This window comes from Prionailurus viverrinus, chromosome B4 (genome assembly GCF_022837055.1).
Source record: "Prionailurus viverrinus isolate Anna chromosome B4, UM_Priviv_1.0, whole genome shotgun sequence".
NCBI classification, from domain to species: Eukaryota; Metazoa; Chordata; class Mammalia; order Carnivora; family Felidae; genus Prionailurus; species Prionailurus viverrinus.
The window spans coordinates 40619758-40745528 of record NC_062567.1 but is presented as its reverse complement, the minus strand read 5'-3'; the positions used below and the strand labels follow the sequence as shown (position 1 = coordinate 40745528).

The 125771-nt window shown below is 40.3% G+C and overlaps 2 protein-coding genes, 1 long non-coding RNA gene and 1 pseudogene across 4 annotated transcripts; 2 read left to right on the top strand and 2 right to left on the bottom strand.

The window, feature by feature from the left end:
* Positions 1 to 13975: 13975 nt before the first annotated feature.
* CLEC2D (C-type lectin domain family 2 member D) lies at positions 13976 to 56403 on the bottom strand. 2 transcript variants are annotated; one of them, XM_047866061.1, is made up of 6 exons: positions 56134 to 56403; positions 55796 to 55880; positions 26427 to 26537; positions 20207 to 20391; positions 16082 to 16185; positions 13976 to 14345 (listed from the first exon to the last, which is right to left on the bottom strand). In XM_047866061.1, exons 1-6 carry the CDS (start codon positions 56188 to 56190, stop codon positions 14207 to 14209), a joined length of 681 nt encoding a protein of 226 aa, XP_047722017.1. In that variant the 5' UTR covers positions 56191 to 56403; the 3' UTR covers positions 13976 to 14206. The 2 variants fall into 2 exon arrangements, with proteins under 2 accessions (XP_047722017.1, XP_047722019.1); XM_047866063.1 differs by lacking the exons at positions 55796 to 55880; positions 56134 to 56403 and adding an exon at positions 29368 to 29571.
* On the top strand, positions 50480 to 54254 carry LOC125170015 (uncharacterized). The gene is made up of 3 exons (XR_007153869.1): positions 50480 to 50835; positions 50917 to 51002; positions 53567 to 54254. It is a non-coding gene; the product is annotated as an uncharacterized LOC125170015 (long non-coding RNA).
* A 14790-nt stretch (positions 56404 to 71193) lies between the features above and the next one.
* On the bottom strand, positions 71194 to 80853 carry LOC125170559 (RNA-binding protein 8A-like; annotated as a pseudogene).
* Positions 80854 to 83998: 3145 nt separating this feature from the next.
* On the top strand, positions 83999 to 97885 carry KLRB1 (killer cell lectin like receptor B1). The gene is made up of 6 exons (XM_047864808.1): positions 83999 to 84136; positions 90131 to 90229; positions 90893 to 90967; positions 92179 to 92333; positions 92700 to 92815; positions 96478 to 97885. The coding sequence occupies exons 1-6, from the start codon at positions 84052 to 84054 to the stop codon at positions 96623 to 96625; spliced, it is 678 nt and encodes a 225-aa protein (XP_047720764.1). The 5' UTR covers positions 83999 to 84051; the 3' UTR covers positions 96626 to 97885.
* The last annotated feature ends 27886 nt before the right edge of the window (positions 97886 to 125771 follow it).

The window sequence follows — 125771 nt, the reverse complement described above, 5'->3', positions numbered from 1 at the left end:
CCTCTTCCAGAAACATTTTTGCAGACTCAAGCAGAAGTACACATCTATGGCATGGCCCGTCGCCTGGTTAACACACGAAATTAAGTATCACGTGCAACTTCAATTGCTTGGTTACAGCCTGAGAGAGAACTGGTTTAGCAAGTGTGAAAAATTTAAAGGTTTTCATTGACTCCAAGCTTACTGTGCATCAGTGTCATAGCAAGGTTGCCAAAGAGAAGGAAAGGAAATAACCCAGCTAAGCAACTTTAGTTTGGCTTCACAGAGATGAATGGTCTGGAATGGGCAAGACAATGTTTCTGCTTTGCCTGCCTTGCATGAAGTGGATTGCTCCCAGAATACTGCGCTCGGTCCTGGGCATTGCTCTGAACCGGATGTGGCAAACGTGGGGCACAAATGAAGGAAAGGGCCGCGGCAGGTCTTTCCACTCACTTGGCGTGATCTGTCATCTCAGCTCCCAGTTTAGGCTTCCACATTAAGAGTCATTCATTCACGCAGCACTTACTGTCCGAAAAGCACAGGAATGTGTCCCCCGGTGGATCTACTCCAAAGCTGGTGAGGCTGAAGATTCAAACTCCTCTCTTGCCTGACTCCCTTCTAAGGCATCGGATGAACTTTGGCAATGTGTCCTCACGGCTGTGTGTCGTCACAGGTTTGTAAACCTAAGATATAACTCATCCATACTGCGTCTTTCTGTTCTGATCTGCCTTCCATCGCATCACATTTCCTTCCACTTGTATTGGATGGCATTGGAGGCCAGTATTTTCTTCTTCTTTTCTGAAGGAGAAGTTGAGGTGGCATTTTCAGCTTAGTCAACTCTCATGAATCTATGTAGTTTTCTGTCATATCAAAGCCTATTCAGGAATCAATATATTCTTTCTAGCCTTCCTGATACAAGTATGGCTTCCAAGAATACTCTTAACTGCCCTGTATTCCAGGAATACTCTTAAATACCTTGTATTAGGACATAGAGATGTAAGACTAGAAATCATATCATGATATGACTGGATCCCACGGCACCCAGAACCAGAAGCACGTAGGAAATGAGGCGGAAACAAGATCTGAAATGTACAAAGCCGTAACTTAGTCTGTGGAAAATTCTTCCAAGAGTCACACAAGTAAAACTGTAAGCGGAGGACAGATTCCCATCCACTCTTAGACAAAATGATATTTCCTTCCTGTAGGATAACATAAAAATATACTGCCATGAGGACATCTATGACACATTGGTAAATGAAGGTCATCAAGTCAAAGAGTATTTAAGACTCATCCCTGAACAAGAATACTTGAAATGTTCCCAAATCTTACAGCTATCTTAGGAAATAACTTCATAAGCATTAAAATTACCATTAACAAGTTGTGATTTTCAAAAAAAAAAAAAAACATTTTCAAGCTCTTAATAATATAAAACAAGTGTTGGTCAACCATGCTGGTATCAAAAATACATTACAGATTATTTTTTTATTTTTATTATATTATATTTTATTATTTATTATTTATTTATTATTTATATTTATTATTATTATTATTATTATATTTGTTTTAAAATTTTTTAAACGTTTTATTTATTTTTGAGACAGGAAGAGACAGAGCATGAACAGGGGAGGGTCAGAGAGAGGGAGACACAGAATCTGAAACAGACTCCAGGCTCTGAGCCATCAGCACAGAGCCCGACGCGGGGCTCGAACTCACCGACCGCGAGATCACGACCTGAGCCGAAGTCGGCCTCTTAACCAACCAAGCCACCCAGGCGCCCCAAGATTATTTTTAAATAGGAGGGTTTCCCCTTGTTCCAACTGAAGAAGAAGCAGAATCTGCATTACAATTTAAAAATCAGAAAACATCACCGCTGTGAACAAACCCAGAAGATCATAAAAGAAATAAATAACAGAGCAAAGCTATTGACAAATGCGTTTTGAGGTCATAGAAGTGTGGGAATGACACACATCTATATTTGTGGACAGAGGAGGAGGAAACAAATGTAGGAGGGAATAATCTGCTGCTCTTGAGACTAAAGAAGTGACTTCTAGAATGTAAGGATATATAACCTGAGTCTTTCAAGAACCGTTTTAGTTCTCAATCAAAAATCAAAACTTGTGACTGGTGGTTTATGGAGAAGTAACAGGATAGGATCTCAGACGGATTAAAGACGTGGTAAGCCAACATTACTTTATTAAGAGAATCACTGAATTTGTACTAGATATCAGAATACCCAGAGAAGTTAAAGTACCAGTTTCTCCTCTCTCTCTGATAGTTTATCTACAATTTGAGACCAGAAAAAAACTCATTATACTCAATTTCAACTCAATTTCAACATTGAGATTATGTTCCATTCATTTTCTTTCATTTTTACAAAAATTTAATCATACATGAGAGAATTTTATATCTGCTTAAATCTTAAAATTGTTTTATTCCTTATTAATAAGGTAGTTGAAATCATGAAATGCCTTTCCTCTCATAAAATTATTAAAAGTATTTGCTTCCTATTTTTTCTATGATGAATTCTAATTCACATCTCACAAATAGAAAGAAAGACTGCTTTTCATTACTGAGCTATAGTGAGGAAAAATATATAGGACGGGACAGAAATATATGCACTTTTTTTTACTTAAAATGTTCGTTCAGATTCTTGAAACATTTTGGCACACTCCAATAGTTTTATACTTTGGAAAAAAAAAATGGGTCTCTAAGTCTCATGTCCGAAATGAGCATTTAATCTATTAATTTACTTTTTTTTTCTGAGCAAACAAGTACAAATATTCTTATTTGGTTTCATACTCTAAATAATCTTACGAAAGATAATGATCAGGTCATCTTTGAAACAATACTCACTGAATGAAAGAGTTGATTTCCTGAGTATTAGAGACAGGAAGCCCTAGTCAGAGAATCAAGTGTGATTTCTGTGAAAAGGAAAAATCGCATCACCTGTTCACACGTAACCTTATGTTATTTCTACACGATCAGCAGAGAAAAGCCGACCTCAACCACAAACTCTTACAGGGCTTGGTCACGGCTACTCATTGTGTGTGGAAAAATTTCCTTTGTTCTTCGTGCGCTGATGAAAATTTAACACAATTGACAAGAAATCCTAAACTAATAGAACTGAAACATTCTTTTAGGATTGTGTCTCACAACTCCTCTGGTACCAATGTGTTAACATAAAGATTTGAGTTGTTGACCCTGTTGAGACTGTATATATGGGCACAGTGTAGAAATAATTACAGTGGTGTAAACAGTGTCTTAGTAACTAATGAAATACACAACTGTGAATCATAGAATTTGAGTGTACAAGGAGACAGTGAAATGGACTACGTTCGTAACTTTGGAGCTGAAATCAACCGTAGATATTAAGCGTTGCTCCAAATTTGTCATCATAGCTCTTAAAAAGTGCCGATTACTGGTCCCCAACCCAGATGATTCTAGTCCAATAGACTTGGGGCAGTACATGTGAATATATATTTTAAACAAAAACTCTCCAGATTATTATGACTCACATCGTAACATGGAGCCATCGATCTAAACAGTTCGGTTTTGAAAACGAAAAGAAAACACACCTTATGATGTTAACTGCTCACCCAGATAACTGTGATAAAGAAGAAACTGGAACACAGCCTACCCGACTCTCTCTCCAGCATTCTTCTTATCATATAATGTTGCGTTATTAATTATTGCATGTTATTGCAAAAGTGATCCTTTTAATAAGTGTACTTTAATAAGTGTACTTTGACTAAAATGAAAGCGATAGCTTAAAAGAGAAGTTAAGTAAAATAGAGCATCTTGCTATTTTTATTACCCCAAATATATCTGTCTTTACTAGCCAGGTCATATGCCAGGTCATATTTTCATTTAGTGCCCAAATCACACTATTCCAAGCTCTATTCTTTTTTTACAGAAGGACGTCAGCATTCACAAGGTTCCCCTTCTCAAATCTGATTCCAGGGAGATTTTTACCTCTTTTTTACCAATAGGCATTAAATATTTATTACTTCGGCCAGGATTGTTCTAGAAGGTAAAACTCAACTACGTAGAAGTTGAGTAGCTTGCCCAGAGTCACAGAGGAAATAAGCAGAAAGTCGAGGCTTCCCCCAGGCAGCCTGGTTCCTACGCTTAATATCAAGCCACTACCCTCTGTGGTCGAGATGCTGGAGCTCTTGGCAAAGCTACTCCCCAGGCAAAATCCGAGGGGCCTTCCCAGTCCCAAGAGGTTGAGATTCCACAATCTCTCGCCTCCCTCTTGGTTTCTTAGAGTTGCTGTTGATGCACTTCCCTCAGGGAAGCCCCAAGGGGCCCACGGTCTGAAGCTGCCTTCTCAAATACGACTGGGGAGAATTTAACTGCCAGAGTAACCCCCCTGTAAATTCTGGGGGGCTGAGCCAAGACCACTGCTGGCCATGTGGTACCCTTCACACACAGGGGAAAAAGCTCCCCTGGTGGAGGACGGAGTGGGTAAGGATACTTTTCCTAAAGGTATCTGCTCTGTGTCGAAGAATTTCATAAAGGTGCCCCAGCTGGGCCTGGGGTAGCGCCTCCTTCGCAACCCACCCAGATGCAGGATTTCTGGGTTTTCTTACACCTGATCGCTCCTCTCGCCGTTTTCTCCCTATACAGCTTTGGCAGATTTTTTTTTTTTTTAACCCAAAACTGTTGGCTTTAAAATTACCTTCGCCAATGGCTGGAGTATTTTGCCTCAGAGATGCCGTTCAGTGCAAGTGACAAATATAGGGACTGTGTAGCCGGAAGGCTTTCATGATACTGGGCACACAGGCACAACACGGTTGTGCTCACTGCAAGGACCAGAGGTAGGTTTGATGCTCCTCCCCGTAAAGAAATCAGTGCTCTCCGGTGTGTTTTCTTTCTGTTCCGTGATGAAACTGGAGGGTTCTGCAGAACCCTCAACGGAAGAAACAACGTTATCGGGTCTCAGCCGGAGGAAGTGGTGCACCGGCTTTGCTTAGTTTTCTCCTTGCAGAGGCGGTGGGAAGCAGGGGAGCAGGGGGTGGGGGTGGGGACATGAGGTGGGTGGGGGACACGCGGCGCTCGCGGGTCCCCGCAGTGCGGCGCGCGCGCTAGCCGGCCGGTCCACCCGCGCGTCCCCCAGTCCCTGCGTGCGGATAGGTGGGTGGGGACATCCGGCGCTCGCGGGTGTCCGCAGTGCAGCGCGCGCTGCCGGGTCTTTTTCCTCCGCGCTTCCCCCTGCGCCCCTGCGTGCGTGCGTGCGGTGGCGCTCTCTATACGGGACTGGAGGAGTCGGGGGAAGTGGCGACATCTCCCTCCTCTGCCCGGCGGGCGAGTTCCCCGGAGCTCCAGGGGCGCTGCCATCCCTCCTACCCCCTCTCACCCTCAGCTATTTTCCTACCCAGGGCTCCTGTCCCGGTGCCATCCCTCCAGAAGGGGGGGGGGGGCGCTGGCGGGGGAGGAGACGCTGATTCTGGATTAAGGGAGGCCCCCGGTGACCTGGACAGGGCCAGTTTGGGTGACGTGGTAAGGGAAAAACAAAAGCAAGCAAACAAACCAGACTTACCCCTACGGGTTCAAGAGAGGACCGGGGAGAAGTGAAGAGGGGATTGTAGGCCTCCTTTCTGAAGAGCTGTAACCGCTGGGAATTGTAATCGACACGGTGCAATCGTGGTTAAAGCTATAGATCTTTAACCCGAAAGGATCCTTAACTTTTCTAGACATTGGTTTATGTTAACTTATTTAGGAGTGAAATCGGTTTGCTTAAAACCATCGTTTTACCCCTGCCAGAGAATTAATCTCCTAGGCACTAGGGCGCAAAGTGAGTTTGGAGAGTAATCTGATAAGAGCAACATTGTTTGCAAGGGTGGGTCCGGTCACGGAGGACTGTGGCGGGACTGGAGCATCGAAGTTTCAAGATGGGGAGTAGAAACTGGGAAGGAGAACACTGAAAGAATAAAGTTGAATGGCAATAAGAAAAACACAATATCCTTCGCAAGGCTTCCGGAGGCTCCCCATGCTGACGGTCGTCACATTATCTTATTTACATTTTGCCACCGGAAGCCTCTAGATCTCTACTTGTTCATCAGAGAGATCGCCTTACCAAGAAACATGCTAGTGGTTTTCAGAGAAGAATGACACCTGGTTGGAGAGCCGAACAATGTGCAAAGAAAAACTTAACTGCTGTGGTCATGACCCAGAATCCAAACAAACACGTGAGGACCTGAATACATGCCTGGAAATGTCCATAGTTGGTTGGTTAGCAAGGGAATTGTCTCTGCAATTATGTTTTTGTTACTCCTTTCTGTGACATAACAAGAAAAAAAACACCTAATAATCCATTGTGAGAAGAGGATTTTGAGTCAGTCATTGAGTAACTACCCATTGGTTACTATCTTTAGTTCCTAGGAAATACAACAAACAGGTGCCTCTCCACCTGAGGGTATCAGAGAGTGAACTAGCAGAGATAGTCAAGGATTTTTTGCTGTCAAAGAGCCTTTCGGAAAAATGCTCAAATATCCTATCAGCAATGCTGATAATGTAATTTTGGGGTGTTGTTCAAGTTTAGAAGATCTTCATTGCTGTTTCCCAAATGAAGTACGACCTGCTCTTCACACAGGGCTTCTAATGGGGATGTCCTTAGCTCCACGACAAAGCATTGGCCGGAACTTGACTCTTAGCTGTACCCGCCGGCAGTTCTTTATTTTCACTGCTCGTTGGGCAGGACTCAACACCGTCCCCTGTCACCATCACAAATCCTTCATTCCAGAGCATAATAGGACGCATATGTGTTACTGAAGGTTTATAGAGAGTTTAATCAGAGAGGATCATAGTGCATAGGATAAGCCAGTTTTTAAAACGACATCATTTCTTGCTTCCATGCCATTTATTTCTTGAAAACAGAGCAGACAGCTGATCTCCCTGATGACACCCCTGCCTTCTAGGTATTGCTTCAGGTGAATCATACAACTTTAAGGGCATCTGGCTCCGGAAGTTCACCTACCCAGCAGCATGCCTTGAGTTCACACTGCCGGCGTAAGCTCTAAGAACCTTCCCCTTTATTTATCTTTCTTCAATCGTGTGTTTCGTGTCTACACATTCTAGTCCATTCTTCTTAACCTACTGTCTTAAACAGGACGTATGGAACCAAATGAAATGTGGGCTAATGATTTACTCTGAACATGGACTTTAAAGCCATACCGTAATATAATGAAGGCTTCACGAAAAACAGGTCCACAGGGTTGTACAATTCCAAATTAAGGGACTCAAAGTGACAAGACTTTTGTGTCAATGCGTCTGCTTTTTATTGCTGCTGTCATCCCTTGCTGCTGAAACTCCTGTTCCTCTGTAGGCATATTTTCATCCCTTACTTCTCATCCACTGTTTATATATAGCTTGTGAACCGATCGAAGCGTCAAGCCCCTTGGAATTGTGCATAGTATAACTACAAAACTGATTTTGAATCCAGATCGGAATGGGACACTCTTCTGAAAGGTACATATTAGCTTTATTTTGAGCACATTGTTTCAGCAGACCTCTATAAATTGACAGGGTATTTTAAAGTATTTGTCTCTGCTTATTAATTTATATTTTTTATTTTGAACTCAATTACGGGACTTTTTCCTCAAATAAAATTTAGTCAAATGTTTTAACTCTTGAGTAGTATACAGTTTCTGGTGACTGAATGCACATTTCCTAATGTATAGAAGCAGCGTGTGTCAAAGATGTCCGGGGAGTGATTCAGTTAATAGGGTCCCATATTTTCCCTTTTACAAATAAGGCTGCGGGGCGCCTGGGTGGCTCAGTCAGCTAAGCATCCGACTTTGGCTCAGGTCAGGATCTCGTGGTTTGTGAGTTCCAGCCCCAGGTTGGGCTCTGTGCCGACATCCCAGAACCTGGAGCCTGCTTCAGATTCTGTGTCTCCTTCTCTCTCCGCCCCTCCCTTGTTTGCACTCTGATTCTCTCCTTCTCAAAAATAAATAAACATAAAATTTAAAAGGAAAAAACAGATAAGGCTGCAAGATACATTACTACATGGGTACTTATTCTGAGATTTTCTCCCCATTAGAAAAGTACAAGTATATATACATTCATATATATATATGTGTGTGTGTGTGTGTGTGTGTGTATAGCAAGTACATTCTTCAACTTTATTGGATTTTGACAAATTTTTCTTAAAAAGTACAAGTATATATATTCTTCAATATCTATATCTGTAGAAAGTATATATATATATATGTATATATATATATATATATATATATATATTCTTCAACTTTATTAGATATTGACAAATTTTCCTTAAAAGTAATTTAACTGGGACACCTGTATAATTGAGTCTATTAAATGTCTGACCCTTGGTTTCAGCTGAGGTCATGATCTCACAGTTTGTGGGTTCAAGCCCCGTGTTGGCCTCTGGGCTGACAGTAATCATTTATACTTTTATTAGACAATAATGAGAATTATAGAAAATGATTGGTCCTTGACTCCTCAAATATTGCCTCTCTTATTTTTTTCTTTTATTTTTTTCCCCTAGAATTTTTATTAGATATTTTCTGGAATGTTCTCATTCATCATTCAAGTTTTGAAATGTCTTACATATTTTTAATCTTTTCATTATCCTCAGTTTTAACTGAATCAGTTGTTCTCCACTTCATTAAAAAATTTACTATTATGTTTTTCATTTGTGAAAGCTGTATTCACTTATGTAAAAATGTTATTCTTGAGGTGCCTGGGTGGCTCACTTGGTTGAGCATCCAGCTTCGGCTCAGGACGTGATCTCACGGTTAGTGAGTTCAAGCCCCACATCGGGCTCTGTGCTGACAGCTCAGAGGCAGGATCCTGCTTCCGATTCTGTGTCTCCCTCTCTCTTTCCGCCCCTTCCCTGCTCATACTCTCTCTCTGTCAAAATAAATAAACATTAAAAAAACAAGTTAAAGTGAATAACTCAGTGGCATTTAGTTCATTCACAACATTGCTAAACCACCACCCCTACCTGGTTCAAAATCATTTCGATTATCACAAGAGGAACCCTCATATTCGTTAAGCAGTTGCACCCCATTTCTCACCACCACAGGTAGCCCCTGTCAACAACCAAGCTGCATCTGTTTCTGTGTTTTCACCTCTCTGGATATTTCATATATACGGAATCCTACACTGGGTGACCTTTTTTGTGTGGCTTCCTCCACTTAGCATAATGTTTTCAAGGATCATCCACATTGTAGCGTGTGTCAGTGCTTCATTTTTTTTTTATATCTAAATAATACTCCAACTCCAGCATCCCTTTGCATTTGTTTCTCCTCGTCACTGTGGACTTATTGATGGTTTAACATCATTGTGTGTGTGTGTGTGTGTGTGTGTGTGTGTGTCAGTTTCATGCCCCCATGTGGCAAGACCAAAAGCAAACAAAACATAAATATCAAAATCAAGAGAAGCTCCAGCCCTTTTTTGCTTTCTGCTGTAAGCTCGAGTGCCTTACATCAAGATGGGCAAGTTCACAGAACCCGGAAAAGTGGTGCTGCTCCTGGCTGGACATTACTCTGGACACAGAGTAGTTATCATGAAGAACATTGATAATGGTGCTTCAGACTATTCATAGAGCCATGTTCTGCTGGCTGGAATTGACTGCTATCTGCTCAAAGTGACAGCTGCCATGGGCAAGAAGAAAACGCCTAGAGGTCAAAGACCAAGTTCAAGTCTTAGGGGAAAGTTTGTAATTACAATCAGCTTGTGCCCACAAGGTATTCTGTGGATGTCGTCTTGGACAAAAATGTCACGTGAGTGGGGCAGGGGCAGAGAGAGAGGAAGACACAGAATCTGAAGCAGGCTCCAGGCTCTGAGCTGTCAGCACAGAGCCCAACGTGGGGCTCAAACTCGAGCCCACGAGATCATGACCTGAGCCGAAGTGGGACACTTAACCGACTGAGCCACCCATACACCCCTACAGGGACCATGCTTTTAAACGTAAGGCCCAACAGGGAGGAGCCAAGATAACAGAACAGCAAGGAAGTTTTTTGCCTGTCTCGTGTCCATGAAATACAGCCAGACCAAAACTAAACCATCCTACACACCTAGAAAACTGATTGGAGGATTAACACAACAATCTGCACAACCTGAACCACAGAATTCAGCAGGTACATGGTGTGGAGAGGTGAACTTGGGAAGACAGAAGCCGCGGAGGGCAGGGAGCCACTTTTGCATGCAGAGAGAAGACAGAGATGGCGGGGGGAGAATACGGGAAAAGCACCCCTCCCCAAAAGCAGCTGGAGAGAAGTTGAAAATTGGAAACAGCCACGAGGACTGAACTAAAAAGGGAGAAAGGAGAGGGTTTAAATTCCATTAAGACTATAAACAGGGGGAGTACAGAGTCTGCAACTCTGCAGCTCAATACGTGGTGCTGATCTGGTGGGAAAGGCAAATCCCCAGGAGCAGAGTAGGTCCAGGAGGTTCTCGGGGCACACTGGGAGAAGCGGTTCCACTGTTGGAAGCACATTTGGTAAAGGCTGTGAGGCCACCTGGGCACAGCAGACCCCAGAGAACGGCCACATTCGCTGGTGCTAAAGCAAGGTCGTTGGGGTGCCAGATGTGTGTTGTGATTTTCCATAATCCCTGAAAAACTGCTGCTACACTGTCTCACGAACATTTTCTGGGGTGGGCTGGCACCTGGCTGCAGTCTCTGGGCATCGGCAGCAGCACGGTTCTGCAAGCGTTCCTGGGTGCGGCCAGCACCCAGCCATTGCTTGGTGAGACCCTCCACAGAGGGTCGGAGCGGGTCAAAGCTACAGTCCCTCAGAAGTGGGGGACGGGGGAAGGCAGCCACATCTGAGACAAAACACGGGAGGGAGGTGCTACTTGGGGCTTGGTCACAGACAGCGGTGGAAGTGGGGAGTGGAGAGAAGCTGAAGATGAAGGATGGGTGCATGATTGCTGATGGGGGAGAACAGAGTTCTGATGCTAGAGACTGGGTAGCTGGGTGACATCATTTTCACTGCTCCCGCGCATGCGCATACACACCTACAAGCACCACAACAATCCACCCCAGTAGGCTAGCAGCGCCATCTAGTGGATAACGGAGCCGTTACACAGAGCCCTGCCCAACTGGGCCAACCTCCCTCTTCAAGAACACAAGTCTCACTGGCCGCTTAGTTTATGGACTATAAAGCACTTCGTTGTTTGACTTCTAGGGGAAAACAAAGTAATTTCAGTCGTACCTCAGTTTGTTAGCTGGTCCAACTATTCAATTTATTTTCTTTCTTTTCTTTTTTTTCTCTTTTTCGTTTCTTTCCTTTTTCTTGAATACAGAAAGAGAAAAAATTCATTTTTATTTTTAATTTTTATTAAAAATATTTCCTTTGATTTTTTTCTACTATATTTTTAACTTATGTGTAAATTTTTTCAAATTCTATTTTACTTCCATCATTTCATTTTAGTCTACTTCAGTGTATTCATTTTTTCAAATTTTCAAATGATTTCCTTTATTTTTCTTTTTTTCCCCTTTTTTCTCTAATCTATCAAGCCACTTTCAACACCCAGACCAAACATACCTAGGTTCTAGCATCATTTATTCAATTTTGTGTGTGAGTGTGTTTGTTTTTAATTTTTTAATTTTAATAGGTTTTTAACTTTAATTTTTTTTAATTTTAATTTTTCTACCTTATTAATTCCTTTTCTCCCTTAAAAATGATGAAACAGGGGTGCCTGGGTGGTGCAGTCGGTTAAGCGTCCAACTTCAGCCAGGTCACGATCTCGCGGTCCGTGAGTTCGAGCCCCGCGTCAGGCTCTGGGCTGATGGCTCGGAGCCTGGAGCCTGTTTCCGATTCTGTGTCTCCCTCTCTCTCTGCCCCTCCCCCGTTCATGCTCTGTCTCTCTCTGCCCCAAAAATAAATTAAAAAAATGATGAAACAAAGGAATTCACCCCAAAAGAAAGAGCAGGAATACACGACAGCCGGGACTTAACCAACAGAGATACAAGCAAGATGTCTGAACCAGAATTTAGAATCAAGATAATAACAATACTAGCTGGAGTTGGAAATAGATTAGAATCCCTTTCTGCAGAGATAAAAGAAGTAAAAACTAGTCAGGATGAAATAAAAACTGCTATAACTGAGCTGCAATCTCGAATGGATGCTGTGGTGGCAAGAATGGATGAGGCAGAACAGAGAATCAGTGATATAGAGGACAAACTTATGGAGAATAATGAAGCAGAAAAAAAGAGGGAGAGTAAGGCAAAAGAGCATAACTTAAGAATTAGAGAAAACAGTGACTCATTAGAAAGGAACAACATCAGAATCATAGGGGTCCCAGAAGAGGAAGAGAGAGAAATAAAGGTAGAAGGGTTATGTGAGCAAATCATAGTGGAAAGCTTTCCTAACCTGGGGAAAGACACAGACATCAAAATCCAGGAAGCACAGAGGACTCCCATTAGATTCAACAAAAACCAAGCATCAGCAAGGCATATCATGGTAAAATTCACAAAATACTCAGGCAAGGAGAGAATCATGAAAGCAGCAAGGGAAAAAAAGTTCCTAACCTACAAGGGAAGACAGATCAGGTTTGCAGCAGACCTATCCACAGAAACTTGGCATGCCAGAAAGGAGTGGCGGGATATATTCAATGTGCTGAATCAGAAAAATAAAATATTCCATTATATTCCATTATATATATATATTCCAAAATATTCCATTTTATATATATATATATAGATATATATATATATAATAAAATAATATTCCATTATACACACACACACACACAGACCACTTCTTCTTTAACCACTTATCTATCAATGAATACTTGGCATGTCTCTAGAGGCAAGGTAAACAGCAAAAATGAACTACTGGGATTTTGTCAAGATAAAAATTTTCTCCACAGCAAAGGAACAATCAACAAAACTAAAAGGCAATCTATGGAATGGGATAAGATATTTGCAAGCAATATATCTGATACAGGGTTAGTATTCAAAATCTAGAATGAAGTTATCAAACTCAAAAAACAATTCAGCCATAAAAAAGAGTGAAATCTTGCCATGTGTAATAACAGAGATGGGGCTACAGTATAATGTAAGCAAAAGAAGTCAGAGAAAGAAAATACCATAGGTTTCACTCATATGTGGAATGTAAGAAATGAAACAAATGATCAAAGGATAAAAGAGAGACAGACTCTTAACTATAGAGAGCAAACCGATGGTTAGCACAGGGGAGATAGGTGGGGGCATGGGTGAAATAGGTGAAAGGGATTAAGAGTACATTTATCAGTTTTTAATCTCTTTTTTGTTTGTTTCACATTTTTATTTAAATTCTAGTCAGTTATCATATAGTGTAATAATATTTTCAGGAGCAGAACTAAGTAATTCATCACTAAATTACATACAACACCCAGTGCTCCTCACAAGTGTCCTCCTTTAGGAAGTATACTTACCATGATGAACCCTGAGTAACGTACACAATCGTTGAATCACTGTATTATACACCTGAAATTTTTTTTTTTTAATTTTTTTTTTCTTTCAACGTTTTTTTTTTATTTATTTTTGGGACAGAGAGAGACAGAGCATGAACGGGGGAGGGGCAGAGAGAGAGGGAGACACAGAATCAGAAACAGGCTCCAGGCTCTGAGCCATCAGCCCAGAGCCCGACGCGGGGCTCGAACTCACGGACCGCGAGATCGTGACCTGGCTGAAGTCGGACGCTTAACCGACTGCGCCACCCAGGCGCCCCATATACACCTGAAATTAATATAACACTGTGTGTTAACTCTACTGGAATTAAAATTAAAACTCAATAAAAATGAAAAAAAAAGTTAACATTTTAATGAGGTTGAAGAGAAAAAAAATGTTGAGATTTTTGATGTTTAAGGAGTATCTTCCAATCAAGAAGAATTAAAACTTGTAAAGTACGCGAGGACTTTTCAAAGATGTTTCCCTTTTCATTCACTCTCGTATTTTACATAAGTGAGAAGGCACGTAAAGAATGTCACCTTATGTTGCCAACACTAGGGAATGTTCTGAAAGTGCAATCAGGCCAAGAAGTTATGTACAAAGGAAACCGCTTTTATTCTCTCAATGAGGATTCTAGAAGGAAAGCTTTTTGGGGAAAAGTTACCAAGTTGATTAACAAAACAGCACCTGGATACAAAGCAATTATATGTGGCAGTCTTGGGGGGGGTTCTTGATGGGGAGCAAGAGAGAGAATCCGCAGCAGGCTCCACACTGTCAGAGCTGAGACACATTCGGGAAGGAGTGCAATTCACAAGGGGAGAGTTACGTTGCATTTTGCCTCCTGATCTTGGAGTATGTGTCCTCTTTGGCACAGATCCACTTTCTCTCCGTATAGTGCCTGGCACTACTGGCACCGTTGTCATTCAAATAGGCACACTCTCCTCCTCCTCTGATAGGAAAACTGCAATGAAAAAGCAGAGTCGCTCAGTTGGCCGCCGGATAGTTCTTCAAAAGCACAGGGAACACAGATGAGGAAATCAGGAAACTAACATTAATTCAGCCTCCAAAATATAAGGTGCATCGCCCCGTATTCTCTCTTCAATATTAAAGATTGCCCTGAGAGATACCGATCATCTCTTTTTACAGGCCGGGGGAAAACACACACACACACACACACACACACACACACACAGCAAGCCAACAAGCAAAATTCACAGAATTTCCCAGGATTCTATAACAAATGAAACGAGGATTCATAACTAAATCAGTGAAAACACAGGGTCCACGCTATTCCCACCTTATTCCCTTTGGGAAAGAGCAGAGAGAATGCTTGTCTACTCAGCATTTAAGCAGCCTGGCTCAGACATCTGGGTCAGCATTTAGACTAGAAGTTTTTCCCCTGTACTGTTTGAAATTGCTCAGGGTGACATGATTTGCCTTTTGTTAAGACACGCTAGCCCTTAATAAATATATTTTTCACTTCTATGGTGATGAACCATTTTCGATGACTGAACAGTTAGCACTATATTTGCTCCTTAAACACTAGAGAATTAGATGAAGTAAACATTACCGTTTCACTATTATAAAGGGAGAAGTAAAGGTCAATCCTAAATATTCATCAAGCATCCACAATGGGCTAGGCACTGCAGATACAACAGTGTATAAATATAAGCTCTAATTCCTAAAACTTAGTGTCTGTCCGAGATCAAAAAGCTAATAGGAGAGACTCTTAAAAACTGAGAACAAACTGAGGGTTGATGGGGGGTGGGAGGGAGGGGAGGGTGGGTGATGGGCATTGAGGAGGGCACCTTTTGGGATGAGCACTGGGTGTTGTATGGAAACCAATTTGACAATAAATTTCATATATTGAAAAAAAAAAAAGCTAATAGGTAAGAACCAGTTTTCAAAATTACCAACGTCTGGTCCAGTGCTCTTTCCACTAAATAAAGGGACATTTCCAATGCTATTTTATCATCATAAAGCAACTTTTCAAAACCTCCTCGTATCTTCAGATAAGAAAACATTTAGTGAGGCTCTCTGAATCCAAGTCTTCCGACATTATCCAAAATTCTTCTAGTGATATAAAGATCCAACAGATATACAGTTGAGATGAAATGTGACAATGCTAACTGCACCTGTCCTAAACATTGTAATGATGATCTTATAAATAATAGACATTATTACCATCCCTCATAATCCCTATGTAAATGGTTGAAGACTGATGCAGCGATCAACGAAAATAGTAATTTACCTTGCATTTATATGACATTTAAAGTTAAATGGTGCCACCGTAAAATATCAAAATCTCTGATTCTCATATCAACCCTGTGAAATCAATTGGGCAAGTACGACTAATTTTGTTGTGGAGTAAGCAACGGACTTAAAGATAGTGTGTAGTTTGCTCAAAGGGAAAGAGCTGGTAAATGACATAGCCGAGGCTGGAGTCAAGTTCACCACCATTCTACTGTGCCACCTATGATAGATTTTGTAGCGGTTTGAGGACGTTGCAAAACCTTCGCAGTCTACAATTCTTCACTTTGTTCCTTTATGACTAATCGCAAAATAAAAATTTTTAGAGAACACACTGGTTTCTGTGTTTGGTTTCCTGCAAAGTGAATTCAAAATATTTGCTCCTTTAAACACTAGATATGTGCACAGTATGGTACAAATATTGCCACCATATTTTTCAGAACTCACCAGCTGGTCCATTCAGTGCCATTTACCCATTTCCATGGTTGGCCTTCTTCTCTGCTGAGCCCAATCCAGTGGTCAGAGGGGCCTTTATACCGCAACAGGAAACCCTTTCAGAAAACAAAGATGATATGCATTAACCCGACATTATCTGGCCTCTCCCAGAAGAAATGTTGCTTCTATGCTATCTTCTCAACTGCTCTCACAATTTTCTTTTTAATTTTGTATTGTTTAATAATACATACAGAATAGATATGCTACAGTAGCACAAACGAATATTAAAACTGAGAGAAATTGCTGATAACTTGTTTGCTTTTAATTCAGCATAGTGCCACTTTGTCTTACTACTCCATAATTTATCTATTCTATTATTGGTTTCCACTACTATTATTTCAAGTTTGAAGCTATTATGAATGCCTTCATGACATTCGTGGCACCTGTCCTCCTGTCCTGGAATGAATGATTAGGCCACAGTAACGGTTATTGTCAATTTCACCAAATGACACCTAATTGTTTTCTGATTCTATAATTGTAACAAATCGTATTCATACCAGCATTGTAGTTTTCCACGTTACACATCTTTGTCAACAGGTAGAGTGTCTTTTTATGGTTACAAGTATGAATTTCTATATAATCCAATGTATAAGTTTCCTTTACGATTAGTGGACTTCTCGGGGAAATCTTTACTCTTTGAAGATGACATTTATTTTTACTTCTCCATTTTTAGTTCCTTGACGTGTACAGTTGGGATACTGACTTCAAGTATTTATTTTTTTTTTCTTTAAGGTATGCATTTACAGTTATAAATTTCCCACTCAGTATTGCTTCTGCTGCATGCCATAGGTTTTGGTATGTTACAAAACACTTATGTTTTGCATGTTTTCGTTTCATTTGTTTCAATTCTAATTTCCCTCTGTGATTTCTTTTTTGCTCACTGAATGTTTAACAGTGGGCTGTTTAATTTCTATGTATTTGTGAATTTTCCAATTTTCCTTCTGTTGTTGATTTCTAGTTTCATTCCATTGTGTTTACAAAAGGAACTTTGCATGATTTCAATCTTTTCAAACTTCCTAACTTGTTTTGTGGCCTATCACATGAACTATCCAGAAAAATGTTCCACACACACATGAGAAGAATACGTACTCTGCTATTGTTGGGAGGCATTCTCTGCAGGTCTTTTAGGTCGAATTGGTTTGCAGTACTGTTTAAGACTTGTATGCCCTCATTGTTCCTTTGTCTGGTTGTTCTATCCATTATTGAAAGTGGAATCATGAAGTCTTCAAATATTATTATAGAACTATCTATTTCTCATTTCAATTCTATCAATTGTTCCTTCATATATTTTGGTGCTGTGGGTACTATATGTTCATAATGGTTATATCTTCTTGCTGTAACAAAATTTTTATCAAGATATAATATTCCTTGTTTCTTGTAAACTTTTTTGCTTTTATCTGTTTTGTCCAACAAAAATATAGCCACACAGCTCTATTTTGGTTACTGTTTGCATGTCATATCTTTGTCCAGCCTTTTACTTTAAATTTCTTTGGGTCCTTATATCTATGGTGAGTCTCTAATAGCATATAGATGGATCTTGTTTTGTTTTTAGCCAACTGCCAGTCTCTGCTTTTTAATCAGATAGTTTCATCCATTTACATTTAATGTGATTGCCATTAAAAGACTTAGTTCTACCATTTATTTATTTTTTATATGTCTTATATGTTTTTTATTCTCTAATTCCTCTACTATTGTGATTTTTATTTAATTGAGTTTTTCTAAGTACCATTTTTATTCCCTCCTTCTTTTACTGTATATATTTTAGTAATTTTATTAGTCGTTACCTTGGGGATTGCCATTAACATTTTAAACTTATAACAACATAGTTTATAATATGAACTTGGTTATAATGGCAAATGAACATTTTGCCCCTTTACATCTCCATCCCTCTCTTCATAATATTGTCATAGACTATATATGTATATGCTATATACCCATTAACATAGATTTGTAATTATTGTATTATGAATTCACCTGCTAAATCATATATGAAAGGAGAGAAGTTACAAACTAAACCAAAAGTATAGTAATTCTGGCTTTTATATTGATCTATGTGGTTACTTTTATGAGTCTTGTTTATTCCTTTGGCTCTGAGTTACTATCTAATGCACTTTAATTTCAGCCTTTATCATTGTTTATAGGATGGGTCTACTGATAAGAAACTCACTTAGCTGCTGTTCTTTTAGAAGTATCTTAAATTTTTCCCCATTATTAAAGATAGTTTGGACAGATTCAGAATTCTAGACTGGCAGGGTTTTTTTAGAATTTAAAATACGTCATTGCACTGTTTTCTGCATTCTATGGTATCTCAGGATAAATCATCTGTTAATCTCATTGAGGATCCTAGGTACATGACTAGTCCCTTCTCTTGCTGCTTTCAAACTTCTCTCTTTCAGCTTTGACAACTTGACTCTAATGTTAGTCTTCATGTAGTTTTCTTTGAATTTATCCTGCTTGGAGTTTGTTGAGATTCTTGGACATGTATATTTATCTTTTTCCTCAACTTTGGGAAGTTTCTGTCCATTATTTCTTTACATATTTTTTCTACTTCTTTTTTCCTTTTCCTTCTAGGATTCCCACAATGTATACATTGGTTTGCTTGGCAGTATACTACAGTTCCTTCAGGATGTTTATTTGTTTTTATTTTAAAATTTTCTTTCTATTATTAGACAGGATACTTTCAACTTTCTTATCTTCAAGTTTGCTGACTCTTTCTTCTTCCTGTTCAAATATTCTTTTGACTCCTCTAGTGAGTTTTTCATTTCAATTATTATACTTCTCAGGTCCAGAATTTCTATTTGGTTCCTTTCAATAATTTCTACCACTTTATTGATATTCTCATTTTATTTACATATCATTTTTCTTGATTTCTTTTACTTTTTTGGTGTATGGTTTCCCTTAGCTCATTGAACATATTTAATACAATAGATTTAACATCTTTGACTAATATTTCCAATGTCTGGACTCCCTCACGGATGGTTTCTATCAGACATTTCTTCCTGCGAATAAGCTATGCTTTCCTATTCCTTTATATGTTTTGTAATTGCTTTGTTCAGAACTGGACATTATGAATACTTTATTGTGTTAATTCTGGGAATATACTTTTTTTCTTCAGTGATTGTTGAATTTCGATTACTGAGATTCAGAGCCATCTGGTTGTGACTTTTCCAAACAATTTTTGCAAAATGTGCATTACGTACTGTGTGTGGTCACTGAAATTTCTATTCTGTTATTTTTATGGCCAGCCAGTTAACTGCCAATGTCTAGCTGGCAATGTCTAGCTAAATGTCTAGCTCCCAAAAGGGGGGAGAAAACAAGTACTGTTTCTTTAAATGCTCTGAAAATCACTCCATTTGGTAGGAGTTGAAGAAAAAATGGCAGCCCACCTCTGTGTCTGTCCCTCAGCAAAGAAAAGCAGCGATGACAAATAACACCACGTAACCACAATATTTGAAGCACAATGTTCTTATTCACCATCCTGGCTCCAGCAAGCTTTACCAGGAACGTGGCCAGGAGTCCCCATGGCTGCAGGACATGATGGTGTATGGGGAATGGTAACCACTGAGTGGGAAGGCTGAAATTCATGGAGATTAACTGAAATTTACTAACCTCTTCATTAAGTTATCCCTTGGATGCTGCAAGACTCCAGAGCTCCAGATTCGTTGAGAGTTTCTGCCAGTCCAATTGTTGTTTAGGTGTAGGTACAGATTTCAAAGCTTCCTACTCTGCCATCTTCTCTGACATCACTCCTGCCTGATTTATTTTGAAGCAACGTTAACTTCATGCAGATTTAAAATTATGTTTCCCTCTTTAATTCTCTAATTCTGTTTGCACAGTTCTTGCTCATTTGTCAAAGAAAGCACTGTCTTGCTCTCTGGCCACTTTCCTGCTATGAATGTTAAGGTAACTGTAGATGACCCGCTGCAGAATGTAGCACCTGCTGGTTTTCTCTCCTTATGTTAAAAATATCAATGTCTAGGCAAGTGTCTAAACCTGCACCTTAGACATTCTCACATAGAATTACGTAGTGTATTGATGGGGCACATTATTTTATTCTAGACAGAACTATTTTCTTACCAGTTCCTGGACAGTTTCAATCTGAACAAGATCAGCACCGTGTGAGACACAAAACCTCTGGCTGAATGTCCAATTTTTGATGTCATCAGAAAAATAGAAACACTTTCTTTGGAAACCAATCCAGTTTTCTGGGCATGCAGCTTCAAGGCACTCTGGCGGTATTTGATGGGGTTTTCTTCTAGTTACTAAAAATAAAAACAACTTACTTTTATATTTTCCTATATGTACATTATCAAGTGCTTTCTAATACACTTTTGCATAGTTGTGTGATTTGCTAAATATATCATCCTTATTTTTCAAACAAGGAATACGATTCTGCAAGTCATTGCATATATTACACAGCAAATGTCAAAGCTGAGATTCAAACTAATGCCTTAGTTAGTGGATGAGTTGAATAAAGAATTACTAATGTCTTAAAATCTGGACTATAGACCTGCCTACTTAGATTTCAACAATGCTACCTTTCTTAAAACACTAGGCACATCAATAACATTTTCCCAGCCTTAGAGAACAGATAGTTCAAGAGCTCTAGACGCCTTCCTAAATAAAATGAGGGACAGGGCATAGATACCTTTTGTGAATAAAGTTTCTGGAAATGAAATGGTCGGATAGATGTGTAAAGAGTCCCATGATGATGAAAGGAACTAAGGAACTTCCTTCAACTAAGGAAGTTTTGTGAAGCTTTCTCTATTTTGAAGCTGATAGTACTCCATGGGGTAAGCTTTTCTGACACACTTCCCATATAACCAGGAGAGAAGCTCTCTAAAGGTGAGATTAAAAAGAAGAAAAGTCTCTCCAGGTGGCCTTTACTGATTTGCTAGTAGGTGAGGCTTTTATTTCTATAACCATTTTCTCTAAGTAACCTCACAGCTTCTTTCTTAAATAAGTAATGTTAATTTAAATCTCTGTAGCTTTATTTTTGCTTCATCCATGTATAAGAGATTTTCTTGTTGGTAACAGAATGGCAAGAATAGATCATTCTCTGTGGAATCATAAAAATATTAAAAAAGAAATACGGATCACCTGGAACATGGGAGAGTCCAAAGTAAAATCAAATCTTTGTCCCCAACTTTCTAACTAGACAAGAGACTGCTGAGTATGTTGACCAATTTCAAATGAGTCTCCCCTCTTCCTCTTTGTTTAGCAAAGTTCAAGTTTAGGCAGAGCAAGTGATAAGCAATCACTCTACTCGGGGTTTCTGTCCGGAGGTAATCCTGAGCAAATGTCGCACTGAGAAATCTTTAAACCGAGGATGACCACGGTGGATTATTACTTGTTCTATCTTTTCTTTAACTGTAAGCTTATAACATTTCCATTAAAGATGGTAATGGTGATAGTGATACTGTTTATGATAACAAAATAGCAGCAAACAGTTTTTGAAGATTTTATTTTTTATTAGGTGTATCCAGTTATTTAATGCATCAAATTATTTAATCCTGATTATATTTCAATACACTAAATTTACAATTACTTACTCCATTACCTTTCCATTTTAGAGTTAAAGGTAAATTCCACGCGTCTTGTCTATTAGTGGCCTTTTGCAACCCAGATATTTAAAAGCAAAGAAAGAAAAATACCATATGATTTCACTCATATGTGGAATTTAAGAAACAAAACCAAAGGAACAAAAGAAAAGTAAAGGACGAACAAAAAGCAGATTCATTTTTTAATGCTTGTTTATTCTGAGGGAGAGCGTGTTTACACGTGTATGTGCAGGGAGGGGCAGAGAGAGGGAGAGAGAGAATCCCAAGCAGGCTCTGTGGACATGGGGCTCGATCTCACGAACCGTGAGCTCATGACCTGAACCAAAATCAAGAGTCAGACACTTAACTGACTGAGCCACCCATGTGCTCCCCAAAAATAGACGCTTAACTATAGGGAACAGATGGTTACCAGAGGGGAGGTGAGTGAGGACATGGGTGAAATAAGTGAAAGGGATTAAGAGTGTATTTATCTTGGAGGGCTTGGGTGGCTCAGTCGGTTGAGCGGCCCACCTTGGCTCAGGTCATGAGCTCACGGTGCATGAGTTCGAGGCCCACATCTGGCTCTGTGCTGACAGCTCACAGCCTGGAGCCTGCTTCAGATTCTGTGTCTCCCTCTCTCTCTGCCTCTCCCCTGCTCATGCTCTGTCTGAACATTAAAAAACATTTTTAAAAAAATTTTTTTTAACGTTTATTTATTTTTGAGACAGAAAGAGACACAGCATGAACGGGGGAGGGGCAGAGAGAGGGAGACACAGAATCGGAAGCAGGCTCCAGGCTCTGAGCCATCAGCCCAGAGCCCGACGCGGGGCTCGAACTTGCGGACCGCGAGATCGTGACCTGAGCTGAAGTCGGATGCTTAACCGCCTGAGCCACCCAGGCGCCCCCCAAAAAAATTTTTTTAAGAGTATATTTAGTTTGACAAGTACTGAGTAATTACAGAAATGTTGAATCACTCCATTGTACACCTGAAATTAATATAACACTGTATCTTAACTATACTGGGATTAAAATAAAAATTAAAAATACATTAATAAAAGCAGACTTTTTTTCAGCTAACAGAGTCTGTATAATCTCTTACTGACACCAGAGGGCAGTCACAGATTTCAAAACGTCTGGTATGACTGAATAATAGCAAAATTCACAGTCCAAGGTAGGGCAGTATTAAGTTATGTTACCCGTCAACCATGCTGAGTGGTTTGGATCACAGGGCTCAAAATTAGTTTTCTGTCAAAATAATATGAGAAATTTAAAAACAAATAAAAGTGCAGTAGTCCACATAGGATTGAAAAATTAGTCCCTCACCTATCAGCCATAGTGGCTATACAGAACATGCAGAAGAAAACCAGAGAAGAAAATGATTAAAAAAAAAAATCTTTATATACTTTATTTACTGGTTTATATACTTTATTTATATTAGCTTATTAATGCTCATAACAGCCTTATGAAGTGGTTTGATTTATCATGCCTATTTCACAGATGAAGAAATTAAGAATAGACGTTTAATTTTCTAAAAGTTCCACAGCTCACAAGTGCAGATTTGGGATTTGAACTCAGATAGTTTGGTGGTGAAAATGTGGATGTGCCTTATCACTGGACTACACCACTTTTCAAACTTTTAGAAGGAAAAATCCCTATCCAAAATTATAGTATGGATAGTATGATTAGAGAAGTTGGAAAACTGGAAATGAAGCCGCATATTTAAAATTATATTCAAAAGGATAAAAATATTGGAAATCTATACAATCAGTGATCATCTATGGAACACTTATTCTGTACTAAGCTAGGGACTAACGATATAGGGAAAAAATGGTGTTTTTCCCTCAAGTTGCTCACCGCAAACGTAAAAAATGCACATATAAATTAATAATTATAACCATCAGATAACAAATGCTATGAGAACTCAGGGGTGCAATCAATATTAATATATTATTCCTGAAAAATGGAAGCACTTTATAAATGTGTCCGAACGTGTACCTGCTTTAAAAGGAAGTCAATTCTAATGGAGCCAAAATAATTAGGCCAGCGTCCTGCCTATGCCATAGATGAAATACATGACTTTGGGACAATTATTCAACCATTTCTGATTTTCATCACATTTCACTACATGGTGGATTCACATGATTCTACGAAATTTTAATTTTTTTACCGAAGCGCAGAGTCCGCTACTGTGTTTTAACTGAAAAGAATTTGAGTTCTCTAACAAGTAGCAGTAGTCATCGTCTACCAGCTGTGCCCCAGACATTGTCCAAGTTCAATCATACACAAATTTACTTCATTATTTCAACAACAGTAAGCAAACTGAAGCACCGAGAGGGTATTAGAGCTGTCCAAGTTTACAAAGCTGCACCGACGAGAGAGCTAGAATTCAAACCCAAGCCATCTAAATCCAGAATCTGTACTCAGATTTGTGCTTTTAAACTCTGTACTCTGATCGACCTATGAAGGACTAAGAAGTAGGTAATTAGGTGTGATGAGGATGAGAAAAGACATAAAAATGGAGGCGGACGTGAACGTAGTACTTTAACCAATTATTACCTGCGTGTGAATTGCATCATGGATTTTGTTTTATGTTACTCAAGGGCATAGTTTTCCGTATTGTTCTGCTAACGCCAGGGCTTATCAGGGAGTCTGACCGCCTGTGAACCATCACTGTCTCCTGGGGCACGTAAGTTTGACAAGGCTATGACTCAACAGTAGACCTTTCACTGAGAAAATGAATGAATAACTTTCTTTGGCGGACTGCTCTTCTATCACAGTAATTCTCAAATATTCTTTGCAGTCAGAAGGAGAAAACAGTGGAAGGCAGCATGCGCTTGCACACTTCCCTGAAAAGTATCTCCCCATCCCCAGGAGTAGAGGGCAGTACGATGGTGAACTGGGAAACCCCAAGTTCTCGTTCCTCCACAAGAACAACTTAAAAAATAAAAACAAACCAAAGAGAGCCCAAGAAATGAGCTGACTGAAACTGGTAAGACCTGTGGAAAACAAAGGTTTATAAAAGTCTACACAAATCGAGCCAACACCCAGTCAATAAAGGCCATCTTCAAAATGGCAGGAAAACGTGTTTTCTTCTCATGCACCGAATACCTTCTGACTAGTGCAGCGGCAGTTTGGGCCTAAGGTAGAAGGCAGCCCCGTCCCCTGTTCCCTCTCTCAAAAGGGAGGGAGCAGGACAGACATTTCTCTTACTAAAACGGAAAAATTTCAGGGAAGTTACCAGCAGGACAACTGAAATTATCAGGTAGGAGGAGCGGACAGAAAAACAGAATGAAGAAAATGAACAGAGCCTTCAGGCACTTGTTGGATGCCATGAAGCAAACCCACACACGCATCACAGGGGTCTCAGAAGAAGTAGGGAGACAAAGAGTGGCAGAGAGATTACTGGAAAAAGTAATGGCTGTAAGCTTCCCAAATGTGATGAAATACATGATCTAAACATTCAAAAACTCAGCCAATGCCCAGTAGGATGAATACGCCCAAACCTCACCCTGAGGCAAATCCTAATAAATTGTCAGGTCAAAGACAGAGACAGAGTTTCATTTCCGTGGGGCTTTCTCACTAAGTTTCCACAAATGAAACTTGAGTTGGAAGGGATTTATGCTACTTTCTGTCCTGGACCTTCAAAGACTGAGCAGCCCTCTTCATTGTACCCTATTCCTTTCTTTCAGGAAACCCAGCCTTGATGGTGGCACCTTACAGAAGCCAATGATATCTTAAGAGAATGATGGAAAATAGCAGCCCCACGCTCTTATTCACTCACGACAGAATTATTGAGAGATCAAAGAAGTCTCTATCTTTTAAGCCACCATGGTTTTGTGGTCCTCTATTTTTTGAATATTATCTCAGCCTAGATCCTATCAATACACTGTTCAAAAATTGCTGTGGGTGCCTAGGGAGGTCAGTCAGTTTAAGCATCTGACTTCAGCTCAGGTCATGATCTCACGGTTCAGAAACTCGAGCCCCAAGTCAGGCTCCGTGCTGACAGCTCAGAGCCTGGAGCCTGCTTCAGGTTGTGTGTCTCCCTCTCTCTCTGCCCCTCCCCTGCTCACGCTCTGTCTCTGTCCCTCAAAAAAGTCAACATTAAAGAAAATTACTGAATTCTTGGCAAATATTCAAGCACAAATGCAATTTCATGAATCAAACAGATCAGTTTCTACAGCTCTCTTTGGATGCGTCCTCCATCAGGACCTACACACAAGATCTTTGAAGTAATTTTAATTGAAAATGTAATTTCAATTATATTGTATGCCTGAAACTTACATAATGTTACATGCCAACTATAGCTCATTTCTGATATATCCTTAACCTAAGAAAATTGTTTAAAAAGAAAACGTAATTGAGAGTAAATTTATATATAAATATATTAAATATATAAGTATATATTTGTAAGTAAATATTTATACATATATAATATATATAGAAATGTATACATATATATAGTAAGACTACATGATAAAAGGCGTAGAAATAATATAAATTAAAGCACAATATGACTGGCAATTGGGTTCTACCTTCTGCAAACTCTAAGCATTCTATTAAGTTTGTAATAATGTGACCCCTATATTACACAATTAAAATCTTAGACCCCACTTACAAGGTTATTGGAATTTAACTCAACTGGTGAAATGAAAAAAAAAAAACTTAGGAACTGTAAAGAACAGGGAAATTATCAATAAGTCCTCTCTTCTTTTGGAAAGTGGACTTCTCTAGATGAACAAAGATTACAAATTACTTACCTACAACGTATATAATTATTCCATTCAATATAAGTATGAAACATGTGATGATGAAGGAAAAGGCTCTATTTCGTTTAACTTTAGTAGAATGCTTTTTTGAAGGCAGATAATCTGGAAAAAACATAATGAAAAACGCGTTTTTGTTTTAGGTTTTTTTTTTTTTTTTACGTTAACTGCAGAACAGACGTCATACTACTAGAAGCATTAACCGACAAAATGTTACTTCCTCTTCATTCCTTCTCGCTAGGGGGGCCAACTGGCCTGTCATTTTATGAATGTACAATTTTGTCTCTGGAGTTTACTTGCTCACAGAAGAACTGATCTTAGTGCCCAAGCCATGAAGTGGCTTTGCACCTGTCCCCCAAAACTAAATACAAATCTCATTCTATTTCCAGATCCAGCTACCAGTTGAATAGAAATGTAAGAGAGGGAGAATCACGTTACTTAAATGACAGGAACGAGATCAACAAACTTCAGACTGTTGTAAATTCTACGTGATAAATTATCTTGAAACTTAAAAAAACATGGGAAGCACATTTTAAAAAGCGATCGCGGGGGTATCTCTTCATTAAAAGGGACTTAAAAGCCTTTTTATTGGAGTCAAAATTAAAGTGAGAAAATGATTCTCATCAAAGTCAATTTAGTGTTATTCCTAAAGACTGCCTAGAGGGCTTCTGAGATGGATGGCAAGCTTCTTTATCTGACAAAGATAGTATTTTTTTTTTTTATTGAGAGAGAGAGAGAGGGAGGGAGAGAGAGACTGTGTGAGCAGAGATGGAGCACAGGGAGAGGGAGAGAGAGAATCCCAAACAGGCTCCACACCCAGTATGGATTGTGAGATCATGATCTGAGCCAAAATCAAGAGTCAGCTGCCCAACCAACTGAGCCACCCAGGCACCCCAGACAAAGACAGCATTTAACAAGGACGCTCACCTTAGAATAATTCATTAAGCTGTATATGTGTTTTGTACACTTTTCTATATTTGTGTTGTATCTCAAAAGACCCTACATTATCTAAAACCTGCTGTAAATTTTTTTTTTTTTAATGTTTATTTTTGAGAGAGACACCATGAGTAGGGGAGGGGCACAGAGAGACGGGGACAGAGGATCCGAAGCAGGCTCTGTGCCGACAGCAGAAAGCCCGATGGAGGGCCTGCACTCGCGAACCATGAAAACATGACCTGAGCCAAAGTCAGACACTTAACTGACTGAGCCACCCAGGTGCCCCTAAACCCTCTTGTCAAATTTCCTGTTGGAACCCTCTTCAGAGTCCATCACGTGGCCACCATACACACTTTTAGCTACTTCTTTTAAAGACTTTCTTGGGGAAGCAGGCATATTTTCCTGTAACATTCTATCCACACTAGAAAGTTTCTCGTTAATGTTTCCCAGAACGATCAATGGTTGATGCACACCCAGGAAAGATCTGAATAACACTACAAAGGATCCAAACACCCAGCCGACATTGGAATTAGAGCCCACAGAATGCTGAACCAAGCCAGAGTAATTGCCGGCTAAAACCACAAATATCAATACACCCCAAAATTTAAACAAAATCAAAAGTCTCGTAACGAAATGTTCATTCAAAATGTCCAGATGCCATGAAAATTTCAACGAATGGGGCCAGAGACAGTCAACGGAAGCCAATGCTGCGATGACAAGATGCTGGAATTATCTAACATATACTTTAAAGCAGCTCTTATGGAAATATGAAAAATCCCAAAGGAATAAAGAAATAAATGAAGTCACTCAACAAGGATTAGACATCGTCTTGTCCTCATAGGAACTGCCTTTTCTCTAGGTCGAGGACAACTTTTATCAAAGACAAAAGAAATTTTTTTCACTCCTAAATTATACCACTTTGATTTTCTGCAACTGGTCCAAAACGTTTTTTTTTTTCCCCCACTTACTAACTCATCACATAAAGCCTTGAATACAAGTGGTTTTTTACAGTTTCAAGCTTTGTATAAATGTATAATATATATAATATATATATAATGTATAATATATATAATATATAACGTATCTCATATAATATATATGAGATTATATATGTGTATATACATTATTTTCTTCTTACTGTGCCTCCAATTTTAGATAATTCCATTTGAATGCTGTACTATTTTTCCTTTGCCTTCTGTTTACTTTTTTTACTTGCTAAAAAACTCCATACTGTTTGCCTTTTCTTTGCTTTTTATTTCTATCTTTCCTATGTATGAGCTTCCATTGTAGATTTCCACCTCATTTTATTTATTTGTTTGTTTAATTATTTATTTTGAGAGAGAGAAAGAGACAGTGAGTAGAGGGAGAGAGAAAGAATCCCAAACAAGCTCCCTGCTGGGCATGGAGCCCTACATGGGGCTCAAACTCAACACCCTCAGATCGTGCCCTGAGCCAAAATAAAGAGTCAGACGCTTAACTGGCTGAGCCACCGAGGCGCCCTTATTTTCTACCTTATTTACCAATGATAATACCCTGCATCTGTATGACACTTTAAAATGCACATTGTCCTTTTCGGTGACATTCAGTTATTGACATTTACTAAGTTTTAACCTCATAATTTAATTTTTAATTCCATCTTCTTACGTTTGAACTTTTACTATTTGTGAACTGATATTTATTAATAAAATATGAATGTATGTGTCAGTGAGATTCATTGTTACAAGGTTTATCCTCCGTCATCAATGGAACCGGACTCGACTCTCTGACATCTTTCCCTAACAGTTCTCCCTCCTCACTTGTTGGCGCAAGTGTACCCAAGTAGCTGCATATTTTTACACCAATCGTAAACCTGCAATGTATAACCTCTAGCATTCCATCTCTCAGCCTTGAAAACTCTCTCCAAAAGACTGTCCTCCCTGTGCAGAAACCAGACCCGCATTACTGCTCTTCTCTTACCGCCCCAATTCCCACAGTCACCGCATACAGACCAGCTTCTTACTTGGGTTTCTCAGCAATTCCACCGGCACACAGGCTTTCTCCACACAATTGCTATCATGCATTTTGCCCCTACATCGCAGACAGCTAACAAGTGGCTTCAGATCGCTTCCAAGCCAAGAGAACCACCTCTCCTTTCGGTTTAGAACTTCCTCCTTTACACACCCGCCTCACGAAAAGAAAGGGGACCACATGAGTCAGAAAGCAGCTTGCCTTCAGAGAAGGTGGGTGCTTAGCAAAAATTTCTTTTCTTTTCTTTCTTTTTCTTTTTTTTTTTTTTTTTTGGCAAAAATTTCTTTAAAACTCGGTCATGGGAACAGTCAAATTTGTTACTGCTTGAGCATTACCAGAAGTACTGCTGTGAGGATGGAGGAGGTGATTCTCAGGGGCAGTAAATATGATGCACATAAAAAAGCGAGGGCAATCCCAATCTCCAATTAAAACCTATTCTCAAGAGCTCATTCTCCCTTAAAAAAAATTTTTTTTTTTTAATCCAGAATCTTTGCTGGTCTTCCAGTTAACCCTGAAAACTCTCCAATACCTTAAAAGACCTTTGCTCCAATGCCCTCAAAGAGGTGTTTCTGGTTTGTTTTTGTTTTTTTTTTTTTTTAAATCGGCCCCTTCTGGTTCTCAGCGTAAGCTTGGGGTCTCTCAGCTTGTAATACCATCGGCAGAGTAAATATGAATTGTCAAGCCGGCCCTTTTTGTATTTTTTCACGATTTTGTCATCAAAGGGGACAGAAAGTAAACTTTGATAGGTTTCACACTATACTGGAGTTCCTACATAGGTGGCACAATTAACAACATCAGTTTTACTATTATTATCATGGCATGAGAACAAAAACCTACAGTTTATTACCCTTTACCATGATCTAGGAACACGGAGAGAAGACTTACACACTTGTTCTCATTTAACGGGGCTGACATTATTACTTTTATTTTAAAATGAGCTCCTCGAGTTAAGGGCAAAGCCATTTGTCTACATTCAGTTACTGATAGATGCCACGATTGGATGATCTGTCTGAGGAACTAGTTTGAAACTAAGACCCTCCATAGTCAGTAAAGGTCAAACGTTGACCTTGTTAGTCAAACAGCCACAAAAAAAACCCTCTCAGTTTCTGTTCCTGAAACAGCTCCTCTTAATGAGCAAAAGAAACAGAAAACTAGTGCATACAGTCCCGATGATGTGTTAGCTACATGAAAAACTACCTTTCTAAAATACAAGGGCTCTATATTAAACTGTGTGAATTTCATGACTTATAAGCCCTAGGATTCTGTTCACTCTTCTTATGAAATCCTGTGTCTAACAGGTGTTATCCTATACACGATACACTGGCATGTTTTTACATGGTGAAAAGACAGAGTACCCAGACAGTTATTTCAAATTTCACTTAGAAAAAAAGGATTTTTTTTTTCTTTTCCCAAACAAGATTTTTTAAAATGAGGCATATATTTAAAAGGCACAAATAAGTGACTGTCTGGCTGTGGCGAAAAAGCCCTTCAAGGTTCCCGTCACTACTCAATAGAAGGGACTCTCTCAAGTGACTAATGTAAAAATAATTGTAACAGGTTTTGTTTTGTTGGGACAGCTCACTGATAAGAAACTATAGGAAACAGCAAAACCTCATGAAAAGTATTTAGTCCTACTTTACCTCTGCCCCACTTTTCTTGGCCTTTCTGGTTTTGACAACAGAATGGATGACAACAGAATGTATTCAATGTGAGGAAACATAAAAGATTGTGTGAAAGACATGGCCTTTGGAGCAAAATACTCTCAACTCAAACACAAGTCTTATAGCCTGGTAGTTGTTTAACTTTACGTGTACATGGTAGGCAGAATATTGGCCCCTCGAAGATTCCCCATCCTAATCCCCAAGCCTGTGGATATTTTACCTTACATGGAAAAAAATTTAAAAATGTCTTTAAGAGGGGTGCCTGGATGGCTCAGTCAATTAAGCATCCAACTTTTGACTTCAGTTCAGCTCATGATCCAAGGCTATGGGATCGTGGCCCTCATGAGTCTCCATGTTGAGCATGGAGCCTGCTTGAGATTCTCTCTGTCTCTCTCTCTCTCTCTCTCTCCCCCTCTGACCCTCTGCCCTATTCACGCTCTCTCTCCCTCTAAATAAATTTTTTATTTAAAATAAAGAAAGTTGAGGCACCTGGGTGCCTCAGTCAGTTAAGCATTTGACTGCAGCTCAGGTCATGATCTCACAGTTCGTGGGTTCGAGCCCCACATCAGGTTCTGTGCTGACAGCTCAGAGCCTGAAGCCTGTTTCAGATTCTGTGTCTCCCTCTTTCTCTGCCCCTCCCCTGCTGGCACTCTGTCTCTCTCTATCTCTCTCAAAAATAAATAAACATTTAAAAAAAATAAAACTAAATTAGAAAACAAAAAAGGTCTTTGAAGATGTGGTTAAGAATCCAGAAATGTGGTCCATATATACAATGAAATATTACTCGGTGGTCAAAAAGAATGAAATCTTGCCATTTGCAACAATGTGGATAGAACTAGAAGGTATTATGCTAAGCAAAATGAGCCAGTCAGAGAAAGACAAACATCATATGATTTCACTCATATGTGGAACTTATGAAACAAATTAGGTGAACATAGGGGAAGGCGAAAAAAGAGGAAAGCAAACCATAAGAGACTTAACTATAGAGAATAAACCTAGACTTGCTGGAGGGAAGGTGCATGGGGAATGGCCTAAATGGGTGATGGGTATTCAGGAGGGCACTTGTTGGGATGAGCACTGGGTTTTATATGGAAGTGATGAACCGCTGGGTTCTACCCTTGAAACCAATACAACATTCTATGTTAACTAACTTGAATTTAAATAATTAAATTTTTGAAAAATTAAAAAATTTTTAAAAAATGAAGACTGTTAAGATGGAGAATTATTCTGGAATATGTGGGTGGCTCAATTTAATCACATGGGGATCTTTGTTCGAGGAAGGTGGCAGCGTTACCCAGAGAAAGGCTTGAAGGAGCTGTGCTGCCATCTTTGAAGATGAAGCAAGAGGCCACAAGCCAATGAATGCAAGTGGCTTCTAGAAGCTGCAGAAAGCAAGGAAATCGATTCTCCCCCAGAGTTCCAAAGAGAACAGAGCTCTACCAACACCCTGACTTTTGCCTATTAAGATCCATTTTGAAACTCTGACCTCCAGAACTATAAGATAATAATTCATATTGTTTTTAAACCACAATGTGTGGTAATTCATTATTTCACAAATTATTACAGCACATTAACTAAATTCTCTCGCCTGCAAGATCTATATGGTGACAGGCTTGCTCTGAAAAACGAAATCTATGATTTAGGTAAAGGTGTCCAATAAACCTCAGCTTAATACTTAGTATCCAATAACTATTAATTTATGCCTGCTTCAGGAAACATTATGAACTTTAGTATCTAAAATCTTCCTGATGAAGCTTTGGTCTGGAGAATACCGACAACCTTTTTTCTGCCGGGTTCAGATAAAGCCATTTCCCCCAAGTGGACCACTGGCCAGAGATTACTCTGATTGGCTCATGCCTGGGTTAAAATATTCTGAACATCAATGTTTCTTCAAGGGTAAGAGTCATGGGGGGGGGGGGGGCGCCTGGGTGGCTCAGTCAGTTGAGCGTCCAACTTCAGCTCAGGTCACGATCTCATGGTTTGTGAGTTCAAGCCCTGTGTCGAGCTCTGTGCCGACAGCTCGGAGCCTGGAACCTGCTTTGGATTCTCTGTCTCCCTCTCTCTCTACCCTTCCCACCTCCCTCTCAAAAACAAATATTAGAAAAAGCCGGGGGGGGGGGGGGCGGGGTAAGAGAAATGGTGTGTTTCATCCTAGTGCATCATGAAAAGAATCTGAGAAAAATGAGGGAAGCCATCCAGACAAAGCGACTATTGCTAAGCAGCTCAGTAAAGAAGGCACCCTCTTCAAGAAGCAAAAACACTGAACATGATCAGTTAATGATGAATTGTAACTGGGGAGAAAAATGACTCTGTGCAGGACCAGGTACATGGACATCCAGTCTGTCCAGGAGCCGATCTCCATGCTCAAAGGGGCTTTATACTCAGCTTAATATGCTACCTTCAATGCCTTCAACTTATTACTAATATCTAAACAAGACACTCCAAGCTTTTATTTTGCACGTGACCGTGCAAATTACGTAGCAGGCCCTGACCCTTTGTGCATAAAAGAGGTGGTGTAGTTTTTGTCTCGTCCAATATAGCTTTCATTTTTTTTTTTTTTTTTTTTTTTTTTTTACTTACACGTTTTTAGGCACACCTGGGTGACTCGGTTGGTTAAGCCTCAGATTCTTGGTTTCAGCTCAGGTCATGGTCTCATGATTTGTGGGATCAAGCCCCACGTCAGCTTTCCATTAAAAGGAGTTGGACCACACAAATCACATGATCACTTTGCCGGCTCGCTTTGACATGTTACCATCAATGTCTAACTTGCCTGCCTCAGAAAGCTAACGAGGCCAAGAAGATGCTAATTCTGATGGAGCTTGGCATACCTGAAACTTCCGGGGGTCACTAAGAACAAAGACCGGGGTTTAATGAGCATCAGAGTTTAAAATATTGTGACTTCCAGTCGGTTAAGCGTACAACTTCAGGCTCAGGCCATGACCTTGTGGCTTATGAGTTCGAGCCCCACGTCGGGCTCTGTGCTGACAGCTCAGAGCCTGGAGCCTGCTTCGGATTCTGTGTCTCCCCCTCGCTCTCTACCCCTCCCCCTCTCATGCTCTGTCTCTGTCTCAAAAAAAATAAATAAATAAACATTAAAAAAAATGAAAATATTGTGACTTCCAGAAAGACTGGTGGAGTAGGAGAATCCTGAGCTCACCTGGTCCCATTGGTACACCTAAATAACACACACATCAGTGTAACTAACCTAGAAAATGACCCCAAGGCTTGCTGAACAGACTCTCCACTCTTTAATTTTTTTATGTTTATTTATTTTTGAGAGAGAGAGAGAGACAGAATGCGAGCAGGGGAAGGACAGAGAGAGAGGGAGACACAGCATTGGAAGCAGGCTCCAGGCTCTGAGCTGTCAGCACAGAGCCTGACGTGGGGCTTGAACTCACGGACTGCAAGATCATGACCTGAGCTGAAGTTGGATGCACAACTGACTGAGCCCCCCAGGCGCCCCTCTCCACTCTTAATCATAGAGAGGAGGCCACATCAAAACTGGAAGGATGGCCTGGAGACAGGCTGGGAACCAAACTAAGCTGCAGGGCTCATCGCAATAGGGAGGTACACCATAGGCATGGAGAAGGGAGAGGAAGAGACCCACGCCGGGGACCCCAGACAAGGGGGACTTGCACTGAGAAGATGAATCCCCATCATGTCTGCCTTTGAAAATCACAGGGGGAGCGCCTGGGTGGCGCAGTCGGTTAAGCGTCCGACTTCAGCCAGGTCATGATCTCGCGGTCCATGAGTTCGAGCCCCGCGTCAGGCTCTGGGCTGATGGCTCGGAGCCTGGAGCCTGTTTCCGATTCTGTGTCTCCCTCTCTCTCTGCCCCTCCCCCGTTCATGCTCTGTCTCTCTCTGTCCCAAAAATAAAATTAAAAAAAAGTTGAAAAAAAAAATTTAAAAAAAAAAAAAAAGAAAGAAAGAAAATCACAGGGGCTTAACTTCACACGTTTTTATAATCAGCAGGGCTTAACACCGGAAACTCTAACAGTTAGCAGGTTTGGTTCTGACGGAGCTTGAGGGTGACAGGGAAACTGAGCTCCAACCCTTAAAAAAAAAAAAAAAAGCCTAAGAAACAAGCCCATCTACACAGATATAGCATAAGAGCAGCAGTTTGAAAAGCATAGCACATGGGGTATGCAGTAAGGTATACTTATTTCCTGGCCTCAGAGCATGTACAGGAGGGGCAGATATCTTTGGGACACTTCTCTAAGAAGTGCCATCTGGCTGGTGCCATCTCTCTCCTCGGCCCACTAGCCTAGATACATGGACACCTGTGGGAATCAGCCCAAAGACTCTCCACCTAGCTTTGCTAACAGTGCACCCTGCCCCCACATTCTCCTGCAGACTACACCCTCCAACCATTCTCATTCAGCAGAGTCCCTCTAAAGTGGATGCAGGTCTCATCCCCAACAATGGCCAGCACCACTCCAAAGTGACTTGTCCTGGGGAGAGGGTAAGATAACCACACACGTAAGTAAGACTCTAACCCCAGCAGTGGTCTGAGGCCGGGCATCTATCTGGTCTGACCCAACTCAAGCCCAAGGTGGCCTAAGACTGGCCCTTTAACATCATGGAGACCAAACCCTCCCTATAACAGGCCAAGAGAGCCATTGCAGACAACTAGACTGAAGGCAAACACATCTCAACCACAATAATAGGGCACACCTCTTTGCTCTGCTAACTTATCACCTTCTAGCCCCCCACTACCATAACCACTGACCTTTTTATTGTCTCCATAGCTTTGCTTTTTCTAGAAAGTCGCATAGTTGGGATCATAAACTTTTTCAAATTGATTTCTTTCACTTAGTAATGCACATTTAAGTTTCCTCCAAGTATTTTCATGCACTGATAGCTTATTTCTTCATAGCTGTGAATAATATTGCCTTGTCTGAATGTTCCGTAGTTTGTTTAACCACTCAGCCACGGAAGGACATCTTGATTGCTTCCCAATTTTGGCAATTATGAATAAGGCTGCTGACATCCTTGTGCAGGTTTTTATGCGGATGGAAGATTCCAGCTTCTTCAGGTCAATACCAAGGAACATGATTCTCTATTTTGACCATTACGTTTGGAGACTCTGGGAGCTATACGTCCTTATTTTAGTAGGGAGTCAGCTTCTTTAGATGTAGCATGCGCACTCTGGCCCCCTTTTGGGTTCTGTGGTTCCAGTGAAAATTTTCAGAGTCAGGGTTATTTTGGTCTTGGTTTATCTGGTACCACAGGGGCTCCCGTGGTCTCTCCTGGTGCTGCGGGGGGGGGGGGGGGGGGGGGGGGGGCAGAAGGAGCGTTCTCAACCCGCCCAACCTGGTGCATCCAGCTGGAAGAAGGGAGCCTTCAGCCACAGAAATGAAGAAAACTGCCTGGACAGTGTGCTCATTAGCATGTGTTCACCCCTGCTGGCGTTCCTGGCCTTGTGGTGTCTCTGCACAGGAGAGGAGAGTCTCAGGTCTGGAAGGGTGAGTGCTTTCTTCAGCTGCTTACTGACAGTGGGGATCCCAGTAGATCCCTTTCACTAGCCCTACTGGACTTGCCTGGTAGTGTTAGTGGGAAGCCATCAATCAGTGCAAAAGAAGAATCTACCTGGGTTGTCTTTTACTGTTAGGTTGGGGGTCAGGAAATACCAAGCTGTAGTTGACTTCTTTTAGGTACAGTGGGAAGGGCATACAAGGTGCCCTGCCACCGTGTTAGTTCTCCAGTTCTAGGATACCAAACCAGCTCCCTTTCATCTCACCATCTTTAAAAATTCTCGACTGCCTATCCCTGGTGTGATTTTCAGATGGGGATCATGGAGAGATAATGCTAGCCCAGCCTGTCCTACCAGAAGTTATGGCCCCACCCACATTTTCTATCTGAATTCCTGTTGTAATAAATCTTATCCAAGTTCACTTCCTTTGTCCTTCTCTCCTTTTCCATTTTTATTACTTTGTGTCTTCCCACGTCTTGATCTCCACCTGTTCTGTGGTTATTCCTGCTCTTGAGGTCTCAGTGGTCTCTCTGGTTATTACATTGTATTCTGAGAGACACAGAAGTCCAATCTTAGACCTAACAGGAATGCTGAAAGAATCCGATTTTCTGGGGTGCCTAGTGGCTCAGTGTCCAACTCTTGGTTTGGGCTTCGATCGTGATCTCACGGTTCATGAGATCGAGCCCCAATCAGGCTCTGCACTGACACCGTGGAGCTTTCTTGGGATTCTTTCTCTCTCTCTCTCTCTCTCTCTGCTCCTCCTCCACACTCTCTCTCTCTCTCTCAAAAATAAATGGATGGTGAGTTAATATGGCAGAGCAGCTTGGAGACGCTGAGCTTGTCTTTGTCCCTGAAACGCAGCTAGATCAGTACCAAACCATTCTCAACACCTAGGAAATTGATCTGAGGATTAACGCAACAATCCGTATAACTTGAGCCACAGAACTCAGCAGGTACCTGGTGTAGAGAGGTGAACTGGGGGAGAGAAAAGCCACAAAAAGTAGGGAGCCACTTTCACAGAGAGAGGACAGAGAGAAAGAGAAAGGGGGGAATTGTGGCGCACTGGGATTGCACAAGAAAAGTACTCCCCCTGAAAGTAGCTGGAGAGAAAGAGTGAAAATGATCACAGGGGACTAAATAAGAAATCTTTTCCCCAAAATCATCGATGGGGAGAAAGGAGAGGGATTCAATACCACCAGGATTCTATAAACAGTGGAGTGCAGAGTCTGAAGTTTCAGAGGTTAGTGACTGGCGGTGCTCTGGTGAGGAACTAGGGTGAATTCCCAGGAGCAAGCAGCGGGGTCTGAGGGGTCTGTATGCCAGAGAGAAGCAGTTCCCCTGCTTGGAGGGCCTTTGCCCCCCTACAGTCAAAGGTCCCAGCGGACCCTGGAAAGCAGCCACGTTTGCTGGTATTGGGATGCAGAAACCAGAGTGCGGCGAAACATGGCATCGGGCTGTGGGTTGTGACTTGGCATCTCTGAACCTCTGCTACAACTGATCATAAGAACATTTTCTGGGGCAAGCCATTGCTCGGCGAGACCCTCCCCCAGAGAGTCAGTGGGGGTCCAAGCCACGGGGATCTCTGAAGTGTGGGGTTTGGAACACAACCCCATCTGAGATAAAGCTCTGGAGTGAAATGCCACCTGACAGGCAAACAGCTTGGACATGGACAGGGTAGAGGTGGGGAGTAGACGGAGGCCTGAGCCAAAGGGGAGGTGCTTGAATGCAGGTCAGTGAGAGCAAGAAGTTCCTTCCCCCAGAGACTAGGGAGCTGGGTGAAGCCATTTTCACCTCTCACACACACACAGATCCACCGCAGTAAGTTAAGCAGCAACACTTAGTGGAGAAAGGAGCCATTATACCATTAATCCAAGCCCATCCCCCAGAAGACCAGCACAGTCCCTCCACCTGCTTAGCGTATGGACTATAGAATGCTTCATAGTTTCAGTTCTAGGGGAAACAGGATGTAACTTCATTTGGGTTTCATTCTGTTTGCTGGTTCATTTATTTGCTCATTCTCTTTGCTTCTGTTTTTGCTTAAATTGTTCTCTTTTTTCTTTCCTTCTTTCTTTCTCTTGGACACAGAAAGAGAAAAATGTATTTCCTTTTATTTTATTTTTTATTTTTTTAAAAAGTTTTATCCGATTTTATTTTATATTCTATTTTATTATACATTTTTAAAAATTTTTTAATTTTTTCTTTTTTTCTTTCCTTTCCCTTTTTTTCTCTATCAAGCTTCTTTCAACAAGGACACTGAAACACACCTAAAATCTAGCTTCCTTTGATTTTTTTTGTTTTGTTTTTAATCTTTTAAAAGTCACAGGATATAAAATCAACACACAAAAATCTATTGCATTTCAATACACCAATAATGAAGCAGCAGAAAGAGAAATCAAGGAATCGATCCCATTTATAAATGAACCAAAAACCATAAGATACCTAGGAATAAGCCTAACCAAAGAGGTGAAATATCTATGCACTGAAAACTATAGAAAGCTTATGAACGAAATTGAAGAAGACACAGAAAAATGGAAAAACATTCTATTCTCATTGGTTGGAAAAACAAATATTGTTGAAATGTTGACCCGACCCAAAGCAATCTACATATTCAATGCAATCCCTACCAAAGAACACCAGCATTCTTCACAGAGCTAGAACAAACAATCCTAAAATTTGTGTGGAACCAGAAAAGACCCCAAATAGCTGAAGTAATGTTGAAAAAGAAAACCAAAGTGGGAGGCATCACAATTCCAGACTTCAATCTGTATTACAAAGCTGTAATCATCAAGGCAGTATGGTACTGACACAGAAACAGATGCATAGAATAGATCAAGGGAACAGAAGAGAAAACCCAGAAACGGACCCACATACATATGGCTAACTAATCTTTGACAAAGCAAGAAAGAATACCCAATGGAAAAGAGACAGTCTCTTTAGCAAATGGTGTTGGGTAAACTGGACAGTGACATGCAGAAGAATGAATCTGGAGCACTTTCTTACACCATACATAAAAATAAACTCGAAATGGATGAAAGACCTAAATGTAAGAGGGGAAGCCATCAAAATCCTAGAGAAGAAAATAGGCAACAACTTCTTTGATCTCAGCCATAGCAACTTCTTACTTGACATATCTCCAGAGGAAAGAGAAACTAAAGCAAAAATGAACTATGGGACCTCATCAAGATTAAAAGCTTCTGCACAGCAAACAATCAGCACAATTAAAAGGCAATCGACGAAATGGGAGAAGACATTTGCAAATGACATATGTGATAAAGCGTTAGTATCCAAAATCTATAAAGGACTTGTCAAACTCAACACCCAAAAAGCAAATAATCCAGTGAAGAAATGGGCAAAAGACATGAATAGACACTTTTCCAAAGAAGACATCCGGATGGCTAAGGGACACATGAAAAGATGCTCAACGTCACTCATCATCAGGGAAATACTAGTCAAACCACAATGAGATACCACCTCATATCTGTCAGAATGGCTAAAATGAACAGCGTATGTTGGTGAGCATGTGGAGAAAGCGGAACCCTTTTGCACAGCTGGTAGAAATGCAAGCTGGTGCAGCCACTCTGGAAAACAATATAGAGGTTCCTCAAAAAATTAAAAACAGAACTACCCTATGACCCAGCAATTGCATTACTGGGTATTTATCCGAAGGATACAAAACTGCTGATTTGAAGGGGAACATGCACCCCAACGTTTATAGCAGTGCTATCAACAATAGCCAAATTATGTAAAGAGCCCAAATGTCCATCGACTGTTGAATGGATAAAGAAGAAGTGGTATATATACACAATGGAATATTACTCGGCAACCAAAAAGAATGAACTCTTAACATTTGCAACAACATGGATGAAATTAGGATTGACGATGCTGAGTGAAATAAGTTAGGCAGAGAAAAACAAATATATTATTTCACTCACATGTGGAATTTAAGAAACAAAACAGATGAACACAGGAGAAGGGAAGCAAAAATAAGATAAAAACAGAGAAGGAGACAAACCATAAGAGACTCTTAAATACAGAGAACAAGCTAAGGGTTGCTGGAGGTGTATTGGGTGGGGGGATGGGCTAAATGAGTGATGGGCATGAAGGAGGGCACTTGTTGGGATGAGCACTGGGTGTTCTGTGTAAGTGATAAATCGCCAAATTCTATCCCCGAAATCATTATTACACTATATGTTAACTAACTTGGATTTAAATAAATAAATATTTAGGAAAAAATGTAATCTTTTCCCTTTTTATTGTGATCACGAAACTGAAGGAAACCACAATATGTACCCCAAAATATGAATTAACTTAATTGAATTACTGCCGTCAGGGACCGCACAAAGCAATGAGAACATAAGCAAGAAGTCACTGTGACTTCTCCTTGCATGCTGCAACACTGTTATTGGGAAATAAGAAAACTGGGTAAGTAACAGAAACACAGTGTAATGAGGTTTCTGTTGGGGAAGCAACAGCTTTGGGAACACAAGCATGTCGAGAAACTCAGAAAGGAGCTCCGCGAAAGGCCACGATTAAATGAAGACTAAGGATGAGTTGACGAAACTCCTCTATGGTTGCAGCTCTCTACACATAAACCACACCCCCAGTTGATCCGCTCCTTCAGTCTCTCTCCATCGTCTACGCCAGAATTCAGGTCTATGGAACCCCAGCTGCTGACGCGACTATAATCCCAATTACTCCTAGACGGCTGCGCCCTGAATGCTTCTCAAGTTGCTAAAAAAGCAATGCAGCAGTCCCCCCGCCCCCAACTATCCACAGGGAACACGTTCTTTTTTTTGTTTGTTTTTTATTTATTTTTAATTTTTTTTTTCAACGTTCATTTATTTTTGGGACAGAGAGAGACAGAGCATGAACGGGGGAGGGGCAGAGAGAGAAGGAGACACAGAATCGGAAACAGGCTCCAGGCTCTGAGCCATCAGCCCAGAGCCTGACGCGGGGCTCGAACTCATGGACCGCCAGATCGTGACCTGGCTGAAGTCGGACGCCTAACCGACTGCGCCACCCAGGCGCCCCAGGGAACACGTTCTAAGATCCCCAGTGGATGCCTGCAACTGCAGATAGTACTGGGCACACACACACACACACACACCCCTACGACAGAGGTTAACTTATAAACTATGCATAGCAAGAGATAAGCAATAACAATAAGAAAAGAGAACAACTGGAACTGGAACAACACACTATAATAAAAGTTATGCTGATGCGGTCTCTCTTTCAATCGATCTGCTTTTCTTATACTCACCCTTCCTCGTGTGATGGTTGAGACGATAAAATGCCTATGTGATGAGATGAACTGAGGTGGATGATGTAGGCAGGCAGGGAGATGGGAGTGATAGGCTACTGCTGACTTTCTGATGTTATGTCAGGACAATCGTCTACTTCCAGACCACAGTTTACCAAGGGTCTCTGAAACCACAGAATAAAGAGACCGTGCATTAAGTGGGCGACTCCTGTTATCATTTCCAGTGGACGTGTACACCACGGAGCTCTGGCTTGACTACTGCACATTCTGGAACGCTTCCACCAGTCCGGAGCTATCCGGTAGCCGGAAATGTATTTAGGGTACGATTTCTTTTATTTATTTATTTTTTGGTAACAAGGTCAGGGAGATGCGGCGCAGGCATTTTAAAGATGGAAAGGAAACAGTGACATAATTCTATCATGTGGCCTTAGCTACTGTTAGGAGTTTGGGTTGCACACTGAGAGCAGAGGAGGAATTATAGAAAGATTTTATGCAAGAACGTGACCTGATCCTATCTGTATTGAAAGGATCTCTCTGGTCACAATGTCAAGAATGAATCAGAATGTATTTAAATTAGGAAACTGGGTAAGTCCCAAATTACCTAGACTTTTTCTGTTATAAACCATGTACTTTTGCAAGCTTGTTCTTATAAGGACATGTTTCACACATGCGCTTTGAATAATTAATTCAACTAATCATGATTTCCACAGAAGTATCAGCAATTGACTTAAACAGCTCACTGACTTCCTGCTGGGAGGAGCAGAAGACTGACGATGACGATGAACTTAACGTCACTTTGAATTCCCCACACTGGTAGCAGAGCTATTGCTGGTACTTTATTTTTATTTCCATAGAGCTATAATGGAAGAACAACATATTTTAACATTTACTAGGAGCTTCACATGCTGGCAAAGACTTTCATGTTATCTCATTTGAACCTTGTCACTAGGCAGTGAAACCGCTCTTCTTATACTTAACTGTTCATATGAAAACATTCTGCTCAAGGGGCTTGGTCATGGATCAAGGTCACAGCCGGTTGAGAAATGGAATCCATGCTTTAGATATATGCCTCGGAACCCAGTTTGTAAAAGAACACCAGGTTAGGGCCACGCTTTGACTCAAATTTCATCTGTGAGTCATTCACACACAGTTTGTCAACGTAAAGTCTTGGGGGTTTTTTGCTTTGTTCTGTTTTTTACTCTCCAGACGTCTGGAGAAATGTACCTGTCTTCGTCAAAAAGTTCACAGAAACCACGCAAGTAAGACAGAGTCTTATAATAATGAAGGCATGTCCACAGACCAGTTTATCGAACATGTGCTATATGTGAGACACACTGCCAGTCTCCGAGGACACAGACGTGAACTAGATGGGAGTTCGTGCCCCTTGGAAACCCTGAGCTATAACAGATTGTATGGCAAAAAGCATCATATTCAGGGTGAAATAAAGTTACTACTCACTGGAAAAAAAAAACACTTAATCCCTGAATGAAATTTATTTGCATGCAGCTAATAACATAGCCTTAAAGGATATATAATAAGAATTTCATGGAATTACAAGAAGAAATTGACAGATACACCAACAAAGGAGGAGAAATGGAATAAGGGAAAATTGCAGTGTCAATTCTTATTTGTTCTTTTGGGGATTCATCAGTCCCGTGTAGCTGACGCTATAAGGATTTTTAACATTTTGCTTTTTAAACTCAATAGTATAGAAACAGCCTTGACATTGGGTGCTGGGTGCTTAAAGCGTTCGGGAAATTAACTCTGTGTGATTTAATCTGGGATAAAAGCAGAATTTTAAAGCCAAGAAAGGGTAAAATAAAGACTGCTATTGGTTTATAGGTATAATATTTATGTAGCACCCTGTAATTTAAGACATAAACACCAAGAATTAAAGTGCAAAAGGCACTTTTCAGTGTTTCTAAGTTTTTAACATACAGAGAACAAAGTAGAGAGTTTCAGCACCTTTCAAATTCTCCTATATAATTGTAATGGACGATGAGAGAATTTCGAATGTGTTAACACTTTTTAAAGGCCAGCCGCAGGCCAGTTTGTAATTTTTCTCATTGCTTATCAAAATAATTTAATAAATGGAAGAGCGCAAAAAGAATTTATATATCTTATCCCATGGTGCAATACGTGTCCCATGAGATTAAATTCTTCCCATAAATACAATGCCCATGTGTGAGCCATACATAATCCCAGTAGAAAGAAAAGAAAGCTCAAAATATACCAGATGCTATATTCAGTGTTGTCTGTACATTTCCAAGTGTGATGGGATGATTCTCTGCTCAGGCCTATCTGAAGGTCAGAAGGCCTTTTTATCTTTACAAGAAATTCTATTCTAAAAGGAAATTCTACTTACAGGAAGTAAGTACGTGTGTTATCTTTCTGTCACATTGCTCTTGGGCCTCTCTTCTCTACAGCCTTCTCTCTTTCTGGGTGGTAGCATGGTAATAAGGAGAAGCACGGACTTTGGGGTTTGACTTCCCCATTTCGAGCTTAACTCATTCAATGTCTCTGATTCCAGCTTACTTTTGTGAAACTGACCCAAAATCCCAGCTCAGGGAAGTCCCAGTTTATGCCTGTTGTGCTACAGAACCCTCTGGTCGTTTTCACTTCTTAAATGAGGATGATTAAGATGATATTTAGATGACAAACTATAGGATCCCCATACTTCTTCATACAGTGGGAGCGACAGAGCTAGTCTTGTAGGCTAATTATGCAGATTACATGAAAGAGTTGATCTAAAATATCTCACAGGGATCCAGGAAGAGAACACAATAAATGTGAGGTACTAATATGCACCTAGGCCCCCAAGTCTGCTGGAATAGGGTTCTTCCTTATCCTTCAGCTTTAATCCTATGCAGTCTACCCCTCTCAGAGGGCGAAGTATTCAACAAACAGCATGATCCAAAACCATTTTTTACCAGTTCTTCCAGGGTTTCAAACTGAACCATGGCAGCTTGAGTCACAGAAGGTCTAAGTGGCTCCCTGCAGGTTCCCACTAACCTAGGGCCTCCTCCCCACCAGTGCCAGCCAGCTCCAGTGACCAGGATCCAGGCAGGGTCCCGGAAACCCAGGCGTCATTTCATCCAGGCACCTGCTGTCTCCAGTGGCCCCAAAGCCACTCCTGTGACTCCCCTGCAGGCTCCCACAAATCATGAAACCAGCTCATCCAGCGCCTGCCTGATCCAGAGGTCCCAGACACCATCCACGGCTCCAGGCAGCTGCCAAGGCAGGGTTCCCTGCAGGCTCCCAAGAATCTAGGCCCTCATTGCATCCGGGAATCTGGCAGCCCCAGCATCCCCATGTGGCTCCAGCAGCCCCACGCGGAATCCTTGACTCAGGCAGAGAAGCACCCGTGGCCCTAGGCAGCTCCCATGGCACCAGGTTCTACAACGCTCCCATGAGAACAGACCCTGGTTCACTCTGGAACCTTCCAGTTCCAGTGACCCCAGGCAGGCTACACGCTCTAGGCAGCTTCACTGGCCCCGGCCTCACAGAGGCCCCCTGGGAAATGAGGCTCCTGGCCCACCTTTATGCCAGCTAGTTCCAGTAGCCCCTAGTGGCTCAGTGGCCACAGGGAGCCCCCATAACTCCAGGTATCTTTCACTGTTCTCATGAGTTCGGGCCCCTGATCCACTCCATCACCTACCAGGCTCCTATGGCCCCAGGTAGCTCCAGCTGGCTCCCATGGCTCTGGGTTACTCCTATGAACTCAGGCTCCCAATCAATACCCACAAACCCTAGCTCCATGGGAGCAACACCTATGAACCCAAGGTCCCAGTAGGGCTCAACATCAGGGTGAATACAGCTGGTCCAGACATACAACCATTTTCAGCATCAGGTCACCCAAGGACTCCAATAGCAAGCCCACCCCTGGATAACACTAGACTGCCCACCTGAATCTCTGGACAAGCTGAGTAGTGAAAGTCTGGCCTTCCAACACTAGTTTGTGAAGACCGGAGAGGTGCCTATATCCTCAAATGTACAGACACCAATACGAGGCCACAGTAATCATGAATAAGCAAGGAAACATGACACCATCTCCAAAGGAAACTGATAAAATTTCAATGATGGACCCTAAAGAAATGGAGATCTATGGACTGTCTGACGAGGAATTCAGAAGAATCCTCCTAAAGAAATCCAGTGAACTCTAAGAAAACACAGATAGACAACTAAAGAAAATTCAAAAAACAATGCATAGACAAAACGAGATGTTCAACAAAGGAACAGAAAACATTATAATAAGTCAAGCAGAAATCCTAGAGCCCAAGACTACAATGCCTGCACTGAAGAACTCAAAGAGAGCTTCAACAGGAGACTGCAACAAGCAGGAGTAGTGAACTACAATACAGGTCTATTAAAATCATATGGCCAGAGGGGCGCCTGGGTGGCGCAGTCAGTTAAGCGTCCGACTTCAGCCAGGTCACGATCTCGCGGTCCGTGAGTTCGGGCCCCGCGTCGGGCTCTGGGCTGATGGCTCAGAGCCTGGAGCCTGTTTCCGATTCTGTGTCTCCCTCTCTCTCTGCCCCTCCCCCGTTCATGCTCTGTCTCTCTCTGTCCCAAAAATAAATAAACGTTGAAAAAAAAAATTAAAAAAAAAAATCATATGGCCAGAGAAGCAAAATGAAAAATAATAAAAAAAAGAGTGAACAAAGCCTATATGAATTATAGGATATCATGCAAAGAAATAATCTGTGCATTGCCGGACCCTCCAAAGGAGAAGAGTGGGCAAAAGGAACAGAAAGTTTGTTTATTTTTTTTTTTAATTTTTATTTAAAAAATTTTTTTTAATGTTTATTTATTTTTGAGACAGAGAGAGACAGAGCATGAACAGGGGAGGGTCAGAGAGAGAGGGAGACACAGAATCCGAAACAGGCTCCAGGCTCTGAGCTGTCAGCACAGAGCCCGACACGGGGCTCGAACTCACGGACCGTAAGATCATGACCTGAGCCGAAGTCGGACACTTAACCGACTGAGCCACCCAGGCACCCCAGAAAGTTTGTTTAAAGAAAGAACATCTGAGAACTTCCCAAATATGGGGAGGAATTTAGATATCCAAGTTCACGAAGCTATTAAGTCACCCCACACTTTCAACCTAAAACAATCTTCTCCAAACCACAAAATAACAAAACGGCATAAAATCACAAAGAGAGAATCTTTTTTTTTTTTAATTTTTTTTTCAACGTTCATTTATTTTTGGGACAGAGAGAGACAGAGCATGAACAGGGGAGGGTCAGAGAGAGAGGGAGACACAGAATCGGAAACAGGCTCCAGGTTCTGAGCCATCAGCCCAGAGCCTGATGCGGGGCTTGAACTCACGGACCGCGAGATCGTGACCTGGCTGAAGTCGGACGCTTAACCGACTGTGCCACCCAGGCGCCCCTAAAGAGAGAATCTTTAAAGGAGCAAGAGAAAATGAGTTTTTCACAAATAAAGTAACCCCCGTAACGTTATTAGATTTCTCAGCAAACACCTTGCGAGCCAGGAGAGACTGCGATGACATATTTAAAGTGCAAAAGAAAAAAACTGCCAACCAAAATTACTTTACAGGGCAAATTTGTCTTTCAGGAATGAAGGAGAGATAAAGACTTTCCCAAACCATCATAAACTGCGGGTATTCATCACCACTGGATCTACCTCACAAGAAATGCTGAAAAAAGAGTTCCTCGGGATGAAACAAAAGGATGCTAATTAGTAACAAGAAAACATGAAATTGTAAAACATCCTGGTAAAGACATATACAGTAAATATACATAGTCAAGTTCAGAATATTCAAATACTGGAGTATGGTGCTATGTAACCATGGCTTTAGCATAAAGGCTTAATGGGCAAAACTGTTAAGAAATAACTATAGTTATGAGACTGTTCTCATGGACCCACATCATAAAAAGAAATAAATTATGACACTGAGAACACAAATCATTGAGGGGTAAGTAAAAGGGTAAAGTTTTTGTGAGCGAGCCAAGTTTTCAGCATAAAACGCCCTGTTTTATCTGCAACACATGTTATGTAACCCTCATGGTAACCACAGACCCAAACCCACGGTAAATTCATCAAGCATAAACAGACCAAATCCACTGCATACCCCTACAGAAAATCAAGCACCTACAAAGAAAGCCAACGGAAGACAAAGAAAGGAACACAGAACTCCAAAAACAGAAAACAGCAGGATGGTGTTAGCAAGCCCTTACTTATCAGTAATTACTTTAATTCTCCAATCAAAAGGCACAGAGTCACTAAAAAGGATTTAAAAGCAAGTTGCAACTGGTCATTTCTTATCCAATCACCAAATATTTGTAGAATGTTTACTGTTGTGGCTTGAGAAAGGAAAGTTTTGCATACTCTGAAAGGGGGGGGGGGGGAGGAGGGGGGCAAGCACCTTTGACATCTACAAGAGAGGTCTGGACAGATTTTCCAGAATGAGCCAGGCAAGGTGGGTGGTGTCTAGTCAAGAGAAGGATATCTCAAAAGGTCATGATTATCTCGTACCCTGAAAACCATGGCAAAGCCAAGAGCAATACGTTAGGAAAACAGTGGCACAGATAAGCTGCCTGATAAAGGAACCCTTTTTTTTTTTTTTTAAACACACCCCTGCTCTGCCACGAGGGACTTGAGGACACCCAGACCCACTTTATTAGTTTTTTTTAATTTTTTTAACGTCTATTTATTTTTGAGACAGAGAGAGACAGAGCATGAACGAGGGAGGGTCAGAGAGAGGGAGACACAGAATCTGAAACAGGCTCCAGGCTCTGAGCTGTCAGCACAGAGCCCGACGTGGGGGCTCGAACTCACTGACCGTGAGATCATGACGGGAGCCGAAGTCGGACGCTTAACCGACTGAGCCACCCAGGCGCCCCAAGACCCACTTTAAAAACAAGTCTCCCCCCAAAAGTTAGGGTGTTTGTGCTCGTGGAAAAGGAGACAGGGACCAGTTCCAAGTGGATCTCTACCTTCCACTTAAAATACCAACGCTTCTTGAGAGGAGCAGCTTTCACAGATTTTCCACCCAGGAAGGCCAAGGAGTTGGGGACGAGTGGGGGGACGACGACATTGAGAAATACGAAGGGCAGGGACCCTGAACTGGAACACTAAACACTTGTTTCCCCCTGCGGCCTTTCCAAAAGTCCTTAAGCTTCAGCCCATGGGGTCTGTCCCAGGGACTCCATTACTCACCCCCCCCCCCCCCCCCGCCCCTAAGTTCTGCAAACTCTGATGAACAGAATAGGTCAGGGGCTCAGGACGTCTGGGATGGGGGGTCTTAGGTCGTATTTTTTCAAGTGGCCTGGCCAGGGCATGTTCACCAGACTAGGAAGGCCCTCGGAGGTCACACCCTGGGCGAAACCCGGGTGGCCTTTTCTTCTTCCGCCTTTTTTGGCTGCCGATGCTGGTTCCTCTTTCACTCTCTGGGAACTCCGGAGAAAGAGGAAAAGTGGGGACGGAGGAGTCTTAGGGCTGCGCACCTCGGCAGGCCTTGCCTTGGCGTCTGCAGAAGCCCTGCGCTCCGCGCCCCAGCTTCTAGGCCGCACAGGCCTGTCCAGGGCCGTGCCAGGTGGCGCCGGCAGCCGCCCAAACCACGAACGGGGCCTGACCGCCACCTGGTCGGGTTCTTACTCTCAGTTTCACCTCCTTGTGTTTCTATTCGCTGCCACGAGTTTTGAAATAGACAAAGAGGAAGAACAGAGCCGCGCAAGCCTGTAAACAGGAAGCCAAAGCGGTTCACTGGCTCCTTGCCACACTCAGCTGGGCCGCTCGACCTGCTGTTTGGGGTCCTGGTGGACAACTGTGGGGACGCCTTTACCCTTGTCCTGAGTGGGGACGGAGCTCCTCCCAGGGCCCCTGCCATGCCCTGCGGGGCCACTCACTGCAGGGGAAAAGTCTGCTCCGGACTCGACATCGTGGGCGTGGCCTGGCCTAGCAAAGACGGCGACAGGGCTCTGCCTCTTTGGGTTAAGTCTGCCCCCATCACCCTCTCTTGGATTTTCTTTGGGGGGGGGGGGAGGGATTAGATTTCAAAGCCGACGATGGTCCACAGTGAGATTTGTCCAGTTGGAGCAGCAATGACACGTGTTTCTATTAAAACAAGACAGTAACTGAGGAAATCGGTCTTAGTTTCAACATTTTTCCCCTCCGTGGACTGTTTTAATTTCTGATACATTTTAGAAGTTTCAGCAGGTGATGATAATAACAAAGCACTCGACTGTGAAAGGCAGCAGTTTCTTAAGAAACTAAATATGCTTATCTTAGGATCCAGACCTCGGCATTTCACAAATGAGTTTCATTCTCTGGGCATTTCACAAATGAGTTGAAAATGGAGTTGAAAACCGATGTCCACGAAATACCTGCCCAAGCTTGTTTGTAGCAGCTTGTCTGTCTGTCTGTCCCACAGCCACCATGTCTGTCAATAGATGGATGGATAAGCAGTGTGGAACATCCAGACAATGGCATATTATCTAGGGACTTAAAGAAGAAAGGGGGGGGGGGGGCGCCTGGGTGGCACAGTCGGTTAAGCGTCGGACTTCAGCCAGGTCACGATCTCGCGGTCCGTGAGTTCGAGCCCTGGGCTGATGGCTCGGAGCCTGGAGCCTGTTTCCGATCCTGTGTCTCCCTCTCTCTCTGCCCCTCCCCCGTTCATGCTCTGTCTCTCTCTGTCCCCAAAAATAAATAAACGTTGGAAAAAAAAAAAAAAAAGAAGAAAGGGGGGGGTCCTTAAGTCAAGAAAAGACCTAAAAGAAACTGTAATGCATGTTGCTAAGTGAAAGAAGACGATCTGACAAGGCTACATCCTAGAAAACGCCAACAATTTGGCATCCTGGAAAAGGCAGAACTATGGAGACAGTGAAAAGATCTGTGATTCACAAGGCTGAGGGGTAAGAGAAGGGAGGGATAAAGAGGCAGACCCCACGGGATTTTCAGGGCAGTGAAACTATTCTGTCTGATACTGTAATGCTGGACATGTTCTTACAGATTTGTCAAAACACAGAGAATATATAAATAGAGACAGCCTTAATGGAAAGTATGGATTTTTTTGGCAACAAATGCACCACGCTGATGCAAGATGTCAGTAAGAGGGGAAAATGGGAAGGGAGGGGAAAGTTGGCATATGGGAACTTATTTTCATCTGTTACTATGTGGACGTAGGTTTTTAAGTGGACATACCCGGACTTCTAAAACTCCGACCTCCTCCTATGACCGGCTCCCTGGAGATATCACCCCATTGTTGAAAGGTAAACTGAAACATATTTAAAATGCTGAGGGTTTATTTGAACAAAAATGGATTCGAGTCAGCAGCATCCGGTCTAGCAGACGGAAGGAAGCTTTGAAGAGTTTTACAAAATGAAAGACTCTACAAGATAAAAGAAGGGAGTAGCATCGAGGAAGGAAGGAAAAAAAGTTAGGTCGATCTTCACAAAGCTACCTTCGTTTAGGGGATCGCAGGGGTCTATCAGGCAAATAACCTCGCTAGCACTGATCAGGCGATTTCTGATTGCCTGGCTTAAGATGCCATTTCTGGGAAAGCTGAAATTATAATTAAGTCTTTTCGGTAATGTGGAGCTTAACACAAGTGACTCCATTTTGGACCTGTTGTTTTGTTGTTTTGTTCACCACGAATGCCATTCCATAAACCTCTAATTCCTTCCACATACTCTTGAAGTAAATTTCCCTTTATGCGCGTCCCAGATAGCCCAGAGGCAGGGGGGCAGTACCCATAACCGCCAACCATCCCTCCTCCCTTAACTCACTTTCCTTATAGACTCCTCACCCAGTGAGAAAGTCGCTTCCCACGTCTGTCTCCGTCACCTTCAAAACCATTCAGTTGCTCTTTCCCTCTTTCCCCATTGCCAGGCTCAGAAAGAAGTGTAGTTTTAAAGAGAAAAACTTCTTGGGCTTTAACGAAGTCTGAAACAGACTCTGAAATCTTTGTTAGGTAAGCAATCTGCATCCCTCCTTGTACCTGAGTTTTGCATAGTTGTATACCGAAGTAAGAAAGTTAAAGCTACCTGCCAAGTGCCTAAATCCACATTATTTAATTTGATGCACCAATAACTGTGTTGTTGACTGTGCAGATCAGGGCTACACCCTGTGATAAAGTTTAGTGCTTCCTGTGCAAAACTTCAAAGAAGCCTTTGCAGATTAAAAATCCGATATACACAATGACTTTCCTCCCTACTTCACCAATTACTTAAAAGATAACAATAACACCCTTTTCCATGACTTTTTTTGAATGATCAAAGCATGTTATATGTACTTTTATGGATAACTTGTGTGTGTATGTGTGTGTGTTTAAATTTGTAGAGACTGTAACTTAGCATAGGCAACATATATTAGGCCAACAGAGGAGGGAGCCTACCACCAGCCAGAAACTTTTTTTTTTAATTTTTTTTTAACGTTTATTCATTTTTGAGAGACAGAGAGAGACAGAGCATGAGCAGGGAAGGGGCAGAGAGAGAGGGAGACACAGAATCCGAAGCAGGCTCCAGGCTCCGAGCCGTCAGCACAGAGCCCGATGCGGGGCTCGAACCCACGAACTGTTAAGATAGTGACCTGAGCCGAAGTCTGACGCTCAACCGACCAAGCCACCCAGGCGCCCCCCAGAAACTTTCTTAAACCCATTACACATGTGGTCTCAGTCTCCACAAAGCATCCTTATCTCCCGATTGTACTGGTTGTACTAAGAAATCTCCTCACCGTACTAAGAAATAGGTCTGAAAAGATTACTATATCTTGTCCAAGGCAACAAAATAAGTAAACAGGAAAGGGAGGGCGTGAAACCTCGCAATGTGACTCTAGGGTTTATACAAACTGACAGTTGAAAGACCTAGTATGTTGCAACTACTAAGTGAAACCTAAGTCAGGCACAGTTCTGTGGGTCTCAACTACAACTAGGCTTAATGCCTTTACACTCTACTAAGGTACATTCAAGCTAAAAGTATGAATGAATGATCCCTATGACAACAAAATGACTAGAATAAAGAACCAAATAAGTGGGTACCATTTTCACCTATTAAACTGGCAAATATTAGAGAAATGAAAGGAAAGTTCTTGGGGATGTTAAGAATGAGAAGTGGCACTGTTACGCTTAATCAGCATGGAATTTAATTGCCACAACCTTTCTGGAAAACAATTGGCAAGAGGTCGAGGATCTTAAAATTTTTGAGACCTTAAAGACCCAAAGATAAACAGTGTGGACAAAAATCCATTTCTCCTCATTCGTATGACAGTGTACATTTTGTTTATGGGAAGCTTGTCTCCTTAATTTCTCAGGTCTGTATACCTAGAGAAACTGTACTTAAAGAAATATGTCCAAAGAAGCATCCACCTATGAACCTGATTTATCTGATAAGATTCCACACTAGGAGCTGATATTTTAGTGGGATTAGATGTTTGGGGCTTTTGGGAGGGTGAATGTATTTTGCACGCAGGAGCACGGGCTGGACCTGGTAACTAACTTCTAATGCATAGAATACAGCAAAATGATGGAATGTCACTTTTTTTTTTTTAATTTTTTTTTCAACGTTTATTTATTTTTGGGGCAGAGAGAGACAGAGCATGAACGGGGGAGGGGCAGAGTGAGAGGGAGACACAGAATCGGAAACAGGCTCCAGGCTCTGAGCCATCAGCCCAGAGCCCGACGCGGGGCTTGAACTCACGGACCATGAGATCATGACCTGACTGAAGTCGGACGCTTAACCGACTGCGCCACCCAGGCGCCCTGGAATGTCACTTTTGACATTAGGCTACAAAAAACTGAATTTTGTGTGCCATAAACTTTCTTCCTCTTTATTCCTAGGACCCTATGGAGAGATCCACATGTCAAACAACTGATATCTACAGCCAAAAGGCATTGAAGATCGGAAGCCAGCTAGAAGCCATGTGAATGAGGTTGGAAACAGAACGTCCTCCAGTTGAACCTTGACATGCCCTGTCTCCCTGTCCAACATCTTGGGAAACTCTCAAGCAGAGCATCTCACTGAGGGACACTCAGGTTCTTGATCTAGAAAGACTGCAATATAATAAATGTTTGTTGTTTTAAGAGGCTAAATTTTGGAGGTGATTTGTTAAACAACAATGAAACCAAAAGACCCATCAAAGAGGAGTCAAGAAACAGAAAATGTGAAGTGGGTTAGGAGAGGATTAAATGTAGGTTATGGATTGCCAAAGTTTCCAAATTCGAATAGTATTATTATTAATACTTAAAATACTTTTCTCATAAATGAGACATTAAGTGTTAAAGAAATCACTTGGGTATGTCCACTGTATCTCAATGAAATAACTAGTTGGAATAAAATAAAAGAATTCACTCAGGGGTCTGGAGGTGAAGACCATTTGAATACCATCAGAAACTGGTGGGGGGTGGTTGAAAAGTTTGGAAAATGAGTTGATTTTAAGAGCTCTCCATAGGTATTTAGAGACAAACAATGGATTTTTTTCCCTATCAGTTGTTTCAAAATGGTATCATATTTATTTATATGTTTTTTCCTTCTCTATTCCACACAAATTCTGCTTGCATTGTTCTTAATGTGTGTCTATATGATTTCCCTCTTCACTAAAATCTTTTGATGGTTTCATACCATCCCTGGTATAAAATTGGAAATTTCCGGATCATCTATATTATTATACCCATCCCTTCCAAAACTATCTTTGAACAAATGACTGGCTTGAAAAGCTGCCCCATACAACATGAACAATGTCCAGAAAGAAGTTCCAGGGGATCCCTGCATAGACACCCTCTTCACCTTGTTTTATTGCTGCCCCCACTAAAATTAGCATAGAAAAGCAGGTGAACACTTTGTATGAGAATCCATGTTTTGGGAGAAATTAGGTAATTGCATAGAAATACTTTTTCATACTTGAAGAAATTATGGACCACTCAGACTGGAAAAAGAACTCCTCTAACAGGTAAAATGGAGAGGGTAAAGACATAACAGAGAGACGAAACATGAGCTGGAGGCAGTCAGCACAGAAAAGGGAGGTGAAAAATACCTCTGATATTTTTATCAGAAAGATAGAATGCCTTCTGATATCTCATAAAGGAAAACTATGTTAGAGATATCATGATGTCAAAGTGACTCTGTGAACCAAGTCAAAGCAATGAGAAAATGGTTGTTAAGAAAGAGTGAGCAGTTCTGACATGCATAAAATCGGTGTTCCTGAAGACTAGCCCACAATGGAAAACGGCTAAGCATTAGTAGAAGAAAACTTCATTGAAATAAGAGGACAATTAAATCTGAGCATTGAATAAATAAATAAAGCAGTCTGGGTAAAGTTTCTTATTTTTCGGTACAAAGAAAAAGTCTGTTGCTTACAATGCAGAATGCGAACCCCACCCTGGACTTTGCCGCAGGCCCATCGATGGCGGGAAATAGAAGAATAATGTCTACACTGTCTGAGAAAAACAGCGAAAGAGGCAAGTTCTTATATCCATTGAGTTGTCATGCAAATTAAAACCAAAACTTAACATTAAGAACTTATTGAATATGATAAATACAGCATATATCGTTCGAAAAATAAACAACTTGATGAATAAGCCCAGCCAACTAACGGATGATTAAAACTAAGGATCTCAGAAAGGATAAAGACGTCGTATGAAATGACTAGAAGTGCGAATTATTCACTGGGGTTGACTGTATTTAATATGAAGTTTAAAGTGGGTGCTGTATAACTAATATCAACACTATGTATGATGAAGTAAGTACTAAGGCTGAGCTACAATTGAAATTATCGTGACCTAAATAGATAGATAGATAGATAATATATATTGTAAATGTGGCTAAATTCTTCTTCTGGCAAAGGTAGAAATTCGTGTGATAGACGTTTGGTCAGCCAACAAATATGAAATGAAGAAAATCAATTTAAATCATAAAAGTTACGGAGCAACATCATAGCAGCGTAAGACATTCCTCATTTGCCCTCTCTCAACATCTAAAATTGGGCATCTATCCAGGAACGAAAGTGCTTCCGTGGGAGCCTGAGTTATCTAGCACCATATGCCAAGGGATTTAGGAGAAGCCTTACTCACCTGTGAACTGGATAATAGGCAGATAGACCCCAGTGGAACCAGCAGGATCCTGTGAACCAGATCCAATCCCTTTTGGTCGTGGTGCCTGGAAAACACAGACTTGGGCAGATATTTGCAGACAAGAGGGCCTTCAGGAAAGTTCAGGTTTATGGAGGAAAAGTTTCAGCGCGAAAAAAAAAAAAAAAACAACCTAGAAGAGTTTGGATGCCTTGGAGTGGGTGGGAGGAACTTTGCAAGCATTATTCCTCCCAGAAGGTGGCACACTTTAGAGAAAAAAAAGAACGCTGGTATTCCTCCCATGAGAAAAAAAAGGGAGACCAAGTGAGCGCCTGGCTTACCCAATTTGTGCAGGACACTGCTAGAGAAGGCCTTCTCTCCCACACAACCCAGAGCATAAACGTACGAATTCTGTGAGTCCGAGAAGGGAGATTGGGAGAGAGGGAGATGAGAATATCAGAGACACTGATCTTAAAGTGACACTGATCTTGCCAATTGCCTTCGAGGCTCCAACGGGAAGTCTGGCCAAGAGCTAGGAAAACCTCACCTGGGATTTCCCCGAGCTGGCCCTAAGTACCAAACTCCCACTCCGTGACTGGCATTCTGTGTGCACTTTCCAGGGTGGAAGCAAGAGGCAGCGAAATAGACAAAGAGAGGATGTGCAGAAAACAAGGCAGAGTTTGACGCAAGGGAGGAAACACAAGCTTCAGCTGTAGCACCACCTTCAGGAAAAGAAAAGAAAGGTTACCAAAGCCAGCTTGCTCTGTTTGTTATAAGGTGAAGAGAAGATATACAAATTTAAGAATTATGCCAAACTAGGAGCGCCTGGGTGGCTCAGTCCCTTAAGCCCCGGACTCTTGATTTTGGCTCAGGTCATGATCCCCATGGTTCGTGAGATTGAGCCCCGTGTCGGGTTCCGTGGTGAGCATGCAGTGGGCTTGGGATTCTCTCTCTCGCTCTGTCTCTGCCCCTCCCCTGCTTGTGCTCTCTCTCTCTCTCTCTCAATAAATAAACAGTTAAAAAAACAAAGTGCTGGGAAAAAAAGTTGCCAACCAAGAATACACAAGCTGGCTAAACTGTCCTTTAGAAATGGAGAAATCAAGATTTTCTCAGGCAAACGAAAACTAAGGCAGTTCATCACCATTAAAACTACCTCATAAGAAATGCTGAAAGGAGTTCTTCAAACTGAAAATGAGAAGATGCTAATTAGTACCATGAAAATATACTAAGTTATACAACTCACTGGTAAAGGTAAATGTGTAATCAGATTCAGAAAACTTCAATTCTGCAACATGATAGTGTGTTAATCACTTAACTACATTACAAAAGTCAAAGCAAAAGAGTATTAAAATCAACTAGAGCTACTATACTTACTTAAATACAAAATGTAAAAAGAGGCAAATTTTGACATTAAAAACATAAAAAGAGAGCTAAAAGGGTAGAGTTTCTGTATGCAATCTAAGTTAAGTTGCGATCAGCATAAGATGGACTATTATATCTGTAAGACATTTTATTTAAGTCTCATAGTAACTACAAAGCAAAAAAAAAACTATAGTAGATTCACAAAAAACAAAGAGAAGGAAATCAGAGCACGCTGCCATAGAAAATCACCATTTCACCAAGGTAGGCAGCAGGTGAGAAAAAAGAAGAACAAAATATTTTGGAACTACAAAATAGAAAGCAGTTAATAAGATGGCATTACGAAGTCCTAACATATCAATATTTACTCTAAAAATAAATGGATTTCATGCTCCAATTAAAAGATACAGAGTGGCTAGATGGGAAAAAAAAAAAAAAAGATGACCCAACAATATGCTGTACGAGATTCACTTCAGCTTCTGATAGCACAGAAATACAAGAATCCTAAAAGACTACTATGAACAATTATATGCTGGCAAGCTGGGTAACAAAGAAGAAATTCCTTTCTACCAGAAATGAAGCACAAAAAAATAGAATGTCTGAACAGACCAATAGCAAGTAAAGAGATTATATCAGGAATCAAAAGCTTCCCAACACAGGAAAGCCGAGGACCAGATGATCGCACTGGTGAATTCTACCAAACATTTAAAGAAGAGTTAATACCGGGGCGCCTGAGTGGCTCAGTCGGTTGCACATCTGACTTCAGCTCGGATCATTATCTCACAGTCTGTGAGTTCGAGCCCCGCGTCGAACTCTAATATAATAATTTTAAAAATTATATGATTATCTCAATAGAGGCAGAAAAAGCATTTGACACAATACAACATCATTCCATAATAAGCCTCAACAATTGGGCATAGAAAGAAGGTATCTCAATATAATAAAGACCATATGCAACAATCCCAGAGCTAGCATCATAGTCTATGGTGAAAGGTTAAAAGCTTTTCCTCTAAGATCAGAAACAATACAAGGGTGTCATTCTCACCACTCACTCAACATAGTACCACAAGTACTGGCTAGAGCAATCAGGTAAGATAAAGAAATAAAAAGTATCCACATCAGAAAGGGAAAAGCAAAACTGTCTCTATTTGCAGATCATATGATCTTATTATATACAGAAAATCCTAAAGACTCAACCGAAAAAACTGTTGGAACTGATCAACAAATTCAGTAAAGTCGTAGGATATAAAATTAACATAAAGAAATTAGTTGCATTTCTATCTACCAACAATGAAATGTGTGAAAAAGAAATCAGGAAAACAATCCCATGTATAATAACATCGAAAACATAAAGTACTTAGGAATAAATTTAACCAAAAAGTAAAAGACCTGTCCAATGAAAACTACAAGACTTTAATGAAACAAATTGAAGAAGCCACAAACAAATGGAAAGATATCCCGTGTTCATGGATTGGAAGAACTGATATTGTCAAAATGTCCATAATACCCAAAGTCACCTATAGATTCTATGCCATCCCTGTTAAAATTCCAAGGGGCATTTTCCAAAGAAACAGAAAAGAATCCTAGAATTTGTATGGCTAGCCAAATATCCAAAGTAATCCTCAGAAAGAACAAAACTGGAGGTATCACATTTCTTATTTAAAAGTATACTCTAATGCAATAATAATCAAAATGACGTGCTAACAGCATAATATGGAGGCTCAGAAATAACCCTCCAGTAATGTCTACCAATATTTGACAAGGTAGCCAAGAAGTTGCAGTGGGGGAACAATATTCTGTTCAATGAATGGTATGGGGAGAAAATGGATACCCACATGCAGGAAATAAAATTAGGTAAACACTTATACCTCTCAACAGTTAACTAAAAATGGATAAAGGGCTTAAACATAAGACCCCTAACTATAAAACATCTAAAAGAAAACATGGGGAAGAATCTCCTTTATATTGGTCTTCAAAATAGTATTTTGGATATGACACCAAAAGCACGAGCAACCAAAGAGAAATCAACAAGCAAGACTACAGCAAATTAAAAAGTTCCTGTACAGGGGCACCTGGGTGGCTCAGTCGGTTGAGCATCCAACTTCAGCTTGGATCATGATCTCATGGTTCATGGGTTCAAGCCCTGAATGGGGCTTGGTGCTATCAAAAGTTCCTATAGAGCAAAAGTAATGATCAACAAAATGAAAAGCAACCTATAGAACTAGAGAAAATATTTGCAAACCATCTAGCTGATAAGGGGTTAGTATTCAAAATACATTTAAAAAAAAACTCATACAACTCAATACAAAATGAAAACAAGCAAAGCAAATGGGGAGAGGATCTGGATAGAATTTTTTTTTTTTCCAAAGAAGACATACACATGGCCAACAGGTCAGTGAAAAGATATTCAATGTCACTAATCATCAGAGTAATGCAAATGAAAACTACAATAAGATATCACCTCAGACCTGTTAGAATGGATACCGTCAAAAGGCCAAGAAATAACAAGTTTTAGTGAGGATGTGGAGAAATGGGAACACTCGTGCCCTATTGTTGGAAATGTAAACTAATGGTTTAGCCAATATGGAAAACAGTATGGAGGTTCCTCAAACAATTAAAGCTAGAACTACCATATGATCCAGCAATCCCGTTTTGGGTTATATATCCAAGGAAAAGAAATCATTATCTTTAATTTTTAATTTTTTTTTACATTTATTTATTTTTAAGAGACAGAGTGAGACAGAGCGTGAGCAGGGGAGGGGCAGAGAGAGAAGGAGACACAGAATCTGAAGCAGCCTCCAGGCTCTGAACAAGTGGTCAACACAGCCTGATAAGGGGCCCAAACCCAAGAACCATGAGATCATGACCTAAGCTGAAGTCGGACGCTCAACTGAATGAGCCACCCAGGCACCCCAAAATCATTATGTTGAAGAGATAGCTGCACTCCAATGTTCACTGTAGCATTATTCACAATAGCCATGGTATAGAAACAAACTAACCATCCATCAACAGATGAATGGGTAAAGAAATATGAGGTAGACAGATATTATAAATGATATTATATAGACAGGTAGATCTATCTATCATTCATCTATCCAACTATTACCTATCTAACCATCTATCTATCTATCTATCTATCTACCTATCTATCCATCTATCTATCTACCTAATGGAATATATTTTTCAGCCACGAAAATACAGAAATCCCACCATTTGTGACGACAATACGAATGAAACTTAAGGGCAGTATGCAAAGGAGTCAAGTCAAACAGTGAAAGACAAATACTGTATGATATTACTTATATGTAGAATCTAAAAAAACTGAATTAATAGAAACAGATAATATACTGGTGGTTACCAGAGGCAGGAAATGTGGGTTGAGAGAAATGAGGGAAGGTGGTCAAAAAGATACAAACTAACAGTTACAAAATAAGTAGGTTCTGGATATATAATGCACAGCACGGTGACCACAGTTAACAATAATATACATTTGACTGTTGCTAGGGTAAAAGATTAAACCACAGGACAAAAGTTACAACCACATGAGGTGCTATACATTAACTAGATCCATCATGGTAATCATTTCAAAATAGATACACTTATGAACTCATTATGTTGGATACCTAAAGTAATACAATGTTATATACCCATTATGTCTCAAGAAAAGTGGGGAGAAAAAAGACAAGATAGCTTCAGGCCCATGTTTATTGCAGCCTTATTCCCCAAAGCCAAGCTATGGAGATAACATAAATGTCCATCAATGGATGAATGGATCAAGAAGATGTGGTAAGTATTTAAGATGGAATTTACTAGTCGGCCAGGAGAAAGAAGGAAATCCTGCCCCTTGCGACAACATGGACGGACCTTATGATAAGTAAGGCAAATCACACAAAAAGACAAATACTATATGATAGCATCCCTATGTGGAATCTAAAGAAGTCAAACTTGTAGAAACAGAATAGAATGGTGGTTATCAAGGGTTGGGTTTCAGGAAATTGGATTTCAAACCTGCAGTTAGAAAATGAATTCGCTATGGAGCTCTAAGGCACAACATAGCACTTATAGTTAATGCTGTATTATATAAAGTTGTTAAGAGACTAAATCTTAAAACTTCTCACCACATAAAAGTAATAATAATCATATGATGTGTCGGAAATGCTATGAGGGTAATCATATTGCAATATATAAATGTATCAAATCAACATGTTTTACGCTTTAAACTTACACAATGTTATACGTTGATCTTACCTCAATTAAAAAAAAAGTCCAATAAAAAGCTATTTATTTCCAGATATTTAAATTTGAATTCAGTATGAAAGTCATATACCATGAAACATTCTTTAAAAATTTTTGTCAACAATGAAAAAGGTAAAAATAAAAAAATGTTTCCAGTTTGCTGGCTATAAAAAAGCAGGTGGTAGGGGCGCCTGGGTGGCGCAGTCGGTTAAGCGTCCGACTTCAGCCAGGTCACGATCTCGCGGTCCGTGAGTTCGAGCCCCGCGTCGGGCTCTGGGCTGATGGCTCGGAGCCTGGAGCCTGTTTCCGATTCTGTGTCTCCCTCTCTCTCTGCCCCTCCCCTGTTCATGCTCTGTCTCTCTCTGTCCCAAAAAATAAATAAACGTTGAAAAAAAAATTAAAAAAAAAAAAAGCAGGTGGCAGGAAGATTTGACCCGTTCCTTGATCCCTGATATAAAAGTTATAAATTAGAAGAGCTTGAATAAAGTGAGGTAGCCAAGAAGATGCAATGGGGAAACAATATTCTGTTCAACGAATGGTATGGGGAAAAAATGGATACCCACATTATCATGTCCCTTAACCGTTTGAGTACAAACAGAATAACTGTTACATATCAATCTGGGTTACATGGGTTCATTTCTTTAATATATTAAGAGCCTTAAATATTCACTAAGGAAACCTCTAGTAATTCAATATAGAAATAGTCAAATGACCAAAACAGAACATTTACCAGAAGGATCTACAAATGGCTCTAAAGCATTGAGCAGATACTCAGCTCCCTCAGAATAAAAGCAACGTAAACTTTTAACAAGATAAATAAAATAAATAGATGCAATATTACCACTAAAGACCTTAATAACATTATAAAACTTTCAAATTTCCAAAAGATGTGCTCCTATGTCCTAGGCAAACAAAGAAAACATAGATCATATAGCAAAAAATAATCATAAAACACATATGCACAAACACACACACAAAATAAAGAGATGAAATTATGGGTAAGCTGTTACATCAACAAAAATAAATGGGATAAAGCATCCGTTGAAGTTGCTGCTTGTATAAAATAAAAATTTCTGATTATGAAATGCATGTAAGCAAAATGACTAATGATATTGAAAATAAAAATACGGCCAATACCTGCTTGGGATTTATAGTAAAAAAATTAAATAAATTAGTGATTCAATAAAATAATGCCTCGCATATGTAAGAAATCAACACTTTTGCACACAGTTCACTTGCATCAAGTTAAAACCTTGAACAAAATTTACAAATACCACTAAAGCCATTTGTTTTTCCTTTTCTTTCTCCCAAAGTTACCATCTAAACTGAGGTTGGTGCAGATAACTTGCATGCATATTTTTATGCATTTACCATAAATATTTATTAATAAATAACACAGAAAACCGTTTTATGTATTTTTTACATTGCATCGTGTTCAAAACGCAAGGCTCTTTTGTTTTAAGACTTTTTTTCTTCAGATAAATTCTCTTACTTTCACCACCATTTCCTATACCACAACCACCCACCCAACATCAGCTGCGAATTTACCCAACCCTTTTATTTCTTTTTTTTTTGAAAACCTAAATTGTGCTTAACATTTGCTGTTGCTAACTTTGTATTGTGTATTTGTATTTTATATTTAAATTGTACTTATATAACCCTCCAAGCAAATAACATGAAGCATAACATAGTAAATGCTTCATGAATATGGACCAAATACCAGTAGAAGGATTCACATGACAAGGGGATCATATCACTTTATAAAAGAAAGACTTTGTGGCGTGCCTGGGTGGTTCAGGCAGTTAAGTATCCATCTTGATTTTGGCTCAGGTCATGATCTCATGGTTGGTGAGTTCGAGACCTGCATCCAGCTCTGCACTGACAGAACGGAGCCTGTTTGAGATTCTCTCTCTTGCTCTCCCTCTGTCCCTTCCCTGTTCTCTCTCTCTCTCTCTCTCAAAATAAATATATATTTTTAAAAAAGACTTTGAGGGGCGCCTCGGTGGCTTGGCCGGTTAAGCGTCCGACTTCAGCTCAGGTCATGATCTCACGGTCCGTGAGTTCGAGCCCCGCGTCGGGCTCTGTGCTGACAGCTCAGAGCCTGGAGCCTGTTTCAGATTCTGTGTCTCCCTCTCTCTCTGACCCTCCCCTGTTCATGCTCTGTCTCTCTCTGTCTCAAAAATAAATAAACGTTAAAAAAAATTAAAAAAGAAAAAACTTTGAGAATTTGGTAGTCCATTTAAATTCAGAGTAATTATTGAAAGCTATGGATTTAATGTCCTTGTGTTATCTGTAGGTTTCATGCATGTGATGATGTCTCTGGTCGTTTGTGGTCTTTGCAGTGTTCCACTCACAGAGCCCCCTGTAGAATCTCTTGTAGGGCTGGCTTATCCTTTAGTTTTTGTTTGTCTGGGAAAGTCTTTATCTCTCCTTCTATTCTGAATAACAGCCTTGCTGGATAAAGGAGTCTGCATACCAGATCATAATGCTATGAAACTTGAAACCAGTCACAAGGAAAAATTTGGAAGGCCTCCAAATGCATGGAGGCTAAGGAGCATCTTACTAAAGAATGAATGAGTCAACCAGGCAATTAAAGAAGAAAATTTAACATATATGGAAGCAAATGAAATGAAAACACGACAGTCCAAACCCTTTGGGGTGCAGCAAAGACAGTCCTCCGAGGAAAATACATTGCAATCCAGGCCTAGCTCAAGAAACAAGAAAAATCCCAAATACAAAACCTAACCACACACCTAAAGGAACTAGCAGCAGAACAGCAAAGAAACCCCAAAGCCTGCAGAAGAAGAGAAATAATAAAGATTAGAGCAGAAATAAACAATATAGATTAATAAAAAAGACCATTAGAACAAATCAATGACTGTAACAGCTGGTTTTCTTTTTGAAAAAATAAACAAAATTGATAACCCCCTAGCCAGACTTCTCTGAAGTCTGGGAAAAGAGAGAGAACCCAAATAGATAAAATCATGAATGACAGAGGAGAGATCACAACCAACACCACAGAAATACAAACAATGATCAGAGAACCCTATGAAAAATTATATGCCAACAAACTGGAGAACCTGGAAGAAATGGACAAATTCCTACACACCTACACACTCCCAAAACTCAAATGGCAAGAAATAGAAAATTTGAACAGACCCATAACCCATAACAGACCAAGTGAAGAAATTGAATGATGGAGCAAAAATCTCCCAACAAATAAGAGTCCTGGGCCAGATGGCTTCCCAGGGGAATCCTACCAGACATTTATTTTTTTTTTTTTTTCTGAAATTTATTGACAAATTGGTTTCCATACAACACCCAGTGCTCATCCCAAAAGGTGCCCTCCTCAATACCCATCACCCACCCTCTCCTCCCTCCCACCCCCCATCAACCCTCAGTTTGTTCTCAGTTTTTAACAGTCTCTTATGCTTTGGCTCTCTCCCTTTCTAACCTCTTTTTTTTTTTTTTCCTTCCCCTCCCCCATGGGTTCCTGTTAAGTTTCTCAGGATCCACATAAGAGTGAGACCATATGGTATCTGTCTTTCTCTGTATGGCTTATTTCACTTAGCATCACACTCTCCAGTTCCATCCACGTTGCTACAAAAGGCCATATTTCATTTTTTCTCATTGCCATGTAATATTCCATTGTGTATATAAACCACAATTTCTTTATCCATTCATCAGTTGATGGACATTTAGGCTCTTTCCATAATTTGGCTATTGTTGAGAGTGCTGCTATGAACATTGGGGTACAAGTGGCCCTATGCATCAGTGCTCCTGTATCCCTTGGATAAATTCCTAGCAGTGCTATTGCTGGGTCATAGGGTAGGTCTATTTTTAATTTTCTGAGGAACCTCCACACTGCTTTCCAGAGCGGCTGCACCAATTTGCATTCCCACCAACAGTGCAAGAGGGTTCCCGTTTCTCCACATCCTCTCCAGCATCTATAGTCTCCTGATTTGTTCATTTTGGCCACTCTGACTGGCGTGAGGTGATACCTGAGTGTGGTTTTGATTTGTATTTCCCTGATAAGGAGCGACGCTGAACATCTTTTCATGTGTCTGTTGGCCATCCGGATGTCTTCTTTAGAGAAGTGTCTATTCATGTTTTCTGCCCATTTCTTCACTGGGTTATTTGTTTTTCGGGTGTGGAGTTCTACCAGACATTTAAAGCAGAGTTCATACCTATCTTTCTCGAGCTCTTCCAAAAATAGAAATGGAAGGAAAGCTTCTGGGCTCATTCTATGAAACCAGCATTACCTTGATTCCCAAACCAGATAGAGACCCCATCAAAAAGGAGAATTACAACCCAATATCACTGATGAACATGGATGCAGAAATTCTCAACAAGATACTAGGAAATCAAATTCAACAGCATAATAAAAGAATTTTTCACATGATCAAGTGGGATTCATTCTTGGGCTGCAGGACTGGTTCCATATTTGCAAATCAATGAATGCGATACAACACTTTAATAGAAGAGAGGATAAGAACCATACGATCCTGTCAATAGATGCAAAAAAAAACAAAAAACAAAAAACATTTGACAAAACATAGAATCCTTTCTTACTAAAAAAAAAAGTCGCACTAGAAGGAACATACCTTAATATCATAATAGCCATATATGAAAAGCCTACAGCTCATATCATCCTCAATGGGGAAAAACTGAGACCTTTTCCCTGAGATTAGGAGCACGACAGGGATGTGCACTGTCACCACCCTTGTTTAACATAGTGTTGGAAAGTCTTAGCCTCAGCAATCAGACAACAAAATGAAATAAAACGCATCCAATTTGGCAAAGAAGAAGTCAAACTTTCACTTTCCACAGATGACATGATACTCTACATGGAAAACCCAAAAGACTCCACCAAAAAGCTGCTAGGACCGATACATGAATTCAGCAAAGTTGAAGGATACAAAAGCAATGTACAGAAGTCAGTTACATTTCTATACACAATTAATGAAGCAGCACAAAGAGCAATCAAGAAATCGATCCCATTTACAATTGCACCAAGAACCATGAGATACCTAGGAATAAACCTAAGCAATGATGTAAAAGATCTATATGCTGAAAACTATAGAAAACTTATGAAAGAAATTGAAGAAGATGCAAAGAAATAGAAAAACATTCCCTGCTCATGAGTTGGAAGCACAAATAGCGTTAAAATGTCAATACTACCAAAGCAATCTACACATGCAATGCAATCCCAATCCAAATTGCACCAGCATTCTTCTCAGAGCTAGAACAAACAATCCTAAAATGTGTATGGAACCACAAAAGACCCCGAATAGCCAAAGTTATGTTGAAAAAGAAAACCAAAGTGGGAGACATCACAATCCTGGACTTTAGCCTCTACTACAAAGCTGTAATCACCAAGACAGTATGCTAGTGGCACACGAACAGACACACAGACCAATGGAATAGAATAGAGAACCCAGAAATGGACCCACGGAGGTATGGCCAACTAATCTTTGACAAAGCAGGAGAGAGTATCCAATGGAAAAAAGATAGTCTCTTTGGCAAATGGTGTTGGGAGGTTGGGACAACAACATGCAGAAGAATGAAACTGGACCACTTTCTTACACCACACACAAAAATAACTCAAAATGGATGAAAGACTTAACTGTGAGACAGGAAACCATCAAAACCCTAGTGGAGAAAACAGGCAACAACCTGTTTGACCTCAGCCACAGCAACATCTTACTTGACACATCTCCAAAGGCAAGGGAAGGAAAGGCAAAAATGAGCTATTGGGACCTCATCAAGATTAAAAGCTTCTGCATTGCAAAAGAAACTATCAACAAAACTAAAAGGCAACCAATGAAATGGGAGATGATATTTGCAAATGAAAGATCAGATAAAGGGTTAGCATCCAAAGTATATAAAGAACTTACCAAACTCAACACCTGAAAAACAAATAACCCAGTGAATAAATAGGCAGAAGACATGAATAGACATTTTCCAAAGAAAATATCCAGGTGGCCAACAGACACATGAAAAGATGCTCAGCATCACTCATCATCAAGGAAATAGAAACCAAAACCACATTGAGATACCACTTCACACTGGTCAGAGTGGCTGAAATTATCAACTCAGGAAACAAGATGTTGGCAAGGATGTGAAGAAACGGAAACCCTCTTGCACTGCTGGTGGGAATGCAAACTCGTGCAGCCACTCTGGAAAACAGGGTAGAGGTTTCTCAAAAATTCAAAAATAGAATTACCCTATGACCCAGCAAGAGCACTGCTAGGAATTTACCCAAGGAATACAGGAGTGCCGATGCATAGGGGCACATGTACCCCATTGTTTACAGCAGCACTTTCAACAACAGCCAAATCATAGAAAGAACCCAAATGTCCATCAACTGATGAATGGATAATGAAGCTGTGGTATATATATACAATGGGATATAATTCGGCAGTGAGAAAGAATGAAATCCTGCCATTGCAACAATGTGGATGGAACTGGAGGCTATTATGTTAAGTGAAATAAGTCAGTCAGAGAAAGACAAATATCATATGTTCCCACTCATATGTGGAACCTCAGAAACTTAACAGAAGACCATGAAGAAAGGGAAGGGGAAGAAATAGTTTCAAACAGAGTAGGAGGCAAACCCATAAGAGTCTCTTAAATACAGAGAACAAACTGACGTTTTTTGGGGGGGAGGGACAGGGGAGGGGAAAAATGGGTGATGGGCATTGAGAAGGGCACTTGTTGGGATGAGCACTGGGTGTTGTATGTAAGCGATGAATCATGGGAATCTGCTCCCAAAGTCAAGAGCACACTGTATACACTGTATGTGAGCTAACCTGACAACCAATTATATTTAAATAAATACATACATACATACATACATACATACATACAGTGAATGGGCAGCGCCTGGGTGGCTCAGTCAGTTACGCGTCCAACTTCAGCTCAGGTCATGATCCCACAGTTTATTGGTTCGAGCCCCACTTCGGGCTCTGTGCTGACAACTGGAGCCTGGAGCCTGCTTCAGATTCTGTGTCTCCCTCTCTCTCTCCTCCTCCCCTGCTCGTGCTCTGTCTCTCTCTCATTCTCTCTCTCAAAATTAAATAAACATTAAAAAACTAAATAAAAAAATAAAAACGCAAACATTTCAGGGCACCTGAGTGGCCCTAGTCAGTTAAGCGTCTGACTTTGGCTCAGGTCATGATCTCACAGCTCTTGAGTTTGAGTCCCACATTGGTCTATCTGTATCAGCACAGAACCTGCTTCACATCCTCTGTCCCCGTCTCTCTCTGCCCCACTCTGCGCATGCACTCTCACTCTCTCAAAAATAAACAAACATTTTTTTGAAGGGTAAAATGTGTAAATGTTTCTAGGAAGATATTTGTGGTAAGTATTTCCTGTGCATCAAGGCAACTGGCCTAATTTTGTTCGCAGTGGAAATTTCTGAACCTCGAACAGAAATCATTTCTGTCCAGTATCATTTTTTCATTATAATGTTGAAAACATTCTCAGCATTGGCATAACTCCTTATGAAATGAGCTATAGACAGTGCATGAACAATTTGGAAGAGTCTGTATTTTGCCTTGGGTGAATCAGTAGGTTCAGTTGGTGTTTAGATATCTTTAATTTTTGCAGGATGATCAGCTTATATTAATAATTCCAAGTTTAGTCACACACACACACACACACAAACCATCTACAGTCAAATATAACCATTACCCTGATTTAAAAGTGCAAAACTTATTAAGATATTTTATGAGCTGAACTATACTCCCCTCCCTGCCAAAATATTCATATATTCAAATCCTAGCCCTAGCGCCCCAGTTGTGACTGTTTGGAAAAATGGTCTTTAAAGAAATGATGAAGTTAAAATGAGGCTTTTAGGGTGAGCCTGTTTCCAATATGACTGGTGTCGTTGTCAATAGAGGAGATTAGGACATAGATGCAGAGAGGAGATCACGTGAAGAAATGGAGAAAAGACAGCCATTTCCAACCCAAGGAGAGCGGCCTTAGAAGAAATGAACCCTGCTGATATCTTGATCTTGGACATCCAGCTGCCAGAACTAAGCCTTCCGGTCTGTGGCACCTTTTTAGTGCAGCCCTAGCAACCAATACGGGCAGTGTTATGCATCTAATCCCCAGTGCAAATACGAAGCATAGGACAATCACAACAAGTGCATCACTCATTCATTCATCCCTTCAGTATGTACGCATGTAGTTATCCTCTGGCAGTACAAAACAGTCATGGTTCCAGGGAAAATTTCAATCTAACAGCCAAAACATAGATACTACCATACTGCAAATAAATTATAAACGTGCTTTGCATGCAAACTCTGCAGGCACGCAGAAGAAGGCAGCAAGTGTACCTGTTTTCACGGAACACTGAAGTCCTGAGGCTTACACAACAAGAACAAAACTGCCACTTATGCAGGGCAGCCGGACCAGAATGAGCGAGAAAGCAAAGCAAAGCGATGACAACCCACAGCCAACCGATAAGTTGTTTAGTGGTTAGCATTCATTTCTCTCAGTTCTCTGAAACCATGCCTAACGCTCTTAATGTCTTAAAACATTCTCAAAAGGCAACAGGTTTAACCGTTTGAATCCGGCAGGAATCATTTTGTTCACAATTCCGTATCTGAAAAAAGCTGGTGAATGGTGCGTACAGGTCCATGTGTCAATGTTAAATGAGGGGACCGGGAGTGGGGTGATAGTGCTGCACTCTTCACTTCTCTCTCACCTCCCAATACCCCTCTGCATTCCTCCAACAATCGACCCTTCTCCAATTCTCTGGGCGGGAAGGGGGAAGACACTCTACCCTTGCATGTGAAAACACTGTCCTTGCATCTTGAGGATTTTCGGATAAGATCACCTCTGTTCCCCTGTTTCTCATTACTGAACACCAGGTCAGCAATTTTTTTTTTTCTATTGTGGTAATAACACCAAAAATTTACCTTCTTAACAGTGTTTAAGCGTACGGTCCGGTAGTGTCTGTTAGCTATATTTGCATTGTGAATCGTTTCATCTTGCAAATCTGCAACTCCATACCCATTAAACAAAGTACTGCCCTCCCCCCACCCCCCACCACCTCCAGCCACTGGTAACCAAGTGGTCTACTTGCTGTTTCCGTGAACTTTACTACGTTAGATAATTCATATAAGTGAGCCAATACACTATTTGTCTTTTTTGAAACTGGCTTATTTCACTTAACATAACATCCTTAAGATTTACCATACGGTGTGGGACTATGTACCAGAACGCCCTTCCTTTGCAAGGTTGAATAATATTCTATTGCATGTATATACCATATGTTGAGGTCCTTTCTTTTTTTCTTTCTTTTCATTGAAGTGTAATTAACATATAATGTTATGTTCATTTCAGGATTACCACATATTGATTCAACGATTTCCTACATTACTCGGTGCTTAACCACGGTAAGTGTGGTCACCATATAACATTATTACAATATTCTTGACTATATCCCCTTTGGTGTACTTTTTGTCTTCATGACTCTTTATTTTATAACTAGAAGTTTATGCCTCTTAATCCCTTTATCTATTTTACCCATTCCCCCACCCATCTTCCCTCTGGCAACCATCAATTTGTTCTCTGTGTTTAAGAGTGGGTTTTTTTGTGGTTGTTGTTCCTTTTGTTTTTACGAAACCAAAATGGGACATTTATTTATAACTAAAACAAAAACAAAAAAAAACCTCCAAGCACGTAGAGTGAGAGATGAAATATAAACACAGCGAGTTCCACCCCAGCCTTATTTCTCCAAGCCTCCATGGTCAAATAGAATCTCTGGAGAGAATATCTGGACAACAGAGTTGCAGTCAGTGCTGCCTCTAGTCTGGACTCCTGCTGTGTCTTCGGCCACCTCTCCCCTTGCCCTTGGGTGGACCTTGAACAAAACACCAGTCCCCACTGGTGGCGCATAAATGCTGTCCCATAAAACGCTGGTCACTGAGTTCCTCCATAGCAACCTGGGTCTCCTTGAATGTTTCTTACTCAACTAGAATATACCCCTTCAGGTATCCTGTATGCCTGTCCACGTTGAGGTGGATGTTTTTTTATTTCCGCACACTCTCCAAATTTGTCATGGGTGTCTTCTCCGGTGACTTCCTCCTGGACTCCAGTGACAAATAGAATTCAGCCTTCAATAGAGTGCTGTGGTCCAGGTTCATGGCCATCCTGTTCCACACTGTCATAATCCTCCCACGTCCGTGCTCGAGACCCTTCATTGAAGCCAAAGTCATGTCCCTTCCATTTCTTCACCTTTTCTTTCAGTTTGTGGATGCTTTCCTCCCTGTCTTCATCCGTGGCGAAATCCTCGCTCCTGGCCTCATGAGGACCCAGTTCTTGAACAGTGTTTTTTTATTCATTTATTTCTTTGTTTTGTTTTTTAGGGCCCACATATGGGTGAGATCGGATAGTATTTGTCTTTCTCTGACTGACTCATTTCACTTAGCATAACACCCTCCAGGACCATCCATGTTGTTGAAAACGGCAAGCCCTCATTCTTTCTTATGGCTGATTAATATCCTTATCCATTCATCTATCTATGGCTACTACTTGGGTTGCTTCCATATCTTGGCTCTTGTAAATGATGCTGCTATAAATGCAGGAAGGCATGTATCTTTTCAAATTAGTGCTTTTGTTTTCTTTGGGTAAATACCCAGTAGTAGGATTACTGGATCGTATGGTATTTCTGTTTTTAATTTTTTGAGGAACCTCCATAAAAAAACCCAGTTTCCCACAGTGGCTGCACCAATTTACCTTCCCACCCATCTCACAGGAGGTTTTGCTTTTTTTTTTCCTCTACATCCTCACCAACACTTGCTATTTCTTATCTTTTTGATTCTAACCATTCAAGGTGTCAATGTATCATATTTTCTTTATCCATTCATCTCTCAATGACTCTATGGGTTGCTTCCAACTCTTGGTTATTGTGAGTAGGGTTGTTCTGAACATGATTACGCAAATATCTCTTTGGGCCTCTGCTTTCAATTTTTTTGAATGTATACCCAGAAGTGGGATTAAGATGTCATATGGTAGTTTCACTTAAAAATTTTAAGGAAGGTGTGATGCAAGCAAAAACACCCTTCGGACAAGCATAGGACCTGACGTGTCTGACAAGATGCAGGGAAGAAAAAGACGGCCAAAGGGGAAATAGATCGTGAGGTGAGGAGTCAACATGGTGGAAAAATAGGGGGACCCGAAGTTTCCTCATCCCTCAAACACAGCAGTATAGAGGCCAGAAGACTTGGAATTCTGGGCATCCAGGCTACAGAGTGACAGAAACATCTCCAGGGGCCCACGGGAACACCTTGGCGGTCCATAGGTGCATGATTGCAAGTTGGGAAAAATAAAATGGGTGGTGTAGGCACAGAGAGGAGGGATCCCCTTCTGTGGAGAGACACAAGGAAGAGAAAGAAAGGCTGAGGAAGTGTAGGATTGTATTTGGACAAGAGAAAAATCATGGAACAGGGAACGGAAAAAAAGAGAGAGAGAGAGAGAGAGAGAGAGAGAGAGAGAGAGAACCAATTTCTAACATGATCCAGGGTTGCAGGACTTTCTCCGAACTGGGGCCTGCCATCCTGTACGCGTGCCTATGGGAGAAGAAGGACCAGCTCTGGGATCTGTAGTGAGCTCAGAGATACAGTTGGACAGAGCAGTCCTCTCCCTTAAGTGCTATGGGGAAAAAACATGTAGCGACTCACCAGCCCAGCAGCCAGAGGCCTTTTGTCAGCTTGCTGGGTGGAGTGGCACTACCCTGGAACAGGGGCACACAGATCAGGATCCTTTAAGACACTGGGGTTTGCAATCCCACCAAGCACCTGGGAGGCATGGGAGACTGTGGAGCAGGATAAACCGCCTGATTCATGCCCACGCGGCACTGTGAGGACGGCCTGAACTGAGTGGTCTGGGACACGCGGTCAGGGGAGGAGAGACGGGGGTGTCACGATTTTTCTCCCCATCACCAACAAAGTGGGGCTTCAGGGAATGGGACAGAGGGTCCACAGTGGAGGCGGGGCCAACCTACACAAACCACGCCCCTCCTGGTAACCTGCGTATCTAATGGAGCAAGACTGACCCTGACCCAGCCAGACGGCCCCTCTTCCAGACCAGTGCAGCCACTTGTTCCAAGTCACCATCAGATATTGGTCCAATGGTTTTGCATTTTCTGATTTGATTCTCGGTCAATTCTTTATATATATATGTATATATTTCCTTTTCTTCCTCTTGTTTCTTCCCTTCTCTATTCTAGTTGTGGTTTGTTTAAGCAGACACTTTTGATCTATTGTTTTGCACCACTTCTGTATCTCCTTCTTTATTTTCCTCTCTCTCTGGATTAAGCCATATAGTTCCTCTAATTCTCTGCCTGGTCAATATGTTTTTTCCTCTTCTCTCTTTCCCCACCCCTGTCATTTCTCTCTTTGTAGGGGATAAGGCTTTTTCTGCCACCTCCCCCCCCTTTTTATTTTTTTCCAGGGTGCTTCAATGAACAAATCAAAGCACACCTGATGGAAGATCCAAATCACCACTATGAATAGGGAGATAAATCAACCAGAGTCACAAAAAGAGAGAGCATGCAACATACTCCAAAAACACCTCCTGAAGAGCCAGGCCCTGGGAAGTGTATGACCCCTTTTAATATAATAGTGCTCACAGCAGCAGGACACATAATAAGCTATTAAGACACATAAGGGACAGAAAACTAGCCAAAATGACAAAACAGAAGAACTTTCCTCAAAAGAAATTACAGGAAGAAATGACAGCAAGAGAATTACTCAGAACAGATATGAACAATATATCTGATCGAGAATGTATACTAATAGTTGCAAGATTAATAGCTGGGCTTGAAAAAAGCACAGAAGACATCAGAGAATGTATCGCTACAGAGATCAAGGCACTAAGAGACAGTCACGACAAATTAAGAAATGCTGCAAAGGAGATGCAAGATAAACTACTTGCAGTGACAGCAAGGGTGGAGAAGGCAGAGGGGAGAATAAGTGAAAGAGAGGATAAAATTATGGAAAATGATGAAGCTGAGAAAAAAAGAGATAAGAAAATACTAGACCACGAGGGGAGAATTAGAGAGTATCATAGGAGTTTCTGTGTCATAGGAGTTTCAGAAGAAGAAGAGAGAGAAAGGGGCAGAAAGGTTACTTGAAATTCTTATCAAATTATAGCTAACAGCTTCCCTAATCTGGGGAAGGAAGCAGACATCCAAGTCAGGAGGCACAGAGAACTCCCTTCAGATGAACAAGAATAGGCCTTCTCCATGGCATATCATAGTGAAACTGGCAAAATACCAAGATAAAGAGAGAATTCTAAAAGCAGCTAGGGACAAACAGGCCTCAACCTACAAGGGTAGACACATAAGGCTACTAGCAGACCTGTCCACTGAAATTTGGCAGGCTAGAAGGAAGGGGTAGGAAACAGTCAGTGTGCTGAATAGGAAAAAAATATGCAGCCAAGAATCCTTTATCCATCAAGGGTGTCATTCAGAATAGAAGGAGAGATAAAGGCTTTCCCAGACAAGCAAAAACTAAAGGAGTTCATGACCACTAAACCAGCTTGCAAGAGATCCTAAGGGGGACTCGGTGTGTGGAATGCTGCAAAGACTACCAAGGACCAGAGACATCACCACAAGCATGAAACCTGCAGGCAACACAATGACACTAAATCCATATTTCAATAATCACTCAGAATGTAAATGTACTAAACACTTCAATCAAAAGACATAGGGTATCCGAATGGATAAAAAAAAAATAAAAAATAAGATCCATCTATAGGTTGTCTACTAGAGACTCATTTTAGACCCGAGGACACCTTCAGATTGGAAGTAAGGGGATAGAGAACAATCTATCATGCTACTGGAAGTCAAAGAAAGCTGGAGTAGCCATACTTATATCAGATAAGCTAGATTTTAACTAAAGACTGTAACACGAGATGAAGAAGGGCATTATATCATAGTTACAGGGTCTGTCCATCAAGAAGAGCTAACAATTATAAATGTTTATGTCCCCAACGTGGAAGAACTTAATCACCAACATAAGCAATTTTAAAGATAAGAATATGGTAATTGCAGTGTACTTTAATACTCCACTCACAGAAACTGACAGATCATCCAGGCAGAAAATCAATAAAGAAATAATGGCCTTGAATGAGCCATTAGACCGAAAACTTGACACATACATTCAGAACTTTTCATCTAGAAGAAACAGAATCATGGGGCCCCAGGGTGGCTCAGTCGGTTAAGCGTCCGACTCCAGCTCAGGTCATGATCTCGTGGTCCGTGAGTTCAAGCCCCGCGTCAGGCTCTGTGCTGACAGCTCAGAGCCTGGAGCCTGTTTCAGATTCTGTGTCTCCCTCTCTCTCTGACCCTCCCCTGTTCATGCTCTGTCTCTCTCTGTCTCAAAAATAAATAAACGTTAAAATAAAAAAAAGAAAAGAAAAGAAAAGAAACAGAATCCACATTCCTCTAGAGTGCACATGGAACATTCTCCAAGACAGATCACAAACTGGATCACAAAACAGCTCTCAATAAATATAAAAGAATTGAGATCATACCATGCATACCAGATCATAATGCTATGAAACTTGAAACCAATTACAGGAAAAATTTGGAAAGCCTCCAAAAGCATGAAGGTTAAAGAACATCTTACTAAAGAATGAATGGGCCAAAAGGCAATTAAAGAAGAAATTTTAACATATATGGAAGCAAATGATGAAAACATGACAGTCCAAACCCTTTGGGGTGCAGCAAAGACAGTCCTCCGAGGAAAATACATTGCAATACAGGCCTAGCTCAAGAAACAAGAAAAATCCCAAATACAAAACCTAACCACACACCTAAAGGAACTAGCAGCAGAACAGCAAAGAAACCCCAAAGCCTGCAGAAGAAGAGAAATAATAAAGATTAGAGCAGAAATAAACAATATAGATTAATGAAAAAGACCATTAGAAAAACCAATGAATGTAACAGCTGGTTTTTCTTTTTGAAAAAATAAACAAAATTGATAACCCCCTAGCCAGACTTCTCTGAAGTCTGGGAAAAGAGAGAGAACCCAAATAGATAAAATCATGAATGACAGAGGAGAGATCACAACCAACACCACAGAAATACAAACAATGATCAGAGAATCCTATGAAAAATTATATGCCAACAAACTGGACAACCTGGAAGAAATGAACAAATTCCTACACACCTACACACTCCCAAAACTCAAATGGCAAGAAATAGAAAATTTGAACAGACCCATAACCCATAACAGACCAAGTGAAGAAATTGAATGATGGAGCAAAAATCTCCCAACAAATAAGAGTCCTGGGCCAGATGGCTTCCCAGGGGAATCCTACCAGACATTTAAAGCAGAGTTCATACCTATCCTTCTCGAGCTCTTCCAAAAATAGAAATGGAAGGAAAGTTTCTGGGCTCATTCCATGAAACCAGCATTACCTTGATTCCCAAACCAGATAGAGACCCCATCAAAAAGGAGAATTACAGCCCAATATCACTGATGAACATGGATGCAGAAATTCTCAACAAGATACTAGGAAATCAAATTCAACAGCATAATAAAAGAATTTTTCACATGATCAAGCGGGATTCATTCTTGGGCTGCAGGACTGGTTCCATATTTGCAAATCAATGAATGTGATACAACACTTTAATAGAAGAGAGGATAAGAACCATAGGATCCTGTCAATATGCAAAAAAAAAAAAAAAAAAACATTTGACAAAACATAGAATCCTTTCTTCCAAAAAAAGAAAAGGTCGCACTAGAAGGAACATACCTTAATATCATAATAGCCATATATGAAAAGCCCACAGCTCATATCATCTTCAATGGGGAAAAACTGAGACCTTTTCCCTGAGATTAGGAACACGACAGGGATGTGCATTGTCACCACCCTTGTTTAACATAGTGTTGGAAAGTCCTAGCCTCAGCAATCAGACAACAAAATGAAATAAAACGCATCCAATTTGGCAAAGAAGAAGTCAAACTTTCACTTTCCACAGATGACATGATACTCTACATGGAAAACCCAAAAGACTCCACCAAAAAGCTGCTAGGACCAATACATGAATTCAGCAAAGTTGAAGGATACAAAAGCAATGTACAGAAGTCAGTTGCATTTCTATACACAATTAATGAAGCAGCACAAAGAGCAATCAAGAAATCGATCCCATTTACAATTGCACCAAGAACCATGAGATACCTAGGAATAAACCTAAGCAATGATGTAAAAGATCTATATGCTGAAAACTATAGAAAACTTAATGAAAGAAATTGAAGAAGACGCAAAGAAATGGAAAAACATTCCCTGCTCATGAGTTGGAAGCACAAATAGCGTTAAAATGTCAATACTACCAAAGCAATCTACACGTGCAATGCAATCCCAATCCAAATTGCACCAGCGTTCTTCTCAGAGCTAGAACAAACAATCCTAAAATGTGTATGGAACCACAAAAGACCCCGAATAGCCAAAGTTATGTTGAAAAAGAAAACCAAAGTGGGAGGCATCACAATCCTGGACTTTAACCTCTACTACAAAGCTGTAATCACCAAGACAGTATGCTAGTGGCACACGAACAGACACACAGACCAATGGAATAGAATAGAGAACCCAGAAATGGACCCACAGAGGTATGGCCAACTAATCTTTGACAAAGCAGGAGAGAGTATCCAATGGAAAAAAGACAGTCTCTTTGGCAAATGGTGTTGGGAGGTTGGGACAGCAACATGCAGAAGAATGAAATTGGACCACTTTCTTACACCACACACAAAAATAACTCAAAATGGATGAAAGACCTGTCAGACAGGAAACCATCAAAACCCTAGTGGAGAAAACAGGCAACAACCTGTTTGACTTCAGCCTCAACAACTTCTTTCTTGACACGTCTCCAAAGGCAAGGAAAATAAAAGCAAAATGAACTATTTGGAGCTCATCAGGATAAAAAGCTTCTGCATTGCAAAAGAAACAATCAACAAAACTAAAAGGCAACTGAAAGAATGGGAAAAGATATTTGCAAATGAAAGATCAGATAAAGGGTTAGCATCCAAAGTATATACAGAACTTACCAAACTCAACACCTGAAAAACAAATAACCCAGTGAATAAATAGGCAGAAGACATGAATAGACCTTCGTGGGAATGCAAAATGGTGCAGCCTCTCTGGGAAACAGTATGGAGGTTCCTTAAAAAATTAAAAATAAAATTACTCTGCAACCCAGAAATAGCACTGCTAGGAATTTATCAGAGGATACAGGAGTGCTGACGCATAGGGGCACATGAACCCCAATGTTCATAGCAGCACTTTTGACAGTAGCCAGATTATGGAAAGAACCCAAATGTCCATCAACTGATGAATGGATAAAGAAGATGTGGTTTATATATACAATGGAATGCTACTTGGCTATGAGAAAGAATGGAATCTTGCCATTTACAACACCACAGATGGAACGGGAAGGTATTGTGCTAAGTGAAATAAGTCAGTCAGAGAAAGACAAATATCACATGTTTTTGTTCATATGTGGAACTTGAGAAACTTAACAGAAAACCATGGGGGATACAAAGGGGAAAAAAAGATTCAGAGAGTGAGGCAAACCCATAAGAGACTCTTAAACACAGAAAACAAACTGAGGGTTGATTTGGGGGTAGGGGAGAGGGGAAAATGGGTGATGGGCATCGAGGAGGGCACTTGGGATGAGCACTGGCTGCTGTATGTAAGCGATGAATCATGGGAATGTACCCCCAAAACCAAGAGCACACTGTATACACTGTATGTTAGCTGACCTAACAATAAATTATATTATAAATAAGTAAATAAATAAACAAGCAAACAAACAAACTTTTAAGGAACTCTATCTTATTTTACTTAGCAGTTGCACTATTTTACTATTCCAGCAACAATATACAAGCATTCTAATTTCTCCACATTCTTGTCAACACTTGTAATATATATTTTTGTAATAACCATACTAACTGGGTATGAGGTGATATTTCACACCAAGTAGTATGGTTTTCATTTGTTAAGATGATTAGTGACGTTGATCATCTTTTTTATATGCTCATTGGCCATTTTTACGTCATGTTGGAGAAATGTCTATTCAAGTTTTTTGCTCATTTTTTTAATCAGACTCTTTGATCTTTTTGTTGTTATTATAGATGAGTCATAGAAATTCTTTATATATTCTGCATATTAATCCCTTATTAAATATATGATTTGCAAACATTTTCTCCTATTCTGTAAGTTGATTTTTCACTCTGTTGATTGTGTCCTTTGATGCACGAAAGACTTAAAGTTTAATGTAGTACCCATTTGTCTATCTGTGCTTCGGTTGCCTTTTTTTTTTTTTGAGTATCATATACAATAAATAATTGTCAAGTTCAATGTTATTAATATTTTCCTGTATGTTTTCTTCTAGAAGTTTCATAATTTTAGGTATTACATTTACATTGTTAATGCATTTTGAGTTAATTTTTATATATAATGTAAGATAAAATTCCAACTTTGTTCTTTTGCATGTTGGCAGATACTTCCCAACATCATTTACTGAAGAGACTCTCCTTTCCCCATTAAGTAGTGTTGGCACCCTTGTTGAAGATAATATGGCCAAAAGCATGGAGTTATTTCTGGTTCCTATTCGTTTTTATTTGTTTATTTGCCTGTCTTTATAGCAGTTTCACACTGTTTTTATTACTGTAGCTTTGTGATATGTTCTGAAATCAGAAGGTATAAGTTCTCCAACTTTGTTCTTCTTTTTCAAGATTGATTTATTTGAAGTTCTTAGGGATTCCATGTGAATTGTAGGATGATTTCTTTCTATTCTGAGAAAAAAAGTGTTACTGGAATTTTGATAGGAATTGCATTCAATCTGAGTTAAATGTGCAGTATGCACATTTTAATAATATTAAATCTTCCAATCCATGAACATGGGATATCATTCCATTTATTGGTGTGTTATTTAATTTCTTTCAGCAATGTTTTGTAGTTTTCAGTGTTCGAGCTTTTCATTTTCTGAATTAAGTTTATTCCTCAATATTTTCTTCCTTTTGATGCTTTTGTAAACGTAATCATTTTCTTCATTTTTTTTCCCCCATGTCTGCCTGCAGTACTGCAGCTCTGCTTGCTGCTCACATCAGTTTTCAGTGGCTTCTAAAGTTGACCCGGTCCCCTAAGCACTCTGCCTTAAGCAAGACAAAAACCAGTCCCTTAAGTAGTCCTCAAATAACCTGGAATGTCGGATGCACGAGCCACTCTTTTTTTTTCCCCCCCATCATGAAAGAAACTACATGGGATTTCCTCATGATATCTCCACAATATTCTGTGTAGGAGTAAGGGCACTAATGAGTGTATCAAATGCTGGGAGCTATCATACCCCTTTTGTTGGAATCTCTTCTTAATTTTACAATGCCCTGGGTGCTGCGGCTTCTCAGCTCATCTCTGGAGTTCTTACTGAGGTATTCTTGTCCACACATTGTTGTTAATTCAGTGGAAGAAGATGAGCCTGTAGCTTCCTACCTGCCATCTTACTGAAGTCACCATTTTCTTTTATATTTTTTTTTTCAACGTTTATTTATTTTTTTGGGACAGAGAGAGACAGAGCATGAATGGGGGAGGGGCAGAGAGAGAGGGAGACACAGAATTGGAAACAGGCTCCAGGCTCTAAGCCATCAGCCCAGAGCCCGATGCGGGGCTCGAACTCATGGACCGTGAGATCGTGACCTGGCTGAAGTCGGACGCTTAACCAACTGTGCCACCCAGGCGCCCCTTTTTTCTTTTATATTTTAAGGCTAGAGTGGTTTCTCTTATCTCATGATTACCACTTACTGCCTTTTGTGTTTTCACCTTCTTGTACCAAATTATGCTTTTATCACTCTTTTCTCCATTTCCTAGCCATATTCTGGCCTCTACTATACTTCTTCATATTTAAAAGTATTCCTGTCCACCCCAACTCCCACTATTAACCTAGGAAAGCTCATTGTCAAAACAGGCCATATAGTAAAAAAAAAAAAAAAAAAACACTACGTTTTTGAGCTATTCAATATCATTGCTACTGTTCTAAATTCGCAAGTTCAGAGTTACTTGTAATCACTCATTCTCTGAAATCTTCAGCTTTAACATCATATATATGAAGTGTGTGCCTATCTCTGTATGTGTGTGTGTATACTACATATAACATATATATAATATATATATATTATATATATATGACAGTATATTCCTAAATTCTTTTATTTTTTTTAACGTTTATTTATTTTTGAGACAGAGAGAGACAGAGGATGAACGGGGGAGGGTCAGAGAGAGAGGGAGACACAGAATCTGAAACAGGCTCCAGGCTCTGAGCGGTCAGCACAGAGCCCGACGCGGGGCTCGAACTCATGGACCGCAAGATCATGACCTGAGCCGAAGTCGGACCCTTAACCGACTGAGCCACCCAGGTGTCCCCTGTTTTTTATTTATTTATTTTTTTAACGTAGTATATTCCTAAATTCTGATAAACTTTTTGCAAAAGTGCCAAGTGTAATTAGATGAACATAACTAAAAGCATTCTGCAGGTATGAATTCAGACGAAGGGTTTATTTTTTATGTATACAATAGCGGTTGCACAATAAAAGTCTTTTGTGATAGATGATTGTGAAGACGGCTGTAGCAAACAAAATGAAACATCAATGTGTTGCATATGTAGTATGGACAACTAAAGACTCTTCTTTGTTTCTACTTCTAGCCAGTTCATTCTTTCGTAGCCCACAAGACTTCTACAAGTTTTGCTTGAAGGGAAATGTCTTTGAAGGGAGCACTCAAATAAATTCGTTTTCATTTGGCTACTGTGGATTCCGAAAGTCACAGTCATGCTTCATTTAAATGAAACTCTAGTACGCCAAACCATGATTTCAATCCCCTGAATTATCAGACTTCTGTTCACTCTGTTGATCTTTCTCAAATATCCTCACACTTTTCACTTGCTACATGATTATTTCTTTGTGTGTGGTTCATGAACCACCTCATTAATCTGGGATGATTTTTTTTAGCACATCCCCCACCTTAGCCTAACTGTGTCTTAGGAAAGGAAGGATACATGTGGCAAGAGTCTACAATATTAACAAGTTTTCGGGTGGTCCCTATATAGACACTAACATTTGAGAAACAGTATTCTATATAGGTGACCCAGTATACCCTCCCATAATTCTGGCAGATTATGTTTACTTTAAAGATTTAGATGAGGTATGTGACAAAACCAAATATCATAGCACAAATAAAGTGACTGCTAGTTACAAAACAGTCAGATACTTAAGGAACATTGTCATTGAGTCACTGAAGAGAGCATATAATGAATGGTATTATCAACCTAAGCTTGTTTTAGTGATTCGATATATTATACTCAAGACTTTCAGAATTTTGGGGGAAGGTGAAATATCCACCTTCTAAATATTGGTGGATAACCATTGGTGCATCACTCTAAAAATTAAACTCTCACAAGGAAATAAAAAGAAATAGCTTAGAAATTTTTTAAATTCAGAATATTACCATCAATCATGCTGGATATATTTTTATAATACAGGAAAATATATTTTTCATATGTTTCTAAAAACAGCAACCCTTTTTATTTTTCCCACCATCCACTTAAAGATGCATAGATTATAAAAGTCATATGCTTTCTTTTCAATTCTCACACATGCTTCCTTTTTTCATAAGTAAGTGTCCGTAGCATTTAAAGAATAAGCGTGTGTCTCTATAACAGGCACAGAATGAAAACTTTTCTTCTATGAATAGCCACTTCCTCCTTCTGGGGAATCAAAGCCGGGAGACCACTTCCAGTGTTCAGTGATTCTGAGCATTTGGTAAAATTCTGCTCTGATTACAGCAAGTGACTTTGAGGAAATCCCTGGTTTTCTCTCGTATCATTTGCAATGTGGGAATGTCAGACGTGGTGGCATCTAAGATCCTGCCCTAAGGTTCTATGCCTGAAAATCCTTGAAAAAAAGGAAATTCTACAGACTCAAGGCCTCTACTTTCTATAATTCTGGTAGATTTCAATTTTGTACTTATGTGGAGACTCTGTTATAGTCACGAGTGCCTTTAGAACTAAGCTAAGCATGGTCTATGGCTCTTTAGCTATTTGCTTTTTTAAATTATGTTATTAAGGGGCCATGTCCACATTTACAATGCCATTTTTCATATTTTGTAGCTTGATCTACAGCACAAATATTTCACGAAGAATTTAGAACTTTTGAAAGGCATCCTGCCATTTTTGGCATAAATGTTTACTTTTTACAACATTGCATTAAATGTTATTTCTCTTGATTACTGAATCTTTTTGGAGAGTCCCTTAAATTTGCACCCTAGATGAATGTCTCATTTGTCTCATGCCAGTCCTGACCTGGATAAAGATACTCAAAAGGGAGGATTAGAACAACAAGAAGATCTTCCCCAAATTTTGTCAAACAGCTGACCAGTTAACTACGCAAAGTAGACATTACATATCTAAGTATATTGGAAACTCGGTTAAGTGGATTGTCTCACTAATTTACGGAGAAACCCCACAGCTAAAAGTGTAGGTGGGAGGAGATACAAAAAAGCATTTCAGACTGGGCACTTCCTTTCGCTGATCTTGACTCATAGCACTTGGAGTCTGTCCTTACGCACAAGTTTTGTGCCACGTTCTCCTGCTTGCAATGGACACACAAGTGACATATGCTGATTTAAACTTATCCAGGGGTACTTGCCTGGAAAGTTCATCACCCCCATCTCTTCCTCAGGGTAAGTGCCTTTGGTTTTCCATTTGGCATTTGTTTGTCTTTCAGAGTTAGATTTTTCTTTTATATTGATGGTTTTAAATCACAGCTCTGAGGATAAGCAGCAGTCCTATATATATAGGATATATAGGATATATATATATAGGATATATACACCATATATATGTGGATATATAGGATATATAGGATATATATATATATATATATATAGGAGATATATATATATATATGGTATAGCATAGCTTATCTGTAGGTAACAGTAACTGTGACGAAAAGCACACACCTTGTAGGTTTCTTCTTTTATCAAGATATTAGTGTGAAGAGTGAACATCACTCCTATTCCTGAGCCTTGGTTAAAAACCAGGAAGAAATATTTTACACGTATGAACAAAGTAATATTTTAGAGACATAACTATCTTAGAGACATAATAATTTAGAGACATAATTTTACGCGTATGAGCAAAGTAATATTTTAGAGACTTCCTATCATGGTAACATACCTTATTCCAAATCCTTCCCCAAAATACTAATGCTAAGTTTTACTGCATTCCCTCCCATAGTGTTTTTCCCCCCAATATGAAGTATAAGTGCAATGATTAATATCCTTCGCTATCCAAAGAGAAGGAGAAAAATTTTTCTAGAAGAATATCATATTCAAGATCAAAGACTTCAACGTAATTATAATCTGATAGTTTCTAACTTTGAAACTTGATGCTTGAAATGTATCCTGGTTTCGACGGAGATAAGCCATGAGACACTGGAGAATATCATTAAAATAACCTATTTGACACTTGTTGGAATCAGCACTTTTCTGTGTCAGAGAAATTAGTATTTTCAGTGGGGGAAAAAAAAAAAGGGAAACAGTCATGTGAGGTAATAGGTGACGGATGCCAATAGCCTGGAAATGGATGAAAAAAGTCCAGAAACTAGGCAGAAAATATGCACGGAATTATCATGATGTTCTGAAATCTAACCAAATGTACTACTGGGATTATTATCTAACCTGATATTCATTTCATATTGTGCTAAACATTGGGTTATAGCCTTTTAAGATGATTTGGTATAGGTTTGAAACTACTAAATTATCAATGTTCTAAATTGGGAAAAAAGGCTTAGGGTTACCAAATAAGTTTCACTATGCTCTTCATTATGGGGGTTAAGGGGAATTGGAGGATCTTGATAACTACAGTCAGGGTTTGGTGTGGCCACAGTTATTTTTTAGGGAAATAATGAGACTTTCTCTTACCCTATTCAGATCTAGCAAAGGTGGAGAGGGAGGAGGCTGGTGTTTAAAAGGGATGACCTAAAGTGAACACAGAGAAAGGCAGTGAGATTTTCCTCAAAAATTACCATCTATGACCCCAAATCAGTGCGTCCAGAAAATTTGTCCAGTCTGATCATATTTTTGTCCTATTTCACCATCGTGAAAGGAAATCTGAAACAAAGTAGAATAAGGCCAACAAAACGTGTAATTTAAAAACACGGATCTGATATTACAATTGTTGCGAAACCACTGCTGGGCTCCTTGGCTAAACTCTTCAGGCTGTGGTAACTGTTAAACAGTGAACGCACCAAAAGGAGTCAGCGAGCTAGACGGAGATGTGAGCTGTGACCTATTTTGTTACAGCCAATGGTTTGGTCCCTTAGAAAAGTAAGTAAGGTGTTGGTAAAATGCCTCTAGACATTGTTTGTTCATTCAAAAATAAACTATTGGTTTTGAAGCTACAGCAGGGAACAAAATAGAGAAAAAATATTTTCCTTTACTGCAATTATACTACTATAAGAGACATAATAAACAAAAAACTGATTATATGTAAAAAGATCATGTGATATTTAAAACATTTTTTTTAATGTTTATTTATTTTTGAGAGAGACAGAGCAAGCAGCGAAGGGGCAGAGAGAGACACACAGAATCTGAAGTGGGCTCCAGGGTCCAAGCTGACAGCACAGAGCCTGACGTGGGGCTTCAACTCACAAACTGCGAGACCGTGACCTGAGCCGAATGGGACGTTTAACCAACTGAGCCACCCAGATGCCCCAAAAGATCACGTGATATTGAGTGAAATTGAGAAGAATAAAAAATAGAAGTAGAATTTAGTTTGGTGGGGGGTACTGTATCAAATGGAATATTTACAGGAGGTGATGATAAGAAGACATTTGAGTCAAGACCTGTCAAGACTTGTGGGACAAAGTCATGCTTTCTGGGAGAAGAGTCTTTTAGGAAGCTGGACACACAAGTGCAACCTCCCTGACATCAGAACTTACTTGTCATACTGCAGGAGAGCACGCAGATTAGGGTGAAATATCAGCATGTATACATGGAGAGCCACAGGAGATGAAGTTAGAGAGGTCATTCGAAGCCAGATTGAATAGAGATCTGCAGACCACTTTATAGACTTGTCCACATTCAAATCTCCATAGAAAGCCATTGAAAGGTTTAGAGCAATGGAGTAGAATGGTTTAATATGTTGTTTACACCCAAAGAGTAGCCCAGAGTGGGTATTTCCCAATAACTAAGGTTTACTTGGCCTCTTCAACTTGTTATTGTAACTCCATTAATTTCAATCTCATATAGTGCAGCAGAAGAACTTAATACAGAAGAGCATCCCAAGCACAGGACCTTCCATTCAATTCCTTAAGTTTCATCAAGAATGAAGAAGTATCTTTAAAAGTCACTTCAGGCGCACCTGGGTGGCTCAGTCAGTTAAGCATCCAACTCTTGATTTCGTCTCAGGGATGACCCCAGGGTCATGGGATTGAGCCCCATGTTGGGCTTTGTGCTGAGCATGGAGCCTACTTAAGATTCTCTCTCTCTCTCTCTCTCTCTCTCTCTCTCTCTGCCCCTCTCCCAGGCGTGTGCTCTCCCTTTCTCTCTCAAAAAAAAAGTCACTCCAAATTTCCTTTGAGCTATACAGATGGTCCCCTACTTACTAAGGTTCAACTTGCAATTTTTGGACTTTCCAATGGTGTGAAAGCAATACACTTTCAATGGAAACCATACTTTGAATTTTGAATTCAATCTCTTCCCTGGCTAGCAAGGAGCGGCACAATCTTATTGCGTGATGTGGGGCAGTGGCAACCACAGGTCCCCATCAGCCACACCATCATGAAGGTCACAGCCAATACAGTCATCCTGTTCCCGTGTAACCATGCAGCTTTTCACTTTCAGTACACTATTCCCTAAATTGTGAGATTTTCAATACTTTATTCTAAAATAAGCTTTGTGTTAGATGGTTTTGCCCAAGCTTAGGCTAATGTAATTATTCTGAGCCCTTTTAAGATAGGATAGGCTAAGCTATGATGCTCAATAGGTTAGGGATAGTAAAACTATTTTCAAATGACTATCTTTTCAACTTTCACTGGGTTTATGGGGATGCAAGGAATATACATAAGGAATAAGTTGAGGAAGATTTGTAGTTTTTAAAAAAGATTAAAAGAAAAATAACATAATATTTATTGAATAATTACTATGTGCCAAATACTATACATAGCATTTTAGAAGAATTGTTTCAGATAGTCCTTTCAAAAACCTTACAAAGTAGATATTAGTCTACATCTTATAAATGAGGAAATTTGTCACTTATGAAGCTAGAATACCTTGCCCAAAGCAACATGCTCAAATACAGATGTGCTAGATTTGAAAGCCTCTGCTTCTAACCACTGCTGTGCTTCCGTAATAAATATTAAAATAGTCACTATATGTCTCCATTTTGCAAAGTTTCAAGGGAAAAAAGGACGAGGAAGGAAAGAGACATAAAGGTAAAATAATATACATATCTACAACCGGAAGGAATGATATTTTAGGGCCAGTCTTAGGTTCATTGACTGCATTTAGCCATTCTGTATCACAGCGGTTTTCATTAGAAGTTCTAGGTCAATGTTAATCAAGTTTGGTGTTCTCAGATTCAGATGTATGCCCAGAGTTTAGGAGTCTCCTCTGGGTACTTACTCATAGGTGATAATCTATGTGTCACTACCTTGAATCTTACCGATCATCTGTTTCTTCCCATAATCTTTGATCACATTAGTTATTCTAAATTCCATCTACTGGGGAACATTTTAGAAAGAGCTAAGATATGAATGTCAACATACTAACTAAGGGGACCATTAGTAGTTTTCTGAAAATTGGGTTGCACAAAATTATTGCCAGGGACAGTGTAAAAAAACAAAGTGCAAATGGACTTGTAAGTCACTCTGGAACATTTAAGAAGAATAAAAGATAGCATTTTAACAAACCTGGTACTAATATTCTTAACAACTGACTCAAAACAAATAAATGTCTATATAGAGAAATATTAGAAAAAATATAAAAAGAATAGATAATATAAATAAATATAGAGCTTTAGATAAATTAAAAAACCTTTACTTGTAAAAGCCCTCTGCTCTAATAATATAATTTAGAAAACAACTTGTAATATATCTTACAGCTATATTATATATATGTGTATGTATATATATATGTATATATATATGCATGTTATGGCTACATTACATATATATGTTATATATGTGTGTATATGTGCATGTGTGTGTGTGAGTGTGAGTGTGTGTGTGTGTGTGTGTTACAAACCAAATGAGAGCAAAAGGGGTCTTATAATTAAGTCAGAGGTATAGGCATTACCCAAACACAATTTCAAGTGGAGTAACTAAGGTATGAATTACTAGACTAATTCCTATCAGAGCTGATTCAATTTTGGAATCTGAGCTGGTGTTTCCTTGCAAGTTTTTTTTATTAGAACATTACTCTCAGGGGCACCTGGCTAGCTCAGTCAGTTCAGCGTTCGACTTTGGCTCACATCATGATCTTGCGATTCGTGAGCTCAAGGCCCACGTCGGGCTCTGTGCTGACAGTGCGGAGCCTGCTTGGGATTCTCTCTCCCTCTTTTTCTGACCCTCCCCCACTCACACTCTGTCTCTCTCTCTCTCTCTTAAAAATAAATGAACATTAAAAAAATTTTTAAAAATACTCTCATTATTTTTCCCCATGAAATTTATAGTTTTAAAGATGTCTAGAACAAAATATATTGATACACTTATGATTAATTTATGCTCCCATTTCATTAATTAATATAATCACAATTTCTTTTTTTAATGTTTATTTATTTTGTGAGAGAGAGAGGGAGCAAGAGCATGTGTGCTTGCAAACAAAGGAAGGGCAGAGAGAGAGGGAGAGAGAGAATCCCAAGTAGGCTCCATGCTGTCAGCACAGAGCCCAATGCAGGGCTCGATCTCACAAACCATGACACCATGACCTGAGCAGAAATCAAGAGTCAGATGCTCAACCAACTGAGATACCCAGGCTCCCCCATAATCACAATTTGTGATAAACAGGATAAACATGAGACACAGTATACTGTAAATGATATGATTGCAGAGAAAAACAAATGTATTTGATATTTGTTAGACGATGCAACGTTGTAGACATAAGTTCATGTTATGTTATATTCATCGAAATACTAAAATAATATGCAGCCTCATAAAACACTCTTCTCTGATTCAAGTTGGAGATAATTGCTTTAGACAACAATAAAGCAGAGGAATCCATGTCTAAGAATAGAATTGTTGTGTGTCACGAGAACCTAAAATGGTACTTAGCACAAAATAGAGCCTCCATAGAACTCATTCTAACATATCTTGACTGGATGAAGGCCATCCTTTTTAGACAAAATTCTTTGACTTACTTCCTACAATAGGGCGTGTGCTTCATTTTCATACAGCACTTGGCAATTTTCGAAACTTTTCACATCTATCCCATTTGATTGTTACACCAATCTTTTGTACCTAAGACAAGCGTAAATATTTCTGTTTTACTCATGAGCCAAATCTCAGGTGGATCTGACTGAGAACCCATCTCGCGGAGCTCTAATATGGCTGATAAGCGTTCTTTCCTGCCCCCAGCTCCCAACTTGAATCTGTCTATATGCGACCCAAACCACCTTTGCTTTTTGTTCCAGATGGACCCAACCAGTTAACTAAGTGTATTTTCTTAACTTCTCAGACATCTGTCAAGGTCCACCTTGGCATCAGTTGGCTCTGAAACTTGGTTGTACTGGGGTTATTCTTCTTACCTTGACTGTGATTGGGTTGAGTATTTCAGGTAAGTGATTCAAGATCATTTGCTTCAGAATACATATTTTGTTCCTATCACAAATATTAGAGTATCAAATAATTTGGCCACCCCCAAACTTAGCGAAAGACCAATGAAAGAAAAACAATTACAAAACAATGCTTTTAACAATGCTCAGCCCAGATCTACTCTGTGAACTTCAGCCTTTTGGATTTCTGTTTCTAATTGTTCTGATCATCTTCATGAGGTATTTCAGATGTGCTCCAGAACTTAAAATTAGATCACCATTCTAACAAAGACATGACAATAACAAAGATAATTTAAATTTTCCATTATTTACAGTTTCTTCAGTACCTATTATATTCCAGATTGCACAAGGCAATCTCTCCCATGGGGTAGGCATAATTATATTCCTCCCGAAAATGAGAAAGCTTGGTCAGGAGTATAAACAACTTAAGAGTAGATAACAGGTAACAACGTCTATGTAAGTTCATTGTTAGGTGTTTTTTCTTGTTTGTTTGTTTACGTATGCTGTGTTCTAACTAGACCCTTTGTTACTACATAGCTATTGCCTTTATAGTCTACCCACATTCAAGCTGGTTGAGATAACATAGTTTCCCGAAGTGATCATAACATATCCATTTTGCCACATTCAGCATTTAATCTTCTTACTGGTTTCTCCTTATTTACTAGTAATATTCTTAAGACAAAACTTGTCAATAGAAGAAAGCCGTGTGGATGTTCAAGAGAACAGGAATGAAACAACAGGTAATTTTGTAGCTTGGAAGTTCCTAAAAATAACAGCTCGTATTTGACCGATACCATACATTACATTAGCAAAGGCTCCTAACAACCCATATATTCAGATAGGATGAGCTTTCTGACTTTATGTTTGACAACCCTGGGGAATGGGAGGGTTAAGCAACTCACTTAGGGTCATACACCAAGTAAGAGGCGACAATGGAAATTGTACCTGTGGCCTGACCTCAGAGCCGATGATCTTAACCACTAGGTCACACTTCCACACTTAGAGGAAACAAAATAAGTATTCTGAAGCCAGTGATCGTGAATCACTTACCTGACACACTCCACCCCAACACAAATGTTGCTGCTAGAATATTCAAGAATTAACAGCCAAATATCAAGTTAAGAAGTAATATACGCACCTAAGTGAAATAGTGGATGATTTTAGTGAGCATGTCAAGCAGTTAACTTTTAACTGAAGTTAATTAGTAAAACTGAAATATAAAATAAGTTTCTAAATATTTGTCATATTCACTACTAGGAGGTTAATCTTGCTTCACGAAGCAGTGTGCGTTAATAAAGACACTGCGGTTGAATGACTGTAGTAAAATATGATTGTGGATGGTGCACATGCTCCCAGATCATCAATTTTAAGTAACCTGGAAAATCCTTCTGGAAAATGTTATCCAACAGATTGCACTAAGTAAGCAAGTATATACTTTGGCAATTGGAAATTTTCCGTAGTACTGGTCATCAATTTAGGGCGGTAAATTATATTTGCTTTGCAGTTTACAAGTTGTTTGAGGTAAAAACTCCTTTCGATAAGTTTGATATTGTTGGATATGTAGTGGAATCAACACTACTGATGAGCTTGAGAAAATTCAGCAATAGTTTTGACTCTTCACACCATCTGATTATGTGCACTTAAATTATTCTGTCAGTGCCTTAAAAAGTAAGATGTGGCTGCGTAAATGATTTTAATGGTCTTTTCCTATTCTAACACTCTATGATTGCATTTATGCCCCCTACAACTGGTCATGGATTTCCAATTCTTGATATCAGAATGGAGAGTGTCAAAAACCTCAGAATTATAGCCAATCCATTCATTGTTCTCACAATGATAATCAGAGACTTTTGTGCATTTATGATGACTTGTGCATGTGTGATTGGTTGTGGTGGGTGGAAACAGGAGAGAACTATAACACTTATTTATTTCCTCTTTCTCTTTACTTCAGAGAAACCAGACCTGTTAAAGTGCCCAAAAGATTGGCGTCTACTACGAGAAAAATGCTTGTTTTTTTCTCTCGCTTCCAACACTTGGAACTACAGTCTAGCTGACTGTTCCACAAAAGAATCCAGTTTGCTGCTTTTTCAAGATCCAGAAGAATTGGTAAATAATTAAATAAGATACCTTAATAGAACTTAGCACTTTTTTCTAACCTTACCACGGCCTTTGGGGTTCAGCCCAAAGGGGTTATGCAGATACAAGTAGCAACTTTGACTTCAAGAAGCTCACAATCTGAGAGACGAAACAGACACATAAGGAAATAATTGAATGTAATTTGATGAATGCAACAATACAAATATAGAGAGTCATATCACAAAGAAGGAATAATCAACTCTGATGGGGAGTTAGGAAAGTCATCATAGATGAGGTAAGACTTGAACTCAGTTTTAGAGAAAGAGTAGAAAAATGCAAACCATGAATAGATCACACAGATTCAGTATTCCGCCATTTTGTTTGCTTTATTTATAGAGACACGTACAAAGCCTGATACCTAAAAAAGAATTTCTGTTTTGGATTGGATTAAATTTAACATTATCAGAGAAGAAATGGAAGTGGATAAATGGGTCATTTTTAAATCCAAACGTGTGAGTATTTGATAAGCCAATTTGAATATTCACGCTATACCAGCTTTGTATTTCGAGAACGTAAAATTGTTATGAAAGACTGAGTTTTGTGGTTTCCATTTGGCTTAGAAATTTTCAAGATGTCCAGAATAGACTTAGAAGATGAACGATTCTGAAGCTGGTTGGTTGAAAGTCCCATATGGGAAAAGACATCAGCCCTTTAGAGCAATATATATATATATATATATATATATATATATATATATATATTTACCTATTTACCTACAACGGAGATTTAGGAAACAAGGAATAGATAATTTGGTGGCGGGGTTGGGGGGATGGGGATTGCATTAAACCATCTCTAGCTGGAGGCTTTTAGCATGAAGAATTATTTAAGTAGTGTTTTTCAGTGAATTAAAAAAAAAAAAAAGTAAATATCAAGAGTGTGGAATGCAGACAGGCCAGAAAGCCTTACCGATAACATAAACAATCAATTAACATATATTTTAAATATATTATACTTATTCTACACTGTATTCTTGCAATAAGCTAGAGAAAAGAAAATGTTATTAAGAAAACCATAAAACTAGAAAATACACTTACAGTAACACACCGTATTTATCAAAAGACCATGTGAAGTGAACGCATATAGTTCAAACCCATGATGTTCAAAGGTCAACGGTATATTTTAACAAGAGGTGCAAAGGAGACAATTATTTGAGGGGATGCGATGAATATGGCATAGGCCACAAAGGATCTATTAGCTATTTTCTATTGGGTGTCTCATTGTAATTTTTTGTGTAAGCTGTCCAAGAAAATTATCGGTTCAATAGGAGGGTTGATACTACCCAAATAAATTACATATTTTAACAGAATTAATGGATAATTGTGTAACAAAGGCAGAGAATTTTTTCCTCGGAAGCAAAAGTATGCATTCAAGTAATGTTTCTGTAAAGAACGTCTTTTGATAAGTTGTCCAGAAGAGATGATGTTGTGTTGCTTTATTTTTTAACTTATTTTAATGTGTATTTATTTTTGAGAGAGAGACACAGAGCATGAGCAGGGAAGGGGCAGAGAAAGGCAGACACAGAATCCGAAGCAGGCTCCAGGCCCTGAGCTGTCAGTGCGGAGCCCGACGCGGGGCTCCAACCCACAAACTGTGAGATCGTGACCTGAGCTGAAGTCGGACGCTTAAACCGACTGAGCCACCCAGGCGCCCCTGTGTTCCAGTTTTTGAGTCTGTGAAGACTTCAATCACATTTGTATAAATGAGAGTTAAAACTTTTTTATCATTCAAAAAACATGAGGAATATGAGGAAAACACATGAGACTTAAAACACAGGAACATGTCCAAGTTTATCTAAACTATAGTGTAAACGTGTAAGGAAAAGTGTTAAACATTGAAACATATGTTGGCTTAATTAGCAAATTTTTATGTTGTTTGACACATGTTCTAAAATATTTTTTAAAGGTGATTCTTCAAAAAAATTATTTTAGGGGCGCCTGGGTGGCTCAGTCGGTTAAGCGTCCGACTTCGGCTCAGGTCATAATCTCGCGGTCCGTGAGTTCTAGCCCCACGTCGGGCTCTGTGCCGACAGCTCAGAGCCTGGAGCCTGCTTCAGATTCTGCGTCTCCCTCTCTCTCTGCCCCTCCCCCACTCATGCTCTGTCTCTCTCCTTCAAAAATAAATAAACATTAAAAAAAATTAAAAAAAATTGTTTTAAAGTCTAAGTGTTCCGAGGTAGAATAAATTTATGAAAGGGCAAGCCTACTCTTTCTGGTGGATAAAATGTGCTTTCACACCACCCATGTATACCACACACACACCAAAAACAACACACACACGTCAAACACACATCACACATACACGACACAAGGCATGCACAAAATACGCTGACTACACGTATACAACACACGCACTCCACACATACATCACACACACACCACGCAAATTCCAAAAAAAAAAAAAAAAAAATCTATCTTCATTTTTTACATGTTTTCTGGCGATTACTCTCTGTACTTTATTCCCATATAAATGAAAATTTAATGTTGACTTATTTTTCTTTGTTCATACCCAAATTAGGGTTAATGGAAATCAGTGTGTGTGTGTTTATTTTACTGAAGTTTATAATAAAATTGGAGAACACTGACGTGTCCGTGAGCGGAAATATAGGTAAAGCGGATGCATTAAATTCAGCTGAACATGCCATTTTACTCTGAGATAAAAATTATGCTTTAATTAAATATGGCAGTGATCAGGTAAACCTGGAAGGAATGGGGTTGTAGTAGAAAGAGTATTCATTAAATTCTGCTTTTATTTTAACTGTCAGCCTGGCTTTCAGGTTAAAAAAAAAAATAGAGGGTGATAGTAATTGGTTTTGCAGGACCAAAGTTTAGGGATTAAATGAGATAAGGTAGAGAACCAGGCTGAGATCTGGTTAAGGAAAGCCTAGGGAGCCATTGACGATCTTTCGGAAAGAAAGTCTTTGATTTGGCCATCTAAGCATTACAAAGTTATCTTGTAAAGCGGAAGAAGGAATCAAATGGGTAGAAGAGATAAAACATGGCGGACTTTGGCAATAGCCCAGTTGAGAGAAGTTCGTAAGTTGACTAGGGTGTCAGACACTAGGAAGGAATCGGATTGGCTGCTCAGGCCGAAAGGGCTGCATGGAGAAATGCAGTGAAGGAACAAAGAAAAGCTGTGACAGACCCCTATCCTCTTTGTTTAAAATTGGATAAGAGAGTCTTGAACCATCCCATCCTGGCACCTCACCTTAGTGCCGCCTATTCCCAATACATTCCATAAGCCTCATGCGTGTTGGAACCAACGACATTCTGAAGCAGACACTCACCAATTTCTGTTTGGAATGAGGAAAAATGGAAGCCTCTGGCCCTGGTCACATACCACACAAACTAAGCCTCTTTTTTTTTGTTTGTTTTTAATGTTTTTATTTATTTTTGAGACAGAGACAGACAGAGCATGAGCAGGGGAGGGGCAGAGAGAGAGAGACACAGAATCTGAAATGGGCTCCAGGCTCTGAGCTCTCAGCACAGAGCCCAACGCGGGGCTCAAACTCACAGACCGTGAGATCGTGACCTGAGCCGAAGTCGGACGCTTAACCGACTGAGCCACCCAGGCGCCCCACTAAGCCTCTTTTCTAAGTCGATCCAAATTCTGTAGACCCTGCATGTCCATCACCTGTTGTCTACTTAACATGTTTACTGAGCGCACACTTGAAGCATTGTCAGAACTTCACATGTGCTATCTCAATGCCTCCCCCAAATATCAGGTGGTCCTGTCCTCTCTATTTAAGAAAACTGAAGCTCAGTAAAGTTAAGAAACTTTTCACATGTATTAAGGACAGAATAAGAATAAGAAGAGAGCCCCAGTTTGCAAAGCTTGGTGTTTGTTTGTTTGTTTGTTTGTTTGTGTGTATATATTAGTTTGAAGCTTCTTGGTAGAGAATGCTTTTCCAGTGAAGATAAGCTGGCAAGGGCCGGAGATTTATTATTAGCTTTAAATTAAAAGTTTACACCCTTAGGTTTGTGACTGTGCGCTTGCTCTGTACTCAATAATTTAGCAGCCGATTGTTTCCTGAAAGTTGTAGGAGACGCTGGCTGCATGAGGAGAATTATGTGAGAAAATTCCAAGCACTAAATGACCCTTTTCGTTTGCTCCACAGATTACGTATTGTTGGTTATACTAAGAAAAACAGCTGTGTTTACGTCTCACCGACAGGAATTTTTTCTGAGGACTGTGACACAGACAACAAATGGATCTGCCAGAAAGAACTACAACCTGTCAGAAATAAGGCGTGTTCGGGCTCTTGACTACGCATTCCCTCTCAATTTCTCTACTTTCCATCACAGGTCTCTGCATCTATACAGCTAACCTGGCCCCATGTATATCTAGAAGCACAAAGTGAACCAATACTGACTATTCTAAAACTGTTGTGAATCTTACAGAAGTTCACGGCTAACCTACTCATTGTATGAATGAGGAAGCAAATACATAGGGAAACCAAGTATCATTTTAAGATACAGTGACGTTCCATGGAGAGAAGCCCAGACCAGTTGACTGGTTTCCAGTCTTGGCTTATACATGTGGCCTTCATTGATCCCCTCTATGCTTTAGCTCACCTCTAGAAAAGTTACAGTAAAAGATTTCTAAAGTCCTGTGGATATTTCATAGTCTGTGATTTTTCATATTATCACACAACTGGATTGTTCCAGAACATTGGCCTAAGTCCATTCTCTTGACTCTGATATCAGAATCTCATGACCAAAGGATCTTGGGAAGGGACCTAAACTCTTCCTGCCATTCCAGTGTTCTTCCTATTTTAATTTTCTCATTACTTCTTTATTTTCCTTCTATGATCCCTTCTCTCTAGGCTCACAAACAGGCTGTAGGAAATATGTAATTAAATTTTTCATTATTTAGTGGAAAATAAGCGATTTTTTTCATCAAAAGGGAAATCTTTATTCAGATAAATGTCGGGAGTGTTCACTTTTTAAAAATATGCCACATTTTCTATGGAGATCGAACAATAATAATCCTGGACTTATTCTGTAAGGAGGTTTACAATAAAATTTCTGAAAAATAGGTACCTACTTACTTTGATCATTCAATGCCAATTTGAATTACACAAATTCAAATACATATAATAATGACCTAAATATTTCAATTTCTGTTTTTCATGATGATTTATAATACTTGTTAATATAAAATTTTGAATATGTCCAAACCCCAAAGCATAACTCATTTTGTGTCAGATACTTGGGAAATAAATTACTTAGGGAGACATTCTACACAAGAGCGTCATTACAAACGATGTAACATAAAAGTGAGACTATGAAATGTTTGGCACCCTTGAGGAAATGACCTGCAAAGAACAGAAACCTGTGTTGCAAGAAAAAAGTGTTTCCATAACTGACGACATACATTTCCACCCCTTGGAGTGACATTCAGTTCCACCTTCTAAAGCGAATCAGGATAAGGCTAAGTGCATCCAGTTAAACCAGAATTCATTCCAAACATGGGCCTGTTCCTTCTCCTACACCTGTTAGATCTGAAACGAAGTGCCCCAAAAGTGCACATCCATAAGAAACTTTTACAAAAAAAAACTGACTCCAAGAATTTAGGGTCTTGGACTTTTGCTATTGCAGCATGAGGAAGGCAGGTCTAACTGTATTCTAGGCAGATTAAGAAATATTAGGTCTAAGGAACAATTTTGGTTACGTATTTGAGTCAGTGTTTGTTGACAATAAGCCAACTGCGACTCCAAAACACGTCAAAAGAGATCCCGTGTCATTCAAGATCTGCCATCTACATTTTCTCTAAGCAGCCCATACGCTCCAGGCACAGACGCCTTGCCTGTCTCCAGACACCTCCTGATGTTTTAGGATTACGGAGTTTCATACCTGTTGTCCCGCAAGGGTGTGACGCTGTTTTCACGCAACGTCTTTATTCTTTAGCTAGAAGAACCCTAGTAGTTGTGGAAGGCTTAACTCAAATGGTAGTTCCTTTCTGAATTTTTGCTCAAACTTCTCTGTCTCCCACAATTTGTCATTTATTTCTCTTTCCTCCTCTGAAATATAATTACATTCCTCCTTTGCTGTCTTTTCGTGTGCTGCTTTTACTCTTGTAAGGCTGGTTCCACGGCTCTCCTGGCTAGGGTTGGACAAGTACCAAGACAGAACAATGGAAGGAAGAAAAGAGAAGTCCCTGACTCCTTTTGATACAGTGAGCTAAGCTGACTAACTGGCACAGTAACAGTCTGTTTATGTTGTAGGAGATTGACCTTGAAGCTGAACCAGTGAGATTCCTTCTGTTTCTTTTCTATGTTATGTGCTTGGATTTGAAGTCCATTTGCTTCTGTTTGATCTTCTTACCTATTCACTTCACAGCTCTCTTCATTAGGCACCTTACCTGTTAAAAAGTAGGTCTCATGGGAAAACATGGTGGAAAAAACTAAAAACTAAAAATAAAATATCCTCGATACCTTAACCTAGCTTTGTTTTTGTTTTTGTTTTGAGAGAGAAGGAAAACACAGTGGGGGATGGGCAGAGAGAGAGGGAGACACAGAATCTGACGCAGGTTCCAGGCTCTGAGCTGTTAACGGGAGCTCATTGGGTGGGGGCTCGGAATCACAAACCCTGATATCATGACCTGATCCAAAGTCAGCAGCTTAACCAACTGAGCCACCCAGACACCCCAAACTTAGCTTTTTCAAAAAGTCGTTGTTTCCAATGCACAGATGTGTAGGCAGCCAGCTGTGAGATTCTTTTCCTTTATAATGCAGGTATGGGTAAACCAGAATAACTTTTGACTTAGGTACCAAGCCTGGAAACTTGAAATACAAGGCCAACAAGGGATATGTACTTGTACTTCAGTGGTTTGCTGTGGACTCCATTCTGCCCCCTTGTGGACTTAAAATCCCTGTACGGTAGAATTTGTTTATTGAATGGGTTTACCTAGATGGCTCTTGCTTGGGGTGTCTAAATGCAGTTTGAGTGAAACGGCGATTGGGGCTGGTGTTATTTCAAATCCTTCCGCCTAACATCTGGGGCTCTTGATTCTGACCACAGACCTTTGCAAGGTGGCTGAGTTACAAGAACAGTTTTCCGAAAAAGCCCATTTTCCAAACAACAATACAAGCTGCATAGAATGACTTGTCAACATTCGGGAAATGACCCACTGAGAGAGCTAGAACCCACATCGGACCTCCCAGGTATAGGAAGCCAATTGCGTGGCTACCTCTCTTTCTATCCCAACACAATCAGTCAGGGCCCTTTCAAAACAAACATTTGAACATTGCTACCCAGAGTGTGCTTTGGATTTATCATTTGTGCTCCCTGGGACACTTGCAAAATTCTACTTTAGGTAACTGCCACGTGGCTACAAATTCCCAGGTGCAGGCATTCAATAGGCATAATCTCTCCATGTAATTCCAATTCTGATTTCAGTTTCTCTCCAGATAGTTTGTTTCTCCAGGCTTTTATTCAGATATTTTTATTCATTAGTAATAATTTGGGGGCTGAAAGCACCAAAAACAGTATCCAATTATTAGTACTTTGTTTGGTGCTAATGAGGACATAGGATGATTTAAATTAATGATTATTTGTAAGTGAAGTGATTTTGCCCAACTAGCAATGGAAGTGTGGATCCAGAATGCAACCTTTTGAATCACAATTCTCTCTGCTTGTTTCTTCACTGATGTGTCCCAAGAACCTAGAAAGATGTCTGGGATATGGCAGGTACTCAGTGAATAGTGCATGAATGATGATTTAAGAAGAATAAATATTTTGGGGTGTCTGGGTGACTCAGTCGGTTGAGCGTCCGACTGTGGCCCAGGTCATGATCCCATGGTTAGTGAATTCGAGCCCCACGTCAGGCTCTGTGCTGACAGCTCGGAGACTGGAGCCTGTTTTGGATTCTGTGTCTCTCTCTCTCTCTCTCTCTGCCCCTCCCTAGCTTATGCTCTCACTCTCCCTCTCTCTCTCTCTGTCGAAAAGAAATAAACTTAAAAACATTTTTTTAAATAAAAAAGAAAGAATAAATATTCTATATCAGAGTTTACTTTGTAGGAAATTTGGGGTAGTTAATAAAACAATTTTTAGGAGCTGATACATGGGATGTGAATGCCTTTGTTCATGCTGCTTTTCTGAGTGAATGCTCTTCTTTCCTCTTTCCCTGTTGGGAATTTCCAATATTTTTAACACCCAAATGAAGTCTATCTTCTAGAAAGTGACCTGTGATTGTTTCGGCACAGTAGATGTTGTTTTCTATGAAATCTTGTACGTTCAGCCTTACCCACCTACTTTGTATTACATATATTATCAATTCCTTTCTTCCTCAATTTTGTCACTATGCTAAGACAAATTCAGGTCTTTCGGGTCATTTATTTTACTTACTTTCAAATTTTCACGCTACTTAGGGGCTCAGCATATAATTGAACTGCTTCTGGCTTATCAGTGTTTTTTCCTGAATTAATATCCATCGCAGTTATCAGGCAGCGACAGACAAAAACAACACAGAGGAGGGATTGCTACAACAAACCGAAATAAGGTCCCAAATCTCTAACCAGTTAAAGCAGAGCAAACGAATCCTCAGCAAATTATATTTAAAATTTTCACATTTGGGGAGCCTGGGTGGCGCAGTCGGTTAAGCGTCCGACTTCAGCCAGGTCACGATCTCGCGGTCCGTGAGTTCGAGCCCCACGTCGGGCTCTGCGCTGATGGCTCAGAGCCTGGAGCCTGTTTCCGATTCTGTGTCTCCCTCTGTCTCTGCCCCTCCCCCGTTCATGCTCTGTCTCTCTCTGTCCCAAAAATAAATAAACGTTGAAAAAAAAATTTAAAAAAAAATAACATAAAAAAAAATAAAATTTTCACATTTAATTAACGGGATTATATAATGCCAAAATAGACTTATAAGAGAAACAATAAGTACAAATACAATCGTATTTGCTACCTTCATCAGTTAAGTTTTGCTATGTGACAGATCACCTCAAAACTCAGTGGATTAAAACACAATGACTTAGTTTGCTCACCAGATTATGGGTCAGCCAGAAGCTTCTACTGATCTGATCCTGGTTTGGCTGGTCTCGTCTGGGCTCACTCATGTACCTGGGGCTGCTGACTGACCAACTGAAGGCCGACTGGGCTAGGGGGACCTTAGTCAGCTGTGGGCCAGTGGGCTTACTGTCCACTTGGCTAATAGGCCCATGCGTTTCTTATTCTCCATCAGACTATCTCAAGTTAATCAGACAGTGGCTGGGAGAGTTCCAAGAGGTAGAAGGCTCTAGGTTTGCAACTGGACTTGTTACTCTCCCGCATTTGATTGGACAAATCAAGTCAAAAACTAGCCCAGATTCAAGGCATGGAGGTAATAGACTTTTGGTCTTAATGAGAGGAAGTTCAAAGTCCCACTACAAAGGGCGTGGGTACAATGGAGAGGGAGGGAACCAGTATCAGTGCTATTTCTTTTTATTCAATTTGCATATAACCCTTTAAAAAAATTTTTAAGTGTTTATTTATTTTTGAGAGAGAGACAGAGACAGAGTGCAAGTGGGGGAAGGGCAGACAGAGAGAGAGAGAGATTGAGAGAGAGACACACACAGAATCCGAAGCAGGCTCCAGGCTCCGAGCTGTCAGCACAGAGCCCGATGTGGGGCCTGAACTCACAAAATGCTAGATCATGACCTGAGCCAAAGTCGGGCACTTAACCAACTGAGCCACCCAGGCGCCCCTGCATATAACCCTCTAAAGTGATTTCTGGTTGTACCATACTTCACCTAGCGTATATGCAGAATTTTCTCCTAGTAATTGGGATATTGGTACTAGATGTCCACAAAGGCATTTTTCAATGGAAGGATTCAATAATTCTATGGCTTCAGCCGCAGAAATTAGAAGGGGGGGGGGGTATAAAAGGGACTTCCGATCAGTAAAACTTGTCACTTAGTTTGAAGATATGTTTTCCCTATGGAATGGACTTGAGTTTTGAGGAGGGAAAGAGCTGCAAATGGGTTGATAATGGTGGGCATGATAAAAGAGGGAAGATCTGGTTGCTTCCGAAGCTCCCCAAAAAGATTAAAAGGACACCAGCTTCCTGGTTATGGCACGTCAGAAAAGTAGCACGGATCATGAACAAGATGAATGGTGCAGGGTGAGAAAGACGAAATTCACAGGATAATTTGTTCAGAGCGAGCTCTATTTCTTTTCCTTATCAAAGACATGTATCATTTAAATCTTCCCACATCTTTATCTTCTGGCCTATTGCCCACTGCCTCTTCATCCCTTATAGTTTTGTTCCTTTACTCTCTCCACGTGGCTTACACATGGGGTGACAATGCACAGGAGCAGAAGAGGAGTGATTGGCTCTGATGAACTGTCCACTATATGTATGTATATATGTTTTCAGAAACACCTATGCATGCACAGCAAACAGATATAGTGCACAGGAATATTTTATGGCATCTCCTATCATATATGCATATCTTTTTTTCTTAAGTCTATTTATTTATTTTGAGAGAGAGAGAGAGAGAGAGAGAAAGCAAGCAAGAGAGGGGCAGAGGGAGGGAGAGAGAGAAAATCCCAAGCAGGCTCCACACTGTCAGTGCAGAGCCCCATGAGGGGCTCGAACCCGCAAACTGCAAGATCATGACCTGAGCCAAAACCAAGAGCCGGTCGCTTAACCAACTGAGCCACCCAGACCCCCCTACGTACAGTATATCTTAAGAGGAACTATGTTTCCTTCTCCGTAGGAAACTAGTCTCAGCAACAGAAAGTCAATTATCAGGCATTTCCTTCTAGCGTCAAGGTCTCTGAGGAGTTAGACTCAAGAAGTTCATTATTAGTTACCATATGCAAGTTGGACCAAAGAGAGACGTGACTTTTTTGACACATGAAAAGAAAGTGAAAGATTCCTGAGTCTATTTTGTTTTGTGTTTTTCGTTTTGTTTTGTTTTTCATTTTACACATGAGAGCTACTTATAGGTGACTTGGGTAAGGTCACAAAATTAAACATTAATTGAGCCAGGACTAGATACTGGATTTCTCCCAGTCAGTCCTTGCTTCTTCCTGTTTCAGTGTTTCTTCCACTTTCCTGCATGCCTGTGTGAAGGTTCACTACTCGATATTAAGTGCAAATTTTTTCAGGGATTCTTAACCTCCCGAGATTTTTTACGCACGTCATCTCCTAGAGCTAACAGCTGAGGATGTTTTGTTAAGTATTTGTTTCTGGGGACACCTCAGTCAGTTAAGCATCTGACTTCAGCTCAGGTCATGATCTCATGGTTTCTGAGTCCAAGCCCGGCATCAGGCTCTATGCTGTCAGCACGGACCCCACTTCAGATCCTCTGTCTCCCTCTCTTCTTCTCCTCCCCCGTTCACATTGTCCATCTCAAAAATAAATAAATATAGGGGCGCCTGGGTGGCGCAGTCGGTTAAGCGTCCAACTTCAGCCAGGTCACGATCTCGCGGTCCGGGAGTTCGAGCCCCGCGTCAGGCTCTGGGCTGATGGCTCGGAGCCTGGAGCCTGTTTCCGATTCTGTGTCTCCCTCTCTCTCTGACCCTCCCCCGTTCATGCTCTGTCTCTCTCCGTCTCAAAAATAAATAAACGTAAAAAAAATTTTTTTTAAATAAATAAATAAATAAATATGTTTTTAAAAGTATTTTTTCTGGATACTCCTTTCACAGCAGGAGTGTTCTTAAATTCAAAGCGAATCTATCGCCACCTTGTGACTATAATGTGCCACTACAACTGGAAAAACGCAGTGCGGGGGGTGGGGGGGGGGAAGTTTCACATTCATAAAAAAGATTCTTACCTAGATTTTCCTTAGGTAGATCTAATAATTGTTAGAACTTTTTCACACTGAACTTTACCTCTCTCTTCCGTTTTATGATCTTCTTTTCTGAATGATTTGAAAGTAAGTTGTCCATAGAAATTAATCTATACAAAGCGTATATTCTAAGATATATTTCAATCCAAATTTTTCCAAGTGGTCTTGGAACTACCTTCCTCAATCCACTTCCTTCCTCAATCCAGGATCTAATCAAAGTTTACACTCTGCGTTTGGTTATTACCACTTTGATCTCCTATAATAAAGAATAGTCTATATGCTCTTTCTTTCTTATGCACAGCATTTATATATTGAAGAGTCTGGGCCAATTTTATTATAGAATGACCTGCATTATGAATTCTTATATTTTTTGCTTACAATATCAGTGTTAATTTTAATATGTTCCCCTCCCCCCCCCCTTTTTTTTTAACATTTTCCATTTAGGGCAGAGGTCTGAGTTTCCCCACCCTTGAATGTGATCGGGCTTTGACGATACCAAATGTGACATCAGATGCTAGATCACAAAACTCAGGGTAGCTTCTGCTTACACTGAACAGTTCATGGGAAGCTTGCTCTTGGAATTCAGCCCCCAAGCTGAGAAGTAAGACCACATGGGGGTGTTCTGGACAACCTCGGTCTAAGCTGAAGTTCCAAGTGACCGCCATCTTCAATTGCCAGATACCTAAGTGAGGGAGGCTTTGCAATGACTCCAGACCCAGTGACCTTCTGGCTGGAATTGCACTAGAAAGAGAGAACCGCCTGGCTGAGCTTGTCAGCCCTCAGAACTGTAAGAGATAATAAAATGACTGTGGCTGCTTTAAGCCACTATGTTTTGCGGTAAATTGTTTTTTGGCCACACTAAACTGGAACAGTGTTATTTACACTGCTTCATCCCCAACTTAAAATCGTGATGCAGGTGTCACTAATGCTGCTTAATTATAAGGACCTGATACTTTAGTTTTCTTAAAACAAATTGTAAAAAACCCTCGGTCTCTGGAGTGCCTGAGTGACTCAGTTGGTTAAGCATCCGACTCTTGATTCCGGCCCAGGTCATGATCTTGAAGTTCATGAGTTCGAGCCCCGTGTCAGGCTCTGTGCTGACAGCATGGAGCCTGTTTGAGATTCTCTCTCCCTTTCGCTCTGCCCCTCCCCATTCTCTCTCTCAAAATAAATAAACATTAAAAAAAAAGTCTTTGGGAATGCAAGCTGGTGCAGCCACTCTGGAAAACAGTATGGAGGTTCCTCCAAAAACTAAAAATAGAACTACCCTGCGACCCAGCAATTGCACTACTAGGCATTTATCCAAGGGATACAGGTGTGCTGTTTCAAAGGGACACATACATGCACCCCCATGTTTATAGCAGCACGATCAACAATAGCCAAAGAATGGAAAGAGCCTAAATGTCCATCAACTGATGAATGGATAAAGAAATTGTGGTTTATATACTCAATGGAATACCACGTGGCAATGAGAAAGAATGAAATATGGCCTATTGTAGCAACGTGGATGGAACTGGAGAGTGTTACGCTAAGTGAAATAAGTCATACAGAGAAAGACAGATACCGTATGTTATCATCTTATGTGGATCCCGAGAAACTTAACAGAAGTCCATGGGGGAGGGGAAGAAAAAAAAAAAAGGTTAGAGAGGGAGGGAGCCAAAACATAAGAGACTCTTAAACAAACTGAGGGTTGATGGGGGGTGGGAGGGAGGGGAAAGTGGGTGATGGGTATTGAGGAGGGCACCTTTTGGGATGAGCACTAGGTGTTGTATGGAAACCAATTTGACAATAAATTTCATATTTAAAAAAACAAGAAAAAACAAAAGAAAACCCAAAAATGAATAAACGGGAAAAAAAAAAAGATGTGGTATATATATATACAATAAAGTATTACTCTGCAATCAAAAAGAATGAAATCTTGCCATTTGCAACTAAGTGGATGGAACTGGAGGGTATTATGCTAAGTGAAACTAGTCAGTCAGAGAAAGACAAAAATCATGTGACTTCACTCATATGAGGACTTTAAGAGACAAAACAGATGAACATAAGGGAAGGGAAACAAAAATAATATAAAAACAGGGAGGGGGACAAAGCATAAGAGACTCATAAATATGGAGAACAAACAGAGGGTTACTGGATGGGGTGTGGGAGGGGGGATGGGCTAAATGGGTAAGGGGCACTAAGGAATCTCATCCTGAAATCATTGTTGCACTATATGCTGACTAATTTGGATGTAAATTTAAAAAATAAAATCAAATTAAAAAAGAAAAAAAGTCCTGGTCTAAAGGAGCTCCTACCCAATCATTTAAGTTATTACAGTATATATGCATTCGGTTTTTACGTGTCTCAGCAAAATGTTTCAATCTGGAAAACATTGTCTCTCGGTGTTACATATGAGCACTGTCTGATTTTTAATATCAGTCCCAATTCATATATTTTTTAAAAATTTTTTGTTTGCTTCAGAGATGAGACAGGAGTTCTGAGAGACTGTTGGTTAGCTATTATTTTGTTTTCCAAAAATCTTTTCTAAACAGAAACGTCATATAGGTTATGCAATGAAACAATAAATGGGTCCAAGTCCTAATCCAGCAAGAGGAATTGTATGATCTTGAGTAAGTGAGTAAACCTCTTGGATATTTAACTTATTCATCAGTAATAAGAACACTCAAGACAATGACCGTCTTTCTGGGTAGGAACTTGGCCCCAATCCTACACTTGGCCCCTATCCCAGCAATGCTGTCAATATCATTTATTGTAAATACTCTGGAGTTATTGTTTGAAACTCTCTTCAGTTCAGGCATTATTTAGAAGAGTAATTTCCTTTTTTCCAAGTATTGAGTTTTTTGTTTAAAATCTTTTAGTGGTTTCTAAAATAATGACAATACATTTAACTTTATGCTTTGCATTTTTTGAAAAAGAAATGGTGTATTCTCTGAGGTACAGAACTGAAAGGGTACATAGATCTGCCTTAGTAGTTGTATTACAGTCTATTATATCCAAAGGAGTCTTTAGTCAAGTGAACCTAAAAACTACGAAGTCTGGTGGGTCAAAGCTTCCCGGTGTCATTCTGATTCTACACATTCCACACCTATTTTTAAACATTTCTGTAGGTAATCTGTATGGGGTCCATTAAAGTTCAGAATTAATTCCTCACTGAAAAAATACAGACTGACCTACGATGTCTGCCAGTTTTTGTCACTTGGGATATGTCAGCGAACACAGTGGAGAAACATCCCAGACCTTGTAGAGCTTACATCCCATAACGGTCAGATTAACAATAAATAATTGCTATAAGTAAATGCATAAAAGACAATAAAATAAGAAAAAAGGAGGGGCGCCTGGGTGGTGCAGTCGGTTAAGCGTCCGACTTCAGCCAGGTCACGATCTCTCGGTCCGTGAGTTCGAGCCCCGCGTCAGGCTCTGGGCTGATGGCTCAGAGCCTGGAGCCTGTTTCCGATTCTGTGTCTCCCTCTCTCTCTGCCCCTCCCCCGTTCATGCTCTGTCTCTCTCTGTCCCAAAAATAAATAAACGTTGAAAAAAAAAAATTTAAAAAAAAAAAAAATAAGAAAAAAGGAAACAAAGGGTGAAGGATTTGAGGGATGGTGGTGGTATAGACTGTTCTAAATAAGATGGTCAAGGGGCACCTGGATGGCTCAGTTGGTTTAGCGTCCGACTTCAGCTCAGGTCTCACAGTCTGTGAGTTCGAGCCCCACGTCGGGCTCTGTGCTGACAGCTCAGAGCCTGGAGCCTGCTTCAGATTCTGTGTCTCCCTCTCTCTCTGCCCCTTCCCCATTCATGCTCTGTCTCTCTCTGTCCCAAAAATAAATAAACGTTAAAAAAAATAAAAAAAAGTAAAAAATAAATAAAACCATTAAATAAATACATACATAAATAAATAAGATGGTCAAGGGTAGATATGTTGAGCAAAACTTTGGAGGGATGAGGAGATAAGACAGGCAATGGAATATCACAGCAAAAGCAGATCTAGGTGAAAGGAAGAGCCAATGAAAACCAAAAGTATGGCCAGCATATTCCAGGAACACCAAGAAGGTGAAAATGGCCGATCTATGTAAATGAAGGCACAGTAGCAGGAACTGGTGTCAGGGAGATAACAAGGTGAGATCAGGTAAAACCTGTTGGTCACTGTGGAGAGTTTGGCTTTTCCTCTCTGGAAAACGGGAAGCCATTGTGGGGTTTTGAGCTTTAAGGGCTTGATTTGGTTCACATTTTAGTTTTCGGTGTTCAACTGGATTTCTGTATTGACAAAAGACTATGGAGGGCAAAGACAGAAGCAAGGAGGCAGGTGAGGAGGCAGTTGTGATAACACAGGAAGGCAATGATGGTGGCTCAGAGCAGGGTGACAGCAGTGGGGATGGTGAGAGGTGTTTAGATTCTGGATATATTTTAAAGGTAAAAGTAAGGGGTACCTGGGTGGCTCAGTCGGTTAAGCATCCGACTCTTGATTTCAGCTCAGGATATGTGGGCTAGGTGCGGAGCCTCCTTGGGATTCTCTCTCTCTCTCTCTCTCTCTCTCTCTTCCCCTCCCCAGCATGTGTACTCGTGTGTGCTCTCTCTCGCTCTCAAAAAATATATTAACAAATAAATGAACTTAAAAAAAATGAAGATAAAATTAAAAGAGTTTTCAAACAGATTGGTATTGGACATGGAGAACAGTCCAGAATGGCTGCAGATTTTATGGCCTGAGCACAGGAAGGGGAGATTTGTTTTCAAGTGAAACAAGGGAAGGCTTTGGGTAGAAGCAGGTTTGGGGTAGATTGAGAGTTCTGTTTTGAACAAGTGGGACCAAGATGTTCATTAGATATACCACTAAAGATTCCCCGTAGGTAACTCAATACACAAATCTCAAATTAGGGTGAGGGCTCTGGGCTGCAACCAGAAATATGGGGGTTATTGGCATAAAAAGCTAAGGAACTACATGAGGCCACTGAGAAAGGGAATGAAGGGTTATAGAGAAGAGAAGAGGGCTTAGCCCTGGTGGCACCCCACACTGAACAACAGAAACAGAGGACTCAACAAAGACTGTGAATAAGACGCTAATGAGAAGAAGGAAAACCACAGAGGGCGGTCCCCCCAGTAGGCAAGTGAACAAGGGCATCAGGAAAGAGGAAGCGTGTCAAATGGTGACGTTTCTTTTCCAGGAAAGATACCTTATGGTTTACGTTCTTAAATCGGTTAGGTAGAAACTAGATAAGAGCCGGAGAAGGAACGTCCAGAGGCAGTGTCCCGAGTCCGTGAAGGGGAATGATGGAGACCTGAGCTGGGACGTAAGAATGGTGATAAATAAACTACACATTATAAGCCAGGGAGCTCAACATCCTGACCTTGTGGCTTCCAAGACCTTGGGCCTGACAGATCAAAAATGGCGGTGGGGAGCATGGTACTCCTCTTCCACCCCTGCCCCAGGATAACCTCTAGGCTCCTTACGATGCATTTGCATTGCAAGAACAGCCCAGCCCTAAGGAGAGAGGCTGCCACTCCTGTTCGGTGCCTTGTAGGGTCAAAAACTCCCCCTCCCAACCTGTGGGAGGAACTTCCCAAAAGATTAGAAGCAGCCTCCGTTAGAGACCACTTGGGTGAGCCCCCCCTTATACAACCTGCCCCCTCTGCTACCTTGAGAATGTGCTTTCGCTTTAATAAACCCAGGTGTGATTGCTGCTTTCCCTCTGGGTGTCATTGTTCCCAGCCCGATCCTCATTCACACGCCGCGGACTTTCACCCCCGACAAATCCATGAATAATTTGATAACGCTCTGTGTAGTATTCTCAGGTCAAAATCTTAATACCAGCCTACACAAAACCTCTGTGGGGGTTCACTTGTAGACTTCTGGTTATTATAGCCTCGAAGTGGAGACCAGCCTTGTTTTTGTCCTTGGAAGTCAATCTGTGTGCTTCTCTGCTAGCCCCCAGTTTCCAGGCCCACCTGTACCCTTTTCTTAAAATAAAAAGGCAATTGTATAGTCTATGATTAGGCATCGATCTCTCTTAAGGGAGAGCTTTAACTGTATGCTCATTTTCAGTTTGTGTCAGCGAAATCCAAAGACGGACCTAATTGCTCTACTCATGCAAGTTTTCTATTTTTGTTGTTCATTCTTCTGTATATTTTGAGGGTTCTGGAAGAGAATAGTTCTGTGGCTACATTTATACTTCATCTGTAGCCTCTAGCTAGCTAGATTGCTGCGTCATGTCCAGCTGCCCTATTTTACTATCCTTCAGGAAAAACCAAGAAAAAAATATCTTAAGTCTCTTTTTTCTTCCTTTTTTGTTTTTAGAGAGAGAGGGGGAGAGGGAAAGGGTCAGAGGGAGAGAGAGAATCTTAAGCAGACGCCACTGTTCAGTACAGAGGCCAAATCAGAGTTCAATCCCACACCCTGGGGTGATAACCTGAGCTGAAATCAAAGGTCAGTGCTCAACCGACTCAGCCACCGAGGCGCCCCTAACAGTCTTTTTTTTTTTTTTTTTTGGAAACGCAGAGCGATTCAGTTCTCTTTAGCTGTCTCCCCGAACATTTTTCTTTTATACATGCAATGATACATTAACGTTCTCTTCCAAACTCAGCCATATGCTATGGTTCCACCCGTTTTCTCTCTAAACGCTTTGTTCAAAAAGTAAAATGTAGTATAGATATACGTTTTCCACTGATGTAACCTATGTCTGTCTACTTTAGTGCTGAGATTTCTGCCCTTGATTTCCCACACTGACGTCTACCAGCTTCAGACAAGAACAAATCTGAGTTAGGGGCGCCTGGGTGGCTCAGTTGGTTGAGCGTCCGACTTCAGCTCAGGTCTGTGAGCTCGAGCCCCGCGTCGGGCTCCGTGCTGACAGCTCGGAGTCTGGAGCCTGCTTCGGATTCTGTGTCTACCTCTCTCTCTGCCCCTCCCCCACTCACGCTCTGTCTCTCTCTCTCTCTCTCTGTCAAAAATAAATAAACATTAAAAAAAGTAAAAAAAAAAAAAAAAAGAACAAATCTGAGTTAAAGCTGGGTTTATTATGTGCTATTGCAAGGGATGCCCACACCACGGGTGCAAGATTTTGGACACTTTGAATAACTGAGCAATTATAAGACTCCACAGAGCGTACTCATGTCGGCCTTTCACCTAAAAGCCACCGATACAGTGCAGCCAGAGAAAGAATGTGTAGGAAACATTTGGGGTCCCTGGAGACTTCCATGGTCAGTCACCCCAGGGTTCTCAGTCACACATGGCTTGCATTCCATTTCCAGATTGAACTACCAATATCTATGCAAGGGAATGTAACTCTGGGAAAGCTCAAAACAGAAGTTTCCACCTGTTTCCCGTCCCCACTCCGTTGGTGACATTATCGTCAGGCTGCCTAATTGGTTGGACCAGTTGAAAACCATCAGTCAACAAAGTAGCCCTAGGGGTCAGTCACCATGGACGTTTTGAAGTTTAAACAGCACATCACAAATCCTACTGAGCTTCTCTTTGCCAAGAGTCAAAGACGGACAATCGACAGTCGTCAGAGATAAGGTTACAGTTTTCTGTTCCAGTTCACCTGTGAGTCAACTTTATCCTTCACGGCGGACTATTTTAGTAGGAAAGTATTAGGAAGGGCTTGTTAAAGGACTTGGCGTTATGCTACGTGATTTGGCGGAGGGTTCCATAAAGTTGGTCTTGCTCTATATTTGATGCTTTCAGAAACTAGCATTTTGGTCCACAAATTTGATTGTTGAGTGTTGATTTTGATTATTGAGGGATAGAGCGAACTTGCAGCTGTTTTGTGGTAGCTCTATCATTGTGTCCAGGGGTGCCTGAAGAAATTCACTAGTTTATAATTTATAATGTGAGGTTTAATGTGCCAAAAAGCACATGCATGTGCCCTCTATCAGCTCAACTACATTTTTTTACTGAAAACGTACAGATTGATGTTCTGTGCTGGGTTTACCTGGTTTCACTGGTAGGTTTTGGCTCTGTGACCAGTGGGAGATAAGACACCTCTCAATAGACTTGTCCCTTGATTTCCCTGAGACGGAAATATCATCCACATGTCATGGTGGTTCATGTTCCAGAGACAAAGCATGTTCTGTGTGGATGGAAGAGGACCCTGGAAGATGTGCACGGATATCTAGAATCTTCGGGGTATTTGCCTATGTTTTCTTTCTCCTGTAAGCATAGATCTTCTGTCTGTATCAAAACTTTATTTAAGTATGCTCTTTGGAGATTCCTTTCACTGCGTAATTCCTGAAGGTTTCTTAACAGTCTTAATGTAGGAGGCAGGAAGAACACAGCAAGACCTGAGGTGTAACGGAGAAAGAAGCTGGAATCACATATGTAGCTGAGAGAAGGAGATATGTGATCAGTTTGCCCAATGTGCTGATCTGTGTCTGTCCGAAATATGATTAGGCCTTGCTTTTGTCTTACTTTAACATGATCCCAGAGTGATCTTGTGTAATGTTTGTATTCCGTAAAATTATTATGGTCAGCAGGAACACCAGCTAAGAGCTGACAGGGATGCTTTTTTTTTCTATCTTAAGCCCCAGCTTTTGGTTAAAGGAAGATGAATTCAAACCATAGGACATTAATCTGTGACATCCAGGTCTTTGCCGTTGCTGAAATTCTGTGAATCTGGAGATTTTCTAGAGAATGTTGCTTGCACTCTTTCGTGCTGTCGTTAGAAGTTGTGGAATCACGTGATGTAATAATAACTATGCAGTGGCACCTAAGACCCTGGATAAAACGCAGTCAACCACAACACAGACTGCCAACAAAATGATACTAATCCTTGAAATAGATCACAGGGCAGGATCCTAGATAACTAAACCCAGACCATTAAAACATGTCTCAATATCCTTCTAGGTCGGTTTCAGAGAACCATGTGCCTTTTTCTGTTAGTTTAGTCATGCGCTGTTTACTGACTATATTCGTGAGGTACAGAAAGATTAGCCAAGGCACAAACACCCCCCACCTTGGGAGTTCCTTAAGAGGAAATCATAGGCCATGCTTAATCTGGTTGTGAGTTTAAAATGGCGTGTTGGGGGGCGCCTGGGTGGCTCAGTCGGTTAAGCGGCCGACTTCGGCTCAGGTCACGATCTCGCACTCTCTGAGTTCGAGCCCCGCGTCGGGCTCTGTGCTGACAGCTCAGAGCCTGGAGCCCGTTTCAGATTCTGTGTCTCCCTCTCTCTCTGACCCTCCCCCGTTCATGCTCTGTCTCTCCCTGTCTCAAAAATAAATAAACGTTAAAAAAATAAATAAATAAATAAATAAATAAATAAATAAATAAAATGGCGTGTTGGGTTTTAAGAGACGAAGTGATATCGATGTTAAGCAGTGATGCCTGAGATGGGCACCGTCCCCGTTGGTAGTATAAGTGTCATTCATTTTAACAGGAGTGAATCAATCATCGGTCCCTTAAGGTGGTCACATTTTCTGAGTAGAGTTCAATAATTCCTGCAAAGCCACCAGGAGCGTCTCTGAGAAAACAGAAGAGACGCTATTTACCAATGATAGTTCTGAAATAAGCACACTTCTCATGGGCTGGATTGAGCTGATTAGAATGCAGTGACCTCCATAGAAGTATTCTGTTGGGGAATGGGAGAGTCAAGGCCCAATTTTTACAAGACTAAAGGTTACAATGAATAATGTAACGGTAATTTAAGTACCGGACAAGTCCTGCGAAAGAAAATCTACCTTTTGAAACCTTTTCACAATGTTTCCCAATCTTTCTTCAATTTTGTCCCCCTCAGGAGCCCTTTGAAGTGGTTTGTTTCTAATTGTCATACCCAAGAAATTTTAATACCGTAAATTTAGATATGCTGTATATCTATTTATGCCCTGTATATATAATCATGCTTAAACTTAAAAAAGTAAGACATTTTCAACCCATTAGAACTATTTTTGCTCTCTTAGAGGTGATGTCACTCCTGTTGAGAATGTATACTTTAAAGAAACAGCTATTGGTTGTTTGACAGGAAGAACAGATGGGGGAAAATAGACCCGCCCATCAGTTCATTGCTATGGTCTGCAGAAAATGCATAAGAAAATTTTGCTTTTCTTAATGACAGAAGGCCACAGTGTGTCAACAGTAAAAAGATGTAGAAAGACTCCCTTGGGTGAGCTTGTTGGGAAATCATTCAGCCAGTCAATATGGGGTGGTAAAATACAGTCGGAGGCAAGATTAGAGAAGAGAAAACAGAAAGAAAGGAGATGGTGGGTAATCAAAAATTTTATTTTATTTTATCACCTTGTGTGGGAATTTTTTACTCCGGGCAGCTGTCTCTTTTTAGAGGACTTGTAGGAATCTCCAACTTCAAGTCCCTCAATGAAGAGGACAGCAGTGATCAGACCAAGAGGATATCTGGTATAAAGAGAAAATGGCGTCTGTCTTCTTGGTTGGGAAACGTGGGTCCAGTGATCAACAGTTTGGAGCTTGACTGCTGTCCTAGTTGTTCCAATACCAGGTAAGATCTTTTGCTGGCGCTTAACCAGACCAGGGTGAATTTTTTGTATAGTGCTTCTTGGAGAGGACTCAATGTCCATGTTCAAGTTATGAAGGGATGTGTTGAGTGGTTATTCGAAAAAAACTGTTTGTACCTATTTAATAACACTGGTTGTATCTTGTTATATCTGTTCATAATAGGGAAGTCGCCTAATGCATGGGGCGGCCTGTTATTAATCTATAAGAGAGAGTCTGTATCCTGCGTACCATCAAGGTTTGTGGCAGTCCCTGAGGCAAAGGAAGTTCTAGACTCTCTAAGAGCTTTGCCAATTTTTGTTTTTTCTTAATTCCATTTGTTCTACTTTGCACTGAAGATGGAGGATAGAACCATGAAACTTTTTAAGTAAAAAGTAAAGCCTTACAGAGGGATTTAAGAATCTCTCAGTGAGGGGAGCCTGGGGGGATCAGTCGGCGTCCGACTTCGGCTCAGGTCATGATCTCACAGTTCGTGGGTTCAAGCCCGGCATCGGGCACTGTGCCGACAGCTTGGAGCCTGGAGCCTGCTTCGGATTCTGTGTCTCCTTCTCTCTCTGTTCCTCCCCTGCTCTCACTCTGTCTCTCTCTCTCTCTTAAAAATAAATAAAGATTAAAAAAACAAAAACAAAAACAAAAAAATCTCTCAGTGAAAGGCATTTCCGAAAATAAGCAAATAATGGCCAGATATAAGGGAACATGATCATTGTGTAAATGTTGATCTTTATCTTTTTTTTTTTTTTTTTGACCTTGGAAAGCCCAGATGAAGATTATTAACTCCGTCACACGGATTGATTTAAATGCAGGAAGCGTATCAGGTTTCAAGATTGAATTTGAATCCTTAATGGATAGAGGATGATTTCAAGTTTTTGTTTTGAAGTGTAAACCACTATAAAATAAAATTAAATCAGGATTATCTAAGAGAACTACAAGAGGCCTGTGTACAGCATGGAACATTTTCTAGCGGAGATTAAACCACTGAGGAATTTCCTCAAGTAGAGAAAGGAACACTCCTGAATTCAGCATGCTACCATGGTGGATCTGATATGTAAGGAAGACTGAAATAAAATGGGGACTTTAATATAATTCCAAGTGCCTGCAACTAACAAGAGTATTTAAATCCAGAATCCTAGAAGCAAAAGCTTTTTGTAAATAATTATTATACCAGTCTTTGTGCTGAAACATGAGTGTCCTTTTTTTTTTTTTTAATTTTTTTTTTCTTAATGTTTATTTATTTTTGAGACAGAGAGAGACAGAGCATGAACGGGAGAGGGGCAGAGAGAGAGGGAGACACAGGATCCGAAGCAGGCTCCAGGCTCTGAGCCATCAGCCCAGAGCCCGACGCGGGGCTCGAACTCACAGACCGCGAGATCGTGACCTGAGCTGAAATCGGACGCTTAACCAACTGAGCCACCCAGGCGCCCCAATGAGTGTCCTTTTTTTAATCTTTTGTTTTGTAATCCTTTTTTACAATCGCTGCTAAGTCACATTAAATTATATAACTTTTATGTAATAAATCCAGAAAGCTGTACTTTCTTCTAGATTTATCAGGTCTTTCAAGTTCAGTAAATAAAGTGTTCTCACGGTACTATGAAATACTCAAATTTTGAGGCTGACGAACATATTTGATTATTTTTATTATTCCTGCCTTATCCCTTTCAATAAAATTAAGGAATAAATGTGTTACCCCGGGCATTGCCAGGACCCAAAAATTGATTATACATAAAAAGATATCTTAACAGTTATATTATTATTCCAAATTTGGGACCTAAATTTGAGACAGGCAGATTGACTACAAGAGAGAAACAGCATACTGTGTTTTAAAAACACATCTCCACAGAAAGCAAAAATTAATAGGAACTTTTAATGTCAAAAGAAAGAATTTTGTTAGAATACATCAAGGTCAAGTTTAACAGAATAGATTGGTAAACAAACTGAGCATTTGTTATCTGGGCACAGAAAAATAGTCATTTAAGGGGCACCTGGGTGGCTTAGTTGGTTGGGCGTCCGACTTTGGCTCAGGTCACGATCTCACACTCTGTGAGTTCAAGCCCCCTGTCAGGCTCTGTACTGACAGCTCAGAGCCTGAAACCTGCTTCAGATTCTGTCTCCCTCTCCCTCTGCCCCTCCCCAGCTTGCACCCTGTGTCTCTCTCAAAAATAAAATGAAATAAATTTTTAAAAAAATCTGTGTTACAGAACACATTTTTAAAAAAATAGTCATTTTACAGAAAAAAAAATCCCAATTTTGCTCATGTGTACCATTTGTGTGAAAATTTGCAGTAAAAGATGATTAACATATTTCTATTTCTAACATATTTCTATGCAGTAAAAGATGCATCAAACCCTGAGTAAAAACTCAGGGTTCGCAAGTTCGAGCCCTGCGTCGGGCTCTGTGCTGACAGCTCAGAGCCTGGAACCTGTTTCAGATTCTGTGTCTCCCTCTCTCTCTGCTTCTCCCCTGCTCGCACTCAGTCTCTCTCTCTGGAAAGTAAATAAACATTAAGTATATATAACACAAAGTATATTAAATAGAACATTGTCTATAGTATATTACAATATAACAATGTTACACTGATGATTCATACTATATTGAAATCACCATCTTAATAAAGTGTAAAATGTCCTTAAGGAGCAGATAAATCATATCATCTTGTGTATAAATCCATGTTTCTCAGAAAACACTGGACCAAAAAGATTTAATCACTTACATTAATAACCATGTTCAACCTCGCTGATAATTCTCTATATTAGGGATAGGAGTTGAGTAACTAGTTTCTGGACTTCTCTCAGAGAGAAGCGATCCACCGCATAGCTGTAGATTTGGCACGTCCACGGGAGCAGGAAATTCAGGAACTGCCTGTGTTTCCATCTTGGTGACATCTGTCTTCGGTGCATTACTTGGGCCAAGACTTTAGAGCAGCCTTTCTCAACTGGCTTATAAGAGAGAATGAAGTCCTGGGGTGCTTGACTGATGGCAATTATTTTATCAATACTTCCAAAAATGGCACATACAGAGTGCCGTTCTGAGCGCATAGGAGGGACGTTAACTCATTGCTTCCAGTAGGGATTTGGGGATGACTTCTGTTACGGACGTAACAGATGAGAAAGGTTGATTTATTAAAGTTCTGGACTTGTCATCCTTTTTCTTTAATTTTCTTAGCACTCTAAGAACTAGTCAGCCCAGTCTTATACCACAGTGGTGGAAAGGTGGTCCTCACCTACTTGTTCTTGATGAGTACTTCATTAATGGGGAACAGGAGATTATTTAATTAGCTTTTTCACAAGCGTGTGAGACGGACCGCTGAATTTTTATCTAACAATAGCTACACGATTTTTATTAGTTTCCACCTCGGTTAGGGTGGATAAGCCGTACCTATGATCCGCCTGCTAGCTTTCCCAAAGATAAGGGGCCTGATCAGAGCACAGATCTGTCTCCTGATTATGGATCCAGTTTCCAGATATGGTTATAACTGATAGGCCTAGCAATGATTAGAACCCCCCGCCTTTGGCCCATCGGTCTGTGAAACAAACACATTGGACTAGACGTGAAAAGGTTCTTGTCTGATCCTCAAGGAACTGGAAGTTGCCTCTCACATCACACGTTGCCCCGCTACCTTCTCATTTCACTCACTTTTGATTTCCCAGTCTCACAACGGTGCCTGTGACTGGTCAAATTTGCATTACCTCCCTGCTCCCTGAATTCAAGCTAATCCAGGAATGGAGCTTTCTAACTTCTTTTTTGGAAGTGAACCACGTGTGTTGGAAAATTACCCAAGTCTACGAAACACCCAGCAAATGGCCCGAAGTATAGGTCTACACCATGTTATGAGCCTTGACAGATGTGTTGCAAGACGATTATAGAATTAGAACAAGATTTATTGGGGGGTTACTGCAATTGTGACTTAGGGATGAGAAATGTTGGAGGGCCTGTCCTTTATGCCAGAGATGGAATGTGGGGTGATTCTGGGAGCCCACGTGTGAATATGGCAGTAGCTATTGCAAAATGCTTGTTTTCCATTCTTTGGGAATATGGGCTTTTCTGGTTTAGATGTTTTAGGACCCAGGAAAGAAACGTATTTAATGTTTATGTTTTGTTAATGTTTATTCATTTTTCTGAGAGGGAGAGAGAGAGAGACAGAGACGGAGCACAAGCAGGGGAGGGGCAGAGAGAGAGAGAGGGAGACACAGAATCCGAAGCAGGCTCCAGGCTCTGAGCTGTCAGCACAGAGCCCGACGCGGGGCTCGAACTCACGGACCGCGAGATCATGACCTGAGCCCAAGTCGGACACTTAACCAACTGAGCCCCCCAGGCACCCCTATTTTTGTTAATAGGCTTAAGAATTCCATTGAGTTGGAAGCTGTTATCTGGATATTAGCCCACCTCTCTGGTATAACACATACAAACTGTCAAAAAACAATAGATTTCCTGACACACAATGGGAGCAGGCATATGAATGGAACCAAGATGATCTCAAGAAGCCCCTCCATGTACCACCATGCAGTAATCACACTTAACATGTGCCCCTGGGTGCCCCTGAATCACCAATTTCAAATGCAATGTAATACAAAGGAGAAATCATAAGTAGTGACATGGGTACATAAATAAATTAATTAATTGATTAATTAATTAAATAATTAAATAAAGGGGGAATTATGCTAGTTTGAAGGTTTAGTTTACTAATATATTATCTTAAACCTGATGTCTAGGATAGGTTTTCCAAGAAATGAAAAACAAAAGCATCTTTGTTATACAGCATAGCATGGGTAAAAACCATGTGGTGAAAAAGACCTTCCTATTTGAGGAATTGAAAGAATTCAATTCCTTAAAGTTTTAAGAGTGGCAAATTAAAAAAAAAAAAACAACACGTTTGCTGTGGGGCGCCTGGGTGGCTCAGTCGTTTAAGTGTCCAACTTCGGCTCAGGTCATGATCTCGTGGTTCGTGAGTTGACAGCTCAGAGCCTGGAGCCTGCTTCAGATTCTGTGTCTCCCTCTTTCTCTGCCCCTCCCCTACTCACACTGTTTCTCTCTCTCTCTCTCTCAAAAACAAATAAACATTTTTTTTAAAAAATTTAAATAATAAAAACACATTTGCTTTTGTTCCAGACTTTTGTTGAGCTTAGACTGTGTTATTATAAATTGGAGATGGAAAACTAAAGGCAAATTTTACTAGAAAACTTATGTTATTCTAAAGCTATGTAAATGAAATCTGTATAAAGCAAAGAGTGTCAGTTCTCCGTAACTTCGAAGAAACAGACAACCTTTGTTTATTTAGGTCCTGACCTCCATCAGTTACACTGGGTTCATGCAAGGTCAGCTCCTCCTGTTCAGCACCTCAAGCCTCAGGGTTATTCTTGGTAATATTCATAAGTACAGTAAAGTCAATAGTCCAAGATATTATAAAAGTGAATGCGATTTCACTTAAATATTGAAACAGGAAGTATTTTCGTCTATTTTTGGCTAACATTTTTTGTTCAATTGCACATTGCAAAGGCATTATCAAGACTGCATTCTTATAGATACGATGAGGCAAGACCTCGTTGAGTCAACATATTAGCTTGTTTCAGCCATAGACCGATTGTTTAAGCAGTACAAGTTCAAAGACATGGACAGAATGGGATCCAAAATACAAGTGGAGGAATATTTAATCTTCTGACATCATAAAAAAAAAAAAAGGAATTGAGGAAAAACGAATTCAACTGTATTTGAAAGTTTGTGAGAGATGTGGAGTGATATCATATGCGATGTTCCCAACTTTACTGATGCAATGGAATAAAACTGAAAAAGTAGAATTCACAGGTAATACTGAATGTCTTGCCTACCTCCACCATTACCAGTTTGGCTCTACAGAGGATTAATTTGTGTAGTTGTGTTATTTCTTCAGAACTAGCTCATGATTAAAAAGAATAACACACTTCTCTTGGTCTAGAACAGTTTTCAATTTAAAAAAAAAAGCTCCATTTCTTTCTTTCTGTTTAAGATAAGAGATTGGTGGTTTCTCTCTTTACTTCTTTGTAATAAAGATATCACAGGTCAACAGACAAAAGAAAAAAATATATACACCATTCAGATCTTTACGAGGCTTTCAACAAAGACTTAGCGACTTGTGATTCTAGAATGTTTTCTCATTTACACAGTATTTAATTTGCAAAGGAAAATGCCTGGCTTTCTGAAAACTCAGTTACCTTTAGATTTTTTTTTTTTTTGTCCCAGTGGATAGATTGGTAAGGAAATCTGCCCATGTTGGTGTTGGACTAGATTAATCAAATATGGCTGTACTAATTTGCACAATTTCAGACCAACTAGGCTGAGCCCATGTCATAGCAAGCAGCTGATTCTCCTTCCTCCTTCCTGGAACAATGCAAATCACTGTCCTGGCACCAAGCAAATGACCACCTGCTGTCCTAAACAATTGATTCTATTTATTTCTTGGAATATCAATTAGTCTAACTTCAGAGATAGGATGTATAAACATAGAAGGAATCATAGACATTATGTATGGTTCAATGACCACATTCTACAAAAGCAGACGTGAAGCCAGGTCAAAGAGTTTTACTTTGCTTACGCCAAATGTGTTAGCTCACCTTCTATGTCCTAATATTTACTGAGTTTTTATTATGTGACAAGGATTGTTCTGAGCACTGTATCTCTAATAACACATTTAATCTTCATAGGAACTCTAAAAGACTGATACCTTTATTTTGTGCATTTTGTCGACGAGGATGTCAGTTTCCAAGAGGTTTCAACATGTCCAATATCGATCGGTTTGTAAGTGAAAGAGCCTAGATTTGAACCCTGTCAGGCTCCACGGCCCACGCTGTAAACACAATTATTCTACCTGTCTTAATACTAGCAATATTGTCTAAAGAATTTACTATATGGGTAAAATCATACACACGTATTTCCATTATTATATCAATACAACATAGTCACATTTTACATAGCTTATTTTTCAATGGTAGGAACATCATTTAAACTATACTTACTTAAATCTACTTTAACATATATTGTTTTTATTTGTTAAGACAATCGTCAATCCCTATCCAATGTCTGTACTAATCACAAATGCATTTGTGAAATGTAGCAAGCTGTTTACACTAAATCCATTAAATCCATTATCCCACAAAAATGTGTCTTTAGCAATTTTACACTACAGAATTTTCTCCCTTTTCTAGTCAGTTAATACCAATAAATCTCAATTACAATGAATAATGATTTTTTTTTCCTAAGGAATAAACAAAACCCAGCTTTTGTTAAGTGTGTTTACTTATTTTGAGAGAGACAGAGACAGTACAAATAGGGGAGGGCCAGACTGAGAGGAAGACAGAGAATCCCAAGCAGGCTCCGCGCTCCCGGCTCACAGCCTTATGTGGGGATTGAACCCACAAACTGTGAGATCATGACCTGAGCGGAAATCAAGAGTCGATCACCTAACCAACTGAGCCACCCAGGCACCCTTAGAATATATTAAAAATTTTTATCATGTCAGTGGGTGCTTGTTAATTTTGCATAACTGGATAGTTAGACCGAAGAAATGAAACAGCAAAACAAGAAATAAACCCATGTATATATGGAAGTTTAGAACTTGATATAAACAACACTCAAAAAAACAGTGAGGTAATGAAAGATGTTTGAACAGCTAGATGGCCATCTGGAAGTGGAAAAAGTTGGAACTAAACCTGACACTGTACATCAAAATAAACCCCAAATTGATCAAAATGTAGATATTAAGAAATATATATATATATATGTATATATATATATATATATATATACATATATATATATATAAATTCTAAAAGACAATAGAGGGTAATCTCTTCCTTACCTTGGGTTGGAGAGCTTTTTAGAGATAACTCAAGATCCAGAAGCCAAAAGAGAAAAGATTTTTAAAAAATTCATCTACGTAAAAATAAAGGTGGCTGCATCATTTAAAGAGGTCATTAGCAATGTCAAAAGACAAATGAAAAAATCTCAACATAAAGAGTTAATTCTGGTCCCCATATAAAAAAATTATGTGAGAGGTTATTGCAGCCCTGTTTCTTTTTTTTTTTTTTAATTTTTTTTTCAACGTTTTTTATTTATTTTTGGGACAGAGAGAGACAGAGCATGAACGGGGGAGGGGCAGAGAGAGAGGGAGACACAGAATCGGAAACAGGCTCCAGGCTCCGAGCCATCAGCCCAGAGCCTGACGCAGGGCTCGAACTCACGGACTGCGAGATCGTGACCTGGCTGAAGTCGGACGCCTAACCGACTGTGCCACCCAGGCGCACCTGCAGCCCTGTTTCTAAGAGAAAAAGATTTGAATTAATCTAAGGGTCCACATGATTTTATCTCTGCTCCTGCAAAAGTCAACGATGGTGCACTCCATGTAATGATTCAGCAAGATTTCTAAGACAGATTAGTAAATGAAGAAAGAAAGAAGCAAGACAATGCATGGAAGGTGCAAATATTATTGGTAGGTAATTCTCCACAGAGAATTACCGCTGTGCACATTTTGGGAACAGAGACACTAACGATATTTTCTTACGGACTGTCTTTTCAAGGATACTTGTATAGCGAACAGCCTTGGATAATACAGACAGTACTTCTCTCTCTAGAGCAGAAAGCAGATTCATTTGCCATCCGATATAATAAAAAGAATATCTCCTTTATTTTTTTGATTTTATTTATTATTATTTTATTTACTTTTTTTAGAGAGAGAGAAAGCATGAGCAGTAGAAAGAGAAAGAGAGAATCTCAAGCAAGCTCCATGCCCAGCACAGAAACCCATGCAGGGCTCAATCCCACGACCGTGAGATCATGACCTGAGCCGAAATCAAAAGTCAGACGCTTAACCGACCCTGCCACCCAGGCACCCCTCCATTATTTTTAAAATAATTTATTTAATCTATCTTTAGTATTTAAAAAGAATGACCTATGTCTGAAGTAAAGATCAGGTAGGCTTGTTCAAAGCCTACTGCACAAGATCAAGGTTTCTTAAGGTGGGGACTGCTGAGCTGTGACTCAAACCCGCTACTTATGGAGAATATCTCTGGGTCACTCCTTATTGGCCCCGTGGAGCTAGGAGGGACCACACAAAACAAAGTGACCATTTAATTTACACGGCTTATCACGAATAATAAAGTTGTTTTGTCTCTGCCCCACGAATCTAATGTCTTCTTCTAGCATTCCTGAAATAGATGGCTAACTTGTTCCCCTGGAAAATAGGATAAACTTTCAGATTCTTCACAGTTTTTGACACTTTTAGAGGTTGAAATGGGATACTGACAGAAGCGTGCCTTCCTAGAAGAGAAAGGACAAGAGTTCCATGCATCAGGCTAGGGAATATCAGAGAAGTCCCTAGGATCTGCTAGTGAATGCTCTCATTCAAGTGGTCAGTGAGTAGAAAGGAGCAAGGGTACTTCCCCATCCTAAACGTTAATGAATGCTTAAAGGCTGAGGGGCTAAGAGGTAGAATTGAAACAAGTCGTTTGAATGGTACCTTACTTGTTGCTTACTCTCTCCCAGGTAAGAGGAGGAAGGGACGTGTGGTAAGCAGAGGTCTCCAGAGCAACAAAAACACTAAGGGGTGTGTGTGTGTGTGTGTGTGTGTGTGTGTGTGTGTTTTAAATAATGATGCCAGATCATAGATAGATACATGGATCATAAATAGATAAAGTAGAGATGTATTATGGGAATCGGTTCACTTGATTGTGGAGGCTGGGATAAGCCACGATAGGTTGTCTCCACCTGGAGGACCAGCAAAGGCCAGTGGTAGAATTTAATTGGAGCCCAAAGACCTGAGAACCCAGAGCTCTGATGTCTGAGAACAGAAGAAGATGGATGGGCCAACTCAAGAAGAGAGAGAACTTGCCCTTGCTCTGCAGTTTTGTTCTGTTCTGGCCTTCATTGGGTCGCATGATGCCTGTCCACACGGGCCAAGGCAGATATCTTCTTTACCCAGTCTACTGACTCAAACGCTAATCTCTTCCCGAAACACCCTCACAGACACGCCCAGAAATAATGTTTACTGCCCATCCTTTAGTCAGGCTGACACATAAAATTAACTATCCGGGATGCCATTATGAAAATAAGGCCTGAAGTCTTGTGATCCCACCCAAACTCCAGTGTGGTTGTAACTGCTAAGTCAGAGTCCTTAAAGTTGAAACAAATGGTGTCGGCAATAAATATGTCTAGCTTTGGGTGGGTAGGAGTCACTAGTACTTCCTTTGGTTGAGCCAAGAGCATTCACCATCTTCTCAGAATGGAAAACAAATGTTCCTTCCTTACTAATACGGAACTTATTTCCTTCCATGCTCTCTGACCCTGGCCACACCTTCTACTGACCTCAGCGGCTCTAAGAGGAAAAGTGATGGGAGGTGGTGCAAAGGTCCCTCTGGCCCCAGGAAGGACCAAAGACCATATGCATCTGTATGAGTATGCTGGGAAACTCTGGAGAGGGGAAGGACTCAAACTTTTTTGACAGCCCATCTGAAACCAGGCAGATACCCAGACCATCATCCTACCCAATCCTTTGGAGAGTGGGGACATCCAAAGTCAACTGATAAGGGTCGAGCCTAAGGGATTTAACCTTAATTGTGCTCTAGCCATGTGGATTGTCTTTTTGGACTGACAAGGTCCTGGATTGGAAGAATAATGACCACCTGGTTGAGGATATCGCTTGCTGAGTTCCCATACAATAGTCCATGCGGGCCAAAGTAGAGCACATAATAGGTCTCTGTAAATTCTATTCTTAAAATGCCCTTATTTGTCGTGTACCTGACAGTTTGCAACAAAAGATCAGGGTACACCGAAGGGATGATTGAGAAAAATATATGAGGTTATAGCTGCTCTAATGGGACACAATTTTTGGAAGCTGAAATAGAGTATGAATTCTAACTCCTAGGGAGGACATTTTGCAGACCCCAAGATGTATGGGGAAAGGAGGAATATTAGTGATCTTTGTCTTTCCAAACACCTAGGTGTTTCCTCATGAAGGAACACGCCCTGGGTGCAGCTCTCTCCAACTGCTTCAAATGCCCTAATTTTAAATCAGGGCCTCGCCTGTCATCCTCCACCAAATAGTTCTAACCACGATTGGTTGTCCTTTCCCTTAAGTTTTCTAGGAAGCCCATTGGAAATGGGAAGGGATGGCTTCAGCTCCTGTATCTCTCCTGCAAAACTCCTGCCACCCCTCCAGTGTATTGCCCA

Coding starts and splice junctions, on each gene's coding strand:
- KLRB1 (XM_047864808.1), top strand. CDS start 84,052: ATGGACACACAAGTGACATATGCTGATTTAAACTTATCCAGGGGTACT. Junction 84,137..90,130: donor ACCCCCATCTCTTCCTCAGG/GTAAGTGCCTTT, acceptor TTAACTTCTCAG/ACATCTGTCAAGGTCCACCT. Junction 92,334..92,699: donor TTCAAGATCCAGAAGAATTG/GTAAATAATTAA, acceptor CTTTATTTATAG/AGACACGTACAAAGCCTGAT.
- CLEC2D (XM_047866061.1), bottom strand. CDS start 56,190: ATGCTCTGGGTTGTGTGGGAGAGAAGGCCTTCTCTAGCAGTGTCCTGC. Junction 20,392..26,426: donor AATAATTATATACGTTGTAG/GTAAGTAATTTG, acceptor TTTTATTTTTAG/TAACTAGAAGAAAACCCCAT. Junction 14,346..16,081: donor GGCACTGAATGGACCAGCTG/GTGAGTTCTGAA, acceptor TTTTCATTGCAG/TTTTCCTATCAGAGGAGGAG.